Source organism: Dendropsophus ebraccatus, chromosome 12 (genome assembly GCF_027789765.1).
Source record: "Dendropsophus ebraccatus isolate aDenEbr1 chromosome 12, aDenEbr1.pat, whole genome shotgun sequence".
Taxonomy (NCBI): Eukaryota; Metazoa; Chordata; class Amphibia; order Anura; family Hylidae; genus Dendropsophus; species Dendropsophus ebraccatus.
Genome location: NC_091465.1, coordinates 73,170,098 through 73,314,276, shown reverse-complemented (window position 1 = coordinate 73,314,276; position 144,179 = coordinate 73,170,098). Strand labels below are relative to the sequence as shown.

The 144,179-nt window shown below is 44.3% G+C and overlaps 2 protein-coding genes across 3 annotated transcripts; both read right to left on the bottom strand.

Moving 5' to 3' along the window:
• Window positions 1-7,506: 7,506 nt before the first annotated feature.
• On the bottom strand, window positions 7,507-35,435 carry LOC138769710 (galectin-4-like). The gene is made up of 5 exons (XM_069948342.1): window positions 35,391-35,435; window positions 25,248-25,274; window positions 25,073-25,161; window positions 23,223-23,388; window positions 7,507-8,359 (listed from the first exon to the last, which is right to left on the bottom strand). The coding sequence occupies exons 2-5, from the start codon at window positions 25,263-25,265 to the stop codon at window positions 8,216-8,218; spliced, it is 417 nt and encodes a 138-aa protein (XP_069804443.1). The 5' UTR covers window positions 25,266-25,274; window positions 35,391-35,435; the 3' UTR covers window positions 7,507-8,215.
• A 16,654-nt stretch (window positions 35,436-52,089) lies between these two features.
• LOC138769488 (32 kDa beta-galactoside-binding lectin-like) lies at window positions 52,090-112,439 on the bottom strand. Of its 2 annotated transcripts, none has more exons than XM_069948005.1 (6): window positions 112,382-112,439; window positions 85,047-85,106; window positions 75,083-75,109; window positions 74,908-74,996; window positions 64,035-64,200; window positions 52,090-52,295 (listed from the first exon to the last, which is right to left on the bottom strand). In XM_069948005.1, the coding sequence occupies exons 2-6, from the start codon at window positions 85,083-85,085 to the stop codon at window positions 52,152-52,154; spliced, it is 465 nt and encodes a 154-aa protein (XP_069804106.1). In that variant the 5' UTR covers window positions 85,086-85,106; window positions 112,382-112,439; the 3' UTR covers window positions 52,090-52,151. The 2 variants fall into 2 exon arrangements, with proteins under 2 accessions (XP_069804106.1, XP_069804105.1); XM_069948004.1 differs by lacking the exon at window positions 112,382-112,439 and adding an exon at window positions 104,513-104,572 and having other exon boundaries at window positions 85,047-85,103.
• Between the last annotated feature and the right edge of the window lie 31,740 nt (window positions 112,440-144,179).

Genomic DNA, 144,179 nt, shown 5'->3' with positions numbered 1-144,179 from the left:
AGGGAGGCAGAGAAGGGTAGCAGGGTAGCATGGAGGTTCTGTGGAGAGACAGAGAAAAGGAACAGGGTGCCAGGGAGCTTCTGTAGGGGGGCAGAGAGGGGCACAGGTGGCAGAGAGGTTCTGTAGGGAGGTAGAGAGGGATACAGGGTGGCAGGAAGCTTCTGTAGGGGGGCAGAGAGGGGCACAGGGTGGCAGGGAGGTTCTGTAGGGAGGTAGAGAGGGATACAGGGTGGCAGGAAGCTTCTGTAGGGGGGCAGAGAGGTGCACAGGGTGGCAGGGAGGTTCTGTAGGGGGCAGAGAGGGATGTAGGGTGGCAGGGAGGTTCTGAAGGGAGGCAGAGAGGGATACAGGGTAGCAAAAAGCTTCTGTAGGGGGGCAAAGAGGTGCGCAGGGTGGCAGGGAGGTTCGTAGAGAAGAGAAAAGCGGTGCAGGGTGGCAGGGAGGTTCTGTAGGGAGTAAAAAAAGGGACGCAGGGTGGCAGGGAGGTTCTGTAGAGAGGCAGAGAAGAGGCGCAGGGTGGCAATAAGGTTCTCTGGAGAGGCAGAGAAGAGGCGAAGGGTGGCAGGGAGGTTCTGTAGGGGACAGAGAGGGATGTAGGGATGCAGGGTGGAAGGGAGGTAGAGAATGGACAAGGGGTGCAGGGTGGCAGGGAGGTTTTGTAGGGAGACAGAAAAGGGGCGCAGGGTGGCAGGGATGTACAGAAGAGACAAGGGGTGCAGGGTGGCAGGGAGGTTCTGTAGGGAGGCAGAGAAGAGGCGCAGGGTGGTAGGGAGGTTCTGTACAGAGGCAGAGAAGAGAAGCAGGGTGTCAGGGAGGTTCTGTAGGGAGGCAGAGAAGAGGCCCAGGGTGGCAGGGAGGTTCTGTACAGAGGCAGAGAAGAGAAGCAGGGTGTCAGGGAGGTTCTGTACAGAGGCAGAGAAGAGGCCCAGGGTGGCAGGGAGGTTCTGTACAAAGGCAGAGAAGAGAAGCAAGGCGTCAGGGAGGTTCTGTAGAGAGGCAGAGAAGAGGCGCAGGGTGGCAATAAGGTTCTCTGGACAGGCAGGGAAGAGGTGCAGGGTGGCAGGGAGGTTCTGTAGAGAGGCAGAGAAGAGGTGCAGGGTGACAGGGAGCTTCTGAGCAGAGTAGTGTTATGATCCACAAGTAGCTACGATACTACAGCTGCAAGATATCTGTCTGGGTCATTTGGGTTGCAGAGTAACCAAAATTAGCTTATCCTTAACAGAGCCCGATCCCTGCATAGCAATAAAGCGATATTTAGTCATATGTCTCCTATCATAGCTGACATCACTGTGTAGTCCAAGGGGACAGTGTCTTAAGGCCCCATTACACAAAGCAATTATTTGCCTTACTTTGCCTATTACCAACCTTCACCTGTCACTCCTTGTAATAGCAGCGGCAACAGCAGACCGCCGCCAACTCCGAAGGGCAGCCTGGACAATCTGAGGATCGTCCAGGCGGCAACTAGGGATGAGCGAACCGTCGGATCAAAAGTGAGACGGTTTGCTTATCCCTAGTTGCAGCCTGGACGATCCTCAGATTGTCTTCGCATCTTCGCTAAATTGCTATGCCTGCGATCCCGGGTGCATAGTTGCGCTCCCGGGAATCTGCAGGCAGGATCTTCCAGGGAATTCAAGATACATTCCCTGGATTTCCAGGGAATGTATCTTGAATTCCCTGGAAGATCCCGGACGCAGATTCCCGGGAGCGCAACTATGCACCCGGGATCGCAGGCATCGCACTGGAGTGAGCGGCTTTCAGACCTAAAGTCCGAAAGTTCCGCTCATCTCTAGCTGCAACCTCAACCACCTCAAATCTTTAACAGGGTTACCCTATCTACTATGAGCCTTGGGGGGTGATAAAAGACTGAAGACTCTTTGGGGAGAAAAGGGCAGATGGGGAGGATGGACACTTTGGAAGTGTGGGCACTGGTAGAAACAATTGCTGTATGTTTGGGAGGAAGAATAAAGCATGTCTACTGCTCTTAAGCCCTTATTACACAGGATGATGTGGAGAGCAAGTGAGCGCCGTTGCTTGCTTGCTCCTCGTTCCCCCACCCACCGCTGATGCTATTACATGCACCAAGAGGAGCGGGTAAGAGCTGGAGGAGCCACGGGGAGCACAAGGGGGGCTGCCCAGTCAATGTTCAGATCGTCTGGGCAGCCCATAGGAGAAAACAGCAATTTGCTGTCGCTGCTCTTATTACACGGAGCATCGACAGCAGATCATTGCCAGGCTAATTGTTAGCGTTTCAGCCTGTTGAATGACAACGATGAGCCGACATTGTACATGTCGGCTGATCACTGTCCACTATTACACAAAGTGATTATCAGCTGTAACGGCCGATATCGGCTGCATACATCCGATAAACACTTTGTGTAATAGAGCCTTTACAAATACAATGCTTACCACTGTAGTGTATGAACACAGACCAGGCTTTTGGGCTGCTTACTTTATTCCATGCAGGTTAGACTCCGAATGGCCAGCCTCACCCAGCAACCAGACAGGTGTACATAATATTGTAACATTTTGAAGCCAGCATGTTAACACATTACTTTCCAGCATACTACAATCCCTCCTTTCCTTGAAGAACAGCATCTGAACATAAACAAGAAATGAAACGCAATAAACAGCAATAAACAATTAATTGTCAAGGGGAAAACCCCTAACACTTTAAACTGTAAACTCCTGTCCATACACATAGGGGGAGATTTATTAAAGGGTGTAAAATTTAGACTGGTGCAAACTGCCCACAGCAACCAATCACAGCTCAGCTTTAGGCAGTGCTGAAAGGAAAGAGGAGCTGTGATTGGTTGCTGTGCCCAGTTTGCACCAGTCTAAATTTTACACCCTTTGATAAATCTCCCCCATAGTCTTTTAGGTAGGCCAGTGGATTCGTTGCTCGCTTTGCTCTTGGCAAACCTGAAGTTTCTGAAGTAGATGGTTGTGGGTTGTTGTCTGAATTACTGGAGGTACCACTACTGCTTTCTGCTGATTTATGGTCCTCCAGGCCTTGGCTTTCTGGATGAATACATTTATTCACAAAGGATGAATTGCACACTTTTGTGTTTCCATCTAAATCCTCCAGAACCACTTGAGTGCCTCTCTTTTCCTTTAACACATAAAGTTCAGGTTCAAAGGATGGGGACAATTTGTTAAACCACCCATTTTGAAGCAACACCTTATCTCCTTGTTTCAGGCCACTAGTTTGACAATGGCGCTGGTAGTTTGCATATTGTTCGGCTCGGATCTTCCTTTCTTCATCAATTTCCTGGAACATTTCCCGACTTATGGGAAAAGAACCCCCAATATCCGGCAATTTTGTCCTGAATTTGCGACCACAAAGAAGTTCAGCAGGACTCACTCCAGTTTTTGTATGGGGGGGGGGGGGTTGTATGATAAGCCAAAAGAAAACGCCACAGCTCCTTTTAACCAATCTCTTCTCTCTAAATGAGCAATTCGTAAAGCTTTCAATAGGGTTCGGTTCTGGTGTTCCACTTCTCCATTAGCTTGAGGCCAGTATGGAGTTGTACGACGATGTTAAATGGCATTTGTGTTGAGATAATCTTGAAATTACTGAGAAGTGAACTGGGCACCATTATCACTCACAATCAGTTTAGGCAAACCATGAGAAGCAAAAATGCGCTCCAGACCCTCAATTATTGTTGTTGAAGTTGCTTTAGTAAGAACCACCACCTCTTTCCACCTTAAATAATAGTCCACAACAACTAAGATATTCCAGATGGAATGTCACGCAGATCAATAGGCAGCTCTTCCCATGGTCCCGCAGGTAGAACAGTGTGTGTTACTGGTTCTGGCTTAGGTTTGCTGCCCACCAGCTGACAGGCTCGACATGAGGAGACCATATGTTCCACATCATTGTCAATTCCTGGCCACCAAACTTTCTTGAGTAGTCACTGTTTGGTGTGCACAATACCTTGGTGGCCCTTATGGGCTAAGTGCAAGGTTTGTTTCCGTAGTTTTTTAGGCATCAAGATACGATTCTCGCGTAACAGTAGTTGTCCAGCAATACTCACTTCATGTTTGATTCTGCGATATCCTGGGTCACAATCCTCCCAGGTTTCTCGTTTTATGCAATTTCTCAACTGGTACTGAAGTGGTACTGAAGACTGTGGCAATCTAGACAGTGCATCTGCTGCATTAGTAGGTCCAGGTCTGTATAACACTTTAAAACGGTATGGTAGCAGACGAAGAAACCATCTTTCAATTCTGGCTGATGGTTTGGATCGAGGAGAATATATCACCTCTAGGGGCTTGTGATCTGTTACAATTTCAAAATCGAGTCCATAGAGATAGGTGTGAAACCTTTCACATCCCCAAACAACAGCCAAAGCTTCTTTCTCAGTCTGAGAATAAATGTTTCTCCACATCAGTGAGGGATCTGCTTGCATAGTGAATACTGTAGGTCTATAGTCGCCTGTGTGATGCTTCTGGACTAAAATGGCCCCTAACCCCACAGGGCTGGCATCCATAATAATTTGAGTTTGTGCATTAGTATTAAAATAGGCTAAGGTTGTGGCACAGGTAAGCCGCCTTTTAAGCTCATTAAATGCGTCTTGTTCCACACAGCCCCACTCCCAGGGAACTGCTTTGCGAGTTAACTGTCTCAAGGGTTCACTGATAGTTGCTGGCTAAGCGAGCTGAATGTAGAATCCCCCATAAAGTATTAATATGCTCTTCTATGACTCCCCTATATAGTAATAATGTCCCCTGCTGTGCCTCCTATATACTAAAAATATCCCCTCTATGACCGACCTATATAGTAATAATGTCCCCTTCTGCAACCTTATACTGATAATGCTCCCAGGATAAAAATCCTACAGGAGGATAATAAGTATATAATACACTGCTGATCACCTACACCGAATGGAGAGATATATACACACTCATACAGGAGGAGGAGGATAATAAATATTTAATACACTGCTGATCACCTAGGCAGCATGGAGAGATATATACACACTTATACAGGAGGAGGATAATAAGTATATAATACTCTGCTGATGACCTTTTTCACCTCAGGGCACACCTACCAAATAAAATTTGACAAAGAAAAAGAAAAAAAAAAACGTAATTCAGTAACTCACAGGTGACGTCTTCTTTGATCTGAGGCTATCGCTCTGCATTTTCTCTCCATCTTGCCCAGACCACCATGATGATTTCTTCAAACTACAATTCTTCTCTTCAGAACCTGTCAGACAAACATCTTAGGCTCCGCACATTTCCAGCAACTTCCTTCCCTTTTTCCCACCCATAGGCTCTCATACAGTAGTAACTCTGCTGCTTGGTGTAATGTGCAGTGAAGTAAGGAGACATGTGGGTCCCGTATGTAGGATCCCGTGCTTTGCCCCTTATATAGTAATAATGTCCCCATGTTGTGCCCTCCATATAGTAAAAATGCCCTCTGTTCCCATAGTAATGTCCCCTGCTCTGCCCCATAGTAGATGACCCCTGCTCTACCCCCATATTAATGCCCCCTGCTCTGCCCCATTGTAGATACCCACTGCTCTGCCCCCATAGTAATATCCCCTGCCCTGTCCCATAGTAGATGCCTCCTGCTGTGCCTCAACACAAAAAAAGAAATAAATAAGTAAAATCATACTCCTCTTCTCCCTCCTAACTGTTGTCTCCCTTGTGTGCGCCGCATTGATGGATCCTCCAACAGGCGCGATTACGTCATCATTCTGCGCCTGCTGGGGAGATCACATCCATGCAGCGCTGCAGAGGGAGGCCCAGCCCAGGACACCATAGAGGTGGAGAGTGGCGTCCATTTGCACATACACACACACGCCCCTCCCCGGACTCAGGGTCAGCAGCAACTCCCCCCCCCCCCCGTACTCAGGGTCGGCAGAACCCTGTGGTATCCAGTGACTAGTAAGCCACGTGCTGATGCCGTCCCTGCCCCCACCCATAGTAATAATACCCCTGCTGTGGACAGCAACACATCCATAGTAATAATGCCCCCTGCTGTGTACAGCCCCCACCCATAGTAATAATGCCCCTCGTTGTGTACAGCCCCACTCAAAGCAATATAGCCCCCTGCTGAATACAGACCCCCACCCATAGTAATTATGACCCCCCTGTTGTGATCAATCATAAAAAAACAAACACATCTTAGTCACCTATTAAAGGAATGCAGCAAGTCTTCATCTTCTGCCTCCAGTCTGTCAGCCGCAGAGACGGATTCTCCAGGAGGTGTGATGACATCAAATCATTGCGCCTGCTAGAGATACCATGTCCCGGTTTCTCATAGGTTGTGGGCACAAAGTGCCCACAGCCTATGACCTTGAATACAACAGCAGGATGCTCTATTCTGTTCCTTATATTAGGTCTGATCACCCTACACTACAATGAAGCGGGCTAAACATTACAACAGTGAGGCATCCCTAGAAGCTGCACATCCATGACTTCTAGATATCCTGAGAGGGGACACTGGCTGGTCAGAGTTAGGGCCCTATTACACCAACAGATATCTGACAGATTTTTGCAGCCAAAGTCAGGAATGGACTACAAAAGGACAACTGTCAGGAACCGGACAGCAGGACAATATAAGACAGTTAGCCCTGACGCTGAAACCCGCCCACTGTCCCTACCTGCTTGCCGCAATCCGCCCTAAGATGGCGGCGGGCAACTTGGCGGCGGTCCCTGTACTGGCTTGGTAGGACACAAAGACAAGACAGACAGACAAAACACAATAAAGAATAGTCGACAGTCTGGGTCACAACAATCGGGCAGAAAAGTACAAAATCACAATCCAAAAGCAAGGTCAATAAACAGGCAGTATGGTCAGGGGCAGGCAGCAAGCAGGGATAGTCAAATTACAAGGCAAAAATAGTCAGAATAAACACAAAGCTAAACAGAAGCAGGCTGAGACAAGCTCAATATCCGGCAGTGAGAGGCAGGCTGGCAGACACTATATAGGAGACCAGAGGTCCAGTGCAGGAGCTGATTGGACCAGACCCCTAATCTCCTCAGAACACCTGGGGCAAGAGCAACCTGACAGGCAGAGAGAACAGTCTATCAGACTAGCTAACCAGCATCAGAGTTAACTCCAGAGTGGCCAGGAGTATCTCAGGCAAAGCGGGTGTGGCTGAACAAACCCAGAGGAAATAGGCCAGTGTTCAGACAAGGTTCAGGACACGCAAAACATACAAAAACACTGAATATCAGCGCCATCTCAGCTGCGCAGCACAAGCTGAGGGGCGTACGGAGTTCATCCCAGGCACATTCATGACAACAACAGGTCATAAAGGAAAAACTGAGTCTGTTGGTGTAATAGGGTCCCTTAGTTAGCTGGCCAGATGTGGCCTGCAGGCCACACAATGCCCGGGTCTGCACTATACATAACATTCATTTATTGGTATACATTATATGGCAACAGTACCGAGCTCCTAAACTTACTAACTGGGTAAGACTGAGATCACATTACATGTTAGTATTTCTCAGTAGTCAGAAGCACCAGAGACGGTATATGTGATTCAATGCATTTATTGTGTGGTGAAATACAATCCATGTCATAGCTTATAGGAGGAGATTATGCAGTACACAATAGAAATACATAACGGTTTACCACAAGAGTGCCCATTGATTTATAGAGATCATATGTAAGATCAGAAATACTTAAAGTGAATGTATCAGCAGTACATCGATTTAAGTTTTTGACATGGATAGAACGGTCTTCTGTGCCACGGTCCTTTTTTTAAACCGAATACTGCTTCGTTCTATTCTCGGCACCGGCCGGGGCTGAAGCACTGGAGGTGGGACGGCCCACCCCCAGTGGGAGAAAACCCCCTCCCCTCTGTGATGCGGCTCTGTTTTGCTCCCACTGGGGGTGGGCAAATCCGCCATCAGTGCTTTGGTTCAAAAAAAGAACCGCAGGTATGGCTTCCCCGCGCTAGTGCAGTTCTATCCATTTCAAAAACCTGTGTACCATCAGGTTACATTGGAGCCGCATCATAGAGGGGAGGGGGTTTCCTCCCACTGGGGGCGGGCTAACCTACCTCCAGTGCTTCACCCCCAGCTTGGTGCCTGTGAATAGAACGGCGCCGTACATGGGAACCGGGCCGCGGTTCTAAAAAAGGACCGCGGCACAGGCTTCCCCGCACTGACATGTATTCTTTCATTAACTTAAGATATAGAGACGTTGATAGATCTGGTAAAGGCTTTTTATGGCACGATTCTTGTATTTTGCTGGGAATTAGAACTGGATACACTTAAACATGCAGTTTTCATTAAGAGTTATAACATCAATTTCTTTGAAAGGCAGGCGATGTTCATAGCTGAAAACTTTATTTCCATTACAATACACTTCAATAGCTTCTTCTCCATTAGTGATTTCCATCTGGTAGTAAATAACATAGAAAAGACAGAGTTTTACTTACTGTTGCTCACATGTATTATATATTGTCCAGAAAACGAAACAAACAGTATAATGCACCTTAGCTCTGCTAAAGGTGGTGGTGATGGGGGGTGGAAGGGGGGATTGGGGTATGGGCTACATGTTTTTTACATTTACTCGCTACTTAGCTACAGCTGTCATTCAATGGTAATATTGCTCAAAAATATTTCTGCCAGAACCACCAATGGAAAAATACAACAAGAGATTATAGGGAGGCACAGGGAACTGCTGGGAAATGGGAGTCATATTGTGGTGACCCGGTATGGGCCCCCAAAGTCTTTGTTGCACCTGAGTAAGGTAACTCCCTCAGGTTCACACAAGTGAGATGAGGTATCCAATGCAGTTAGTGTTTTTCCCACTGGGTGTCACTAAAGAGCTTGTTGTCTTCTGTGCATAGCTGAAGAAGACTATTATAAGGAGAGGGTTAACTATTGTTTGTCACATGTTATGTCTCAGCCACTCACAGGTGCAGGTGCTTTCCCTCCTTTCTCTAACCTATCTTCTGCTCTCTCTCTACACACACACAGCCCCAACAATCACAGGCAGGGTTAGACGGTCCCCTGTGGGTAGAACTTAGTTCCTGGTGGGAGAAGTTAGGGAGTCGGTGGTCAGTGTGAGAGGGAGCAACACAGACAAGTCTCTGCTGAAACAAAGCCAGGGCCTGGCTTTGGCCAGGTCCTTTGACAGGGACGCAATAAAGCCAACCACAGTTCTTCCGTATGAGCAGCAGAACCACTATGCAGTGCTAGAACTCACCAGGGGGAGAGAAGCTGCACAGGGTACACCTTGTCCACGCCAGGAAGCCCTCTAAATGTGCATGGCAGTTAACTCAGCAGTCATAGGAACTGACCCCAGTGGAACAAAGGTACATATTACACTGCTCAGTGCCAGATGACCAGGAAGTCTTGGGAGTCGGCTTAGCCCAGAAAACAAGGCCTGGGGCTTGTACTACCCATCTAGGACAGATAGCCCCCAACTTGAGGACAGAAGGCGGTCAGAATAAAGTTCTTTCGTGAGTACAAGTAGTTTCTATATCTTTTCTACACACCTCTACTGTTCCAGGCAGAGTACACTTCTACATTGGACAAGGCCCCTCAGGCATCCCCTCTCCTCTACTCTCTCTACTGCAAAGCTCTCTCCTTAAAAGCACCTTGTTTCTACCTCAGTTCCAAGCATCTAAGTAACTTGCAAGATTGTGTTTTTCTTGGTATTGCACTGAACTCTATTCCTGCCAACATTTTTTTTCTTATACTAAGTTCTTCCAAGTAAACTGTTCTATTTATTCTAAACATTGGAATCTGGCCTATCCTTACGCATCTGCACCCACACACACCTGTACACTGTGCCAAACGTCCTACACCACTCTAGGCTACCGTGATAAATGCCCAAGTGACCCACTAAGCTACCACACCACCGGATCAGCAGAGTATTTAAAGGGTACCTATGATTGTATTAAACTTTTCATATATGATAGTAACATATCAGAAGTATTAATGGGGGTCTGGGTACGTAGACCCTCAGTGATTGCTAAGACTGAGGCTGCCTTCACACATTCGTATATTTTGAAAGTTATTCTTTAAAAAGGCACTGTTACTGTTAGGAGCTGGCCGGCACCCCTGGCAACCTATGTAGCTATGGGCGCAGCACTGCTTTAGGCTAATGTAGCCATGGCCGGGGTTTCACCGTCCACGGCCAATCTACATTTGGTGTTAAACATTTTTATCAAGCTGACTGGCAGGTAGCACCACCAGTCAGCTGTCAGAACACTCCTGGTACTGGGACCTGGGGCCTAATAAATATTCTCCACTTGCCTCTATTCCTTGCCTGCAATAGAGCCTCAGACCCTGAGTTCCCTCTTGACCAAGCATTTGTTCCGGCATTTATTCTCTGAAATTTTGGCTTTTGACTATTGACTTTGCTTTTGGATATGTTTTTGTACTGCTTTTGCCTGTTAATGTTTCACCCGGACCTCTGACCCTTTTTATTGTGTTTTTTGTCTGTCTTGTCTTGGTTCAGTGTTAATTTATACAAGTTAGGGACTGTCAACCAGTTGTCCGCTGTCATCAAGGCAGTTAAGGCAAATAGGCAGGGGCAGCGTGGTGGGTGCCAGCGTGCCAGTGTAAGGGCTGCACCTTTCTTTTGTTGTCTAGTTCCCTACTATAACAATTACATTTTTTTGTTAAAGAAATAAACAGGGGTTGTTATCGCAAGCAATTTTGAAATATACTCTTTATTATTTTTTTTTAAGTTTTCTATGCTTAAAGGAGAAGTGCGGGCACAGACTTGGGTGGATTAACAAAACTGTCAGGATATGGGACCAGGACAACAAAGTACAGGTATAGCCCTGAGACTGGCACCCGCCCTGCTGTTCCTGCCAATTTTCCTCAACAGCCCTTACGGCAAGTGGCCGATGTATAAGTGTGAACACGGAACAAAGACAAGACAGGCACAACACAATAAATCAGGGTCAGGGGTCCGAGCCAGTAACAAAAGGACGGCAGAGTGCAAAACAAGATCCAACAGAGGATTTAAAAGTCTAGAAGCCAGAAATTCAAATACCAAGTACACAATGCAGGGAACGCTAGGTCTAGACACACTAGAAAACTAGGCTCTATAGCAGGCAGAGAACACAGGTGTGGGAGGATACTTATGGGGCCTGGAGTCCCAGCCCCAGGCGTGATTGGGGCTGAGAGTCAAGCCCCAGGATATACACTAAAATCTGACTGGCGGTGCCGGCCAAGAACACCACCGCCGCACCCTCAGCAACCAGTCGGGCCAGTTACTAGGGACGTTGTCGGCGTATCCAAGGAGGCAGGCAGGCAGGCAGTAATGGGAGCTGAGTGCGCGACCCAGCTCCTGACAGAACCCCCTTCCTCTGAGAATAGGCCTCCGGACCCTCACAAAGACCTACAGGCTTGTTATGGTATGACAAATAAAATCTTTTTACCAAGTCGAGAGCATAGAGATCCTTGGCAGTGACCCATGTTCGCTTTTCAGGACTGTAACCCTTCCAATGAACTAAATATTGGAAGGATTTATGGCTGGAGGGCTGGGCGTCATGACGTAGGACGCCGCCTTGCTTCCTTTTCCTCCTCCCCTTCCCTGGAGCCTGGATCCTGAAGCTCAACCTGCTTTGCTGCAGGACCCTTGTTTGAGCTGCCCCATGCCTCTGCCTGTCTAGCTGGAAGGATCATCCTGGACACTGGGGCAGATAAGTTTAAAATGCCTGTATATACTGCCCCTGGAGCCGATGCTTGGTTAGATACTCCTGTCGGCTCCTGAGAGGAGCAAGTGGATGTGACTCATGGAGTGTGCCCAGGAAAACTGAGTGCCAGCTGATTCAGCTATCTGTTTTATCTGCCCACCTATGTGACTTTAGCGGTAATGTACAGTCTTCACTGGACTTACGGAGGGGGCTTCTAAGCTTGCTTGGGGGGGCAGTTTGTCTGCCCTCTGGCCTGTTCTCCCCCATGAGTGGCCTTTCCTCTGACTGCTTGCTTTTCTCTTTGTTGATCTGTTTGATAAAGTGATAAGGCTCCTCATATACACTGCTGGCGGCACTTAGTCTGCAAAAGGAGAATTCATACAGGAGAGAAGCCACACTTGTGTTCAGAATGTTGAAAATGTTTCCTCTGAAAACACTGGATAAGTGATAAGATGCCTCATATACTGCTGGCAGATTTCAGTTAAAAGAGAGAAGCCACACCTTTGTTCAGAATGATGAACACATTTCTTATGAAACCCCTAGAAAAGTTTTAGGATGCCTCATATACTGTTGGTGGCACTTAGTCTGCAAAAGGAGAATTCATAAAGGGGAGAAGACACACAGCTGTTCAGAATATTGAAAACATTTCTTATGAAAGTGCTTGACAAGTGATAAGACTCTTCATATACTGCTGTTGGCAGTCAGTCTGCAAAAGGAGAGAAGCCACACCTGTGTTCAGAATGTTGAAAATCTTCCTTAGGAAAGTGTTTGACTTTTCCACTCAAGGAGGCCCATTACTTCTGAGCAGCCCGTCACGAGCAGTACTGATAAAGACCATATGCTTAGGGGACTGAGGTGCCCAGCCCCCTCTTGAGACCTGCTAAACAATGTAAAGATTTATTTGTTCAATGGATCCTGGATTTTTCCATCTCCAGTATTTTTTAGGGAAACAGACGTAGAATGTCTTGTAAGAAAATAAAAAAACTGTTGTTTTTTTTGTTTTGTTTTTTCCTCCTAATCTTTCTAGCCAATCTATGGGTGGTCTATAAAGACTCTCACCTTTTTACTACTCCTAAAAGACATTCTGGATTGACTGGATGGAGAGGGGATCTAACTGTTATTATGTATGCTTGTTCGGACATAGAAGAAGGTTGCTCAAAATTAAAAGGAATTAAAATGGGGCCTCAATGGACTGGGATATGGTTTCCTTTTTCCCTTCGGCCCGGTCCAGGGTAGTCTACTTGAAAATGGTTTTGATGTGTAATTTGTTGCATGACACCTGGTGCTGGCTGGTTGGGAATGGGATAAGAAAAGCATATTTTAAGTGTATCCGGGGAGGGGGGAGGGGGAGTAGGGAAGGATGCTTAGGATAGAGATCCCTGTATTAGATTTAGGGGTAGTTTGGGGGGGTTGGGGGGTTGGGAGAGGGGGGTGGGTCATGTCAGGAGGAAGGTTTCTTTTTTTTTTCTTTTTTTTTTTTCTCTCTCTCTTTCCATTAAATGGTACGGGTGTTTACATGGAATGTAAGAGGCTTGGGTGACCGCCTTAAGAGACTCAGCGTCTTTAATTACATTAATAACCACATGCCTGCCATAGTCTGTCTGGTGGAGACACATCTTACCAATCAAACGGCACAAAGTGTTAGCAGACGCTGGGCCTCACAGGCTTATCATTCTTTTGGTTCTGGTTACTCTGCTGGAGTGTCTGTTTTGGTTCACAATAAGATAGATCTGGTGGTGAAGAAAGTTATAGCTGATCCAAGAGGGCGATATGTGTTTATTTGGGGAGATTTGGAGGGCACTAGCTCAATACTTGCATTTGTGTATATTCCCCCTCCCTTCTCTGCAGAGATACTGATAGAATTACTAAGATTTACCAGAGATAGGGATTATACAAATATCTTTGTGACTGGAGATTTTAATTGTACTGTGGAACCCAGAGATCGGCGATCCTCCGGACCTGGCACACCTGGAAAAAATTTGCCACTTAAAAAGTTCTGTGAGGAAGGAGGATGGGTAGATGCCTGGAGAGTTATGCACCCGTTTACCAACTGTTTTTCATGTTTCAGCACATCTTATAATGCAGCCTCACGAATAGATCTTCTTTTGTGCAACCAGTCGGGATTGAGAGGGTTAGTGAGGATCAGCTACACCCCTAGGGCAATGTCGGATCATACCCCGCTGATCTGGGAGACTAGGAATGCATGAGGAGGCAGTGTTGTTCGATCGTTTAGGCTCAATCCCCACTGGTTGCAATTACTGAGGAACGAGGAAAAAATGGTAGAGGAAATTTCTTTTTTTTTTTCAAAGTAATATTGTTTCAGTGTCAATCCAAACTGTTTGGGACGCCTTTAAAGCCTACATAAGGGGAATATATATTAAAGAGATATCTAATAAAAAGAAAGCTTATAGGGTGAAAGAGGAAAATACATGATATAGAGGTAGCACGGTCAGAGTACTCTGTAAATTCCGATGCGACAATGTTAGAGAAATTGAGAGTAGCGGAGGATGAATATTCCGCCTTCCTGAAAGAAAAAATGTATAATAAGATCTCCTTCTCTGACCAAAGAAGGTTCTGCGAGGGAAATAGGCCAGGGAAGATTTTAGCAGACATTGTTCGCAGTCAGAACGATATTACGGAAATAAAAGTGATCAAGGGTGCGGATGGGAAATTAATAAACTCACAAGATCAGATTCAGAAGGAGTTTGTTAATTTCTATGCCTCATTATACTCATCCTCAGAACCAGATCTGAGTAGACTAAAGGTAGATTTTTTTGACCATATTAAGCTCCCCTCATTGTCCGCAGAACAGAAAGAACAACTTGACGAGCCCATTACGATATCTGAGTTGGAGGAAGCTCTTTCCTCTATTAAAGGTAATACAGCCCCTGGTCCCGACGGATTGCCTTACGAATTCTACCGGAAATACGCTAAGACGCTGCTGCCTTATTTTGCAAAGGTTCTAGATGAATCCTGTAGAGAGGGGAAGTTTCCAATGTCTATGGAAGAAGCGAACATCATTCTTATCCGTAAGAAGGGGAAAGATGGTACTGAGATGGAGGCTTACCGCCCCATGTCTTTACTAAACACTGACTATAAAATATTTGCTAAACTACTAGCTAAGAGGTTAGGGAAAGTTATGGAAACATTGGTTTCAACAGATCAGTGCGGATTCATGCCTGGTAGAACGGTATTTCACAATATTAAACAAGCATATTTGAATATACAGATTGAATGTGAAGAGCCCAGAGCCCTAGTGGCTCTGGACGCGACAAAAGCATTTGACCGTGTTGAATGGCCTTATTTGTGGAAGGCGTTAGAAACCTTCGGTTTTGGGAGTAATTTTTTAAGAATGATCCAACTACTGTATACTAACCCTAGAGCATTAGTCATGGTGAACGGTTCCCCTTCTTCTTCCTTTAGAATCTCGAGAGGAACCAGACAGGGCTGTCCCCTCTCGCCTATGTTATTTTGTTTGTATATAGAGCCTGTTGCTGAATGGGTTAGGCAATGCTGCTCCTTTAAGGGGTTTGGAGTGCGAGGAGACAGAGAAAAAATTTTGCTATATGCCGATGACCTGCTTCTTTTTGTCTCCAGCCCCGAGGATAATCTGTCTGGTGTTATAGATGACTTTCAGAAATTGGGGTCTTTTATGGGGCTGGGGATAAATTGGACCAAGTCCTCGGTAATACCGTTGGACGGGAAACTCTCTGTCCCCTGGAGTAACTTGAGAATCCTATCAAATGATGAAGGACTAGAATATCTGGGGGTGAAGCTGACAGCTTCCCCACGACAATATGTGCAATGTAACTTGAAGCCAGTACTGCGCAAAGTGGAAGGGAAAATTAAAATATGGGAAAAGCTGCTCTTATCTATGGCAGCCAGGTTGGCCCTGATCAAGATGGTGGTCCTCCCTCAGATCAGCTTTTTCCTGTCCGCTGCTCCATTGTGGATTAGTGGGAAATGGTTTAAGGAAATTGAGCGGATTTTGAGCGAGCTGATCTGGGGGAGGAAGAGGGTTCGCCTAAAATATGTACACTTCTGCCCTAAGGTAAAGAGGGGAGGTTTTGGACTACCAGATTTCAGATTGTACTATATTGCAACACAGCCAGCAAGGACGGGGTTAAGTGACCCCCCTTCCTTGCTGGGAAGGGTGCAGTGCAGGGGAGGGGGGGGGGGGGGCTTTCTACTCACCTTCCGATGTCTTCTATCTTCTCTCTTCTTTCTTCTATCTTCTCTCTTCGCAGGTCCCCGGCACACTGAGCTTATTGATTGGTTTTAATTAAGCTATTGTACAACACAAATAGCTTTTTAGAACGAAACTTTGTTTTATTAATTAAATATTAACTATTAAAGGGATCGGCATTATTGCCAGCAATTTCTAATTACCAGTAATACTGTTCCCTGTAATACTGCTTCCTTGCTTTCCCAGGGAGCATACACTTTATTAAAACAGCTAAAAAATTATTTACCTATTTTAGTAAAGTTAAAGAGGACCTGTCACCCCCGGTGCCAGGAGGAAAGGCTCCCGAACCCCCGCTAGAGCCGCGGATACCTTCTTGATCGGTCCCAGGACGTTAATATCCCCGCGGGAAGCCCAGCATGCGCACTGCTGAGATGAGTCCAATGCTCATAGAGAATGAATGGAGCGTCGGACTCACCATTCATTCTCTATGAGTGTCGGACTCACTTCTGCAGTGCGCGTGCCGAGTTGCCCGAGACGGTATCTCAGTCCCAGGACTGGCTGCGATCAGGTAAGTATGAGGGTCTCTAGCGGGGGCCGGGAGGGTGACAGGTTCCCTTTAATTTAGATGTGAATATTCACACATATTTGATCTAACATTAACACATATTTGATCTAACTTGAATCTTTCGAATAGTTAGTAGAGAGCACTTTCCACGTGGGCATAGCGTAATGAACTAAAAAGTCATACTGGCTTGTATCTTGACCACAGCAAAAACTGGAATTTCCACTGCAGCAAACTCCATCCAGAAAAATTATTTTATGACACACAGATGCTCCTTAACCCCCCAGATACATGGTCCCAGATTGTTATAGCCATGAGGAAAGGTAGTCTTTTAAAGTGTCACTGTTATTTCATTTTTTTTGCAGAAATCAATAGTACAGGCAATTTTAAGAAACTTTGTAATTGGGTTTATTAGGCAAATATGCCATTATCTGCATTTAAAAAAGACTTTCCCCAGGTCCCCCCTCCTCTCTCTCATCCACTGCTCATTATCTGGAAATCTCAACTGGTTTACATTAGTCGGGCCCTGTCTGTTCTATGGAGAGGGAAGGGGAAGGAGGGAGATTAGTCTGCAGCAGAGAGCAGAGAACAAAGGATTACACAGCGGGAACTGTGTGAAAGCCTTATTCAGAGGTCAAAGAGCTCAGTGCTGACCTCAGAGGCGATAGCCTGGTGAGGTAGCTGTAAATTAACTCTTAGTTGCCTTTTTTGGTGCCTCATCTCCCTACATCCCTCCCCTCTCTATAGAGAACAATGAAGACAGGGGAAGAGCTTCAAACTGTTTTTTCATGATAAAAAAGCATTTTTGGGCTAATAAACCCAATTACATAGTTTCTTAAAATTGCCTGTACTATTGATTTCTGCAAAAAAATAAAATAACAGTGACACTTTAACCCCTTAAGGACGGGGCCCATTTTCGTTTTTGCGTTTTTGGTTTTAAATAAATTAAACTACAGTGACACTTTAAGTTTATTTCCATCAGCTTCAAAGTGGTTAAAGCCCCTCCAGCAGAGCACAGTACTATTTGGACAGATCCCCCCCCCCCCCATTACGGTAGGCCGCCTAGTCCTCAAGCCTAATACCTAAACAATCACCCTTCACTAGAGACTTTGTGAAACTAAAATTATCCTTATCAAAGCCCAGTATACCTGCTAAAAGCACTATTTCTCACGTATGCTCAGGTATTAAGAGGGATCCTGACAAGCCAATTACTCAAGCTTCTTAACTCAGGACTTTGCTTTTATTGTACTGCACTTTTAGGAGAACTACAAGTAAAACACTACCCTGTTTAAGTACTCTGGACTCTGGATTTCTTATCCTGCACTTTATACTACTCTAAACCAGTGCTTCTCATCAACAGGTCATGTTTTGAGGATTTCCTTAGTATTTGACAGGTGATATAATTCTACTCAGTGCATCAGGTATTCTCACAGGTGTCCTTTGTATGGAATATCCTCGAAACATGATCTGTTGATGAGGCCTGAGGACTGGAATTGAGAAGCATTGCTCTAAAGGCACTACTCATTTAACATGCATGTGTTGGGGCCTAGGAAGGGCTTCTACCACTCTGAGCTCCATGACAAGTCCTACATCGTAACATCAGCCCTTGTACACATAGTACTTTTGGGTCACCATACTGGCCCCAGTGCATCAAAAAGCCTAATAAGCATAGGAATTAAATGCCTAATAGCATGGAAACAGCACCGAAGATGAAGGTAAGATACTTACCTTAATCCTCAGCGCCACCTGTGCAATAGGAACATATCAGCAGGTTAGATTTTTCTAACCTGCTGATAGTTTCCACTTAAAATAGAATCTCTGCAAAGAGATTGAGATTATTAATTTTCTCTCAAATATTGCTTTTACTTCTCTAACTCACCTAAAGGCTTAAAAAGACTTTTGATAGAACAGATTAAGGGATGCAGCTTCAGAAATGGTGTGATTTATGGGGCTCTATAAGATACAGCCACCTCAAATACATTTCAGACCGGGAGGGGGGGGGGGATTTCTTACAGCAGGGGTTTCGGGGCCGCTAAGACTGTGCATCGCGAATAGGGGGAGAGGTAAGCAATGCTCTATTGCTATGTTCTCCCCTGCCTCTGCTGCCTGTCAAATATTAAAAATGCCCACATTTTTCCTTTAAGCTTTCTATTGTCTTAAAAAAAATAAAAGAACAGTATATGTAACAAATAAGGCCAACATAAAGTAAACATATTTCTAATGTTATTTAATATCTAATGTGGCATAACTACAGTATTTGCCTTACAAGCAGAAAATTTGAAAAATGCATTTATTCCCAAGTTTCTTGTAATTTTTTACTTTTTTTCCATCAAGATATACTATAAGGCCATGTTTATACAACTTACTATTTTTAAAAAGAATGGCCGCTGTTTTCAACAGCAGCCATTCTTTTAAGCCCAGGTGCCATTGCAATAAAATCAATGCAATGACACCCATGGCATGCACAAGCCGCACTGATACCGGCTGTTGTTGGGTGCGGCCGTTCAAAAGAATGATCATGTCAATGTAAACAGAGCTTTAGTATGAACTCAAATTTACCAGTAATATAAAGTAGAAAATGTTAGGCGAAAGCAGTGTCAGAAGCACCAGGAGCGGTAAAGCATCCCCAAATTAATAATACATGCAGTCAGGGCAGTGGGGTCGGAACCATAAGTATTGTAGCAACCTCTGTAGTAACTTCTGTCCTCAATATGGTGTTTTCTCTCTGGGAGAAGAATGTGTGATTTTCTCCAGTGTGCTGTGGCTGCAGCAGGCTGTGTGTGTGAGTGTGTATGCTATAGCTGCAGCAGGCGGTGTGATTGTCCTATGGCTGCAGCAGGCTGTGTGTGTGTGTGCTATGACTGCAACAGGGTGTGTGTGTGTGTGTGTGTGTACTATGGTTGCAGCAGGATGTGTTTGCGCACAGGATGTGTTAGCGCACACACAGCCTGCTGCAGCCATAATACACACACATACCCTGCCACAGCCTACGGCTGTGTTTGTGTTTGTGTTTATGGTTGCGGCAGAATGTGTGTGTGCTATGGCTTTCTTTAGGCTGTGAGTGTGTGTGTGCTAAGGCTGTGGCAGGGTATGTGTGTGTGTTATGGCTGCAGCAGGCTGTGTGTGCGCTATGGCTGCAGCAGGCATTGTTATTGTTCTATGGCTGCAGCAGGCTGCGTGTGTGTGCTATGACTGCAACAGAGTGTGTGTGTGTGTGCACTTTGGTTGCAGCAGGGTGTGTGTGCGCGCCAGAAGGGCCGGTGGCCTCCAGGGGACGGTCCCATGCTCCTCCTGACCCGCCGACTCCTTTCCCCAAGCGTAGGGAAAACGAGTCACAGGGCCACAAGGAGCACGGGACCAGCCCCATCTAATGCGCGGCTGCCGGGGGTGTCACGTCCTATCCCCGGCAGTGTGTGGGCGTGTGCCGTGGCCGCGGCCACCGGCACACAGAGAGCTCTATGATACGCGCACTGCCAGGGATAGGACGCGACACCCCCGGCAGCCGCGCATCAGACGGAGGCTGCAGGAGAAAAAAGTCTCAACGGGGAGCGTGTTGTTAGGTGAGTTTTTTTTTTTTTTTTTTAAACCTGCTTTGCACAGGGGGTAGGGGGAGAAGAGGAGAAGGGGGCATCTATGATTGAGGAGGGGGGGGGGGGAGAAGGAGAAGAGGCCAACTATAAGGAAGGGGGGGGGAGAAAAGGCCGACTATAAGGAAGGGGGGAGGGGGGCCATCTATAAGGGGGGGGAGGGGGCATCTATAAGGAAGGAGGGGAGAGGGGGCCATCTATAAGGGGGGGGAGAAGAGGCCATCTATTAGGAAGAGGGGATAGGGGGACATCTATAAAGGGGGGGGGGAGGGGGACATCTATAAGGGAGGGTGGGACAACATAGGGGGAGAATGGGGACATCTGTAAGGGGACAATATAGGGGGAGAGGGGTCCATCTATAAGAGGAAAACATAGGAGAGGCCATCTGTAAGGGGGGGCATCTATGGGGGGGCCTTCTATAAGGGGGCAACATAAGGGGGCTATCTATAAGGAGGGGCTACAGAGAGGAGGGCCATATACTAAAATGGGATCACTTAGAGTCAGCCTACCCACTAAATGAGGGCGTACAGGGGCCAATACAGATGTGCAGTGTGTAGAGAGATGAGGATGGTGTCGGAGTGAGGAGCCTAACATGTTTCTCTGTCAGATTCCGTGGATTCGTGGCTCGGAGAAGTTCTCATGGCCCAGGGCAGATGGAGAAGAAAATGAAAAGGGAAGAATTCCGATCAGAGAAGATGTCCCCTGTGAGTCACCTGATATAACTGCAATGTAATGTATATGGTGTACAGAACCTGTGTACCAATGATTAGTGTAAAAGAATTCTGAAATAAAGTGCAGAAGTGTTAGGGAGAAAAATGAAAAAAGTTTGCAATCAAACTGTATAGAGGTATACAGTATACAGTTACTGCTCTCCTAGAGCGAGTGTGCTATGGAAAAACTCCACGTATCCCGCCCTATTGGACTTCCTCAGGGGTAAATCCAATGGGAAGTCCAATAGGATGGAACTCTAAAATCAAATATGCCTTTTAGGTGTCGTTTTTAATGGGGAGGTATTTTCAGGGACTGGACATCTGCCAAGTTTTCTACTTAGCAACATTGTAAGAATTAAAAACACCAAAATATCGATCTACACTGATACACACCTTTATAATATCAGATATATTTAAGCCTCCCAGACAAAGGAAACCACCAATGCTACAGGTCGGTTAGTAACCAATTATTCCGAAACACTGATCTAGTAGTACCAAAAGCTCCAACAGCTTCCAACAAAGTTCCTTATTCACAACATCTGGCCTGTACTACCGGCTGCCTATAAAATACAGAATAACTTTAAAAAAGCACTTACTGACCGTCAAGGTTGCCCCATGTAACATGAGATCATGAGACAGTGATCAGCTGAGAAGCAAGCTAATACTTGCTCACTGGCTAATCCAAGTCTTTAATAACCCCTTCACGTCAGAAATCCGTATATATACGTCCCTACTGCCCATACCCCGTGCAGTAGGAATTAGGGATGAGCAAACGGGCCAAGGTTCGGGTTCGTATGAACCTGAACTATCGGCTTCTTATTCCCTCCGTCTGCGCGCTCCGTGGAGAGGGTGGATAGAGCCAGAGGACCACCTAGAAAACTTTTATACAGCCTATGGCTATGGCTGTATCCCAATTTTCCAGGCGGTCCTCAAGGTTGTTTCCACCCTCTCCACGGAGCGGGCAGACAGCGGGAATCAGAAGCCGAAAGTTCAGGTTCATACGAACCCGAACCTCGGCCGGTTCGCTCATCCCTAGTAGGAATGTATATATACGTTCCTGACTGAAGTGGCTGTAGATGTGTGCGGGACCGCTGCAGTAAGAGCGGTCCCGCACACATCAGTGTGTCCGTGGCCAAAGGTGATGAGAGGAAGCTGCAATCCCTCAGCTGCTTGTCATTAACTCCTTTACCGTCACGAACTATACAAGCTCCTATCACTAGGTTTTTTTTTAAATACTTCTTTAAAAGTATTACTTTTAACCCCCCCCCCCAATAAAAGTTTTAAATACCCCCTTGCCCATTATAAAAGTAAAAATAAATATATTAAAAAATCATTTTATATATTGTAACGTGCAGAATCGTCCGATCTATAAAAATATAACATTTTTTTTCCCGCACAGTGAACGGCATAAACGAAAAACAAACAAACAAAAAAAAAAAACAGGATTTTTTAAAACTACATATCAGAAAAAAAATAATAATAAAAAGCGATCAAAAATTTTCTGTTACACCAATTTGATCCCCAGCCCTGTAGCTGGAAAAATTAAAGCGATATGGCTCTTAGAAGGCAAAGAGGAACATTACATTAATTTGACCCGAACATCCGGGCATCAATGCGCTCGGTCTTGAAGGGGTTAAACATGTTGAAAAAACAATGTCTGCACTCCATACAATAGGTGATGTGCAGTCGAGGGATGAGTAAAGCAAGGGCTGCATGTACATGACTAACAATGTCTGTGCCGCCATGTAATACGGCTAGACATCCACTGTTGTTCTGTCAGATTAACAACCATGAAGAAACTGTTTATAACCAGGATACATACCCTCGTGAGAAATGTGCATTCAAAATGAAGTGATCAGGACTGAGTTGCAGTACCACACATAGGCCGGGTTCACACTATGTATAACACCGGCCATTCTGTGACCTGACCGGGTCACAGATTGGCCGGTATTACTGAAGATCACCCCTGCCGATACTGCAGTACCGGCTAGATGATCTTCATTTCTGGTGAATTCGAATGCAGGCACATCCGTTTGCACTCGCATCCCAATTCACCGCTGCACACAATGGAGCATGCGGCTGGAGCTGCACACTCCATTGTGTGAACTGACAGGTTCTCTCTGCTGCCACTATTCAATGAAAAGCAGCCGCAAATTTTTTAATTTTTCTCGCCAAAAAAATAAAAGGAAACCTACGCCAGCTCTGAGCTGGCGAAGGTTTCCTAATCGCACACACGGGTACGGACAGGATTTATGTAGAGGCAGTGTGCCTCTTCATAAACCAGCATACTGTGGGCGCTGCAGGGACATTTTCAAGCCCGGCGCAAAAAAGGCCAGACCTAATAAATGTCCCCCTATGTGTATACGTTCCAGCCGGGATTCCTTTTATTCCAATGTATAAATCACGGCCGTTGTTGCAATGATGTGATTTATACAAAACATACGTTGTGTGAACATGTCCCTAACCTGTGCACAGACATGGCACTGTTGTTGGCGGGGGGGGGGAGGCTTTTTTTTTAAAATCTCTCAAGGTTTTAATAACATTTGTTGTTCTTACCATAACGTTGTCCCCAGGTTTGAATGGCAGGATTGGCGTATCTTTTTCCTCTTGACCCCAGGAGCCATTTTTGCAAGTATTTCTTGCCATTATTTTTTCTTTAAAACGGACGGTGATCTGAAGATGAATATTGCCTGTGTTGCCGTTTATAAGATTTACTGCAAACCTTGTAAAGTGACAGTGACACAAATTTTAATGTTGACACAGTCCTATGTTCAAGATGTGTGTTAGGTTAAATCTATATTGATATGTGGCAGCCTCCATTAACTTGTCTAATACTAAAGGGGCTTTCCAGGAATAAAATGTTTTTAATATATGGCTATAAAAAAAGAAGGAATCAATACTCTCCAATCCCAGAACCCCACATGTGCTTCCTTTATCCCCCAGCTTCCTCTCATCCCCACTTCTACACTTTTCCATGACACATTGAGGCAGATTTATCTGCTATATCCCCATAAGTGAGGCAAGCGGGGCACGGTAAGGCAGGGAGGAGGCATGACCTCCTTCTGTGTCTGATTTAACATGATTTACATCAGGGGTGTAGCTAGGATTCATAGTGCGCCCCATACAAGATACTGTATGGGACCCCATGAATTCTGTACAGACCCCCCCTAACCCCGAACACACATTCAGCCTCCCGGTGCACACTCTTACATGACCCAGCAGTTGGCGAGCCCCTTAGCGTTCCATTCTCGGAATGACAAGGGACTCACCAGGTCATTTGAGTATGCACACTGCAGGGCAGGGGTGTTGCCCCTTTTTCATAGTAAACTTATCAGAACATCTGTTTGCAGGTGTAAATCAGTGGTGTAGCATCCTCCACCCACCCACCCACACCCCGATGAAGAAAGGTCTGCTCCCATAGTGGCTACTGCCCACAGCACCCACTGGCATTGCTCCCTGCCTTGCCAGCCTCTCGTGTGGCTAAAGGCAGCATTGCACCTCTAGCCACAAGAGCCCCACCCCCACCCTGCAATGTGCATACTCAAATGACCTGGTGAGTCCCTCGTCATTCCGTTCGGGGGCTATGTTCACACTACGTATATTTCAGTCAGTATTGTGGTCCTTATATTGCAACCAAAACAAGGAGTGGATTAAAAACACAGAAAGGATCTGTTCACACAATGTTGAAATTAAGTGGATGGCAAATGGCAAATATTTGCTGTTATTTTAAAACAACGGCTGTTATATTGAAATAATGGCCGTTATTTACTGTTATATGGCGGCCATCCACTCAATTTCACCAGTGTGTGAACAGATCCTTTCTGTGTTTTAAATCCACTCCTGGTTTTGGTTGTAATATGAGGACCACAATACTGACTGAAATATACGTAGTGTGAACACAGCCTTATAAAGATGTCATTAAAAAAAATATATATAATTTTTTTTTTTTCCCTTAAACTTTTTTAATTCCATTTTTAGTTCTTCTAGGTGACTTGCACAAGCAATTAATGTGGTTAATGTACTGCAACGTACTGTCATTTTTGTGATCTTTTATCTCCTGCCTTTAGAAGGGTGTACCAGACTGACAAATGCCTCCTGACAGTAGTGACAACAGAACGGCAACCCCCACATGTGTCATGGGGAGGGCATGGAGGTATTGGAAACCTCAAAGGACTGACTGCTGACCGTACAAATGCTGCAGTCGCTCCCTGTGGCTGAAAGTGATTGTCCACTGCAGATAGCAGCTTCTTAGCCCACGTCATTTACCCTGACATTTGTTATACATGTAAATCAGTTGTCAGGAAGCAGTTAAAACTCTGGTGAGCCTGTATAACTCTAAACATACTACATTTTATAGTACTTTGTATATTCACTATACAAACTCGATAATCCAGGAAAAAACATACGTCTCTGTCTCCTTAGGAATGTGTCCTATGATGGTGACACTTTTATATTCTCCAAAATTTGCTGTAATAATAGCTTGAGTGGGCTCTTTCTATAAAAAGAAATAATCTTTAGTATGATAATATAGAATGAACCAACTTTGGTTTAGCCCACAAGTAAAATAGGTTAAAATCATACCGGTTTATAGAAAGTCATGGCTGCTTCCTGTGGATGAGAGTATAAAGAATGATATAAAACCCATACAGATTAGAGATGAGAGAATCACTCATCTAAATAAAACAAAGCGCTCATCAAGCCGCCGGCCATCAACCACTCATCAAGCCGCCAACCTTTCAGCGCTGCTCCAGTTCCTGCCACTCCTCCCAGGATGCCGGGAAAAGTTGGATCCAATCCTGGGAAACTTTTCCCAGTCTCCACCTGGGGTGGAGTGGCAGGGAGCAGAGCAACACTGAAAGGCCAGTAGCTGGAGCGGTTGATGGCCGGCGGCTTGACGAGCGCTTTGCTTCATTTAGATGAACGATTCACTCATCTCTAACACAGATTAATTATTATACAGACAGACATAGATACATACAGTATATAATATAACAACGCAACTCATTAGGAGAAAATCTAAATTGCAAGGTGCAGCCATACTGTCAACAGTATGTAAAAAATTGGCAAATTGCCTGTATAAAACACGCGGCTTGTATGGACTCTTTTATATTAATAATTTTTGCCTGCACATATAATTAAATGCAGTGGCGGAACTACCGCCGTAGTGGCTGCTATGGAGCCCGGTGGCCCGATCCTGTAAAAGAACGGACCCAGGCCCCCTCTGATGCACTCAAAGAAGACGCCTGCTGTGGCTGTAACTGTACTGTAATTACTTATGGTGTGCAGAGCCTGTGAAGAGCTGGTATCTACTGCTATATGTATAATTATATATTTAGTTTATGTTGTCAGTCTGTTTGTTTTCATGTATATTATAAATCAAGGATAGTGGAGAGATGAAAACTTTAGCCTTTGCATCAAAGTGAAATTTATTTACAGTGGTCAAAAATGTACACCATCTGCTATATCGTAGTACGCACCCTTTGGTGCAGTGCTGTACCAACAGCAGAAATGATAGTCCAGTCCAAGATAGGGAAATAATCTATTATACAGTACAATCACAAGAGCAGCACGCTCCCCAGAGCCTTTGCTGGTTACCATTCATGTATTTTTCTTACATGTGTACATGCAACGGGGTTACCGTGATTCCGACGCTCTTTGCCGTAATCCTATTACCCTTCATGGACTGTTCACACTTGCTGCGTTTGCTCGACGCGTTTCTTGCACTTTCTTTCTTGCAATCATCAGGAGCGGTGGATCGAGTAGTGTATATTCTGTATTAGCAGGCTACTGATAACGGCCGTTATCAGTTATCAGTAGCCTGCTAATACAGAATATACACTATGTAAGTGCCTTAGAGTACAAAAATGTGTGTGTGTGTCCCTGTATAAGTATATATGAGGCTGGCTGAGTGTGTGTGAGCCTGTCCCTGTATGAGTATATATGAAGCTAACTGTATGTATGTGCCTCTATGTACAGCATGTGTATGTATGTGTGTGTGTCTCTGTCCCTGTATGAGTATATATGAAGCTGACTGTATGTGCCTCTATGTGCAGCATATATGTATGTGTGTGTGTCCCTGTATGGGTATGCCTGACATGTGTGTGTATAAGTATATATGTGTGCATGTGACTGACTGTATGTATGTGCTTGTGTGTACAGCATGTGTGTGTTTCCCTGTATTGGTATATATGCATAGCTCACAACTGTCCTGGATCCCGCGGGACAGTCTCGATTTCGGGGTGCTGTCCTGCCATCCCGGAACAGTACCCAGTGTCCCAGTAAAAGAAAAAACAACAAACCAGTACCTGACCTGTCAGGCGATCCCAGCAGCTCCTCTCCAGGCAGAGCGCACACTCCCATCATCCTCCGGCTCGGGCACCAGGGTATAGAGACACTGACTGTGCTGGGTGTCCCTGCAGCCTCTATAATTCATGCCAGAGGCTGCAGGACACATGGGGCACAGGCAGTGTCTCTATACCCCGCTGCCTGTGCCGGAGTATGACAGGAGTGCTCACTCTGCCGGGAGAGGAGCTGCTGGGATGGGCTGACAGGTGACTTACTGGTTTGTTGTTTTTCTGGTGGGGCACTATATTAGGGGGATTGGAAACTATGTGGGGCACTATATTAGGAGGATTGGATACTATGTGGGGCACTATATTAGGAGGATTGGATACTATGTGGGGCACTATATTAGGAGGATTGGATACTATGTGGGGCACTATATTAGGGGGATTGGATGCTATGTGGGGCACTATATTAGGGGGATTGGATGCTATGTGGGCACTATATTATGATATTTTATGGGGGCTGGAAGGGTGCTTTGTATGCCAGGGCTGCCTTTTAGTGCCAGTCCGGCCACGTCTACCTCCCTGTTCAGTTGTATCTGCAATTGCTAATACAACTGAATAGACTGCTGGCAGGAGCTCACTGCTCCCTCTCCTACCTCCGGGACTCCTGCTCTGTGTTATACAGGCCGAGTGATTAGCTCCGCCATCATACACAGAAGCCAGACCTGACCAGAGGAGGGCAGAACCATTAATTATAGGGGACAGTGGTACAATACATGAGGGGGAGGCAGTGGCGCAGTTCATTAGGAGATGGCATGGGGGGGGGGGGGGGGCTAAAATTTTGCACCAAAGCCCATCAGCCTTTAGCTACGACCCTGTATATGGTCACTGTTACAGGTCTTTGTACAGTGGATCTTATTCAGTAGCAGTAGTGGTATTAGTCAGTATGTGGTGTTAATATTTGTCCCTTGTAAACTGGTACTGTTTCTATTATTCGTCTTAGAAAAAAATAGTACGGTACTGGTACTTTCGATCAAAGTATTTTAGGAGTGACACCTTTATTGGCTAACAATAAAGTTATCACTCCTAAAATACTTTGATGGAAAGTATTGACGGCCACATGTATTATTCATTTTAGTATGCTGGATTTGGTCATTATCAGTATGGTGGTAATAGCAGTGGTCATGGTGTGGCGGTAATAGTTGCCCCTTGTATAGTGGTATTATTGGTAATATTGGTCTCAGTATACAGGATTTGGTCAGTGTGACGGTGATATGTAAAGTAATGATATATGGTAATAATTTTATTAATAATTCTAGCTCCTTATATACTGGTTCTATAATAGTCCCCCTGATATATATATATATATATATATATATATATATTGCAGTGAAAGGATAGAATCAGGGATTTGATCAAATCCCAGGAAATTATGAAATGACCAAGCCGTTCCATCATTTCTCTGAAGAAAGTCAGGAATTTGATCAAATGAATTCTATCATTTCCCCTGCAACACAGAAATTGCTTACTGTATTGCCTCTCTGCTTCCCCAGCCTATTCACTCTGCTCCCCGTCCGCTTCCACCGCCTCTTTGCTTCCCGTTCTGCTTGTTTCCCCTGTAACATACCTCCTGCTCCCCCAGCCTGTCCTCTCTGCTCACCATCCGCCCCACCGCCATATGCCTGCTGGTAGGTGTGCTGCTCTGCTCCCCGTCCACCTCCGGTCCCTTCAGCCCCGCCGCCATATGCCTGCCGGTAGGTGTGCTGCTCTGCTCGCCGTCCACCTCCGGTCCCATCGGCCCACCGTCATATGCCTACCGGGAGATAAGCCGCTCTGCTCCCCCGTCCCCCTCTGGTCCCGTCCACCCCACCACCATATGCCTGCTGGGAGGAGTGCTGCTCTGCCCCCCTTCCACCTCTGGTCCCATACACCCTGCCGCCATATGCCTGCCGGGAGATGTGCCACTCTACTCCCCCGTCCGCCTCTGGTCCTGTCCACCCCGCCACCATATGCTTGCCGGAAGGTGTGCCGCTTTTCTCCCCTGTCCACCTCCACTGCCATGCCTGCCGGGAGGTCCCGTCCTCCCTGCCACCATATGCCTGCACCATTTGCAACAGAAGTTTAGGACAACACTTCAAAACTTAGTCGACTTAGCCCAATCAAAAGCTTGCGATGGGGGTGCAGCCATTTCTAGTAACCAGGACTGTGGAGTCTGAGTCATGAAGTCAAGTCTGAGCTAGTTTTGGCTTGAGCCGGAGTTGGAGTTGAAAAAAATGTACTGACTCCTCCTTTAAAAAAATCTTTAAAAATTTTATGATACATGTTACGTATCAAAATACTTTATTTTCTATCAACCTAAGAACCTTTCCTCCATATATCAGTGATAAAGCACTGGCTCTATTAGATGAGGGTGGTCGGGGAGAGGTTGGTGGTCACTATTTAGCAGTTTGTTTGTGAGCTGGAAGATTCCATTGTGTGGGGGGAGATCTGTGCTGTTCTCTTCCTGGATGCTGGATGATTGTATACGAGCAGCAGTGTAATATCAAGATATCATGTGTAATATAGTGGTCAATGTGTTGTTTTCTCTCTGTGAGAAGCTGCTGTTAGTGTGTGTGTGTGTGTGTGTGTGTGTTTTGGCTGAAGCAGGCTGTGTGTGCTATGGCTGCAGCAGGCTGTGTGTGTGTATGTGTGTATGCTATTGCTGAAGAAGGCTGTGTGTGTGCACGCCCTATGGCTGCAGCAGGCTGTGTGTATGCGTGCTTTGGCTACAGCAGGCTGTGTGTTTGCTATGGCTGCAGAAGACTGTGTGTGTGTATGTGTGTGCTATGGCTGCAGAAGGCTGTGTGCATTATGGTTGCAGCAGGCTGTGTGTGTGTTATGGCTGCAGCAGGCTGTGTGTGTGCTATGGCTGCAGCAGGTTGTGTGTGTGTGTGTGTGCATGCGTGCTATGGCTGCAGCAGGCTGTGTGTGTGTGTGTGTGTGTGTGTGTGAGAGACGTACATTAAAGGAGTATTTTAGGCAACAATGAAAAATCCAGGGGGAACAGGGGGTGGTGGGATCATAATAAAGAGGTCCAATTTACCTGCCCCCATGCCCCGCAGTGCAGCGTTACCACTCATGGTACCACTTACCACTTAGAAATGCCCGCTCAGTTAATCAGTGAGTGAGGCGAACACAGGTATAGTCACTGGCTAAGCAGGTAGTTCCTTTGGGGCCACCATGATTCAGGAGCACAGACACTGACAGAGAGCTGATAAACCTGGGGCCATGTCTGACCTCTCTATCACTATGCCTGACCTCTATATCGCTATGTGTGACCTCTATTACTTTGTCTCACCTCTCTATCACTATGTCTGACCCCACTATATAACTATGCCTGACCCCACTATATCACTATGCCTGACCCCACTATATCACTATGTCTGACCCCTCTATATCACTATGCCTGACCCCACTATATCACTATGGCTGACCTCTATATGGCTATGACTGACCCCTCTATATCACTATGGCTGCCTTCTCTTTATCACTATGGCTGACCTCTCTCTATCACTATGTGTGACCCCTCTATATCACTATGGCTGACCCCTCTATATCACTATGGCTGACCCCTCTATATCACTATGGCTGACCCCTCTCTATCACTATGTGTGACCCCTCTATATCACTATGTATGACCCCTCTATATCACTATGTGTGACCCCTCTATATCACTATGGCTGACCCATCTCTATCACTATGTGTGACCGCTCTCTATATCACTATGTGTGACCCCTCTATATCACTATGGCTGACCCCTCTATATCACTATGGCTGACCCCTCTATATCACTATGTGTGACCCCTCTATATCACTATGGCTGACCCCTCTATATCACTATGGCTGACCCCTCTCTATCACTATGGCTGACCCCTCTATATTACTATGTGTGACCCCTCTATATCTCAGGTATCTAGCATTTTTAGCAGTGTTTCTGTGTGTATGGTAAATATTTAGTAAGAAACATAAAAGATTGTAAGCAGGAAAATACCACCTGCTCCATCTAGTCTAGTTCTGAGTAGTTCAGGACATGGAGGCTGGAGACTGGCTGCATCTACTGCACACACACAGGAGAAGCTGCTTTATATCTTTTCCTTATTCATGCAGAAGTCGCCCCAGGATCATGAAAGACATTACACAGAAGCTGCTGAGCCGGTTCCACTTTACACCAGTGTGATAAATAACTCCCCGGGTATCTGACTGGCCATTTATGAAGGAGCAAGAGTCGGAGTCGGTCCCTGGTATAATCAGGAGTCGGAACTTGGAGCTGCGGCTTACCAACTCCATAGCGCTGCTAGTTAGGCCCCTTATTAAATACTTTATATTTACCAAGGTTGTGTTCAGTTGTCACGCAAACAGATAGATAGGAAGAACACGGGAGAGAAAGTTGTGCAGCATTTTCCATAGAGAACCTCATAAATGCTGCTTGAATTCCGCTTGTATTCCGTGTGAATTCCTCTCGACTTCCGCTCAAATTCTGCAAAAGATGAATAGGCGAGGAATTTTAAGCTGAAAACTTTTCTCTTCAATTCCTTACTGAATACCCGCCTATCCCTTCGGGTGCGTGCACTTTTAGGAATAGGTGAAGTATTGGGGTGGGTTCAGACTACGGAATTTTTGCGGATAAATCCACCGGACTCCTTTGCTTGTACATTCTTGCGGCCGCACGCCTCTCCGCCCGTGCCATAGACACCATTCTATACACGGGCGGATTCCGCATTTCGCCGATAGAATTGACACGGATAGCGGAATCAGTCGGCTCAAAGAATGGTGTCTATGGAGCCGGCGGAAAGGCGTGCGGCCGTGAACACTTACAGGCAATGGAATTTGGCGGAATTTATCCGCGAGAATTCCGTAGTCTGTACCCACCCTTGAAGAGGAAAGTTTTCTGCTTGAAATTCCTTGCCGATTCATCTCTGGCAGAATAGGAGCAGAATTTGAGAGGAATGCAAGCAAAATTCCAAGCAGAATTCAAGCCCCATTGACTTGATAGGATACCTCTAGCGGAATTTGCCCAAAGATCGTGGATCCGTAAACAGAATTTTGCTCACAGAAATTCCGCAGTATGGGTATGTGCACACTGAGGAAAAGGCGAGGAATTCAGCTTGAAATTCCTCCCGTAAAATATGTACAGAGCAAAGTCCCATTGTGTTCAATGGGTTTTCTGCTCTGTTGTTCACACTGCAGAATTTCCGAGCAGAATTTTCTGCTGTAGATCTGCTAGAGGAATCCTATAGTAGTCAATGGGGGGCTTAAATTCTGCTTGAATTCTGCCTGAAAACTTTCAGCTACAGTTCCTCAAGAATTGCTCAGTGTGCACATACCCTATGAATAAATGAGAGGAAAGCCCATTCAACACAATATAAAAATGAAATGTCCATTTTTTAAGGGCAGATTCCGTATGAATTTGGATGCTGAATCTACTTGAAATTAGCAGGTCAACCAAGTTCCTAAATCCTGTTGTGCATTCGAGGGGTGTAGTTTTTTAAGATAGGGTGATTAAAAGGGTACGTCTGCAATTTTTTCTTCTATCAACTGGTGTCAGTTGTAATTGTAACTTATAATTACAACAGTCATTTGTAGTTTACTTGTATTTAAAAATCTCCTGTCTTCCAGTACTTAGCAGCTGCTGTATGTCCTACAGGAAGTGGTGTATTCTTTCCAGTCTGACACAGTGCTCTCTGCTGCCACCTCTGTCCATGACAGAAACTGTTCAGAGCAGCAGCAAATCCCCATAGAAAACCTCTCCTGCTCTGGACACTTCCTGACATGGACAGAGGTGACAGCATAGAGCACTGTGTCAAACTGGAAAGAATACACCACTACCTGCAGGACAGACAGTAGCTGATAAGTACCTTTAGAAATGTACTAGCCCTAAAACCCTTTAAAAATTCTTAAAACTCTTTAAATTTTTTATCCAAATTTACATGAAAATTTTGTTGTTAATATTTGATGTCCTGTTAACATCTGAAAAAGTAAAAGAACAGGTATAAAATGATGCCAACATAAAAATGACACATGTGAACTATTACTTATTTATGGCATGGCTATCTTTCTTGGTCTTTGTTTGCTGCCAATCTAAGTGCTTCTAGTCAAAGTGGAAATGCAGAATTAAAACCATAATAAAAAAAAAGAAAACTGAAAGGAACTTCATTCCACACTTTACATGCTCTCTTTTCTGCTCCCTTACTTAGTCTATATCAGTGCTTCTCAAACTGTGAGGCGGCCTCACCAGTGAGGCCCCCCGTAGTTGTTGGTGAGGCGCAGCTTAGGAGGCAGTTCTAACAAAAGTGACCATAAGCTGCACAATCCTTTCCCTGACTCCAACAATTTCTGCTTTAGGAACATTATTGACTCATTTTGTACTTATTTTATGTTATACAGAGATTAGGAGACAAATAGAGGGTTGACTGAGCTATAGTTTTTATATTTGCATGGACTTCCACCACAGATGGTGAGGCCCCAGCATCCTCTTGGTCAGTCTGGTGAGGCCCAGGCATCATTTTGTCTGTTAGGTGAGGCTCCAGAAGAAACAGTTTGAGAAGCACTGGTCTATATTGATCAATTTCACCCCCCCCCCCAGCTCCTATAACAAGCAGTAATCTTTTTATTTCTCCATCTTTCTACCCACTGATCTGACTCCTCCTGCTACTCCTCCCTCCTGACACTTCTCCCAACCCTGGCCCTCGCCCCCAGATCTTATCTACCCTGCTGTCCTCCTATCATCCTCTACAGGACGCCGCCCCTCTAACTTCATATGTATCCTCACCACTCCCTCTCCCCCATTCAATTTCTTTGGCGTACTCTGGAACTAACTGTCTGTCTGTAATAAACTTTTATTTATCCAACTCTTTCTTGACCACAACTCATTGTTTCGAGGCCTAACTGAAACATGGCTGACACCCACTGGCACAGTTTCCGTTCCTGCACTGTTGTCGGGCTCCAATGCATTCCTCACCCATGCAGAATACTATCAGACAACTGGTTCTTCACCCCAACTCCGCCTTCCCTCACCTCTCTCGAAGTGCACTCCATCCACATCTATATAAAACAAAGAGGTGTCCCCTGTTTCCTTTGCTCTCCAGGATCTAAGAGTGTCTATCGGCTACATCCCCCTTCTTCTTCTCCCACTTTCTAAAACTCAGTATGGACAAAAGAGAAGTAATTATTCCCCCCCCCATCTTAAACCATAGCCCTTTCTAATCTGTCAATCACAGTCAGTGCCTGCACTTTGTCCCTCGTCCCCCAAGTCCGCTGCCTTGTGGTCACCTTTGATTTTGCCCTGTCATTTAAATCTCAGACCCAGACTATGACCACCTCTTGCCACCTCCACTTCTAAATCTGCTCTTTTCTCCATTGTAACTCAATAAAAGTGCAGGTACATGTCCTCATTATGTCCTGCTTGGACTACTTCAACACCCTCCTCTTCGGTCTTTAATTCAACATTAATGACCCATTTCAGTCTATTCTCAACTCTACTGCTCGACTAGTCCATCGCTCTCCTCGCTCTGTCTTTCCCCTCTGCCAATCCTTTCACTGGCTCCCCATTGGTCAACAAATTTATTTTAAATTGTTGACATATAAAGCTGTCCCCTCCATCCTTGATTTGATATCCTGCTACCGTCCCTCACGCTACCTCCGATAATCCAATGACTTGCATTTCTGCTTCCCTCTTCTTCGTACTTCACACAACCGCCTCCAAGATTTTGCCCAAGCATCCACAGTACTCTAGAACTCACCACTCAGACACATCCTACTCTCAACCACCATCAAAAGGAACCTTCAAAAGCAACCTGAATGCCCACCTCTTTAAACAACCTACAATGTAAGCTACAACCTACAATTACTCTGCACCATGCTTTGACTAGCTGCCCCTTAAAGGGGTATTCCCCCCAAAATCTTTTTTACACCATTTTATAGCCCACCCATAGCTTTACATATTGATCAAATCAAGTTATGGTTTTTTGAGCAGGTTTGGTGCTTTTTCTGCAGACTTAACCCCTCTGGAAGCATAAAGGAGTTAAACAGAGTCCACTCTGACACTGCTCCTTTCTCTTGGCCCCCACCCCACACTTTTTTTCAATTTTTCATGAAATGTTTGAGTTTTTTCGCAAACAAATGCTGAAGACATCAAGCAAAATGTACCACTAATATAAAGTAAAATGTGTCATGAAAAAATCCCCAAGCTATTACCACATAAAGTGAGAGACAGGTCAGATTTAAAAAATTGGCCTTGGTCAATAAATTTCAAACTCTTAATATTTTGCTCATCATTAAGGGGTTAAGTATAGTTACTAATAAAACACACACACATACAGAAACAGGCACACACACACACACATACAGACACACACACACACACACACACACACACACTTATTATTATTATTATACTTACAGCTAACACTGTAAACTGAGAAAAGGGAACAAATGGAATCTTCAACCTGTTTCCTTTGAAACTGATGTTAGAAAAGCATACCTATATATAGAAGTCACATCTGATTTGATTGAAATGTTAAGTTTCTCGCGCCAAGGATGATTTTCTTTTGAGTAAACATTTGGGCTTAAATATTTACACCTGGCATGACTAGTACATGTGCTTTACATGACAGGGTAACACAAGTTCTCATGGCACCCAAACCACTAATATGTACACAAATCCTACCCAATATAAAGGTGACCCCTGTGTATGTGCCTAGTGATTTGCACCCCAGATTTCCACATTTGCCTAATTTGCATGTGTATGCAATACTAGAAGTTTGTGAATTCCCCTGAGTTTTTCTTGACACTTCTTTTGATCCCCTTTTGACCTGGATAGAATGGGGCCGGCGCAGGGAAGCCAGTGCTACGGTCCTTTTTAAAAACGCGGCCCAGTTTTCGGGTAAAGCGCTGTTCTATTCCTGGCCACCAATTCTAATGGAGCCGCGTCATAAAGGGGAGTGGGTTTCCCGTGGGCCGGCCACCTACAGTGCCTTAATCCTCAGCTTCCCCTCACCGGCGCCATTCTATACATGTCAAAAGCTTAAAGGGGTACTCTGGCCGCCGGAGGTCACTTACCTCCCTGGTTACAGCGCCGAGTCCCGGATTGTGGCGCCCTGTACCCCCATCCCGCGGCTGCCTCTTAGTCTGAGCTGCCGCACGAGACGTGACGTTTTCAGGCAGTTCAGCAATTCGGCGGCCATAGTGGAGTCCCGCCTCAGCCACTGAATGGCTGAGCTGCCTGGAGACGTCATGTCTCGTGCTGCAGCTCAGACCAGTAAGTGGCGCTGGAACCGGAGAGGTAAGTGACCTCCGGCGTCCATAACCACCCCCTCCCCGGCCATATCTGAAAAATACGGCTGGACCGGAGTACCCCTTTAAAGTGAATGTACTGCTGGTACGTTCGCTTTAAAGCGATTCTGACCAGAGAACCTGCTGATATGCCCTTAGCATCAGATCACCGTTCTGAAACTTGTCCTCCTCCCCCGCATTGCCGAGTAATCCCCTAATTGCCCCTATGCAAATGATGTGCTTTAGAGCATTTGGGGCATCTCCTTCCTGCTCCGAGCACCACTGTGTAACACCCAGCCCGCCCAGGTCACCGCCCCCCGTACTGCCCACTATGCATATTCATATATGCATAGTGGCCTCATCGCCACGCAAGCGGTCAGAGACATGCATCTTCCCGCACATGCGCGAACCGGACGTCTGTCTGGGACCCAGGATGAAGAATCCTTTCCTGCGGCAAAGTTCTTTCCATCCTCGAGGTCACTGACATCAGTAAGTCTACATTTATGTTCGTCTAGTCATGTGTGTGTATTGTTATTTTGTAAATTGTATTTAGTGTGTCCCGATTGAGAGATTGTGCATTGAGTGGATGATGGGAGTGTGGATGCATGGAGTGTGGATGCATGGAGTGGATGATGGGAGTGTGGATGAATGGAGTGTGGATGCATGGAATGTGGATGATAGGAGTTTTCATGCATGGATTGTGGATGATGGGAGTGTGGATGATGGGAGTGAGGATGCATGGAGTGGATGCATGGAGTGTGGATGCATGGAGTGTGGATGCATGGAGTGTGGATGCATGGAGTGTGGATGCATGGAGTGTGGATGCATGGAGTGTGGATGCATGGAGTGTGGATGCATGGAGTGTGGATGATGGGAGTGTGGATGCATGGAATGTGGATGATGGGAGTTTTCATGCATGGATTGTGGATGATGGGAGTTTTCATGCATGGATTGTGGATGATGGGAGTTTTCATGCATGGATTGTGGATGATGGGAGTTTGGATGATGGGAGTGTGGATGCATGGAGTGGATGATGGGAGTGTGGATGATGGGAGTGTGGATGATGGGAGTGTGGATGCATGGCAAACTCCCATCATTCACTCCATGCATCCACACTCCCATTATCCACTCAATGCACAATCTCACACACACTACATGCACACACTAAATTCAATTTACAAAACAACAATACACGCACATTACAAGACGAACATAAATGTATACAGTAGATCTTCCCAGCGCTTGCTTGGTGATGAAGCCGCTATGCAAATATGAATAACAAGTTTCAGAATGGTGAACTCCTGCTAAGGTAATAAGCTTATGGGGCATATCAGCAGGTTCTCTGGATAGCTGATAGTGGCACTTTAACCCCTTAGGGACCAAGCCTTTTTGGGCCTTAATGACCAGGCTCATTTTTCAAAATCTGACCTGTCTCACTTTATGCGCTTATAGCTTAGTGATGCTTTAACGTATGCTAGCGATTCTGAGATTGTTTTTTCGTAACATATGGTACTTTATGTTAGTGGTATAATTTGGTCACTGTCTTGTGTGTTTTTTGTGAAAAACATCAAAATATAATGAAAAATTTGAAAATTTTGCACTTTACGAACTTTGAAATTCTTTGCTTCTAAAAAAAAAGGCACATGACAAAAATGAGTTAGTAGGTCACATTATCAATATGTCGTCTTTATTCTGGCTTTATTTCGTAAACATATTTCACTTTTTTAGGGTGTTATGGGGCTTAGAAATGTATCAGCAAATTATCAAATTTTCATGAAATTTGCAAAACTTTTTTTAAGTTGATTTAGGAGGCTTGTATGCTGGAAACCCCCATAAGTGACCCCATGTTGGAAACTAGACATCTTAAAGAATTAATCTAGGGGTAGAATGAGCATTTTAACCCTACAGGGGCTGGAGGAAAGTATTCACAATTAGGCCGGAAAAAAATGGAAAATTAAAATTTTCCAATAATATATTTGTTAAGATTAAAGTATCTCATTTTCATAATAAACATGAGAGAAAATGCACCCCAAATTTTGTAACGCAGGTTCTCCTGAGTACAATGGTACCCCATATGTGAGTGTAAACCACTGTATGGGCACACAGCGGGGCTCAGAATGGAAGGAGCGCCTATTAGCATTTCCAGTTCAGATTTTGCTGAAGAAGTTTCTGAGCGCCAGGTGCGTTTGCAGAGCCCCTGTAGTGTCATCAGAATAGAACCTCCCCAAAAGTCACCCCATTTTGGAAAGTACACCCCTCAAAGAATACATCTTGGGGTGTGGTGACCATTTTCACCCCACAGGTATGAGAGGAAAGTATTCAAAAGAAGACAGTAAAAATGAAAAAATAGATTTTTTTCAATAATATGTTTGTTTAGTTTGAAATTTCTCAATTTCACGAGGAACAGGGGAGAAAACTCACCCGAATATATGTAACACAGGTTCTCCTGAGTAGAACGGTACCCCATATGTGGGCATAAACAACTGTGTGGGCACACAGCGGGGCTCAGAAGGGGAGGAGCGCCAATTAGCATTTCCAGTTCAGATTTTGCTGAAGAAGTTTCTGAGCGCCAGGTGCGTTTGCAGAGCCCCTGTAGTGTCATCAGAATAGAACCTCCCCAAAAGTCACCCCATTTTGGAAAGTACACCCCTCAAAGAATACATCTTGGGGTGTGGTGACCATTTTCACCCCACAGGTATGAGAGGAAAGTATTCAAAAGAAGACAGTAAAAATGAAAAAATAGATTTTTTTCAATAATATGTTTGTTTAGTTTGAAATTTCTCAATTTCACGAGGAACAGGGGAGAAAACTCACCCGAATATATGTAACACAGGTTCTCCTGAGTAGAACGGTACCCCATATGTGGGCATAAACAACTGTGTAGGCACACAGCGGGGCTCAGAAGGGGAGGAGCGCCAATTAGCATTTCCAGTTCAGATTTTGCTGAAGAAGTTTCTGAGCTCCAGGTGCGTTTGCAGTGCCCCTGTAATGTCTACAGAATAGAAAGTACACCCCTCAAGGAATTCATCTTGGGGTGCAGTGAGCATTTTGACCCCACAGGTATTGGAGGAAAGTATTCAAAACTAGACCGTAAAAATGAAAAAAATAGAATTTTTCCAATAACATGTTTGTTTGGTTTAAAATTTCTCAATTTCACTAGGAACAGGGGAGAAAAAGCACCGCAAAATTTGTAACAGAGGTTCTCCTGAGTACAATGGTACCTCATATGTGGGCATAAACCACTGTATGGGCACACAGCAGGGCTCAGAAGAGAAGGAGTGTCATTTTAGTTACAGGCAATATGTGGGTGTTTACTGGCTATCTGAGGTGGCAACAGGCAATCTGGTGGGGTTATGGGCAATCTGGGGTGGTTACGAGCAGTCTGTGCCAATCTGGGGTGGTTACGATCAATCTGGGGTGGTCATGGGCAATCTAGGGTGGTTACGGGCAATCTGGGGGTGTTTACTGGCTGTATGGGGTGGTTATGGGCAATCTTGGGGTGTTTACTGGCTATCTAGGGGTGGTTACTGGCTATCTGGGGTGGTGATAGGCAATCTGGGGGTGTTCACTCGCTATCTGGGGTGGTGACGGGCAATCTGGGGGTGTTCACTGACTATCTGGGGTTGCAACGGGAAATCTGGGGTGGTGACGGGCAATCTGGGCTGGTTGCGAGCAATCTGGGGTGGTTGCGAGCAATCTGGGGTGGTACAGGCAATTTGGGGTAGTTACAGGCAGTCTGTGGCAATCTGGGGTGGTTACAGGCAATCTGTGGTGGTTACGGGCTGTCTGGAATGGTTATGGGCTGTCTGGAATGGTTATGGGCTATCTGGGGGGGATACGGGCAATCTGGGGAGATTACGGGCAATCTGGGGTAGTGACAGGCAATCTGGGGTAGTGACGGGCAATCTGGGGTGGTGACGGGCAATCTGGGGAGATTACGGACAATCTGGGGAGATTACAGGCAATCTAGGGTGGTTACGGGCAATCTGGGGTGGTTACGGGCAATCTGGGGTGCTTACGGGCAATCTGGGGTGCTTACGGGCAATCTGGGGTGGTTACAGGTAATCTGGGTTGGTTACAAGTAATCCAGGGTGGTTACGGGGTAATCCAGGGCACTTGACTTTGGTGACAGGCGTAAAAAAGTGCCGGCACCATTTGAAACAAGCGATCAGTGGTATATAGTATATACCGCTGATCACTTGTACTGGGACCACACCGGGTGGTCACCGATCATTGCCCCATGCTCTCCGCCACCTCCGGTGGTGGAGAGAATGAAGCTTTGATCATTTTTAGGAATCCATCACTGTGAACAGAGTCTGTTCACAGAGATGGCGGCGTCCATCTTGGATCAGATGGACGCCCTGGGAGGGGAGGGTCAGTGACCAGGTCACTAGGGTTAATTCTGGGGACAGGGGGGAACATGTTCTCATCTCCTCTCACTGTGGATTCACGGTGAGAAGAGATGAAAGCGTTCAGCTGCGCTGGCAATGTCTGTTACCGTTGGCCGCCGTTATACTGGTAATAACGGCAATCGCCGGTGAGGGGACTGGCCGGGACTGACCCCACACTCTGCCCCAACCCCTCAGCTACCTCCGATAGCTGAGAGGAGGGGGCTGCAGGCATTACCAGCGCTGCTGCACTATTCTGCGCCATCGCCATAAAGAGCTGACGGCAGCAGAATAGAGCCCATTAGTGATCGCCGTAAAAATCTGTATCGGTGGTCACTAATAACACAATACATGTATTCTCTGGGTCGCTACGGTTACGGCGATACCACATTTGTGTAGGTTTTTTTAACTATTATCACTTTGGCGCAATAGAAACTATCTTCCTAGCAAAAACCCACAAAAACTGTCGCCGCATTGCAAGATCCATAGCGTTCTCATCTTTTGCGCAACAGAGCTGGTTTTGGGCTTATTTTTTGCGGGAAGATCTGTAGTTTCTATTGTTACCAAGTTTTATATGAATATGACTTTTTGATCTCTTTTGAGACTTATTTTCTAAAGTGGATTGATAAAATACAGCTATTCTGGTACAGTTTTTTTTTTTTTTTTTTACAGCGTGTGTCGTGCGATATAATTATTGACATAGTTTTATAGATTGGGTCGTTACGGACGTGGCGATACCAAATATGTATAGGATTTGTGTTTTTAATCACTTTTATGTGACGTTTTATTGTGTATGGGGAATGTAATGCATCTTTATTATTGGGGGGGCTGTGTTGTGTTTGGTGCACACTTTTTTTTTTTTACTTTTTTTTAACTTTTACACTAGTGTACATTACTGTACACTAGTGTAAAATACTTAGATCACTGATACAATACATTGCAGTACCTGATGTACTGCAATGTATTGTATCATGCCTCATGCTGACAGGCAATAGCCACAGCCACCCCTGTCAGCATCAGGCATCTCCATGGTGACCCCGGGGACCTTCATTAGGACCCCGGGATCACCATGGAGACATTGGGACCCCGGACGGTGCCGCGGGACATCGCAATCACGTAAGTGGACCTGCGGCGCCGTCCGGGATCCACCGGGACCCGTTAGATGCCGCTGTCACGCTTTGACAGCGGCATTTAACGCGTTAAACTGCCCGGAGCGGAGAATCCTCCGCTTCGGGCAGTTACAGGAGGGTGTCAGTGGTCACACTGACCACTGATCACCCGTCCTGCAGCCGCCGCCGGGCGGCAATTTATTCCGATGCGCCCGCCGTTAAAAGGCGTACGCATCGGAATAAAGCCCATTAGTGGCCGCCGTGAATATGCGTGCGGCGATCACTAAGGGGTTAAGTTAAAATGTATTCTGCAGCTTCAAATCTGCGCCATAAAATCTGCTGCAAATCCTGTAAGGGTTAACGTACCTTGTTCTTAAAGGGCTGATTTCAAATTGACTATGACATAGGCCAGTACCGAATTAACTCTTAAAGGGCTGGTACCATATTCACTCTTAGGCTATGTTCACACAACGTACCATTTTCGGCCGTTGTTTTGAGTTCCTAACGGCCGTTGTTTAGTGCATTGTGTGAAAACAATGGCCGCCATTCCGTTGACTTTAATGCATTTCATTGCATTGTGAAAAGAACAGCCCTTGAATTAAAACAGCAGTTTTTTTTCAGATATAGTACATGGTGTTAACCTAACCTTTAAGAGCAGGGTTAAAGTTTCTCTTGAAGTTGCTCTGGAAGTCTGTGTTAAAGGGGCACTCTTTTTGAGTGCTATGTATTTTTCCTGGAAATGCAAAGCTTTGGCTGTCCAGGCATGATGGGAAGTGTAGTTTTGCAACAGCTGAAGGGTGGAACGTTCCCCATTTCCATTAAATTCATAGACATCAGTATTTTATTAGTTTCTAAACTTCTTATTTGGATGGTAATATAGAAGATCACATCAGAGGGGCTACAGTATATACATAATTTGTATATTTATGTTGTTCCCCACTGGTATACAGCGGTCGTGTTCAGGTACTATAGTGCTGAGTATGAACACTTCTCATTGGATAATGCCTGTGAGCTATGAGTCTGATGTTACATTGCTTGTGATGGCTGTTACTAAACCACAAGCTGCTACAAAGCAATCACCTAGTGCCCTGAAGCTATTACAGGATCAGTTGGGCTGGTATAACTATTATGGTGCGTTTACACGTAACGATTATCATGCGAGTTTGCGCGATAACGATCGAATTCGAACGATAATCGTACGTGTAAACGCAGCGAACGATCAAACGACGAACGATACATCTCTCATTTTGATCTTTCAACATGTTATCAAATCGTCGTTCCCAAAAAAATTCGCAAATCGTTCCGTGTGAACAGTCGTTCGCCGATTTAACCAATGTGTGAGATAGGCTTAAGCGTTCGCAAAACTAATTTTCCGTACGATATATCGTACCGTACAAACGCTGATCGTTATGAAAAAACAATCGTTACTCCGACATCGTTAATCGTACGATCGGGCCAATTATCGTTTCGTGTAAATGCACCATTAACATTCTACAATAACAGATGCTATAATGATAAGTGATGTGATAAATAAACAGAAAAGGAATTTTTATTAGTTATACACAAGAGAAACGGAATATTTATCACTGTTGTAAAATTTATTCCATGGGAAAAAAAACTTTTTCTTTATGTAAAAGTAAAGAATCAGATTGGTTAGGGTTGTAGAGTGTTACAAGATGTTTCTGCCTATAGGGGTCCTGTGTTTGTAGTTATTGCATGCATCATAATGACAATGTATATGGGGATTTTTCCTCTCATTGGAGCCCCAGCCCATAGTATGGTGGGATTTTCTACCCAGAACATAAACTAAAGGGCTTATAAGTAGAGCAGAAAGGGTCCTACCTGTTCAATGCAATGCGATGTCCAATTGTTCCTCAATGTTACCAGTGTTGTGGGGACATGGGGCACCTATTGGACATTACATTTCTATTGCACAAAATGCATAGAATAGAATAAAAATTAAATTATATACTATACCTCTTACAAGATGGTCTTCTCTGTGTGGGGTAACGGTTGTGGGAGGTATTCATGTAGAACAGACTAAGTAGTAGAAGGATGGATGTTAAAGGTAGTAGGGGCTCTGTACAGTGACACTTTGGCATGGTTTCTTAAAATGGGGCGGACGAAGCAGGAGAAAAAAGTGCAGGGTGGCATCGTGGCAGAGAGGTTCTGTAGGGAGGAAGAGAGGGATACAGGGCAGCAGGAGGCTTTTGTAGGGGGGGAAGAGAGGTGCACAGGGTGGCAGGGAGGTTCTGTAGGGGGCAGAGAGGGATGTAGGGTGGCAGGGAGGTTCTGTAGAGAGGCAGAGAAGGGAAACACAGGGTGGTAGGGAGGCAGAGAAGGGGCACAGGGTGGCAGGGAGGCAGAGAAGGGGCACAGGGTGGAAGGGAGGCAGACAGGGATGCAGGGTGGAAGGGAGGTTCTGTAGAGAGGCAGAGAAGGGGCGCAGCGTAGCAGGGAGGTTCTGTAGAGAGACAGGGAAGGGGTGCAGGAAGGCCGATGGGTGCAGCGTGGCAGGGAGGTTCTGTAGAGAGACAGGGAAGGGGTGCAGGAAGGCAGACAGGGATGCAGAGTGACAGGGAGGTTCTGAACAGAGTAGTGTTATGACCCACAGGTAGCTGCGATTCCACAGCTACAAGATATCTATCTGGGTTATTGTGGGTTGCAGAGTAACCACAGTTACCATATCCCTAACAGAGCCAAATCCCTGCAGAGCGACAAAGCGATATATAGTTATATGTCTCCTATCATAGCTGACATCACTGTGTAGCCCAAAGGTGAAAAGGCTTATCATTGGCTAGGTGATTATTGGCCTTAATTGGCGTATTACCAACCGTTCAGGTTGATAATAATAATAGAACATGTTGAAAGGTCAAAATTTTTGTAAGGACACCAACTCCAAAGGGCAATGGACAATCTGAGGATCGTCTAGGCCACAACCTTAACCACCTCAAACCTGTAACAGGGTTCCCCTATTTACTATGCACCTTGAGGGGAGAAGAATAAGAGACTGAAGACTCTTTGGGGGAGAGAAGGGCAGATGAGGAAATGTGAGCACAGGTGGAAACAATTGTTTTATGTTTGGGAGGGAAAATAAAGCATGTCTACTGCTCTTACAAATACAATGCTTACCACAGAAGCCACTGACTGTACAGGGAGGCTAAGGCTTTATGAGGGGATCGCTGTACTTTGTGTCACACAGGCCTCCCCTCTACCTCATAATGTTCAGCTCTCAGCAGCCTGATAATACTCACTGTCCCTGTGTCACAGCTGCTGCAGCTCCTCTTCAATCCAGTCCAGGCAGGCCATTAGATGACAGTCTCCTCCAGCTGTTGTGGCCTCCATGTGCTCTACCTCCTCTGCAGATTATCTCACCATCTCAGAGGTGGGGCTGTCAGCAGCAGGATCCCAGACATGTGAGTTGCAGAGGTTGGGGGAACGGTTACATTGATTTTAGTAGGGACGGGTCCCACCATCCTGCAGTGGGCTGCAGATTAGCTGTGAATTACAGAGCTAAGTAGCTCTTTGAGCAGTTCCAGAAACACCTTACAGCAGTACAATGATACTCCAACAAGGAGTAGTCGTGGCACTCACCAATTGTTAGCAAAACAAATACCTTCTTTATTCAATATTCCAACAGGTTACATTTTGCAGACAAGATAAACGGGCATTGCTGTGCACCCTCTGTTTGGCTCCTATCTGCCCATTGTAGGCTTAATGTTAGCCCAGAAGAGGTCATTGCTAGTGTAAAAATACTAGAGTAGGGTCCATGTCTCGAGGACACCTTAACGTGGCGATATGGTACACTCTGTTTGATCAAATAGTTCGCTAAGATCCTAATTTTTTAATATCTATAGAGCAGGTTTTTATTGTGTGTATGCAGGAGTCTGGGGAGTATGTACGGTAAGCACTTGCAACTGTAGGTTGCTATTGCGCCTTCTGGTTTTTTTTTTTGTCTGTACTTAGGGTGCCTTCACACGTACCTGATCCGCAGTGGAAGTTCTATGTGGTCCCATACCCGCAGTGAAATTTTCATTCTGCTGCAGATATGGGACTCAGCCCCTTTAACCCTGGCTGCAGCCCCGGCCCACAGCATACATTACCTGCTCGGCGTCGTGGCTGTGTGAAGCCCCCGACTCCCCTCGCTCCCCATCAGCCAAGCAGTGCACAGCAGCACTGATTGGCTGATGAGGAGCGAGGGGAACTGGGAACTTCACACAGCCGCTGCGCCGAGCAGGTAATGTATGCTTCGGGCCAGGGCTGTGGGCTGCGAGCGGCCAGTAAATATTCCGCTGCGGGTATGGGACCCCATAGAACTTTACTATACCAATCCGCGTGAAATCCGCTGCGGATCCAGTACATGTGAAGCTACCCTTAAAGTGTCACTGTCGTTATAACTTCCAATATCTAAATAAGCAGTAGCAAGTTTGCAGTTTACATTCATTTTTATTTATTTTTTGTTATCATGGAAAACACGGCACTTCCTTTTTTCTGATTTTTTCCCCCTCAAAAAACAGGAAACAGGAAGTCCTGTGTATCCCAGGACATCTGAGCGCTCACAGAGAGAAGGCAGTCATGTGATTGATGGACACATTGAGCCATGACTCTCTGTACTTGCCAAATTCCTGTGTTTAGTCTCTTTTTTTCATGTCAGAAAATCTGCCTTCAGGAGACTGGACCTGGATTTCTGGTAAGTTCAGCTTTGTTTTACTCCTGTCGGTTTGATAGAAATCCCTGTTTCACTTAAAAGGGAATCTGTCAGCTGCAATTCATGTTTCATATATCCATCTGATGCTAGGGGGAAAGAGGAGGCATTCTAGTTTGCAGCTATTCAAGAGCTTGAAAAAGCCTCTTTGACTCATTGTACCAGAGAATAAAAGCATCTCTCTACATTACGGAAACGCAGATGGATATGTGGAAGTTATCCTGTGTCACCTTGACCTAACAAAATCTAACAGTGTCAGTAGTTTAAAACATGAATTACAGCTGACAGATTCCCTTAGGGTGCCTTCACACCTACCGTATCGCAGTAGAAAATCAGCTGCGGATCCGCAGCGGATTTAACTAAATGAATGAACACAGCACTAAATCCGCACTTACAAATCTGCTGCGGATACGCAGCGGATTTGACAGTTCGTATTTAATGCTGTGTTCATTCATTTAGTTAAATCTGCTGCGGATCTGCTGCGGATCCGCAGCAGATTTTCTACTGCGATACGGTAGGTGTGAAGGCACCTTTAACCTCTTAAGGACATAGGACGTACCGGTACGTCCTATGTCCTCATTAGCACTTCAAAGCGGGGCCGCGCGGCGGCCCCGCTTTGAAGTGCCGCGATCCCGGGTGCCGCGAGTAGCCCGGGACCGCTGCTATTAGCGGGCACGGTCCGATCGCCGTGCCCGCTAATTAGCTAATCGGAGGCAGCTGTCAAAGTTGACAGCTGCCTCCGATTACCGGAGGCAACGTTTCCCTGGTGTCTAGTGGGGGAGATCGCTCCTCCGGGACCTTGTCCCGGAGGAGCGATCTCCGTTACTGATGCCGGCCGGGGACGCGTCCAAGATGGCGCCGTCCTCGGCTCGGCACTCGTTTGTTTCCGGCTGCAGCAGCCGAAAGCAAACGAGTGCCGATCTCATGGATCTCTGCAGCATATCTATGCTGCAGAGATCTCAATGAGAGATCAAAGTGTATATACTAGAAGTCCCCCAGGGGGGCTTCTAGTATATGTGTAATAAAAAATAAAAAACGTGTTGTTAATAGTAAAAATCCCCCTCCCCTAATAAAAGTCTGAATCACCCCCCTTTTCCCAGGTTTTAAATAAAAGTAAACAAATAAATAAATAAATAAACATGTTTGGTATCGCCGCGTGCGTAATCGCCCGAACTATTAATTAATCACATTCCTGATCTCGTACGGTAAACGGCGTCAGCGCAAAAAAATCCCAAAGTGCAAAATTGCGCATTTTTGGTCGCATCAAATCCAGAAAAAATGTAATAAAAAGCGATCAAAAAGTCGTATATGCGCAATCAAGGTACCGATAGAAAGATCACATCATGGCGCAAAAAATGACACCTCGCACAGCCCCATAGACCAAAGGATAAAAGCGCTATAAGCCTGGGAATGGAGCGATTTTAAGGAATGTATATTGGTTAACAATGGTTTGAATTTTTTACAGGCCATCAGATACAATATAAGTTATACATGTTACATATCGTTTTAATCGTAACGACTTGAGGAACATGCATAACAAGTCAGTTTTACCCCAGGGCGAATGGCGTAAAAACACATTTCCCCCAAATAAAAGAAATGCGTTTTTTTTTTCAATTTCACCACACTTTGAATTTTTTTCTGGTTTCGCAGTGTACTTTATGCAAAAATTCAGCCTGTAATTGCAAAGTACAATTAGTGACGCAAAAAATAAGGGGTCATGTGGGTTTCTAGGTGGAAAAATGCAAGTGCTATGACCTTTTAAACACAAGGAGGAAAAACCGAAAACGTAAAAACGAAAATGGGCCATGTCCTTAAAGGGTTAAAGAGAACCAATCATCGATGAAAATCAAAAATTTTTTTTTCCCTAATTAGATGTATTTACTTATTTTATTAATATTTGTAAATATAATTGATTACTTTTTTGGCTGTGTTTTTAAAATATTTACTTTTTACTTTCCTATCTCGCGCCGCCTCTTTTCAAAAGAGCCGGCGCGAGACAGGAAGCTCCCGTCATGCAAAGCGGCAAGGCCGGGAGCCGCCATCTTGATGACGTCACTTGCGTTCCACCGCTGGAACGCAAAAGACTAAATCAAGATGGCGGCGCCGGTCTTGCTGTAGCGGATCAGAGGATCAGGTAAAGTATAAGATACAGACTGCAAAGGCAGTCTGTATCTTCATTTTGTCTATTTATTAAGATACAGACTGCCTTTGCAGTCTGTATCTTATACTTTACCTGATCCTCTTGTTCGGTGCAGGAAGGCCGCGCGCCGCCATCTTGAATACGTCACTTGCGTTCCAGCGGTGGAATGCAAGTAGCGTAATCAAGATGGCGGCGCCGGCCTTGCTGTAGCCGACCAGAGGATCAGGTAAAGTATAATATACAGACTGTAAAGGCAGTCTGTATCTTTCTGAAGTCTATTTATGAAGATACAGACTGCATTTGCAGTCTGTATCTTATACTTTACCTGCTCCTTTGTTCCGGTGCAGTAATGCCGGGCGCCGCCATCTTGATGACGTCACGTGCGTTCCAGCGGTGCGTTCCAGCGTGACGTCATCAAGATGGCGGCGCCCAGCATTACTGCACAGAGGAAGAGGAATTAGGTAAAGAATAAGATACAGACTGCAAAGACAGTCTGTATCTTCATAGATAGACTTAGGGAGAGAGAATCTTTGATAATAGGGATAGTAAATTTTAGGTGATTGGTTCTCTTTAAAGAAACTTCAGTGGCATGCTGTGCTGTTTGCATCTAGTGCCTGACAAGTTACCAGCAGTGAGCTAGCATTGCTGGTCACATACACAGCGCTGTGCAAAATTACTATATTAATGTGAAAGGTTTGGTGTTGGTTATATCTGGTGTATGTAACAGGGCTCCAGATGGCGACTAAAATGGTTGCCAATGCGACTGACATTTTGCAAATGGCGCCCAGATTTATTAATCTGGGCGCTATTTGCGACTGGCCCCGGCGGCGGCGCGCTGTCTCTTTAAGTATCCCCGGCTGATGCGCGGCTGCCGGGGGTGTCCCATCCTATCCCCGGCAGCGCGGCGCATCAGTGAGCTGCCTGGGGCCCTGACTTCCGGCACAGGAAGCGCACGTCAGAGACGCTTCCTGTGTCAGAAGTCACAGCCCCGGCGTACAGGGAGATCACTGACGCGCCGCGCTGCCGGGGATAGGATGGGACACCCCCGGCAGCCGCGCATCAGTCGGGGACAGTGCCTGAAGAAGAAGAGGATCGCCGGGGGAGCGGGTTGTCAGGTGAGTTTGTGTGTTTGTTTTTTTTAATTACTGCTTAGCATAGAGGAAAGGGGGGGGGGGGGCATCTATAATGGGGGGAAGAGAAGGGGGGGCATCTATAATGGGGGGGAGAGGGGGCCATCTATAAGGGGAGGGGGTATCTATAAGGGGGGGAGAAGAGGGGGCATCTATAATGGGGGGGAGGGGCATCTATAATGGGGGGGAGGAGGGGGCATCTATAATGGGGGGGAGGAGGGGGCATCTATAATGGGGGGGGAGGAGGGGGCATCTATAATGGGGGGAGGAGGGGGCATCTATAATGGGGGGAGGAGGGGGCATCTATAAAAGGAGGGGGCCATCTATAAGTGTAGGGCAAACTGGCTGCAGACACTGGGAGATACATATATGCACAATTATTATTATCAGGGCCCCTCAGGTGTCTGTATTGTAGGGGGTCACTTGCATTAGTCACTAGGTGAGAGATATATCTATCTATATACACATCTTGTGGGGGGTCACTATGGCTGCAGTCATAAGTCTAGCTCAGTATGTATAGACTGTTGCAAGCTTTTAAAGGGAACCTGTCACCCCCGGTGACGGGGTGACAGGCTCCCAACCCCCCGTTAGAACCCCCTATACTCACCTCATCGCGCCGGGTCCCGCTTCTGAAGATGGTCGGGTCACGGAGATCTCAGCCGCTGCAGCCCGGCGCGCACACTGAGAGATGAGTCCAACGCTCATAGAGAATGACGGAGCACTGGACTCTCCTGTCATTCTCTAGGAGCGTTGGACTCATCTCTCAGCGCACGCCGGGCTGCAGCGGCTGAGATCTCCGTGACCCGGCCATCTTCAGAAGCGGGACCCGGCGCGATGAGGTGAGTATAGGGGGCTCTAACGGGGGGTTGGGAGCCTGTCACCCCGGCACGGGGGTCGACAGGTTCCCTTTAAGTTCAAGTTCAGAAGAGTAAGCCTCATTAAAAGGCTAGCCAAGTGAAGCTGAAGTACTGAGTCAGACTGTATATGGTTGTCAAGTTGCAAGTTTCCATGTTGAACGTTTTCAAACTAAGAAAAGAAAGGATCTAAAGGAGGAGGATGCTGCCGTGGCCTCTGCACACAGTAAGTCCCATTTAACATAACATTAATTTTTCAGGTTAGGAGCCAATGGCTCCCAGGTAAATTTTTTAGTCTGGAGCCCTGTGTAAGGGGGGCCCCTAGAATCTAATTCCCTAACAGAGTCTAACACTGCCTAGGTAACTAAGTATAATAGGATTTTAGCTTGTAGCAGGTTTAAACAGGGAACTGAAAGCGAACTAAGCCAGGATTTTCCAGGACAGGTACTACATGCTGTGGATAGGTAATACATGTTTTTAAAATGCCAACCACTTTAAGGTGGTACTATTATTAGGGAGAGGCTAATAATAAAAAGGAGACAATTTATCTGACAAGGCACTGCCCTAAATATTTTACCATTTAAAGAAGTTGTTCACCAATAAACTGGCACCAGAAAGTGCCAGAGATTTGTAATTTACTTCCAGTACTTATCGGCTGCTGTATGTCCTGCAGGAAGTAGTATATTCTTTCCAGTCTGACACAGTGCTCTCTGCTGACATCTCTGTCCATGTAAGGAACTGCCCAGAACAGCAAAGAATACACCACTTCCTGTAGGACATACAGCACCTGATAAATACTGGAAGTAAAAGACAAATCTCTGGCTTTTTCTGACACCAGTTGATTTAAAAGAAAAATAATGTTGGGGAACTACCCCTTTAAGTAAACCTGTTCCAGTCCAAACACAATGTACAGTAATTTGTTGCTTCTAAACTTACACCATGTTGTTAAGTAATAATGTGATCACATTTACAAAGTACTGTACAGAAGTCTGATAATTATTAGAATAATCTCACTATACACATGGTTTACTTGTGGTTATCTTTATATGGCCCCAGTACTGAGCTCCTAAGCTTACTAACTGGGTAAGACTGAGATCACATTACATGTTAGTATTTCTCAGTAGTCAGAAGCACCAGAGACGGTATATGTGATTCAATGCATTTATTGTGTGGTGAAATACAATCCATGTCATAGCTTATAGCAGGAGATTATGCAGCACAGAATAGAAAGACATAGCGGTTTACCATAAGAGCGCCCTAGAGGAAGCCATTGATAACATATATAAGATCAGAAATACTTAACAGTGAAAATTCCCACTATAAAGATCATGTAATGCTGGAAACGTCTATAACTGATGGGATAAGGAGGGAAAGAGAAGCCGATCCTGTCATCACATTATAGGAGCGTAAACCAAGAAAACGTTAGCAGAAAGACAGATCCTCCATGAATGGCATGTAAGTGTACTGTTACCAACATGTCTCAGTGTATTATTATTATTGTATTAAGATTTGGAGACAATGATAGATCAGGTAAAAGCTCCAATTCTTGTATTTTCCATGGAATTAGAACTTGATCATGGTCAGGGTGACATCTCCCGAAACTTCAATAACATCAATTTGGTTGAAAGGCAGGTGCTGTTTAAAGCTAAAAAGTTTTTCTCCAGAACAATACACCCCGTAGGCATCTCCTTCATTCTTGATTTCCATCTGTAAGTGAATAATATACAGAAAAGACAGATTTTTAATTTATTTGACCCCACAGATTTATTATACATTGTCCAGAAAACAAAACAAAACCAGTGTATTGCAGTTCAGCTCTGGTAAAAGGGTGAGGTGGCGGCGAGCATGGGCCAAGATGGCCGCCACTAGTTTTTACATTTACTTCCTTAGCTCCTTTAGGCAGTCAATGGGTGTGTAATGTGAGCATTTCCGGCGGAAATTTTTAATACAGTATTGTATTGCCCCCCAAAAGTTATACAAATCACCAGTATACACTTATTATGGGAAATGCTCATAAAGTGATTTTTTTCCCTGCACTTACTACTATATCAATGCTTCACTTCCTGGATAAAATGATGTCATTCCCGGCTCCCAGAGCTGTGCGGGCTGTTGCTGCTGGAGAGGATGATGGCACGGGGATGCTCAGTGTCCCTCCAGTGCCCTTTGTCCTTCAGTGTCCCCCTGCCATCATCTGGTCGGTTCGTGACATCACCATGTTATCCAGGAAGTGAAGCCTTGATGCAGTAGTAAGTGCAGGGAAAAAGCACTTTATGTGCATTTCCCGTAATAACAATATTTTGGTGATTTGTATAACTTTTTGGAGGTAATACAATACTGTAATAAAAATTTTCACCAGACTTATCCTTTAAGCACAGGACCACAGGGAGGAGAAGGGAACTGCTGGGAAATGGGAGCTGAATGTAGGGAGCTGAAGACCTGTCCAGTCTGCTCACTGAGAAACAGAACAAAGGAGGAACAAGAAAGAAATAACATAAAGGAAATCACACAGAAAGGTGATATGGGGATGTAGCAGCACTGTGTGTTTGAATAAGTTAGGAATATGCAAAAAAAATTATTCTAATTTAACCCCTTCAACTGTACAGTTAAATTAGCTATCTATTAGCTATTGTTGTGTTTTGGACTTCCATTGAAGTGTGTATTGGTGTGGATATGTCGCAGTGAAATGATCCAGGGATTTGATCAAATCCCAGGAAATGATGGAATGGCCAAGCCCTTCCATCATTTCCCTGAAGAAAGTCAGTGATTTGATCAAATCACTGACCCCTTTCAGGCAAATGATGGAATGACACCAGTCAGGAGTCGCCTCGGCTCTATATATTTATTAAGTAACCCGATAATAGTCATTTGAAATGAAAAATGTATTTATTGGAAACTAATTAACAAAGGAAACAGAAAGCTGACACAGGAAGGTAATCTGATAATTTATAACAAATGCTATTAATATTTCATCCCGTTCATTCATCTTTTAATTCATTTTAATCATTATATTAAAACACATTGTTGATTTGTGGCATCTCGAGTTGCAGAGTACCTTCCTGTTTTTTACAGGCACATTTTTTGTGTGTTTCATTGCACATTGGACTGTTGGCATGAACACTTCTGAAATCCTTGCCCTCCAAATAAGGAAAATTATTCAACAATTTCACGCAGACTTAGGTCGGTCTGGGGAGCTGTTTTGGTCAGGCAGACTTAGGTCGGTCTGGGTAGCTGTTTTGGTTAGGCAGACTTAGGTCGGTCTGGGGAGCTGTTTTGGTCAGGTTGACTTAGGTCAGTCTGGGGAGCTGTTTCGGTCAGGCAGACTTAGGTCGGTCTGGGGAACTGTTTCGGTCAGGCAGACTTAGGTCAGTCTGGGGAGCTATTTCGGTCAGGCAGACTTAGGTCGGTCTGGGGAACTGTTTCGGTCAGGCAGACTTAGGTCAGTCTGGGGAGCTGTTTCGGTCAGGCAGACTTAGGTCGGTCTGGGGAGCTGTTTCGGTCAGGCAGGCTTAAGTCTGTCTGGGGAGCTGTTTCGGTCACGCAGACTTAGGTGGGTCTGGGGAGCTGTTTCGACACTGCATTTTTTACAAATGTGACATGAATGGGCTCTGGTATATTCCATTCCACAAACAACGCAACATGCTTTACTGTCGCCACTTCCCCTTCTGATTTGGTAAAAATTATCAGCTTAGCTACCTGTGTCAGCTACCGGTTTCCTTTGTTAATTAGTTTTGAATAAATAAATTTTTCATTTCAAATGACTATTGTCGTGTTACTTAATAAATATATAGAGCAGGGGCGACTCCTGACTGGTGTCATTCCATCATTTCTGTGAAAGGGGTGAGTGATTTGATCAAATCCCTAGGGAAATGATGGAAGGCTATTCCATCATTTCCCGGGATTTGATCAAATGACTAGTGATTTGATCAAATCCCTGATTCTATCATTTCACTGCAACAGATATATATATATATATATATATATATATATATATATATATATATATATACGAGCATGTGTTAAACGACTCTGTATATCCTTGAGGTTTGAGAAAGGCAGCCCAGTGCTCCTGAAACGCGTTACCTGTGGATAATTATTACTTTTAATAATAAATAGTTGCTACCAGTTCATACGGTCTGTGCGTATGCTTTTTGGTTGGACATCGTAACTGGATATCTGTACCTAGATGGGTTAAGGTAGACGACTTCAAGCAGCGCTGATACCTGTTTTAGTCTAGCATATGCGTCTAGTAGTGGTTGTGACTGTTCACAACCACATCAGGTAAACCGAAACCTGGATGTGTTTTATTGTATCACCCTATGAGGCGCCCTGCCTTGTATTTTTCTCTTTCCCATTTAATAGACAGGCTATTGCACACTGAGGCAGGCGGGATTCTGCGGTGGAGAGTTCCACCTGATTTACTCATCATTGACCTTTACGCATCATTGACCTTTGGAATGAAGATGGTATACTCTGGCCTAGGCCAAACTGTCCCTGGTTACAATCTGGGAGGGGGTTAATTTGGCCTGCTACACTGGGATTGTTGGCAATTACAGTATTCTGTATTCAGGTCTATACACAATAAATAAAGATGGGGTCAAGGTCAGGATAAAGATGTCAATACAGGGGGGAAGGACAGGAGAGAGGAGAGGGAATGTCACTATGACCACTCTTACAGCATTATCACCCAGCTTTCCTAAAGTCCTAAATAATTGACAGGGGAGATGCCTACATGGAGGGCGGTATCTATCAGGGAAGTTGCCTTCATAGGTGGGAGGGGTCTAGGGCATACTGGTATATATTATTGTTTGAAACGTCATACATATGTTTGTGTATTTTTTCACTGATCATTTTATACACACTTGGGGGGAGATTTATCAAACTGGTATAGCCCAGTTGCCCCTAGCAACCAATCAGATTCCACCTTTCAATTTCCAAGGTATCTGTGAGGATTGAAAAGTGGAATCTGATTGGTTGCTAGGGGCAACTGGGCTAATTCTACTTTACACCAGTTTGATAAATCTCCCCCTTGGTATTTACATGTAAATACATTCTATATGGGGGGTGTGGCATCATGAGGTAGGACGCCCTGGTGCTGTGCTCCCGGATGCGAGCTCCCCTCTCCCACCCCCTCCCTACCTCCTCCTTCCCAGCATGTAGACTTGAGGATTTGGCATGGAGCATTTTGGAGTGATGAGCACGGACGTTGTGTGAGGTGACTCGCCCCCCGGAAGGATGATGATTGCATTGGTGCACTGGTCTGTGCGGGCTGCAAGGTGGGGATCAGCTGGAACTGCGGTGGGTCTCTGGATAGAGCGGCGTAGCATGGATTTAGTTCCGGCCACGCTGCCGTATCAATGCACAGCATCCGCAATAAAGAAGAAGCGCCCGGCCTCTGGTGACAGCAGATGGCCGGAGGCGCTTCCAGCTGAACTATCCCTGAGAGGGACCCACAGTATACAAGAGGCACGGAAGAACCAGTAAGTGCATGGAGTCAGGTATTGCCTGGGCCTACAATTTGGACCCTCACAAAATGGATAATACTTGCAGGATTTGGATTGTTTTTTTTTTTTTTTTTTTTGAGGGGGGGCTGCAAGTGCCGCTGCGGCTGGGGGTCAGTAGAACAGTGGTGTAGCTGGCTCCCGCCGCCCTCTATGTCGCTTCGCTGGATGCCGGGCTCTCCTGGGCAGCAACCGTATGGTAGTAAGGGGGGGTGGCCGGGCATGTTGGGACACGTGGATGGCAGAAGGGTGCCCCAGTAATTTTATAAGAGAACTTTGCTGGACTATGTGTGCAACTTGAATGGCTAAGTGACTGCGTATCCTCTATTTTTAGACCCGCAGACTGCTGAGTGAGCAGTATGAACTTATGGAACAAACTGCCCTACATGATCCTTCTCTTTTTTGAAGGTAAAAGGCAGGAGGTCAGGAATTAAATGTTTACCCATGGGGGAGAAACAACCTAATTGTGCTGCATGTTCACCTATCTGTAAGTACTGCAGCTGTCTGTGGAGGGAACTTTAAAGCTGCTGCAGATGAACATTCCTACTTAAATGAGTTATGCCCCTCTCCTGCTTTATTAAGCACTTAGGCCCTTTGTTTGTCTTCTTTCTCTTGACAGTAGAGATGAGCGAACAGGTTCGATCCAAATCCGATCGGATTCGGATTTTTGGAAATCGGCTCCATTTTTTTTTTCTTTCTTTCTAAAATGGCAGCCGCCATTCTAGAAAGCAGGAAGTATTCCGGGCGGGAAAAGCACTTTCCCATGATGCCCGGAACACATCCAATCAGCAGGGATCTTGCACTAGCCCACCCCCTGTGTGATGTCGGTATTGCTTTAAAAGGAGTGGTCACATGACGGCACCACGCAGTGTGTAGAGGGAGAGAGAGAGAGGAAGCAAGCTGCTGTTGTGTACTACAGACTACTGAGAAGATATTGTGGGAAAGGAAAGGAAAGATTAAAAAAGCTGAGAGGAGAAGCATCTAGTGATTCAGAGAGAAATATAGAGAGGGCGAAAGATAGATTAGGCATAGGACAGAAAAGGGTGCACGGAACCAAAACGTGCAGTACAGATATACAAGTCCTATACTTCTGATAGTGTGTATATCACATCTGTCTTATCCTGAGAGACTAAAATACCTTGTTCAGGTGTATAGCATTGTATCTTAAAAAAAGTGCTCTATATATATATATTATATATGAGACAATTACTATAGTTGTCCTATATATTAAAAGTCATATATATATATATATATATATATATATATATATATATCTCATCTACCAAATCATAATTTGAATATAAAGTCATGGCACAACGGCAGCAGGAAACCTCACAAAGTGTTTCAGGCAGAGGGCAGGGCAGAAAGTCTGGCTCAAGGGGCAGAAGAGGATGTAGCACAGGAAGAGGGTCCAGTGGCAGGCCTGAGCTTCCTTTGTCACACCAGGGTCATGTCCACACGTCTAATTTTACAGTCCTGGAGTGGCTGGCTCACACTTCGACGTCCACAAGGATGAGTAGTGAGACAGCCAGTCAGGTATCTGAGGGTACCTTGAACATGACCCTGACTTGGCACGGGCATGCAGCAATTCCCCCACGTCCTCCATCTGACATCCTCAGCAACATCCCGCTAACTTTTGACCCGCCGCCTGCAAGGGAACTGTTGGCGTCTATGAGCAACCAACTGCTCTTTGATGACGATGAGCACAAAGAGGAAGAGACAGGGGACAATCAAGTGCAGGGCATAGCTGTGTCAGAGGCGATATCAGAGCAGGTCCATGTTAGGCCTGGCAGGAGAACAGTAGGCAGTAGATGAGAGAGGGCTGGGCAGGAGCCTGATGAGGATGATAGCATCATTCTGGAACAGGATGATGCTACATCGGATGTTACATGGGATCCACGGCAGGATTTGGATTATTCGACGGATTCATCAACCGGGAATCCGTCCGCCAGCAGGCCCGCCACAACTAAAAAGCAGACAGGCATGCCGCCGGAGTCCCGTTTTCTCAGCCAAGCTGAGAGTGGTATATAAGGAGTCGGTAAATTTTTCCTGAATTCTCAGGAAGCTCTGGAGTGGCTGGAGAGGGAGGGAATATGAGCAACTATATATAAGGAAATGATATATTAAGAATACAGGAATGGTTTTTCATGTTTTATAACGTTCATTATTGGAAATTTGGAAACCATTCTTGTGTATTTTTTTAATTAATGGATGTAGTGAATATTATTTATATATAAAAATATGAATAAAAAAATACATTCTATATACTGTAGACATGTCACTGGAGATGTGTTCGAGGGGGTGTACATCTCACCTAGGCTGATGCATAGTGTGAGATGGTAAGTCCAGGAGGGATCTGTTGCTCAGCAGTGCTATGCTGCTGAGTTATTATTTATTTTTACCGGGCCTGGATTTACTGGAATGGTGGATAGGTTGGTAGTGGGATCTGCCATTCCCTCCCCCTCGATCCAGTATGGGTTTTGGGATCAGGTGAGCTCTGATCCCAATCAGCCTAAGAAGGCAAAAGGTGTGCTCAGTGTGCAGGGGATCTCTCAGCCAGGAGTGAACAGCCTGCATGCTGTTTGGTGAGAGCTGGGAAGACAGCCGCTGCTGGGGCCTGTTCACACTCCGCAATACTGCCGACTGAAGTGCCAGAGAGGTAACCTGCTTTGTTAGTTAGCGCCCAGACGGGCAAGACCTTTTGTTTTGTTCTTAAAGCACAGTGTTGCTATATTTCTGTTATGGACTGTTTATGCTGCAAATAAACGCCAAGCTGTTATTTTACAAGTCCAAGTCTGCTGTGAACTGTGTCCAAACACACCATCCCCCGGGAAGATCCCTACAATACTATATTATACAATTGTTTAATTAAAGCCTAGCATTAATAGCAGCTGCTGCAGAACATCTTTACAAGCAAAACTGACAATGTGAGATAAGGGAACAATGAGTGTGAGATAAAGAGACAATATTTATGTTGCCTTCAGTGTGTGGTGGGACCCTTGTGATTAACAATACTGTTGCAGAACATCTTTGGAAGTGGACTTTATGTGGAATTATACAGCAAAAGGACAACAAGAGGGGACAGGATAGAGGAAAGACATTTTCTAGTACAGAGATCATGTGGTAGATGATCATAGCTGCTACTTTTTGCAAAGTGCAAAATGGGGCAATATATAAGGGAAACACCTTCCGTTTGTAATGGGGTTGGGGGAATTGCAACTATCAGAACCCAGCGTGAATAGCAGCTGCTGCATACACACACTGTTACGTGCCAAGCTGCGCGCCCGGCTTCCAGCTCTGCCGAGGTGTGTGGTTCGGCTGTGAAAGACGCCAACAGCGTCCCTGGATACAGGCGGGGCTGGTTGCTGGGGGCACGCCGACAGCATCCCTAGTAGCCAACCTGCACTTCCGGGTTCACACGGCACCCAACCGCAGGGCTGGTTGCTGGGGGCGCGCCGACAGGGTCCCTAGCAGCCAGCCTGCTGTAGTTCATTTTTGTTGATTGTGGCCTTGGCCGGGGCTTCACCACCCCCAGCTGATCGGCATCAGGTGTTTTGTGTGGGGCTCAGTGACTGACAGCTGACCTGGCCAGTTAGCTGTTAGCACTGGCATTTCCCCCTTGCCTGTGATAGCGCCTTGTGCCTTGACCTAGCAATTCCCTGACTGTGTGTTGTAGTTATTCTGACCTTTGGATTTTGTGACCCCGACCTTGCTTCTTGGATTTCGATTCTGTATCGATTCTGCCCGATTGTTGCCAACCCAGACTTTAGACCATTCTGTTATTGTTTGAGTTTGTCTTGTCTTTGTTTTGTGTTTCACTGACAACAGCATAGGGAACATCGCCCAGTTGTCCGCAGTAACCTTTAGTACTGTTGTGGCAAGTAGGTAGGGCCAGCTGGGGCGGGTACCAGTGTTAGGGCTGCACTCGTCTGTTGTCTTCCCAGACACTCTCCACTGACACTTACATACACAGAGAAACACACATATACTGACCCACACACAGCAGTTATAGCTCTGTCCTCTCCTTAGGTGGTGTAGCTGTAGTTGTGGGAGTGGTTATGGGACTTAGCAATGGTTTTGGGAGAGGCTATATGGGAATAACAATGGGGCAGGACCTCATTATTTCAACTGCCCCTTTTTGGACAAAGTTGGGAGGTATTCCTATAGGAGAGCCGCCCCCCCCCCATGCATTTCTCTATAGCAGTGCTTCTCAAACTGTGAGGTGGGTCTCACCAGTGAGGCGCCTCCTAGTTGTTGGTGAGGCCCAGCTGGGGAGCCAGTTTTCACACAAGTTACTTTGATCTGCACAGTCCTTTTGCTGTTTGCAAAAATCTCCATTTTAACAACATTATTAACTTATTTTGTACTTGCTTTATTAGTATAGAGAGCTTGGGAGATGAGTGAAAGGCAGCCCTAGCATTTTTTCCAGCTTTTAAATGGATTTTCACCACAGATAGTGATGCCCAGGCACCCTCTTGGTCAGTCTGGTGAGGCCCAGGCATTGCCTTGGTCTGTTGGGTAAGGCTCCAGTAGAAAAAGTTTGAGAAGCGCTGCTCTATAGTAATGCCCGGCGTGCAATCCTCTAGAGTAAAGAACCCCCAGTCCCTTACAGTGGATGTCCCCCTCTGTGCAATACCATCAATCAATACCATTTAATATCAGTCTCCCCCTGCAACCTCCTTTGTAAATGATATTGTCAGTAGAGATGAGCAAATAGTATTCGATCGAATACTGCACTATTCAAAAGATTCGAGTTTGATCGAATATGTGATCGAATATTTGAATCTAAATTAAATTTACTAAAACAGCTTAACAATTGTTTAGCTGTTTTAATAAGGTTTATGCTCCCTGTGAAAGCAGGGAAGCAGTATTACAGGGAACGGTATTACCGGCAATTAGCAATTGCCGGCAATAATGCTGATCCCTGTAATAGTTAATATTTTGTTAATAAAGCAAATTTTCGTTCTAATAAAGCTATTTTCGTTGTTCAATAGCTTAATTAAAACAAATCAATACTTTTGCAATTAACTATACTGTTAATAAAATAAATATATAAATATGCAAAATAAATGAATTAAAACAATTATTACATATAAATTAATAGCAATAATGCAGAATAAATGGATTAAAACAATGATTATATATACGTGTGCAAACTGAGCGAGAAACACCCCTTAATGTCACTGGAGTATAATTCCCATCATAGATGGAACTGCCGGCAAATGATGGGGAAGTAGTCCAGCACCCAGTTGGTTTTGGATGGACAACGCTCGGCGTTCAGAGCGCCCGGGATTATGTAAAAACATATCTAAAATAATAAAATTGAATTTGCAAATGGGCCTCTGTTAAAAATGAAACTGTTAATAGAAGTGTTTAACAATAAGTCTGGTCCTCAGGATATGTATATATAATTCATAAAAACACATTTAATAACATGAACTCACAGAGGGGCCCCTCTAAACGTGAAAGAAAAACAGTACCAATGTCTCAAGTATAAAATTAATGTATAAATTCTGTAGAACTACAAGTCCCAGCCCAGACTGGGCTCGATGTCACAATATGTAAAACTCCTAAAATAGAATAGCTCAGTGTCCACAATCTTCTGTATAGGACAATCCAATGTCAACTACCATCCGTTCCGACACTGCAAGTCTCAGCCCGCCGGTACTGTAAACGTCCCCGCACTGCTCGTCAATCTGGGGGAGTCTATACAAGAAATGCAAGAAATACAAGACAATTGGTGCCGGCAGGCACCTCTCACCCGTCCTGGAGGGATGGTCGTTGTTCCTCGGTCAGTCCTTAGGATGTCTTTCTCCTGGGCAGCGCTGTGCAGGTCCCGAAGTTGTTCAGTGGCACGGCGAGGTGTTTTCATCACGATATTATGGCTTGCGTTAATTGAATAATTCATCAAGTGGCAATTCATGCAATTGCTAATGAGTTCATAAATGATAAACAACTTTGTTTAGATAGTTAATTGCATTGGTGCTTTTCTGTATCTATAATTTAGAACAATGACCATCACTCCAGGACGGGTGAGGGGTGCCTGTCGGCACAAATTGTCTTCATTTCTTGTATACACTCCCCCAGATTGACGAGCAGTGCGGGGACGTTTACAGTACCAGCGGGCTGAGACTTGCAGTGTCGCAACGTGAGTTAAACGGATTGTAGTTGACATTGGATTGTCCTATACAGGAGATTGTGGACACTGAGCTATTCTATTTTGGGAGTTTTACATACTGTGACATCGAGCCCAGTCTGGGCTGGGACTTGTAGTTCTACAGAATTTATACATTGATTTTGTACTTGAAACATTGGTACTGTTTTTATTTCACATTTAGAGGGGCCCCTCTGTGAGTTCATGTTATTAAATGTGTTTTTATGAATTATATATACATATCCTGAGGACCAGACTTATTGTTAAACACTTCTATTTACAGTTTCATTTTTAACAGAGGCCCATTTGCAAATTCAATTTTATTATTTTAGATATGTTTTTACATAATTCCGGGCGCTCTGAACGCCGAGCACTGTCCATCCTGAACCAACTGGGTGCTGGACTACTTCCCCATCATTTGCCGGCAGTTCCATCTATGATGGGAATTATACTCCAGTGACATTAAGGGGTGTTTCTTGCTCAGTTTGCACACATATATATAATCATTGTTTTAATCCATTTATTCGGCATTATTGCTATTAATTTATATGTAATCATTGTTTTATTTCATTTATTTAGCATTATCAATATTAGTTCCCTGCTTTTCCAGATGCATTCCAGAGGTGTTTGCATCATTTTCCAAAGATGTCTTGGACCTGGTGACCTCCGATTCGTGAAATCTTGATTTCCAGGTCCCAAGGATTTTTCTCCCATAGACTATAATGGCATTCGATATTCGATCGAATAGTCAAATATCGGGAGCTATTTCATTAGAATCCAATCGAATCAAATATTTCACTATTCGCTCGTCTCTAATTGTTAGCTCCCCCCCTCCAGGCCCCATATAGTATCAGGCTCCCCTGTGCATTTCCCATATGGTATCAGCTCTCACCCCAACCCCAGCTGCAGCCCCCATACAGTATTAGCCATTCCACCCTGTACAAACCCCACATATCATATTAGCCCCTCTGTACAACCCCAGATCCCCAGACAGCCTTCTTCTTCAGTCTTCGTGCAAAATTAGTCCCCGTCCCAATATAGTTACTGAATAAATGAATAAATAAATAAATATAGAAATGAATAAATAAATAAATAATTTCTCTATCTCTCTCTACTCTGCCGTGCAGTGAGATTAGTCAGAGAGCGCTGGAGCATACAGGTACAGAGCGGCCTCTTGTGACCACAGGCATAATGCTGCCTACGCTCACAAGATAAAGTGACAGAGCGGGAAGCCAATGGCTTCTTACACTGTCATTCAGGGTGGTCTGTTTAACTATAAACATGTAATTATGGATTGGCCCAGCACTCGGCTGCAGGCCCGTCACTTGCATGCATTCACAGATTGCTAGTGCCCCCTTTTAATTGGCAGGATGATGTGCCCTGTGAGATCACCCAGGTTGCACACCCCTAAGGCCTTCTCTGACTTTTTAAAGCTCAATTCTGTTTATGTGAACCTTTCAGTGACTGGACATCACCCATTTTAGACGGGTCGGGTAAATTAAAATAGAAAATAATGCCCATAAAATAAAAAATAACTTTTAAAATATACTTATTGACCACCAAGGTCATAAAATTTTGGGTGTACATTACTTGAGAGGACTACACACCCTTTGTTATCCTCCCAGATTAGCAAGCAGGAAGAAACTGTTCATACCCAGGATAGACAGTGAACAGGACTGAGTTGCAGTACCACGCATAACCTGTAGACCGGTGTGTCACTGTTTTTGGAAAAAAGAAGCTTTTTTCTGTATAATAGACAACCCCCTCAGTTTTGATAACATTTGTTGTTCTTACCGTAAAGGCTTTCCCACTTTCAAAGACGAACTTTGGCGTATTGTCATCATGATAAGGAGCCCAGTCTTCAGTTTTATAATTTCTTATTACTTTGCCGATGTGGAAACAAGGTTTTACATGAAGGTGGATATATTTTGTTTTGTTGTTGATACAATTTACTGTGAACCTGGAAAAGTGACAGTGACATCAGTTTTTAATGTTGATACTTGATACAGTCCTATGTTAAAGCGACTCTGTACCCACAATCTGACCCCCCCCAAACCACTTGTTCCTTCGGATAGCTGCTTTTAATTCAAGATCTGCCATGGGGTCCGTTCAGCAGGTGATGCAGTTATTGTCCTTAACAACAACTTTTAAACTGGCAGCCCTGTGCCCAACGGCCGGGGTTTAGACTGTCTATGGATCTGTGCATTGGCACAACCTCTCTGTCCCTCCTCCCCCTCCTCATCATTAGGAATGCTCCAGGCAGATTAAAACAAGGAAAAAAGGTCAGCTCACCATGTGAATGTGTCCCAATGTAAAACGGTAACCCTCTTGTAATGGAGCAGGTGATATAGCGTGGGCCGTTCACCCAGGTCTAGATCCAAAATAAGAAAAGAATCGCCACGCCACGTTTATGGGGCTTGACCCTGAAACGGGCCGGCGTGTTGACTTTAACCTGTGTGTTTTTTAAAATATGCTTCGGAAATAAAGAATTTTTGATATTTTTTTCTACTTTTGCTGGAGCCGTGATTCTTTACTTATTTTGGCTCCAGGCAGATTGTTTCCTATTCCTCAGTTGTGTGAATACTGAACATGGGCTGGATTGTTAAGGTACTTGTGCAATGTTCAGACAGGAGAAAATGTTCCAGTGGCATTCCTAATGATAAAGAGGGTGGGGAGGAGGGACGGAGGGGTTGTGCAAATTTAGGGCACAGATATTCTAAGCCCCGGTCATTGGGTACGGGGCTGCAAGTTTAAAAGTTGTTTTTTTAGGACAATAACTGCATCACCTGCTGAACGGACCCCAGGACAGATCTTGGAGTAAAAGCAGCTATCTGAAGGTACAAGGGGTTTGGGGTGGGGGGTCAAATTGTGGGTACAGAATCGTTTTCAGGAATAAAATGTTTTTGATATATGACTCTAAGAAGTAAAAAAGAAGTGATACTTTCCTTTCCTAATTCTCCACAACTGTTGCCTCAACGCCCCCAGTTTTCCCCCATCCCCAGTTCTATGCTGTTCTGTGACATATTTTCAGAGCTGGCACTACCCACTCCGATCACTGGCAGCGATGTCCCAAAATTTAATTACTTACAGCCCTATTATACCAAGTGATTATAATCGGTAATTGCTTTGTGTAATAGCTCCGGTTAAAAGGGAACGATTATGCATGATGTTGGCTGATTCTCGTGTTTCAACATGTTCAAAGATTTACATAAGTATGGTCTGCTGGCCGTCTCTTCCAGTAATAGGAGCGACAACAGCAGACCGCCGCTATCTCTTATGGGCTCCCCTCCTCTAGAAGCTCCTTCCACTGCTCTGACCTGCTCGATTTCGAGACATGTACTAGCACTGGCAATGGGTGGGGAATGGCGCTTACTTGATCCTCACCATCGGCTTGTGTAATATGAGCTTAAGGCTGTGCCTACATCCAAATATGTACTGAGAAACAAATAGGCAACAATGTCCCAGATTTACTAAAACGTTCTATGTGCACATAGACTAGACCTAGATCTGAATTTGTGCCAGATTTATAAATTCATCAGTATGGCACAGGCTGTTTGTTGCCCTTATGCACTTAAAGTTTAACTGTCATTTGAATGTTACTTATCAGAAATCAATAACTATCAATAGTACAAGTGATTTAAAGAAACTCTGTAGTAGGTTTTATTAAGCAAATAAGTTTCCTTCTGTACTCAAAAAGCATTATGGTCTATGGAGGGGGGAGGGGTCGACAGGAATGAGTAAGCACAGAGAGGAGAAAAAGCAGCCCTGCACAACACATCATCCTACAATCTCATCTCACCAAGTTCCCAGACCAGCACTGAGCAGTCTGACCGGTGAATCCAGCATTTTATGTACCCAGACAGTTTACAAACGGCAGGGCTGGTTCTCTCCTCTTCCTGCTCACTCATCCCCCCCCCCCCCCATAGGTTATAATGCAAATTCAGCAAACCCATATTGACTTTGCTCCTCTGCAAAGTAGACAACTTTTTTTTATAGTGAACAGATTAGAAGGGGGGGGGGGGCTGCATAATAGTTTTTTTTTTAGTACAAAAAAACCTTTTTTTGCCTAATAAAACCAATTACAGACTTTCCTAAAGTCGCTTGTACTATTAATTTCTGCAAAAAATATTTAAAATGACACTTACACTCTAAAGACTGTTGTCTCTTAGTCTACACCAACAACTTTATTTGAAGTGCACCAATTTTTTTTAGGCAGATTCTGCTGCTTTTTTGGCACTTGTTGATTTGAAGGAATTTTTGGGGGGATGAAAAAAAAACATTTAATGCTTTATGTAACAGTTTATTTTGTATAGGGAATACAAAGTACAGTGGTACCTTGGTTTAAAAGTAACTTGGATTAAGAGCGTTTTGCAAGAGGAGCTCACCGTTTTTCAAAAATTTGACTTGGTTTAAGAGCATTGCTTTGGTTTAAGAGCTCCCTGTACTGGGTGGGTGGGGATGGTCTGCATAGCGGGGTCTACAGCAGTGTATTCTAACTCAGGAGATCTCCCTCACCTTCCAAATCCTAGCAGATCCTCTTCAGGCTGGGGCTTGTATCAGGGGACAGGACTGTGGAGGTAATCTCTCCATAGCTGTAACCCCTCTCTGTCCGGGGAGAGAGTGCTACTATATTGTGCTCACCCTGTACCCTGCTCATTCCTTCCAGCTCCCTGCAGTCTCTGCCCCCCTTGTGTTTCCCATCCTCGCCATTCCTATACAGTAAGTTATAATATGACATATTCTACTGTTTCTAAATGTTTGTTTCATTTGTTTTACATGTTATTCAGAATAAAAAAAACACATTATTTTTGGAGTATGAAAAATGTCCAGCATCCATAATTCAGGTAAAATGCAGTTTCTTTATTAGAAAAATCTTCACAAAACAAGAATGCAAAAAACAGTTTACCTGTTTCGGCGCTTTCAACGCCTTGGTCACCTGTTGTGACCAAGGGGTGGAAAGCGCCGAAAGGCGTAAACTGTTTTTTGCATTCTTGTTTTGTGAAGATTTTTCTAATAAAAAACTGCATTTTACCCGAATTATGGGTGCTGGACATTACCTGGAAACTACCTGTTTAATCAATTATTTTTGGAGGGTTGAACCAATTGTCTGTATTTCAATTATTTCTTATGGGAAATATTGCTTTGCTTTAAGAGTGATTCACGGAGTGAGTCCCGGAACGAATTATGCTCTTAACAGTGTAATTTTTTTGTTGTTGTTGTCTTAGCTTTTACACTAGTGTACAGTTCTGATCTAGTGTACATCTTCTGATGACTCAACACACTGCACTACCAAGATGCTGACAGGCAATGTACAAAACCATAAGTCTGAAATGATATTGTAGAGGCATATCCATGGCAGACTTAGGGACCCAGGATTGCCATGAATACCAATCAAAAGCCTGACCTGGTTGTTGAACTTCTGTGTAAAAAAAAAGAAAAAAGTTGTAATATTAATAAATAATCTCTTCCCTAATAAAAGTTTGAATCACCCCCCTTTTCCCATTTTATAAATAAAAATAAATAAATAAACAAACATGTTTGGTATTGCAGCATCCGTAATCGCCCAAACTATAAATTTATTTAATTCCTGATCCCTCATGGAAAACGGCGTAAGCGCAAAATAATTCCAAAGTGCAAAATTGCGCATTTTTGGTCGCATAAAATTCAGAAAAATTGCAAAGCGATCAAAAATCTGCATATGCGCAATCAAGGTACCGATAGAAAGAACACATCATGGCGCAAAAAATGACACCTCACAGCCCCATAGACCAAAGGATAAAAGCGCTATAAGCCTGGGAATAAATCGATTTTAAGGAACATATATTTGTTAACAATGGTTTGAATTTTTTACAGGCCATCAGATACAATAAAAGTTATACATGTTATATATCGTTGTAATCGTAACGACTTGAGGAACATGTCAGTTTTTTTCATAGGACACACAGTGTAAAAAAGAAGCCCCTCCAAAGAAAAAGAATTGCATTTTTTTTTTCAATTTCACCTCGCATATAATTTTTTTTTTCTGGTTTCGCAGCATATTTTATGCAAAAATTAAGTGTGCCATTAAAAAGTACAATTAGTGATGCAAAAAAAATAAGGGCTCATGTGGGTCTGTAGGTGTAAAAATGCAACTGCTATGGCCTTTTCAGCACAAGGAGGAAAAAAACGAAAATTAGCCCGATCCAGAAGGGGTTAAAAGATGTTTTTAGGACAATAACTGCATCACCTGCTGAGAGAGCCCCAGGACAGATCTTGGATTAAAAGCAGCTATCCGAAGGTTTAAGTGGTTTGGGGGGCGGGGGTCACATTGCGGGTACAGAGTCGCTTTAACCCAGGGAAATTGACATTTTATAAATTAAATGATTTTGTCTTCCAAACATGTCTGTTTTCTACTAGAAATGAATGAACTTTCATTACAAACAAAGCAAAATGCTTTGCTTGCTCGTCAGTCAGTTTATATGCTGGCTACCTTTGATCTCTGTGCCGCTCTCTGCCACTCCACCCTGCGTGCTCGGAAAAGCTTGAACCAGTCCTGGCAGACTTCTCCCAGTTGTTTATTTATTTAATTGTATGTGTTTAATATATAAAGCATCGATTCGTTTTAATTATGCTATTGAACAACGAAAATAGCTTTATAAGGGTACAAACACACACAGCATATACGCTGCGTATTTACTGCTGCGATACGCAGCAGATACGCAGCAGATTAGATCTAAATAACTGAACACAGTATCAAATCTGCTGCGTATCTGCTGTGTGTGTTTGTACCCTTAGAAGGAAAATTAGTTTTATTAATTAAGTATTAACTATTACAGGGTGCAGTATTATTGCTGAGGATCGCTAACTCTGGTAATACCGTTCCCTGTAATACTGCTTCCCTGCTTTCCCAAATGCATTCCAGAGGTGTTTGCATCACTTTCTAAAGATGTATTGGACTTGTCTATTCTGTGATTTTATTTGTTATTGTTGTTTTAACCAGATTCGTTACGAACTTTCTCAAAGTTTGTAACGAATCTAGTTTGTTACGGTTCGGTTCGCTCATCCCTAATTAAAACCCATCCTGTGAGAGTGTAAATGTATGTCTTTGGTGTTTAAGGGGTTAAATACAGATAGCATTTACCTACAGAGTAGAACACACCAAGAACAGTAGCTGAAGGATGTTCAGTCATGTCATAACTAGAGATGAGCGAACCGGGTTCGGGTTCGAATCGTTCCGAACCCGAACGTTCGGCATTTGATTAGTGGTGGCTGCTGAACTTGGATAAATCTGGAAAACATGGATACAGCCAATGACTATATCCATGATTTCCACATAGCCTTAGGGCTTTATCCAAGTTCAGCAGACAGCGCTAATCAAATGCCGAAAGTTCGGGTTCGGATCGACTCGAGCATGCGCGAGGTTCGCTCATCTCTAGTCATAACCATGTGATTAGTCAGAGACATCACTGAAGGTCCTTCAGCTCCCATTCAGGGTAAGTTCCCCAGCGCTTTTACATGCAGGAATCACCTCCGGATTCCTCTCCTTCCTGTTACTGATCTCATTGATCTGTGCCTGGCAGGAGAAGGGAGATAACTGTGATTCATCAGTAGCTGCACAGCTCATCCGCAGGCGGACAGTGGGGGGCAGCCCTGTTTTCAAAATATAAAATGCAGGCACTTTTTAGCAAGTTACTTTAGCAAGAATTAATATATATATATTTTTTTTAATAAATGTGCTTCAAGAGGATTTAGCAGCAGGTAAGACAAATCAAACCTGTTGATAGCCAGAACCCTTATTGTGCAGTAGACACCAAAGATGAAGCTCCATGGTCCGGTAAGACTGTTAGGAGCGCTGGGGCACGGTCCCCATAGCGGCAATCTGCTCCCAGTCGGTTGGCCCGCTTCTTTCTAATGATAATCAAAGGTGTGGACCGGCCGGGGCAGGCTTGATCCTCGATATTGGGAGAGGAAAGTGCTCCTGACAGTGCCCCAAACAACTAACTGCAGCGGAACGGAGCAGAGGATGAAGGTAAGAGACATATCTTCATCCTCAGCATCTCCTGCACTATAGGTACATAGCAGGTTAGAGTTGTCTAACCTGCTAATAGTTCACCTTTAAAATTACTCTAGTCTAACATTTACAGTTTAACAGTTTTATTTTTGGGGGGGGGGGGGGGCAGTGGGAGAACTAATTTATTTGTGCTATGATTCGTAGTTTTTATCGTTATCACATTTGTGCACATGCAATTTTTTTTATTACTTTTTATTCTGTTTTTTCTGATATGTGATGTGACCACAAATCATTAATTTTGCATCTTGCTAGATTTTTGTGCTTAAGCCCTTTACTATGCAAAGTCAGGTGTGTGATAATCTAATAGTTCTGAGGGTGATTCCACATGCTGCAATATTAAACGTTTATTTTTTTGGTGCACAATTTATTTATTTTTTTTTAAATAAAAAAGGGTGGTGAGTCAAATTTTTATTATCAGATGTATTTATTTATAATATATATAGACAGTAAAACCTCGGTTTCTGAACAATTCGGTTTTCGAACTAAATTTCCCCCTGAAGTTTTGCTTGGTACTCGAACATTGCTTGGTATCCGAACAAAATCAGGAGGATAACTGTCAGCGGAACTGATGTTCGGCAGGCAGTTAGAGGTGTTCGGGAACAGTGAGAGACAGGAGCGGGCGGCTATTTAAACTTGCTGCCGTGCTCCTGCTCCTCTCAGCTGCAGGGATCACCCTGTAAAGAATTGGGGAATCCCATCATAATGAGGGGAATCCCCACTTCTTTACGGGGTGTCCCCCGCAGCTGAGAGGAGCAAGAGCACAATGTCAAGTTTAAATAGCCGCCCAGTCCTGTCTCTCCCTGTTGCGGGGAACATGGAGCGTTTTTACACTCTGTGGGTCGGGTGCTCTGCACCTGACTCATGGAGTATAAAAACCAAGTAATCAAATTTACATTGTTCCCTATAGGAAATTACAGCTCCGTTCTCGAACTGTTCGGTTCTGGAACAGCCTTCCAGAACTAATTACATTCAAGAACCGAGGTACCACTGTGTATATATGTATAAGTATATATATATATTAAAGTTTTTGTCGTCCCCTGATGGGAATTCTATAAGCAATACATTGATTGCTTATATGGAACAATGCAGTACTCATGTACTGCATTGATCCATCATTTTTACACTCCATTGCTACAGGCTACTGATGGCTACCTGTAGCAATCACCAATCCATGGCAGCATCGGAGGCTAAGCAGAGGGCCTGGGCTCCTCTCCTACGGATCGGCTCCCCATGATAACAGCAGGAGGAGCAGATCTGACAAGAACACCAATGACAGGTATTTCTACTGTTTAAATGTAGCTGTCAGAATTGGCAGAAACATGTAAACAGTAAAAATTAGCAGGATGAGGCACCATGATAAAACTGCACTTCGTGGTGCGGGAAGGGGCAAAAGAGTACATTCTACTAAAAATGTCAAAAGTTATAGATATGGCTGGTCAGAGGACGCAATGGCAGCATGATCCTTTTCCTGGCCACCTGCTCTGACTATCATTGACAGACAAAGCTTTGTATCACCAAATTCTAACTCCCATTTATTTATTTATTTAGTTTGTGTTTTTGTGGGGAGGCTTGTTTTTTGTACAGTGACCTGTAGTTTTTATTTAAACTGGTATTAGTAAATTAGTAATTAGTAAATTAAGTTATCATTAATGTTTTTTAGTGTTTTCTTTTTTTTTTCATGGTGGGGTTGGAGGTAGGAGTAAGTTTTATTCTACTGTAACCAAATTCACCTTTTTTACCTGACATTGGGGACTAATATATATATATATATATATATATATATATATATATATATATATATATATAATGTGTGTGTGTGTACATACAGTGGTGCCTTGGATTGCGAGCATAATTCATTCCAGGGTCATGCTTGTAATCCAAATCCACTCTTAAACCAAAGCAAATTTTCCCATAAGAAATCATAGAAATGCAGACAATTGGTTCCACCCCCCCAAAATAATGATTTTTTATTCTGAATAACATGTAAAAGAGTTAAAACAAACATTCAGAAACAGCAGAATATGTGATATTATAGGTTACTGTACAGTAATGGAGAAGATGGGAAACACCAGGGCGGACAGAGACTGCAGGGAGCATGAAGGAATGAGCAGAGCAGATGTGGGCACATACATGCAGCACTCTCTGCCTGGGGAGAGAGGGGTTACAGCTATGGATAGATTACCTCCACAGTCCTGTCCCCTGATGTAAGCCCCAGCCTGAAGTGGATCTGCTATGATTTGGAAGGTTAGAGAGACTTCCTGGGTAAGAGTACAGTGCTGTAGACCCCGCTTTGCAGACCATGCCCCTCCCCCACTCCTCCTCCCACCCAGTACAGGGAGCTCTTAAACCAAAGCAATGCTCTTAAACCAAGTCAAATTTTTGAAAACTGTGAGCTCTTAAACCAAAACACTCTTAAACCAAGTTACCACTGTATATATATTCCTTTATAAATTACATTTTTACTTCTGCTAGCAATTGCTTGATCATTTGTAGAGTGAACTGTGGAAGTAATTTACTACCATTGCTATGATCCCTATTATCTCCAGCCTATAGCAGGGTGTAATAGATGGACAGAAACAGCAGCTTTGTATACATTTAAAATGTTTAAGCTGTTTAAATACAGTGACAACAGAACAGCACTCCACAATTGTTTCATGGGGGGAGGGGTGGAAAAGGGGCGTTAGGGATGCAAAATTACTTGCAACTAAACCTATTAATGCTGCAGTTGATACAAATACTGCAGTATGCTATTTGAATCACCTTTTAAAGGGGTTATCCAGCAAAAATCTTTTTCTTTCAAATTAACTAGTGTCAGAAAGTTTTATAGATTTGTAATTTACTTCTATTAAAAAATCTCAAGTTTTCCCGGACTTATTAGCTACTGTATATACTGTAGGAAGTGGTGTTTTTTTTTTTTCAGTCTGACACAGTGCTCTCTGCTCACATCTCTGGCTGAGACAGGAACTGTCCAGAGTAGTAGAGAGCTTTTCTATGGGAATCCCTATAAAAAAAAACCTTTCCTGCTCTGGACAGTTCCTGTCTTGGCCAGAGGTGTCAGCAGAGAGCACTGTGTCAGACTGAAAATAAAACAACATTTCCTGCAGGGCATATAATAGCAAATAAGTCCGGGAAGACTTGAGATTGTTTAATAGAAATAAATTACAAATCTATACAACTTTCTGACACCAGTTAATTTGCTGGAGTACCCCTTTAATCTTTGAGCAGGATTAAAGCTCAGCATTATCTTTAATTCCATTTGTTATACATGTAAGTCAATTGCAGGGCTGTGGAGTCGGTAAGCTCTGACTTCGACTCCTGTACTTTATCAGGACCGACTCCCGACTCAGACTCCTGCTCCTTCATAAATGGCCGGTCATATACCAGGGGAGTTATTAATCACACTGGCTCAGCAGCTTCTCTCTAATGTCCTACATGATCCTGGGGCGACTTCTGAGGGAATGAGGGAAGATATAAAGCAGCTTCTCCTGAGTGTGCAGTGGATGCAGCCAGTCTCCAACCTCCAGGTCTCAAACAACTCACAACTAGACTAGAAGGAGCAGGTCTTTTACTTTCTAACTTAATATTCACCATACACACAGAAATACTGCTAACAATCCAGAAACCTGTAATATAGAGGTCAGCCATAGTGATATAGAGGGGGTCACACATAGTGATATTGAGGGGTCACACATAGTGATATAGAGGAGTCACACATAGTGATATAGAGGGGTCACACATAGTGATAAAGAGGGGTCACTGTGGTTGTGGGGGCACGCCATAGAGCACACACACACAGCCTGCTGCAACCATAGCATACACACACAGCCTGCTGCAGCCATAGCATACACACACAGCTTGCTTCAGCCATAGCACACACACACACACACACACACACACACACACACACACACACATAGCCTGCTGCAGCCATAGCACACATACACACAGCCTGCTGCAGCCATAGCACACATACACACAGCCTGCTGCAGCCATAGCACACATACACACAGCCTGCTGCAGCCATAGCACACATACACACAGCCTGCTGCAGCCATAGCACACATACACACAGCCTGCTGCAGCCATAGCACACATACACACAGCCTGCAGCAGCCATAGCATACACACACAGCCTGCTTCAGCCATAGCATACACACACAGCCTGCTGCAGCCATAGCAAACACACAGCCTGCTGCAGCCATAGAACACATACAGTACACAGCCTGCTGCTGCCATAGAACACATACACGCAAAGAGCTGCAGCCATAGAACACTGAAGAAACACCACATTGAGGACAGAGGTTACTGCTACACTACTTATGTCTTCTCCTTCTATATTACACAGAATATCTTCATATTACACTGCTGCTCATATACAGTCATCCAGCATCCAGGAAGAGAACAGCACAATTCTAAATTGTTCTAAGATTTTTTTTAAAGCTGGATTGGAATCGGTACATTTTTTCCGACTCCAACTCCAGCCAAAACTAGCTCAGACACCGACTCCACGACTCCGACTCCACAGCCCTGGTCAATTGTTAAGAAGCCTTAAAGACTTTGGTACATATCCACTGTATAAACTAAAAAAAACTGTAGGTAATTATAGAAGAAACATACTCGCTTGCCCCTGAAGGGACGTTTCCCATGAGAGTGAGAGTTTCATCTTTTCCAAAATTTGCCTTAAAAACAGCTCTATAAGGCATATTCTATGAAAAGAAAAAATCTTTAGTATGACACAATGGAAGAAACCAGCTTTGTTATAATTAACAAGTAAAATATGTTAAAACCCTACCGGTATATAAATAGACTTGGCTTCTTCCTGTGCATGAGAATATAAAGAAAGACATAACACAGATATCATTATTATACAGACAGGCATAGATACATACAGTATACAATATAGCCACGTCACTTATTACAAGTTAGGATCTTACCTACTTGGGATCTGCTTCTCCCTTTAAGGCCGGGTTCACACGCTGTAAGACAGCGGCCGTTCTGTGACCCGGCAGTGTGACAGGACAGCCGCTGTCTGTTAAGTTCATCCTGGCCGGTACTGCAGAACTTTAATTGGAATTCGGCCACATTCGAGTGCTTCCAGAGCCGCACTTTACATTGTCTGCTTTTTTAGTCTTCAATGAATAGTGGCTGCACAAAACTGACATGTTAGTTTTTTGTGCAGCCGCTTGGAATCCCAGCAGAAGTGTATACAGTGTGTATACACTCCGGCCGGCACTCCATAGTCTTCAATATGATTGGCCAAGTCATGAAATAACGGCTGCAGTTGCAAAACTGCAACTACGGCCGTTGACCCCTTAGCGACCCATGACGTATCTAATACGTCATGGCGCCGCGGGGGGTGTTCAGAGCGGGGTCCCGCCGGGACCCCGCTCTGAACGGCGCTGATCCCGGCTGACACGTGCAGCCGGGCAGTGCCTCTGTTAGCCGGCGCGGGTCCCGTTGCCGCGCCGGCTAATTAAGCACTTCAATGCAGCTGTCAAACCTGACAGCTGCATTGAAGGGCTTCAGACATCACATCCCTGGTGTCTAGTGGGACGGATCTCCCCCCCGCGATGCGATCGCGGGGGGGAGATCTATTCTTCTGGCCGTGCCGGGCCTCAGCGTCAGAATGACGCTGATCCCGGCTCGGCAGTAGATTGCTATGGCCTGCAGCAGGCCATAGCAATCTATGACCGATCTCATGGATCTTTGCTGTGTATATACACAGCATTGATCTCTATGAGAGATCATTGCTGTGTATATACAAGCCCCCCAGGGGGGCTTCTAGTCCATGTAAAAAAAAAAGAAAAAAAAGTGTTTTTATTAATAAAAAATCCCCTCCCCTAATAAAAGTCCAAATCACCCCCCTTTTCCCATTTTATAAATATAAATTAATAAATAAATAAATAAACATATTTAGTATCGCCGCGCGCGTAATCGCCCGAACTATTAATTAATCACATTTCTGATCTCGCACGGTAAAAGGCGTAAGCGCAAAAAAATCCCAAAGTGCAAAATTGCGCATTTTTGGTCGCATCAAATCCAGAAAAAATGTAATAAAAAGCGATCAAAAAGTCGTATATGCGCAATCAAGGTATCGGTAGAAAGAACACATCATGGCGCAAAAACTGACACCTCACACAGCCCCATAGACCAAAGGATAAAAGCGCTATAAGCCTGGGAATGGAGCGATTTTAAGTGACATATATTTGTTAACAATGGTTTGAATTTTTTACAGGCCATCCGATACAATATAAGTTATACATGTTATATATCATAGTAATCGTAACGACTTGAGGAACATGCATAACCATAGGGCGAACGGCGTAAATGCAAAACTCCCCGAAATCAAAACAAATTAGTTTTTTTTTCAATTTGACAGCGCAAATGATTTTTTTCCGGTTTCACAACATATTTTATGGAAAAATTATGCCTGTAATTGCAAAGTACAATTGGTTTCGCAAAAAATAAGCACTCATATAAGTCTCTAGGTGAAAAAATGCAAGCGCTATGGACTTTTAAACATAAAATGGAAAAAGCAAAAGCGCAAAAACGAAAATTGGCTTGGACCTTAAGGGGTTAATGGATTTCACATTGTGTGAACTTAGCCTAAAACTTTACATACTGTACTGGACTCTTCTGGACTAAAAACAAGAGTACAGTAGTCTGAGAGAGGGGAGGGGAATGAGTCTTTAAAGGGAATCATCTTTAAATCTCCATAACGCTTTCTAAACATAAGTTATCAGTCGATAGATTTTAAAAAGTTGATTCTGAATCTGTTTTTACATAGTTGCATTTCTTTGCTATAAGCCCCAAAACCAAGGAGTTCTCCATTATATTCTTGAACTAAGTAGTTCTCTCTATGCATCAACATGCCCAGTTTGCAGGCGAACAACAAGCAAAATAGTAGAAAGCTACAAATTACAGATTTGGAATGAGCAATGTTTATCCTATTTACAGATTAATTTAGGGGTTGAGGGAGGTGAGCAGAAGGTGGCAGAGTCTCTTCAAGAGAGGGGCCATGATGAGAAGTATGTTGTGGGGTGCATAGGGAGTAGACTGTGAAGGAGTGGTGCATGAAAAGAAGTCTATATGGGACACGGGCTGTTTAGAGCAATCTGTGAGAGAGAAGACATTGGAAATAGATTAGATAAGAGATGGAGGCTTTAAAGGGTTTTTTCCAAGTTATTTTAACATAACTTGAATAAAATGGTCTTGCTACATACTTTTGTCCTTGGCCTCTTTTGTCAATTCTTTCTCTTATTTTTAGCACTCGAGTGGCCGGTGACGTCACCAACTCGTCCTCCCTCTAGTTTTTGGTCTACATGGTGAGCGCTCAGTGGGTAGGAGGCCCCAACCCCCTACCACAGCCTCCCCCCCCACCCCCACCATGACTTGTAATGACCACCACTGCCTGACACTCCCTTTCACGCCTCTTGTGTAATCGGTAATTAATCCTGTGTAATCGCTAATCCCCCCTCCGGTGTGAGCAATGCTTCACTGATTATACCAGAGGAATGGGGGATGTAGTGATCACACATGAGGATGGTAGGACATCAGTGTGTTTGGGAAGAGACCTCCTCCCCACTGACATGCCCGCCCCAACCAGAGCATCACTCTAACATTATGTGTTCTGGGAGACCCAACCTGAGAGCCGTTTGCAAAGCTCTGAATGCTCACAATGGAGACAACAAGCCAGAGGCAGGCCAGGTCGGTGACGTCACCGCCCACTCGAGTGCTGAAATTGAAAGAAAGAGACAGAATTGACAAACTAGGCCAATGATAAGTATTAAGTCTATAGCAACACCATTTTATTAAAGGTATGTTAAAATAACTTGGAAAATCCCTTTAAGAATTACTGTTGAGAGGGGATACTATTGGGAACAGTCTGAGAGAGAATTGTCATAAGAAACAATGGGTGAAAGAAAGGGGAGATGACGAACAATGGCCAGGCTGCATCGGGGGAGCAGCAACACGTACAGTACTGTGTGCATCACTGCTCGCCTCTGCCAGTTATCTGTTAGTGACTGGCAATCCATATAATACTGTATATTGCTGGTCACCTCTTGCACCTGACAAACTGGTGATAGGGCCGCAACAGACTGACGAGCTGTGCTTACAAGATGTAACACCATCACACTTAAGATGATGGGTGCTACATAGTGATGAGCGAACATGCTCATCCGAGCTTGGTACTCGATCGAGTATTAGGGTACTCAATGGTACTCGTTACTCGGACGAGCATCTCGCGATACTCAAGAAAATCTCATCATCCATTTCCTATAAGTATGGGCGCAATTTCTCAGCCAATCAACATGCAGGAGACTCTTTGGTACATCCTGCGATCACGTGGGACCCATACATGTCGATAGCAGTGATTGGTTGGCCAGATAAGATGACCCTGCCATATAAAAATTGCGTCCGGCAGAGCTCGCTTCAGAAGTGTGCTGGAAGAGAATAGGGACAGAGCTGCTGCTTGTCAGGAAGAGCGGTAGGGAGGGAATAAGCGTTCCAGTAGGCAGGGAATACTAGCGAAAGAACCAAACAGCCCTTGTAAGGGCTTAAAATCGTTTTTTATTTGTATTACTACAGACTGCTGGCTGGCAGTGCAGCTAACACAATTTCAGCAGCACACTGTGGTGATCGGATGTTGGCAGAAAGGGAACATTGGGTGTTGAATTACAGACCCCTAAGAAGTGCTCAGTACTTTAATGATTTTGTGGCTGGTGGCACTGCTGTCGTAGATTGTTTTGCTGTGATTTGTAGTACACCTGAATAGAACTTCACTGCTCATTGTCCTGTGTAACAAGTGCCATAGACCGGAAAATTTGGCCGCACATCTAAGACTCTGTTCACACTGCAGGTTGCACGCTGCTCGTGGCTAAAGTACAGACAAAAAAAAACAGAAAGTGCAGCAGCAACCCACAGGTGCAAGGGCTTACCATATATACTCTTGCCAGCATACACACGGTAAACACCTGCTCTGTAGATATTAAAAAGTGAGGATCTTAGCAAACTATTTGATCAGAGTGTACCATGTCGCCAACATTAAGGCGTCCTCGAGACATGGTCCCTCCTCTAGTATTTTCACACTAGCAATGGCCTCTCCTGGGCTTAATAAGCCTACAACTGGTGATGATCAAATGATCTCTTTTATAGTACCCTTGGGACATTAGATGTGTGGCCAATTTTCCCTTTTTTTCTGTTGAATGTGGGGGGCGTGGCTACCTCCTGTTGGCCTGCACTCCACCCATGTCCCAAGGGTGCTATAAAAGAGATCACTTGGCTCCTATCTGCCCAGTTGTAGGCTTATTTAGCCCAGGAGAGGCCATTGCTAGTGTGAAAATACTAGAGTAGGGACCATGTCTCGAGGACGCCTTAACGTTGATGACATGGTACACTCTGTTTGATCAAATAGTTTGCTAAGATCCTCACTTTTTAATATCTACAGAGCAGGTGTTTATCGTGTTTATGCTGGGAGGAGTATATACGTTACGCCCTTGCACCTGTGGGTTGCTGCTGCACTTTCTGTTTTTTTTATAGACCATAGACCGCCACTTACACACAGACTCTATACGACAGCCTCCAAATACTAGTGTGACACTGGCCCCCAGTATATTTACTTATTTCTGTATTTCTTACTGAAGCCATACCCAAGCTCACTGCAAATTGCCCTGTGTTAGGGGGTGTCATACAGTGTATAGATGCAGTCAGCAACAGATTGTATACCACAGCCTCCAAAAAAATTGTGTGACACTGACCACCAGTATATTTTCTTACTTCTGTATTTCTTACTGAGGGCATATCCAAGCTCACTGCTAATTGCCCGGTGTAAGTGCTGCTATACGCCATATAGCAGCACTTACTCCCAGACTCTAAAAGACTACTTTTAAAAGTAGTCTGAGTAATATATATCCTTGGCTTGCTGTGATCTGTAGTGCAGCTATCTCAGTCTTGACTGTGCATTGTCCATAAAATGGTAAAGCCCAGGGGTAAGGGTCGAGGATGAGGGCATGGGCCTGGGGTTCCAAGTGATGCAGGTGGCAGAGGCCGTGGTTCAGGGCAGGGTGACACAGCAGCACCTGTTGAGGAGGAAGCAGTGGCACACCGCAGATATTAACTCCCTAGCTTCTTCCGGCAACTTACGGTGTCTCAGGGTAGACCACTATTGAAACCGGAGCAGCGTGAACAGGTGCTGGCGTGGATAGTGGATAATGTGTCCAGTAACTTATCCACCACCCAGTCTTCCACGCAGTCCACCCACGCTACCCAAGGGAGTGGAACCCTTGCTCTAGCAGCTCAGGCTCCTTCCCCACAGCCTGTGACCACCAGTATATTTTCTGATTTCTGTATTTCTTACTCAAGGCATCTCCAAGCTCACTACTGATTGCCCTGTGTAAGGGGGTGTCACACAGTGTATAGATGCAGCCATCAACCACTAAGTGTAGCATTCAACTGTCCCTACAACAGACCTTTTAACAGAATCGCAAATAGTATTATAAGTGATAACCAGCATGGTTTTACTAAGGACAGAAGCTGTCAAACCAACCTAATATGTTTCTATGAAGTGGTAAGTAGAAGCCTGGATTGCGGCGCGGCTGTAGATATAGTGTACCTGGATTTTGCAAAAGCGTTTGACACAGTTCCTCATGGACGTCTGATGGGTAAGTTAAAGTCTATTGGTTTGGAAAATTTAATGTGTAACTGGATTGAAAACTGGCTTAATAATCGTACCCAGAGAGTGGTGGTCAATGATTCCTACTCCGAATGGTCCCCGGTAATAAGTGGTGTACCCCAAGGGTCAGTACTGGGCCCTCTTCTGTTTAACTTGTTTATTAATGATATTGAGAATGGAATTAACAGCAATGTTTCTATCTTTGCAGATGACACCAAGCTTTGTAGTACAGTACAGTCTATGGAGGATGTGCAGATGTTACAGGATGACTTAGACACTCTGAGTGTTTGGGCGTCCACTTGGCAAATGAGGTTCAATGTGGATAAATGTAAAGTTATGCACCTGGGTACTAATAACCCACATGCATCATATGTCCTGGGGGGAGTTACTCTGGGAGAGTCGCTGATGGAGAAGGATCTGGGTGTACTTGTAGATAATAGACTACAGAACAGTACACAATGTCAGTCAGCTGCTTCTAAGGCCAGTAGGATATTGTCATGCATTAAAACAGGCATGGACTCTCGGGACAGGGATATAATATTACCGCTTTATAAAGCTTTGGTGCGGCCTCATCTGGAGTATGCCGTCCAGTTTTGGAACCCGATTCATAAAAAGGATGTTCTAGAGCTGGAGAGGGTACAAAGACGGGCAACTAAACTAATAAGGGGAATGGAGCATCTTAGTTATGAGGAGAGATTAAAAGAATTACATTTGTTTAGTCTGGAGAAGAGACGTTTAAGGGGAGATATGATTAACTTATTTAAATATATAAATGGCCCCTACAAGAAATATGGTGAAAAGATGTTCCAGGTAAAACCCCCTCAAAGGACAAGAGGGCACTGCCTCCGCCTGGAGAAAAAAAGGTTCAGTCTCCGGAGGCGACAAGCCTTCTTTACCATGAGAACTGTGAATCTGTGGAACAGTCTACCACAGGATCTGGTCACAGCAAAAACAGTAGAGGGCTTCAAAACCGGGCTAGACAAGTTCTTAGAGCAAAATAATATAAATGCATATGTATAGAACCTATCACCCCTCCCCCTTCCCTGTATCCATCCCCTCCTTGGTTGAACTTGATGGACATGTGTCTTTTTTCAACCGTATTAACTATGTAACTATGTAACACTGCAACTCACCCACATGCACAAGTCCTAAATGTGCACATAGACAAACTGTTGAGCCTGGAGATGAAGCCCTATCGGCTGGTAGAGACAGAGGCTTTTAGTCAGCTTGTCAGGCACTGGCACAGTTCAAAGGAACAGAGAGTGAGTATGGTGGATCCTAATTTAGCTTCCTTGTCTTGTCCAGTTTTTGACAACACCGATTACAGGGTGTTCACCCTCCTTACTTACAATCTGACACCACTAGCACAAGAGGACGTAGTTCTGTGGACCATAAAGCGGGGGAGAGGAGGGGTGGAGCAGGCAGCTTGTCAATGGGCAGGGGAACACTCTCCAAGGCCTTTGACAGTTTCATGACACCCCAGCAAGACTATGTCACCGGTCCCCAGTCTAGACAGAGTAGGGGATAGGCCTTCATAAAGATAGTGAGGGAGTACCTTGCTAACCATATCAACGTATACAATCTGTGGGTAACTGCAGCTATATAGTAAATGCCACCCTCTTACACAGGAAATTTAGCAGTGAGCTTGAATGTGACTGCAGTCATAAATGAAGAAATAAGAAAATATACTGGTCACGCTAGTTTCTGGAGGTTGTCACCATCTTTCACAGGGCAATTAGCAGTGATCTTGGATGTGACTCACCACTTTTCCCCACCGCTGATTCGATTTCGAGTTTGAGTTTGACTTGGAGGTGCTGGGCTGCCCTGCCCCTAGCGTGTTGTCAGAGCAGGTCTTCAGTGCAGCTGGTGGCATCATAAGCGCACCCGCCTATCAACTGATAACGCTGACAGGCTGAGGTTTATTAATTTTCTTTCTTTCTTTATTTATTATTGCAGCCATATCCAAGCTCCCTGCTAATTACCCTGTGTAATTAGCAGTGAGCTTGGTTGTGTGTGACAACTGGTGTAACCTGGTGGCGGCTCTGCAACTTGGCAGCCTCACACATGTACCATGGCTGGCCCACGTCTTCAACCTAGTGTTGCTACGGTTCCTTAAAACTTACCCCAATTTGGCTGACTTGCTCACCAAGGTGCAGAGGATCTGTGCGCATTTCCGCAAGTCCACCAGGGAAAGTTACCCAATTGCTACAGTCAAATTCAAAGTCAAATTCAAACTCAAAACAGCGGTGGGGCGAAGTGGTGAGTCACATGATGCAGGGAATCACGGTATAGAAAGAACAATCAGCACTACTATGTCCAGTAATAGAGTATAAGTATTGTGGGAGTATTGCACTAAATCATACGGTGGTGCTCACTTATTGGATAGGCAAACCAATATCCTCAAAAGTAGAAACATTAGAGAGAGGCAATAAGGGCAATCACCATCAAAATAGTTTTCTTTCTTTATTATAAATTTGTGTTAAAAGTCCATGGTAATTAGAGCAGGTTACAAGGACGCCAGTTACTTCCCGGCAGCGTGACGGCTGTTTCGCGTAACTAATTACGCATCTCCAGACACTAGACACGACCACGGGTCCCAGGTAATATACCTATGGTTTGGATTCGTGTTACGTGTCCATGCTGTCCTATCCTAGTAAAACAAGGTTAAAAACTATTTTAATGGTGAGTGCCCTTATACTCTCTCTAATGTTTCTACTTTTGAGGATATTGGTTGGCCTATCCAATAAGTGAGCACTACCGCATGATTTAGTGCAATACTCCCACAATATTTATACTCTATTACTGGACATAGTAGCGCCGATTGCTTTTTCTATACCATGTTTCTATAAGACTGCTACTGTCATAATCTGAGCACACTATTTCATAGTCCACATTAATTTAACAAAATGGAAAACATGGACATACCTCCAGTACAGGAGGAAACAATGGAGTTTGCACTGAATGCAGGACTAGCAGACGCCAGTACTTTTTTATCCACTGCAACAGGCAAGACACAGTACAAGCCCTGAGCACTAAAAGTCTTGAATGTAAGATTCTGACACTCGCGGATAATGAAGTAAGAATGTTCTGGACAATAAGTTCACTAAAATCCTATGCACAATGTAACCGTATTCCTAGAAGTCTTAGGAGCTTCAGCGAATCAGGATAACAGAACAAAAGTTTCATGACTTTCAAAAAAAAACTGGATAATAAACTAACTAAACTACAAAACAAAATTAAAGATCAAAAGAAAGATAAATTCTTACGAGATAAGGAAGATTATGAGTCAGCAAAGAAAAACACGACAAACATATAAAAATAAAATTAAAAAATTCCCAAACAAGAAACCAAGACCAAAAAACAGGAAAAATAAACCAGAATCAAAAGAAGTCGCAAAAAAGAAATACTCTACAGATTTTTGGACAACAGAATCTGAATCTTCTTCTAACAAGAAAAACCAGAAGGGGCAGAGGGAGGAACAGAAGAAAAAATAGGAAGTGTGAAGAGAAAGACAGTGACCTGGCGACATTAAAAAATAAATGTAGTGATCCGCCGTTAGTGGTAAATCTTACAAACGTAGAACTAAATGAAGATGTGTTGTCATTATTAAATAAAGGCTTAAATTTTACTGTTACTGAAGAGTTTAATGCACTGGATTTTGAGATAGATATGTACAAAGCAATGAGGAAACTACAACAAAAAAATTTTTATGCCACACATCCCCCACAGGGAAAATCCACATCTCCCGAAGGAGAGAAGCCTGCTAAACCCGGACAATTGGGCTTTTTCTTAGCAGGTGCAGAGGATGATACGGACATCGCTTGTCTATCCACACTTATAGAACTGGCAGAAGAGGATGGCAATGAAGTAAGGAGAAGAGAAGTGGTAAAACCTATATATACTGGTGGAACAAAGTCAACATTTTCACCCCCTATACCAGCAGGGAGTAATCTGGATGTATCTGGCAAAAAAATTTATGGAGGATATTAAAGCCTTAATCTACCCTAAAGCCAATGCAAACTTAACTTAACCATATGGCCAATATCTGCGACTATGCCGTATAAACAACATAGACTCTACTTACCTCACATAAGTGGGCAAACTCATGGAACACCTTCCACATCGAGGACACCCTAGAGAACTACTGGAAAAAGAAAAAGCGTATAAAAAACTCAAACAGATTTACTAAAAAGTAAGAAAACTTAATCTAAAGAAAGCCGTTTTACATTTACTTTTAAATACAGCCCTATGGCAGAAGAAATAAAAAAAATCCATCCTCAGACATTGGGACATAATTAAAGATGGTCGCATAATCTCACAACACTACTCTGGTAAACCCATGGTAGCATTTAAGAGATGCAAAAACATTTGTGATAAGTTAGAAGTAAATTCACAAGTGAACACAAAAATCCTACATGGCTGGACAAGCAACGACCTAAAGGTAATTTCAAATGCAATAACAGCTCATGGTGTAATCAGTTTATGGAAAATAAAAAAGTAACACTTGGAGGCGTGACATATACTATCAATGAAACAATATGTTGTCGTTCACACAATGCGGTTTATGCAATCACATGTGACTGCGGAGTCTATTACTTAGGCAAAACTATAAGATCCCTAAACAGACTGTTCTATGAGCATGTTAGATCCATCAAAACAAAAAGAGGATTACCAAGGCTCATTATCCACATTATTGAAAAACATGCAGGAATAGAGCTGCTAAAACCTCTATATGCACAACCTACAAAGAGAATCAATATAAGCTGATGCTCTTCTGGTATCATACACCCGAGTTCCTTCATGCTATAAATCCGACACTATCAAATGTCTGCTGGAGATGCCAGGGGGATGTAGGCTCCCTTCAGCACATTTACTGGTCTTGCCCCCCAATTGCCTCTTACTGGGACATGGTGAAGGATCTGATCAAAGAGGTTGTAGGTATTGAGATCACGCCGGACCAAGTTTTCTATCTCTTTAACGTACCGTCAGTGAAATTGGGGCGCAAGACCATGAAATTGCTTCTCCACATCCTTACAGCCGCACGATGCCTCATAGCCAGGTTTTGGAAGCGGACAGTTCCCCCCACACGAAACGACTTATATGCTCGTATCCTTGATGTGAGGAATATGGAGCAGTTAACAGCTATGCTTAATAATAGACAAGATCATCTTAAGCAGGTCTGGAAACTGTGGGATGTGTTCTGGGCCGAACAGGAGTCCACAAGGACCAGGCCGCACCGTACTACTTGCCCCTCGGGTGACAGGAGTCCCTCTCTGTAACCTTTCCCCTGTGTGTGTTTTTTCTTTTGTCTTGTCTACCCCCTCCCTTTCCCACTGAGTCTATTCAGATTTAAGGTTGCCTTTTTATGTGGCCCTCCCTTGGGCTTGGTATTTCTATTTCTTTTTCTTTTTATTCTATATTTTTTCTTTTTTGAGTTGTGGGCATAGTCCATGCCTACATATGTTCCTGAGTGTGGGCTCTGACTGATTTTTTGTATTGAGCTGTGTAAGCTTTTATATAGCTTATTGGTTGTTACACACGTTGTATGACATGTTAACTGTTGTTTCAAAATGGAAAAAAACAAAAAACCTTTCAATAAATATACAATTAAAAAAAAAAAAAAAAGAAAAACATGCAGGAAATATGAACGTCATGAAATTCATGGGTCTGAAAAGAATACAAGCGAGCCTCGGCACTGAAATCAATAAACGGCTACTACAAGAAGAAGCAAAAATTATTTTAGCCACAAATGCTCAAGGTCCTCTAGGTCTAAATGACCAAATCGAACTGAATATGTTTATCTAAAATTATCCGTCCATTTCAGGTATACCTCGGCAATACCTTTACAGGGCTTCAGAGCTGAAGGTAATCAGAGTCCCGTCCACAAGACTTGCTGCTACAGATGGTGCACTCCCGTACAGAGACAGTATCTACAAAATGATTCAGCTTCGAAGAAGACAGTGGAGGCACTCACCAAGTTGTAGCAAATAGTGAATAAACTTTATTCCTTCATATGGCAACACACGGACACGGATGAGTATCAGGCATATAGCTGTTTCACACGACACAATGTGCTTGTTCACAGCCCTGACGTCATCACGTTTCTCCGTCTTTAAATACACTTAGTAATTAACATATTTAAAAACATATCCACACATTAAAAATAGATACAATGACATCTTACAAAGTGCAATATTCAAGATTAGCTAGTAAGCAAATATAGGGACTACCAGCAGGTACCGTTGACCCTGGATCGATCGTAGAGACCCAAAGGGCCCAACGCATCCATTCTTAAATTCAGTTTCCTTTTGCAACAATTTGGTCTCACGGTTGCCCCCTTCCGATCCTTGCTTTACCTGGAGTAAACCCATAAAGCAAATATCAGATGTATCACTATTGTGGAACATACGCATATGGGCAATAAATTGTGGGCATCCCTTGCCTGAACATATCAAGCGAACATGTTCAGAAAAACGTTATTACTTGGGTAAGACAATACGTCCCATGTATAAATACCAGCAAGTGCAGATCTGTACGAGATGTAATGAAGTCCTTTACAATCCATGTATGGCCACCTAGCATCACTCTCTTTACATTATTTAACCGTTCGCAATGGTGGCAATGGTGGCATTTATAATTACCACTTATCTCATTATGTGACAGGCTACGGGCTTTTGAGCATCCAGTGTTAATAATATCAGGGGGATAACCACGCTCAAGTAAATGTTGTGCTAATTTCTCTGCTTGGGCCTCAAACAATGCATCGGTATTATTAATCCTGCGTAACCGTATGAATCATAATGCCTTCCAGTTCGCTGATCAGTGGTACTGTCAGCGGGCTGGGACGGCGATGGTGACGCCGGTCGCCCCAACTTTCGCCAATCTTTTTTGGCGGAATGGGAGGATGCAATGATTTTTAACATGCAGAATTTTTTTATTTCTAAGATAGCATTATTCCCTAGATATATAGATGACATACTGATAGTCTGGTCTGGGATGGAACAGGAATTCCAACATTTTGTAGATTACGTCAATCAGAATGAATTTAATATGACATTTACCTCGGAATTTGGGGGTAATAAATTACATTTTCTGGATGTTCAACTTGAGATAGTGGAGAATCAGTTACAGGTTAGCGGGAATCGCAAGCCTGCGGCAACAAATATGCTCTTAAACTATCAGAGTTACTACCCTGTTCACATAAAGCATGCAGTACTGTATGGTCAGTTCATACGTTCAACGTTTACTTGAGCGTAATTATCCCCTGATATTATTAACACTGCATGCTCAAAAGCCCGTAGCCTGTCACGTAGATGATTGAGACAACATAGAGAAAAAAGTGGTGCAACTCTCCCTAGGTTCGTGTTCACATTTTGACACTCTCCCACAGATGCATTAATTAGATCAGCAATTTTTAAACATTGGCGGTTGTTAGAGGGTGAAAAAGCATTGTCTAAGGTAACTGCTCAACTTCCTCTGGTAGCATTCCGCAGGTGTAAAAACCTTAGGGATGAATTGGTAAGGGGAAGGTTTAGTAACAGAGAGAACTATAATTAAAATTCGGTTCAGGGAAGAAAAAGAGTGCTGCACCTCACACCTATGGCTGATACTAGTACCTCTCGGTACAACAACGGTACAAACAGCACAAGTCTGGATAAGGTATTGCACTCACCATAGCTATTAAAGATAGAATGGGACAGACAGGAGGGATTAAAACCATGAGCACTCAGGTGTCTCCTGCTAATTGCGGTCATGTGGGTCTCACCAGGAGGAGTGCAAAACACAGAGAAAAGAGAGAAACAAAACACAGTTCAGGGAAGAAAAAGAGTGCTGCACCTCACACCTATGGCTGATCCTAGTACCTCTCGGCTGCATAAAAAACATCAGAATTCTGTATGTGAATTGATCAAGCCAGAATGCCTCATGTACCGCGTGCAGGTATATGATACACATGGGTCTCTACACTAAGTCCACACTGTGCCAAAATGTTAGTGGCAAAATTTGGTCACTACTTTGTGTGTTTTTTGTGAAAAACATCAAAATATCATGAAAAATTAAAAAAATTAGCATTTTATGAACTTTGAAATTCTCTGCTTCTAAAAAAAGAACGTCGTAGCACATAAATTAGTTACTAAGTCACATTAACAATATGTCTTCTTTATTCTGGCATAATTTGGTAAACATATTTTACTTTTTTAGGGTGTTATGGGGCTTAGAAATTTATCAGCAAATTATCACATTTTCGTGAAACTGATTTTTTTAGGGACCAGTTCTTTTTTTAAACGGATTTAGAAGTCTGGTATCCTGAAAACCCCCATAAGTGACCACATTTTGGAAACTACACACCTTAAAGAATTAATCTAGGGGTATAATGAGCATATTAACCCTACAGGGGCTGGAGGAAAGTATTCACAATTAGGCAGTAAAAAAAATGGAAAATTTTAATTTTCCAATAATATATACGTTTAGATTAAAGTTTCTCATTTTCAAAAGGAATATGAGACAAAAAGCACCCCAAAATTTGTAATACAGGTTCTCTTGAGTACAACGGTACCCCATATGTGGGCGTAAACCACTGTATGTGCACACAGCAGGGCTCAGAAGGAAGGGAGCGTCAATTAGCTTTTCCAATGCAAATTTTGCTGAAGAAGTTTTTGAGCGCCAGGTGCGTTTGCAGTGCCCCTGTAGTGTCAGCAGAGAGAAAACCCCCCATAAGTCACCCCATTTTGGAAAGTGCACCCCTCAAAGTATTCATCTTGGTGTGTGGTGACCATTTTGACCCCACAGGTATTAGAGGAAAGTATTCAAAAGTAGACAGAAAAAATGAAAAACTCAAATTTTTCCAATATTATGTTCTTTTAGTTTGAAATTTCTCAATTTTATGAGGAACAAGAGGAAAAAAGTACCCCAAAATTTGTAACGCAGGTTCTCCTAAGTGAAAAGGTACCTCATATGTGAGCATAAACCACTGCATAGGCACACAGGAGGGCTCAGAAGGAAAGGAGCGCCAATTAGCTTTTTCAATGCAGATTTTGCTGAAGAAGTTACCGAGCGCCAGGTGCGTTTGCAGAGCCCCTGTAGTGTCCGCAGAGTAAAATCTCCCAATAAGTCACCCCATTTTGGAAAGTGCACCCCTCAAAGAATTTATTTTGGGGTGTGGTGAGCATTTTGACCCCACAGGTATTTGAGGAAAGTATTCAAAAGTAGACAGTAAAAATGAAAAACTCGAATTTTTCCAATAATATGTTCCTTTAGTTTGAAATTTCTCAAAGAACAGGAGAGAAATGTCACCCCAATATATGTAAAGCAGGTTCTCCTGAGTAGAACGGTACCCCATATGTGGGCATAAACTACTGCATGGGCACACAGCCGGGCTCAGAAGGGAAGGAGCGCCAATTAGCATTTTCAGTGCAGATTTTTCTGAAGAAGTTTCTGAGCGCCAGGTGCGATTGCAGAGCCCCTGTAGTGTCAGCAGAATAGATTCCCCCCAAAAGTCACCCCATTTTGGAAAGTGCACCCCTCAAAGAATTCATCTTGGGGTGTGGTGACCATTTTTACCCCACAGGTATTAGAGGAAAGTATTCAAAATTGGCCAGTAAAAATGAAAAACTCAAATTTTTCCAATAATATGTTCGTTTAGTTTGAAATTTCTCAATTTGACGAGGAACAGGAGAGAAAACGTACCCCAAAATCTGTAACGCAGGTTCTCCTGAGTACAACGGTACCCCATATGTGGGCATAAACCACTGTATGGGCACACAGCAGGGCTCAGAAGGAAAGGAGCGCCAATTTACAGGAGCAAAACCGCAGCTAGTAATGGTTATTAGAATAGCGCAGTTACTAAAATAAAATTAAAAAAATGAGATTACAGGTAATCTGGGGTGGTTACGGACAACCTGCAGTGGTCACGGGCAACCTGCTGTGGTTACGGCAACGTGGGGTGGTTACGGGCAACGTGGGGTGGTTATGGGCAACGTGTGGTGGTCATGGGCAACCTGCTGTGGTTACGGCAACGTGGGGTGGTTACAGGCAACGTGGGCTGGTTACAGGCAACATGGGCTGGTTACGGGCAACCTGCTGTGCTTACAGACAATCTGGGATGATTACGGGAAACGTAGGGTGGTTACGGGCAACCTGCAGTGCTTACAGACAATCTGGGGTCGATACGGGCAACGTGGGGTGGTTACGGGCAACCTGCAGTGCTTACAGACAATCTGGGGTGGTTACGGGCAACGTGGGGTGGTTACGGGCAACCTGCAGTGCTTACAGACAATCTGGGGTGGATACGGGCAACCTGCAGTGCTTACTGACAATCTGGGGTGGTTACGGGCAATGTGGGGTGGTTACGGATAAACTGAAGTTCTTATAGGCAATCTGGGGTGGATACCTGTAATCTGGCATGGGCACCGCAATCTGGAGGGGGTCATTGGCAATTTGGGGTGGTCAGAGGTGCCGTGGCGTGGTCAGAGGCGATGTGTGGGGGTCAGAGGCGACGTGTGGAGGTCAGAGGCGACGTGTGGTGGTCAGCGGGAACGTGCGGTGGTCAGAGGCAACGTGCGGTGGTCAGAGGCAACGTGCGGTGGTCAGAGGCATCGTGGCGTGGTCAGAGGCATTGTGGCGTGGTCAGAGGCAACGCGCGGTGGTTACGTGCAATCTGGGGGGGTTACATGTAATCTGGCATGATTACAGGGAACCTGGGGGGTTATGTGCAACCTGGAAGGGTTACAGACAATCTGGGATTGTTACTGATAAACTGAAGTGCTTATAGGTAATCTGGGGTGGGTACATGTAATTTGGGGTGGTTACGGGCAATCTGGAGGGGGTCACTGGCAACGTGCGGTGGTTACGGGCAACGTGCGGTGGTTACGGGCAACGTGCGGTGGTTACGGATAATCTGGGGAGGGGTTAGGGGTAATTTGGGAGTAAACTGCAATTATTACTATAATAAAAAGTGTGTGTTTTTTATTTTTTTGTATGTTTGTCACTTTTTGTACTTTACATATTAATTTTCACTGTATTTCTATGATTGCTGTGATATTTTCTATCTCAGTAATCATAGTTCAGTGACAGAGACCAAATTGGTTTCTGTCACTTTAAATTTTCAGAGTTGGCTGGTTGTGAAGCGCATGCGCACTTCATAACCAGCCAGAACGTCGAGGAGGACGGAGCTCAAGGATCAGGTGAGTATATGGGGAAGGGCGGGTGACTGGGGAACGGGGGTGACAGGGGGGGTGGGGAGCGACTTGGGGGGTAGGGGGACATCACTTTTTATCCCCTGTCACCAATCATTCATGGTAACGGGATAAAAAGTGCCGGGAGCACATGGTACAAGCGATCAGCTGATCTGAGGTCTGGGGGACACTTATTTCATCTCCCCCCGCCGTAGATTCACGGCGGGGGGAGATGAAAGGCGGCGGCAGCAATCCCCTTTACCGACGGCCGCCGCTATAACGTTAATAGCGGCGATCGTCGGTTGGGGGGGGGCTGGGATGGACCCCACACACTGCCCCAACCCCTCAGCTACCTCCGGTAGCCGGGGGGATGGGGTGGGGGCCGTCCCGGCCCGCAGCCTTATTCTCTGCCATCGCCGTAAAAAGCTGATGGCAGCAGAATAAGGACCCTTAGTGACCGCCGTAAAAAGCCGTATCGGCGGTCACTAAGGGGTTAATAGCTGTGGTGAGTGCAATACCTTATCCAGACTTGTGCTGTTTGGGGGCAGCTTCCTCCGCCGGCGGTGCTGGCTGGGTTTTGGTGTGGCATTTTTGGGTCTGGTCCTGTGGCATGGGGGTTGCAGGGCCGTTCCATGGCCTCCCTTCCCTGACTGTGCACGCCTGCGGGGGTGGTGGTCGCTGACTGGCACAGTGTGGACTTAGTGTAAGGACCCATGTGTATCAGATACCTGCACGCGGTACATGGGGCAGTGTAGCTTAATCAATTCACATACAGAATTCTGATGTTTTTTATGCAGCCGAGAGGTACTAGTATCAGCCATAGGTGTGAGGTGCAGCACTCTTTTTCTTCCCTGAACCGTATTTTGTTTCTCTCTTTTCTCTGTGTTTTGCACTCCTCCTGGTGAGACCCACATGACCGTAATTAGCACTAGACACCTGAGTGCTCATGGTTTTAATTCCTCTTGTCTGTCCCATTCTATCTTTGATAGCTATGGTGAGTGCAATACCATATCCAGACTTGTGCTGTTTGGGGGTAGCTTCCTCCGCGGGCGGTGCTGGCTGGGTTTTGGTGTGGCATTTTTGGGTCTGGTCCTGTGGCATAGGGGTTGCAGGGCCGTTCAATGGCCTCCCTTCCCTGACTGTGCACGCCTGCGGGGGTGGTGGTCGCTGACTGGCATAGTGTGGACTTAGTGTAGGGACCCATGTGTATCAGATACCTGCACGCGGTACATGGGGCAGTGTGGCTTGATCAATTCACATACAGAATTCTGATGTTTTTTATGCAGCCAAGAGGTACTAGTATCAGCCATAGGTGTGAGGTGCAGCACTCTTTTTCTTCCCTGAACCTTATAATTAAAATTCTACAGTATGTGGTTAGGTAGAGGTAATGAAATAAGTGGTAATTATAAATGCCACCATTGCGAACAGTTAAATGATGTAAAGAGTCACGCTAGGTGGCCATACATGGATTGTGAAGGACTTCATTACGTGTCGTACAGCCTTTTTGGTCTATGCAGTGATCTGCACTTGCGGGTATTATTACTTTGGTAAGACAAAAAGTCCCATGTAGAAATGTTTTGCTGACCAAGTTCGTTCGATACGTACAGGCTCTGCTGCTTGCAGTCAACCCCGTCTAGCTGCCCGCAACCAAAAAAGTTTAAAAAAACTTTAAAAAAAAATAAAAAAAGTTTGTTTGTTTGTTTGTGATAAGCTGTTCTAGGGGACACTAAGGGCCCTATTCCACAGTAACGATAATCGGCTGGATCGGCCCCATTTGGCCCGATTCGGCCGATTATCGTTCGGTGAAATAGAGAGAACGATCAGCCGATGATCGTGTCATCGGCTGATTGTTCATTTAGGGCCAGACCTAAAATCATCGTTCCCCCACCGCGCATCGCTACGGTTGAATAGCGGTGCGCGGCGGGCGACCGACAATTTGAGAAGAAACAACAGCAGCAGCATCATACATTACCTGGCTGCAGGGCTTCTTCTCCGCGCTGTCTTCATCCCCGGGTCCCGCGCGCTCTATCTTCTGAATGGCCGGTCAGCTGACAGAGCGCTCAGCCAATCACAGGCCGGGACCGCCGCGCCCTGTGATTGGCTGAGTGTGGCCTGTCAGCTGATCGGCCATTCAGAAGATAGAGCGCGGGGGACCCGGGGAGGAGACGGAGCGGAGGACAAGCCCTGCAGCCAGGTAATGTATGATGCTGCAAGGGCTGCAAGGACATCGATAACGATGTCCTTGCAGCCCTCGCTCAACGATCATCGGGCCGTGAAATAGGCCCAGTAAACAAGCGGCGATCTAGCAGATCGCCGCTCGTTTACATCGTTGATCGGGCCCTCCTCGGCCCGTGGAATAGGACCCTAAGGGTCCATTTACACAGAAAGATTATCTGGCAGATTATCTGCCAAAGATTTGAAGCCAAAGCCAGGAATGGATTTGAAAAAAGGAGAAATCTCAGGCTTTTCTTTATTACTTGATCTCTGTTTATAGTCTATTCCGGGCTTTGGCTTCAAATCTTTGGCAGATAATCTGTCAGATAATCTTTCTGTGTAAATGGACCCTAAGTCAACGCCCCACAAAAGCTGTCCGTTTGTGCTCTGCTGGTTGCCATCACACCCGTTTAGCCACCCGCAACCAAAATAGTTTAAAAAAACTTAAAAAAAAAAAAAAAAAAAGTTTGTTTGTTTGTGATCAGCTGTTCTAGGTGAAGCTAAGTCAGCGCCCCACAAAAGCTGTCCGTTTGTGCTCTGCTGGTTGCCGTCACACCCGTTTAGCCACCCGCAACCAAAAAAGTTTAAAGCAACTTAAAAAAAAAATAAAAAAGTTTGTTTGTTTGTGATCAGCTGTTCTAGGTGAAGCTAAGTCAGCGCCCCACAAAAGCTGTCCGTTTGTGCTCTGCTGGTTGCCGTCAACCCCGTCTAGCTGCCCGCAACCAAAAAAGTTTAAAAAAAACTTCAAAAAAAATAAATAAAAAAAGTTTGTTTGTTTGTTTGTGATAAGCTGTTCTAGGTGACGCTAAGTCAGCGCCCCACAAAAGCTGTCCGTTTGTGCTCTGCTGGTTGCCGTCACACCCGTTTAGCCACCCGCAACCAAAAAAGTTTAAAACAACTTAAAAAAAAAATAAAAAAGTTTGTTTGTTTGTTTGTGATCAGCTGTTCTAGGTGACGCTAAGTCAGCGCCCCACAAAAGCTGTCCGTTTTTACTCTGCTGGTTGCCGTCAAACCCGTTTAGCCACCCGCAACCAAAAAAAGAATAATTGTTTTTTTTTGTGATAACCTGTACATTTCTGCTTTGCTGTGTGCCTCCAACCCACAAAGCAATAGTCACTGAAACTTTGTGCCTTCTGGCCAATAGATTATGTCTTTTTCAAAATTTACACCAACCAAACAACTATGTCCAAGCGTCCTACTTCCAGCACTTCCCAGGCAAGGACTGCAACGGCAGGCGGTGAGGGTAGGAGGAGTGGCAGCACCCGGCTTCAGTGACAGCCGGGGCAACAGGCGTGGCAGCAGGGTGCAGCTACCCCAGACGCCCACGGGTCATGTAAGAACCACACAGCCAGCGGTTCTAGATTGGCTTACCCAATCCTCCAGTTCCACTGCCCAAAGCTCCCAAACGAGGTCGGCTGGATCATCCGACACCGCCCTTACATGGGACGGTGAGCGACAGTCCTCGGCCCCCTCCCCTGTTATTAATATGCCACTCACCTTTGGGGCACCTTCTGCCAGGGAACTCTTGGCAAACCTTGATTTGCCCTTGGAGTCTCTACCACTTTTTAGTGATGATGATGTGGAGGAGGTAGTAGTCCCCCAAAGGCAGCAGGTGGAACGTGCAGAGGCTGCAGAGGAGGTGTCGGCTGTAAGCAGTCAACAGAGTCAGGGAGGGGCATCCAGTGCCACACCTGAGATCCTGTCCCAGCCCTTGGAGGAAAGTAGCAGTGGTGGTGATGATGATGTCGCTGATCGGACGTGGCGCCTTCAAGCAACATTATCTGTGAGGTGCTGTGAGGAAAGTGAGGTGCTACCGAAGCCTGGAATCGATCAACTGCTGCCTCCTCCTCAAGTAGCCTCTCCTCTATAGTACTGGCCTTGAATCAATCAACTGCTGCCTCCTCCTGCTCTTCAAGTAGTCTGTTTTTAAATATACTGGCCTGGAATCGATCAACTGCTGCCTCCCCCTCAAGTAGCCTCTCCTCGATAATACTGGCCTGGAATCAATCAACTGCTGCCTCCTCCTGCTCTTCAAGTAGTCTGTTTTTAAATATACTGGCCTGGAATCGATCAACTGCTGCCTCCTCCTTCTCCTAAAGTAGCCTCTCCTCGATAATACTGGCCTTGAATCAATCAACTGCTGACTCCTCCTGCTCTTCAAGTAGTCTGTTTTTAAATATACTGGCCTGGAATCGATCAACTGCTGCCTCCTCCTTCTCTTCAAGTAGCCTTACTGGCCTGGAATCGATCAACTGATGCCTCCTCCTCAAGTAGCCTCTTCTCGATAATACTGGCCTTGAATCAATCAATTGCTGCCTCATCCTCCTCAATTAGCCTCTCCTCAATAATACTGGCCTGGAATCGATTAACTGCTGCCTCCTCCTCCTCCTCCTCCAGTAGCCTCTCCTCGATAATACTGGCCTGGAATCGATCAACTGCTGCCTCCTCCTCAAGTAGCCTCTCCTGGATAATACTGGCTTTGAATCAATCAACTGCTGCCTCATCCTCCCCAATTAGCCTCTCCTCCATAATACTGGCCTGGAATCGATCAACTGCTGCCTCCTCCTCCTCAAGTAGCCTCTCCTCGATAATACTGGCCTGGAATCGATCAACTGCTGCCTCCTTCTGCTCTTCAAGTAGTCTGTTTTTAATTATACTGGCCTGAAATCGATCAACTGCTGCCTCATCCTCCTCAATTAGCCTCTCCACGATAATACTGGCATGGAGTCAATCAACTGCTGCCCCCTCCTGCTCTTAAAGTAGTCTGTTTTTATTTATACTGGCCTGAAATCGATCAACTGTTGCCTCACTCTCCTCAATTAGGCTCTCCTCCATAATACTGGCCTGGAATCGATCAACTGCTGCCTCCTCCCCCTCAAGTAGCCTCTCCTCGATAATACGGGCCTGGAATCAATAAACTGGTGCCTCCTCTTCCTCAAGCAGCCTCTCCTCGATAATACTGGCCTGGAATCAATCAATTGCTGCCTCCTCCTGCTCTTCAAGTAGTATGTTTTTAATTATACTGGCGTTAAATCGATCAACTGCTGCCTCATCCTCCTTAATTAGCCTCTCCTCGATAATACTGGCCTGGAATCAATCAACTGCTGCCTCCTCCAGCTCTTCAAGTAGTCTGTTTTTAATTATACTGGCCTGGAATCGATTAACTGCTGCCTCCTCCTCCTCAAGTAGCCTCTCCTCGATAATACTGGCCTGGAATTGATCAACTGCTGCCTCCTCCTCAAGTAGCCTCTCCTCGCTAATACTGGCTTTGAATCAATCAACTGCTGCCTCATCCTCCCCAATTAGCCTCTCCTCCATAATACTGGCCTGGAATCGATCAACTGCTGCCCCCTCCTGCTCTTCAAGTAGTCTGTTTTTAATTATACTGGCCTGAAATCGATCAACTGCTGCCTCATCCTCCTCAATTAGCCTCTCCTCGATAATGCTGGCCTGGAATCAATCAACTGCTGCCTCCTCCTGCTCTTCAAGTAGTCTGTTTTTATTTAAACTGGCCTGAAATCGATCAACTGCTGCCTCATCCTCCTCAATTAGGCTCTCCTCCATAATACTGGCCTGGAATCGATCAACTGCTGCCTCCTTCTCCTCAAGTAGCCTCTCCTCGATAATACTGGCCTGGAATCGATAAACTGCTGCCTCCTCTTCCTCAAGCAGCCTCTCCTCGATAATACTGGCCTGGAATCAATCAATTGCTGCCTCCTCCTGCTCTTCAAGTAGTATGTTTTTAATTATAGTGGCCTGAAATCGATCAACTGCTGCCTCATCCTCCTTAATTAGCCTCTCCTCGATAATACTGGCCTGGAATCGATCAACTGCTGCCTCCTCCTCCTCCATAATGCAGACAACAAAAAAGAAAGTCCTGCCTAAACAACATACAGTGCAACAAAACCATATAAAAAAACGAAGAAAATTGCACAATTATTTAGAAGTATAACAAAGTCCTTTATTTACATGTACAAAAAAATTGATAAAAACTAGGGAATTTCATGGGAAAAGACACAGATAACATAAGGCCAGAGGGGGAGAAAGATGTGGTAAACCAATGTAAAATTTGAGATTATCAGTGCTGCAATATTATGTGTACCAATTGCAACACTACCATCTAGTGGTCACTAAAATTATGGCAATGACAAGTGTTTAACCTGCAAAGCAGTGACAACATAGATATAGTATAATAAGATATAGTATAATGGAGGAGAGACTGTTTGTAACCCCTCAGCGGCTGGTCAGGTAATAAATAGAGCACCACAAGTAAGGCCCTACAGATTCCAATTACTAAACGACCACACAAGTCAGACAAACCAACACTGAGATCTTACCCCCGTCCAGCCCACCAGCCCGACGTACGTTTCGCTCACTTCATCAGGAGCTCCGAAAAGTTCGCCGTATCGAACCGAACCAAACTTTTCAAAAGTTTGCTCATCCCTAGTCTTAACGATCGATCCAGAGTCCACGGTACCTGCTGGTAGTCCCTATATTTGCTTACTAGCTAATCTTGAATATTGCACTGTGTAAGATGCAAAAAACAAAGTTTCAGCAGCACGAGAAAAAAAATGAGGGTGCAAGTCTCACCAAACCGGACCCAGGTTCTTATGTAATATCCAAGAAGATGTAGGAGACCGCACTTCCAAAAAGAATATCCACTTTATTCACACCAATGCAACGTTTCGGCTATATGTGTGTAGCCTTTCTCAAGCAGTGATACAAAAGCACTCCAGTGTCGGAGTATATATACATGTGTACATAATTAATCAATCAAGTGAAAAAATATATAAACAATGTGAAAAAAATGTAATCCATAGTAGCAAAATAGTGCATCAACACATGATTTCATAGAGAACAAGTAGGAGACCAAACTCTCATGGTCGTAAGTTGTGATAGATATAAGTACAGTGCAGAAACAAGTATGCAAGCATAATGAGGTGACATTCACAGCTGTGATAACAAACAAAAACAAGAATACATACATACAAAGCGCCAGAGCAGGGAATCCACATGGAGAGGACCGCACCGGGAACGCTAGCGTCGCCCGCGGATGACGTCACACTCGGCTCTGCGCCCGGACCACGATAAGACCACATGACATGGGGATGTCACGTGATCAACGCGATCTCGGGCGCATGCGCCGGGCAGTCACCAAGCCAGCAGCGGCACACGCATGCCCAGTGGGGGCCAGAGGAATCAGCCACCATATTGAAAAAGGGAAAACTGCCCTTATGCAAAGTATGGGTCAAAATATTATACTAATGAAGAATATGGCAAAGGCTTAAACGGACTGTAAGCAATGAAAAACTAATATGGGTGTAATTGTGGGCAAAGGTATGGGGAGAATTCATATTAATATATCTAATAAGGAATAATAAGTGCGGACTGACCGGTACCAAAATGGAACATAGGGTAAAAGTGTCACCCAGACCAGAGGGAGCAGCAGGACTGGAGTGCTTTTGTATCACTGCTTGAGAAAGGCTACACACATATAGCCGAAACGTTGCATTGGTGTGAATAAAGTGGATATTCTTTTTGGAAGTGCGGTCTCCTACATCTTCTTGCACTGTGTAAGATGTCATTGTTTCTATTTTTAATGTGTGTATAAGTGATCAACGAGCATGCTCGTCCGAGCTTTGTACTTGATCGAGCATTAGGGTACTCAATGGTACTCGTTACTCGGGCAAGCATCTCGCAATACTCGAGAAAATCTTATCATCCGTTTGGGCGCAAATAAACATGCAGGAGACTCTTTGGTACATCCTGCGATCACGTGGGACCCATACATGTCGATAGCAGCGATTGGTTGGCCAGATCAGATTACCCTGCCATATAAAAATCTCGTCCGCAGAGGCTTGCTTCAGATGTGTGCTGGAAGAGATTAGGGACATAGCTGCAGCTGCACAGGGAGAGCGTCAGTGTAGGATTTAGCGTTCCAGTAGGCAGGGAATACTAGCAATACAATCAAACAGCCTTTTTAAGGGTTTCAAATCGTTTTTTAATAGTATTGCTACAGACTGCTGGCTGGGACTTGCAGTGCAGCTACCACAATTTCAGCAGCACACTGTGGTGATTGGCTGCTGGCAGAAAGGGGACATTAGGTGTTGCATACAGACCCCTAAGAAGTTCTCAGTACTCTTTTGATTTTGTGGCTGGTGGTGCTGCTGTACTACATTGCATTGCTGGGATTTGTAGTACACCTGCATAGAACTTCACTGTTCATTGTAGGGGGGTATCACAGAGTGTGTATAGGTGCAGCCACTACCTGATTGTATAGCACAGCCCCTGAAAACTAGTTGGTACCAAATTGTATTGCAGGGATTTGCAGTACACCTGCATAGAACTTTACTGCCCATTGTAAGGGGGTATCACAGAGTGTGTATAGGTCCAGCCACTACCAGATTGTATAGCACAGCCCCCCAAAACTAGTGGGTACTACATTGTATTGCTGGGATTTGTAGTACACCTGCATAGCACTTCACTGCTCATTGTAAGGGGGTGTCACAGAGTGTGTATAGGTGCAGCCACTACTGGATTGTATCCCACAGCCCCCCAAAACTAGTGGGACCACAAGTATTTTTCCTGATTTCTGTATTTCATACGCAAGGCCTATCTAAGTTCACAATTGCTTGCACAGAGTAAAGGTGGTGTCACAGAGTGTGTATAGGTGCAGCCACTACTGGATTGTATCCCACAGCCCCCCAAAACCAGTGGATACTACATTGTATTGCTGGGATTTGTAGTACACCTGCATAAAACTTCACTGCTCATTGTAAGGGGGTGTCGCAGAGTGTGTATAGGTGCAGCCACTACTGGATTGTATCCCACAGCCCCCCAAAACTAGTGGGACCACAAGTATTTTTCCTGATTTTTGTATTTCATACGCAAGGCCTATCTAAGTTCACAACTGCTTGCACAGAGTAAAGGGGGTGTCACAGAGTGTGTATAGGTGCAGCCACTACTGGATTGTATCCCATAGTCCCCCAAAACTAGTGGGTACTACAAGTATTTTTCCTGATTTCTGTATATCATATACAAGGCATATCTGAGTTCAATAATGTGCAATGTCCATAAAATGGTTAACTCCAGGGGTAAGGCATGGGGTTCCAGGCGATGCAGTTGGCAGAGGGTGTGGTTCAGGGCAGGGTGACACAGCAGCACCTGTTGAGGAGGGAGCAGTGGCACACCGCATACGTGCACTCCCTAGCTTCTTTGCCCAACTCACGGGGTTTCATGGTAGACCGATTTTGAAACCGGAGCAGTGTGAACAGGTGATCACGTGGATAGCGGATAATGTGTCCAGTAACTTATCCACCACCCAGTCTTCCACACAGTCCACCTACGCTATCCAAGAGAGTGGAACTCTTGCTCCCACAGCTCAGCCTCCTTCCCCACAGTCTGGCCCCTCCAGGGAAAGAAGGGATACAGATCCACCACCACCACGCTCCCAGGAACTCTTTTCTGGACCCTTCCCTGAGTCTGAGAACATTTATTACAAATTTATTACAAAATCGTAACAAAGACTGCACAGTGTTTTGCTCATTCTGGAAAGATGAAGCTCAGTGATACACAAATCTGAAAATTGTCCAAAGCTTGCGGCAATATCTTTCTCCTTAAGAGTGTATTATTGGTTTTGTCTGCCCAATCCCTGCCACAGGGGCCTGCAGATCCTTGCACTGTAAGGAGATACATACTCCTCTGGCTGTGAAGGGGCAGAACATGGCAGAAAATTGCCTTTCAAAAACAGGGAAAATAAAATGAAGGAAGCCGACCTTGCACATCTTTCCAAATGAAATATGTGAAGGATCTTCAAAAATGTGCAAACATGTGTTTCTTTTTTTACCAAATAGTGCTACAATAAACAATGCAAACTTTGCTGTCTAATTCTGTGTTTGTCTCTCTCACTCAAGTGTGTGTCAGTATACAGACCTGTGTCTGTCTGCTGGCAGAAAATGATAACAAAACAATAGAGGAAAAAGGGAAAAAAAATCAGACCCTGCTCAAACTATAGAAACAAATAACAATTCTAGTTGTTGGGCAGCACATAATTTAGTACGGCAGGACTTCAAGTGATGATCTCTTTGCATGAGACAATTGCCAGATCCTCAAGGAATTAAAACCAGGATGCCAGAGCCACATCACTACAGTCAAAGTCAAATTGAAAATCAAAACAGCGGTGGGGGGAGAGGTGCAGGGAATGTTACTCCAACTGCTACAGTAAAAGTCAAATTGAAAATCAAAACAGTGGTGGGGGGTGAGGTGCAGGGAATGTTACTCCAGCTGCTACAGTCAAAGTCAAATTCTGTGGGGTAGTGGGACTGGTTTCCGGGGGCCCGCTGATCGCATCCCCGGCAACCAGGCAGCTGTGTGATCTTTTTTTTTGTGTGTAGCCGCGGCCAGGGCCTCCCCCCCCCCCCCCCCCCCGGTCGATCGGCATCAGGTGTACCCTTGATGGTGGCTGACAGTTGGCCTAGCCAGTTAGCTGTCAGCAGCTAGGTTCGTGTCCACTATAAATCCCAGCCCCTGGCCTCACTCCAATTTTTTGTAAGGCTCACTTGCTTCCTCACTGACTTTTAATGGTTCTCTGTGTGCTCACTGCCATGCTGTGTGTGGTATAATTTTTAGAAGGCTCACTGGCTAAAGCTTCTACGTTGGTCACTCACCGCGATGCTGTTTCAGGCTAAATTTTTGGGTGGTTCATGATATACTACCTCTGTTTTAATGGTTCCCTGTGTTCTCACTGCAATGCTGTGTCAGGCTGAGTCTTTGGGTGGTCCATATGCCTACCTCTGTTTTAACCAGGCTGTTGCCCACAATTTGGCATAAAGGTGCCATTACGCAACCTCAGATGCATGCATACATGCTGCCCCTGCTCTTTCCTGTCCATTTCCGTTGTGTTTCCCTCAATTTTTGAGGTAACCGAACTTGAGTCTCCTGTAAATGTGTTCATTAGTCGAAACGAGCACACGAGTATCGAGAAATACTTGTCTCGAGTAACGAGCACCCGAGCATTTTAGTACTCGTTCATCACTAGTGTGTATATGTTTTTAAATATTGTTAATTACTAAGTGAATTTAAAGGCGGAGAAACGTGATGACGACAGGGCTGTGAATAAGCATGTAGTGACATGTGAAACAGCTGTAAGCCTGATAGTTATCCGCTATCCGAGTGTTGACATATTAAGGAATAAAGTTTCCTTACTATTTGCTACAACTTGGTGAGTGCCTCCATTGCCTTCTTTAAAGCTGAATTATCTAAAATTATGTTTATGTACTGTCATCTATTGCATGGATATTTTCTGGCTTGTTTGTTTTATAACCTTGTTTTACTAGGATGGGAAAGCATGGGCACGTGACACTGATCCAAAACACAGGTATATTACCTGGGACCTGTGGGCGTGTCTAGCGCCGGGAGATGCGTAATTAGTTATGCGAAACAGCTGTCATGCTGCCGGGAAGTAACTGGTGTCCTCGTAACCTGCTCTGTTTACTATGGACTTTTAACTTTTATAATAAAGAAAGAAAACTATTTTATTGGTGAGTGCCCTTATACTCTCTCTATTGTTTCTACTTTTGAGGATGATGCAGGGAATGTTACCCCAACTGCTTCAGTCAAATTCAAACTCAAAACAGCGGAGGGGAGAAGTGGTGAGTCACATGATGCAGGGAATGTAACCACAACTGCTACATTCAAATTCAACGTCAAATTTAATTTAGCATTCTTGTCTTGTCCATTTCGAATCATATAATGTGTGAATATTTATTTATTTATTTATTTATTTATATGAGGTTTTTTTGGTTGTTATTTATTTATTTATTTTTTTTATTTACATGTACCCAATATTGGCCCCTGGTACCTTACAGGCTTGTCACATTCAACTCTTACACTTCATCACATCATTATTACATTACTTTTAGTGCACGTGGCACCCCTTTTTTTGGGGGGGTACAGGTGTACCCAATACACATAGTCTTCATTTCATTTCATTTTTTTTTTTTTTTTTTTTTTTTTTTTTCCCTCACACACTGTATATATCACTGTTTTTGCGTGTTATACACACCTAATTTTCTTCTTTTTGCATGGTTTTCTCTTAGACTCACAGTTCCAGCGGACATACCCTTGTTATCGTATTCACTGTAATATATATATTTCTAAACCATACCTCTAAATCCATGGACTCCAATGCGCATAAAAGAACCACCGCCATCATCCCTGACCCTATGAGTATAGATGCCCATGGCTGGATATCCTCATTACTGGATAAAAAAGGTTACATCAAATGCAAGTTCACCTACTTTACTTCCAATCTAAGTAAAGAAGAATTTATCATGGAACTGCTTGTTTGACATACAGACTTTTTCCTCCGTATCATATGGTGAATGGAGATTTTGGGACCTTGAAATAGGTGTTTTTCTTCGCCCTTCCTCCTTCCTCTACAATAATAACAATAATGTTCTGTAAACTTGTGTAAAAATCTTTTGAGCTGATGACTAATTCTTGACACTTTTAGACCATATGGTTTCACTTTTTTGGCCTCTCTCTTGTTGTCCAGGTATATGTGACCATTTGTAAATAGTTGTACATCTATGTAAATATATACTTACTTTGGGAGCTGCCCCTACTCAATCTGACTCTGGGCAGTAATATGCCATGGTTTTTCTATTGATTTGATGTCGTTCATTTGCACTTCCTAATATCGTATGTATCTATATATTGCATATGTGCGCCGTTGATGTTACTGACACATGCTGTTTACACATTTTTTGAATATACTAACAAGGAATCATGTATTAGCAAACGCCGACGCATGCGCATAAAGTTCCTCTAAATGATATACATATATCTTCCATTTTTTGACATGAATGAATATATGGAGGATTGGGTACTGTCAATATTACGGCACATAGCGTATTGATAATTTTTCGTATTACCTTTAGCCTCCCCTTGTATATTGCTTAATTAAGTACGTATATATGTGATAATCCGGCGAATTTGTTTGGAGTATTTTATAATTTGGGATGGTTATAATTCGTATTAACAGTGTCCTAATGACGTCTTTTCTTGTACATATGCGCTATTTTACCCTGGAAACATTACTATAACATGGGGGTAGTGTTTGCGTAGGATATAAAAAAATGTGCAATTGATAATTCGGCGAATAGTGCTTTGATGATGGTTGTTTTCTTGTACGCATGCGCATTTTTCTCGCAATTACAAATTTGGATTATAATATGGAGATAATACTTGACTATGATATTCAATAATGTGCAACTAGTTATATTGTAAATATTCACAAATGTACTACTTTTTGACATAGTGCATCATAGCACATTGCCGTGATCACGTGATTGGTGTACTACTTTTTTTCACATTATAGCGGCCACGTGACCTACATTTGGTCACAATCACGTGACCGGCTTTCTGGGACATGCGTACTGATGTATTGGACCAGACATGCGCATTTGCGCATTGGTTGCGTCGTCGGCGCCATATTGGCCACAATCACGTGACCGGTGCTCCTGGACATGCGCAGTAATGCACCGGTCCGGACATGCGCGTTGGCATACCAGTCACGCCGCCGGCGCCATCTTTGGAGTCAGTGCGGAGTAGTGGGCAGCTCCTATAACACAGGTACCTTTGATCATGTAATAATAAAAATGTTTTTTGCATTTATTTATTAAGCTTTGGGTATAAATAATGATCCCTAACCTTTGGTTATTACCCCTGAGGAAGTCCGGTTGGGCGGACGGAACGCGTGGGGCTCTTTCTCCTCTGACACCCCATCATCACCCTATTATTTATGTTTTCATAGGAACACTCCTTGACTTGGTTTGACCTCTTATATATATATATATACATTTTTTGTTCCTTGGAGATCTCTTTATCCTTTGCCATCCGGTCACATACATATTTTGGTGGTTTATACTATGTATATTTTTGCTATTACGTGTATAGTTTAGGTATTATTTTCACTCTGAGATTGCACTTGCACTTTACCTATATAGGGTGTTTGTTATATTTGAATTGGGGTGTCATTGAGGGTGGTACCATACCTGGTACCCCCTGGCTTGTGGCTTTTAATTGTTTTTAAGTTTTGGGATTTTTTGACCTTTAATATTGTACCTGTCTAAATAAAGTACTCTTATTACATATATATTGGTGTGCTTTGGCTTCTATTGGCATAGCTTCTGTCTTTTGTTGGTTATGATTGTTTATATGCCTACCATTTAGCACCCATTTGCATTATTTAGCTGTGCATGTCCCACGCCTTTGTTTATCTCATATTATGTGTGGATGTCATCTTATAGGTGTCTTCTGCCGTCCTTTCACCAGTACCTTCTACCTTCTTTGGATGTTGTAGCCATTTTGAAGGCAGGATTGACCAGGTCTTGTTAATAAAATTCCGGGGACTGTATTGTTATTTTTCGTCCTTACCTCCAATGATATGTCTCTCACGCACAACTGCATGAGGATGTGAGGCTAAATCTAGCCATAATCTGGCTTTTTTAATTGGATGATTGTATTGCCCATCTTGGTCTGGGTCATTGGTGTCAGGCAAAATTTTTGGGTGGTCCATATGCTACCTGTGTTTTAATGGTTCTCTGTGTCCTCACTGCCAGGCTGTGTTAGGCTAAATTTTGGGGTGGTTCATATGCTATCTCTGTTTTAATGGTTCTCTGTGTCCTCACCGCCATGCTGTGTCTGGCAAATTGTTTGGGTGGTTCATATGCTACCTGTGTTTGAATGGTTCCCTGTGTCCTAACTGCCATGCTGTGTCAGGCAAAGTGTTTGTTTGGTTATGTTCACACTATGTATGAGACCGGCCGTTCCGTGACCGGTGACTTAAGTACTGGCCGGATGATGCCCCAGCATCAGAAACTCCCACAGCATGCAATGAAGCAAGAGGCTGGAGCCGCTCGCTTCATTGTGTGAACTAACAGGGTTTCCTATGGCAGCAATTCACTGAATTGCGGCCGCAGAAAACTGACATGTCAGTTATTTGCGGGTCCTCATGGGATCCCGGCCGGAGCGTATACGATGTGTGTACGCTCCGGCCGGGATCCCATAGAAAGTAAGGCATTGTTCTACCCCGCACAAAGTATGGCCATTGTTGCCGATGGCAACAACGGCCGTACTTTTACGTAGTGTGAACATATTCTTTGGGTGGTTCATATGCTACCTCTGTTTTAATGGTTCTCTGTGTCCTTACCGCCATGCTTTGTCAGGCAAAGTGTTTGGGTGGTTCATATGCTACCTCTGTTTTAATGGTTCTTTGTGTCCTCACCGCCATGCTGTGTCAGGAAAAGTGTTTGGGTGGTTTATATGCTTCCTGTTTTTGAATGTTTCCCTGTGTCCTCACTGCCATGCTGTGTCTGGCTTAATTTTGGGGTGTTTCATATGCTCCCTCTGTTTTAATGGATCTCTATGTCCACACCGCCATGCTGTGTCAGGCAAAGTGTTTGGGTGGTTCATATGCTACCTGTATTAGAATGGTTCCCTGTGTCCTCACCACCATGCTGTGTCTGGCTAAATTTTGGGGTGGTTCATATGCTCCCTCTGTTTTAATGGTTCTCTGTGTCCTCATCGCCATGCTGGGTCAGGCAAAGTGTTTGGGTGGTTCATATGCTACCTGTATTTGAATTTTTCCCTGTGTCCTCACTGCCATGCTGTGTCAGGCTAAATTTTGGGGTGGTTCATATGCTACCTCTGTTTTAATCCTTCACTGTGTGATCACTGCCATACTGTTGTCCATAATTTGACATAATAGTGTGATTAGGCAGCCTCAGAGGCATCCATGCATGCTGCCCCTGCTGTTTCCTGTCCATTTCCATGATGTTTCCATCATTTTCTGAGGTTGACAGGTTTTCACACGACCTTCCCTCTACCGAACTTGGGTCCTCTGCAAAAATGCTTGAGTTTCCCATTGACTTCAATGGGGTTCGTTAATCAAAACAAGCACACGAGCATTACTACTCGCTTATCACTAGTGCTACATCTTTATTGGTATTTTGTTTTTGTATCTGCAGTTACTGACTTTACATCTGTTGGATTATAAACCACTCTTTCCCACCACCAGTTTTGCCTTTCTGTACCCGCCTCATTTTTTAAATCTGATATGTTTCATGTGTGTGGGAACAGACTTTTAATGCTTTTAATTTTCCCAACATGTTGTAATTTCTATTATTAATTACTAATATTTGATTATTTTTTTTCTGCAAAGATTCTCAGCCAATCAGTCCGGCTGCAGTTAATGATTGGCTGAGCGGGCCACCAGTGAGCAGGAACCCAGAAAATCAATTAGGAGCACGACAAGGGAATGCAGGCAGGTAAGCAGTTGCTGCTTATTATTTTCCGGCGTATAAGGTGACTGGGCGTATAAGATGACCCCTGACTTTCAAGAACATTGTCAGGGGTTCGCCTTATACGCCGGAAAATGTTAACCCCTGCCTGACTGCAGCAGGGTATACTAACTGGAGCCCTGCCGCGGTCAGGCAGGGGTTAACTGCAGCTAAAGAAAGAAAAAAAACCAACAGTTAACTCACCTGTGACCCGTTCCCAGCAGCCGCGCATCTCCTTTCCAGTTTCCGGCGCAAGCAGTGTGACATACACTGTCTGCGCTGGAGGTCCCAGAAGCTCTCCCGGACAGCCGAGCGTCTCATTGGAGAAGCTTGGAGATGGTCGGAGAGCTTTGGGAGAAGGACAGAGGCTTTGGGGACTTCCGGAGCCTCTGTCAATCTCCCGAAGCTCTCTTAGCAGCCGAGCATCTCTGAGCTTCTCTGATGAGACGCCTGGCTGCCTGGGAGAGCTTCGGGATCTCCGGCACAGGCAGTGTAACACTGCCTGCTCCAGAAATGAGACGGGAGACGCGTGGCTGCAAGGAACGTGTCACAGGTGAGTTGGTTTTTTTTTTTTTTTATAGTGGTCCCCCAATACGGTAGGGATGCAGCCTTTTTTTTAGCTCCTCCAATGTATGCATCGACCATAACCATCATATAGGACAACCCTCACAAAATATGGTAATTAGTTAAATGTGGCTACATTTGTCACTACATTTACAGAATGAATGTTGAGAGAATGCAGGGCCACAGACTATGATGATACAAAGTATCTCAGTGGATTCCGCTGCAAACTCATTACATGTAAACGCACCCTTAGTCTATGTTCCCACTATGTAAAAATAATGTCCATTTTTCATAATAACAGCTATTATTGTGTGAACTACGATCGTTGTTCAGGAAGTAATGAATAAAACACAATAATTATGAAAGACGGGTGTAATTTTTACATACTGGGAACATAGTCTTAGGCCATGTTTATACTATGTAAGAGAACGGCCGTTCTGAAAAGATAATCCTGGATGATCTTTAGCCCTGCAGAGTTCTGATGCGAGCGCAACTGTGTGCGTGTGTGCGCCCGCATCAGAACTCTTCACAGCACACTATGGAGCGAGCGGCCGGATCCGCTCACTCCATAGTGTGCACTGACATGGCTTTCTGCGGCCGCTATTCAATGAATATGAATGACTGTGTATACGCTTCTGCCGGGATCCCATAGAAGACTAAGCAATGTATCTTTCCGTAAAAAGTTCGGTAGTTGTTGCTGATTGCAACAACGGCCGTACTTTTACGAAAAGATACGTTGTGTGAACATAGCCCTACTCTGTATTTTGGTGTCATTTCTGAAACATCCTCCTGCTGCTTTATTTTTAGACAGATAAGATTGCTTTTAGGTTTGGCAGCAATTTTGCATATTTCCCCCCAAAATGTTCAAATCATATACTTTAAAAGGTTGATGCAGGATTAGAAAAAAAACACCTTGCCCCCCCCCCAAATAAATAAATATATATATATATGCACCTTGGTTTAAGAGTAACTCGGTTTAAGAGCGTTTTGGTTTAAGAGCTCACATTTTTTCAAAATTGTGACTTGCTTTAAGAGCATTGCTTTGGTTTAAGAGCTCCCTGTACTGGGTGGGAGCGCAAGTGGCGGAGGGGCATGGTCTGTATAGCGGGGTCTACAGCACTGTACTCTGACCCAGGAAGTCTCCCTCACCTTCCAAATCATGGCAGATCCACTTCAGGCTGGGGCTTGCATCAGAGGACAGGACGGTGGAGGTAATCTCTCCATAGCTGTAACCCCTCTCTCCCCGGACAGAGAGTGCTGCATGTATGTGCCCACATATGTCCTGCTCATTCCTTCATGTTTTTTTCTGCAGTCTCTGTCCGCCCTTGTGTTTCCCATCCTTTCCTTTCCTGTACAGTAACTTATAACATCACATATTCTGCTGTATCTGAATGTTTGTTTCATCTGTTTTACATGTTATTCAGAATAAATAATTTTTTGGGGTGTGGAACCAATTTTCTGCATTTCTATGATTTTTTATAGGAAAATTTGCTTTGGTTTAAGATTTGGATTACAAGTGCCGTCCCGGAACAAATTATGCTCGTAATCCAAGGCACCACTGTACATATACACACACACACACACAGTCAAAACTTATTAAACAAATGAAATAAGCTATTCTTAGTGTACATTTCTTTTTACAGTATTAGGCCATGTTCCCACTTTGTAATTCTCCGGCTGTTCTGTGACCCGGCCGGGTCACAGAACGGGCAGTGTCAGATCATTGTCGCATCCGTGCGCATCGCATCCCAATTCACCAGAGCCACACACTCCATTGTGTGAACTGACAGGTTCTCTGCGACCACTATCCAATGAATAGCGTCAGTTTTTTGCTGCGCCGCTAGAGATCCCAGCTGGAGTGTATACAATGTGTATACACTGCGGCCAGGATTCCATAGACTGTAGCACTATGTAAGTTTCATATTAATTGCAGCCGTTGTTGCAAATCTGCAACAATGGCCGTGATTTACTGTATACGAAACGTAAGTAGTTTGAACATAGCCTTAGGCTGGGTTCACACACAGCATTTTTGCTCAGTGTTTTCGTCCTCATATTGCAACCAAAACCAGGAGTGGATAGAAAACACAGAAAGGCTATAATCACACACTGTTGAAATTTAGTGGATGGCCACCACTTAATGGCAAATAATGGCCGTTATTTCATAACAATGGCCGATGCTTTAAAATGACGCCAATTATTTGCCATAAAAGGACGGCCATCCACTAAATTTCAACAGTGTGTGAACAGAGCCTTTCTGTGTTTTCTATCCACTCCTGGTTTTGGTTGCAAAATGAGGACGAAAATACTGAGCAAAAATGCTGTGTGTGAACCCAGCCTTACCCACTATCTCCTGTTTATTAACATTCCAGAGAAAAGACAAAAAATAAAATAAAAGTAAATAGATAATAAATAAATAAAAAATTGTCAATGTTATTCAGAAAGATTTCTCTGGATCAGCTGCATCCAAATGGGCCTGCATTCCAATTAAAATCAAGTGATGTTCATCCGGCCAATACTGCAGTATCAGCCAGGTGAACATCTCTGACATGTTAATACCCTGTGTGAACATGGCCTAAGACTGCATTCACACTTCCCGTGTTCGCTCTGATAAGCACAGATGGCACAGCCGGGGAATCCCTGTACTGGAGTGTTCCCCGCATGGCATGATGTATTAATATCATACCAGAAGTGGGAAACTGAATGATCCCTGTGCGGCTCAGTCATTAGAATGCAGCAGAGGTTCAAACTGTTTCCCAGTGTGATATAAATACATCATGTCGTGTGGGGAAACACTCCAGTTCAATGATTCCCCGTCTGTGCTGTCCGAGCTTCACCACTTTCCCATCCATCCATGTCCCTGCTTGGGCTCAGCTTCCAACTGATGACAAGTAAGCAGGGACAGGGGTTGGGAGTTTCTGCACTTCAGGAGATTATTCTTGGAAAATAAAAGCATTTTTCTATGTTCTGGAAGCAAATACAGATATATGAAAGGGACCATGTGTCTCCTTGAGTGCACAGTTATCTAATAGTGTCAGCAGTTTGGAATGTGAATTACAGATAACAGATTCACTTTAAGTATAGTTAGTAATACAACCTATATATACAAAATAATTATAGTAAATACTTACAGCAAACACTGTAAACTTGATGTGAGAGAAGGGAGCAAATAGAATCTTCACCCTGTTTTCTATGAAGCTGATGTTAGAAGAGCATAACTATATATAGGAGTCCCATGTGATCCCTTCTTTGGGGGTGGAATTCAGGAGAACGTATGACCTTGTCTTAGTCATCTGATACGAAATAAATATTAGTTTCTCATGCCTTTTGATAAAACATGTGGGCTAGATTAATTACAGCTGGCATGACTAGTACATGTGGTTTACCTGCCACCATGACTCCCATGGCACCTAAAACTTCTAATAGATACAATAAATTGTTTCTGGTGCACAAGTCTCTGGTCGCCAGACCCAGGCTTACAAATTCACAGAAAAAGTGTAAAGAGGCGGCACTCCGGTTAAAGTAAAAAAAGCAATGTGTTTTATTAAAGTGCTTGAAAATCCCTATATTGTAAACCGTATTTATAGTGCTTGAAAATCCCTATATTGTAATCCGTATTCTTCTTCTTCTTCCGTTTCTTCTTTTTCTTCCAGCTATTTTTCTGCGCGTAATACAGCCCGAACCGCTTTACACACAGACTCCGTTCAAACTGCGTTTCGCAGCCCTCGGCGGTGTGTGGTGTGCTATCTATTTTTCGTTTCGATCAGATTTGTCGTTTTTTAGAAATTTACGTTTAAAGACCCCAAATTTCCCATAGAAAATAATGGCCCATTGCAAATAATGGCCACACTCTAACCGCTAACAGCCAATCACAGCACATATGCAAATAGCTGAAATATAGCAGCCAATAGGAATTCTAAGGTCTCATCAGGCATGTATCACAACATCCACAGTCACATGTCCACTATTGGCCAATAGAAGATGTAATACATGGAAGGTCCTTAACGATTTTGTCTCAATGACATGAGTAAGATTGTTATGGTAACCGAGCAATGATCTTTACCATTATAAGTACCCAAGTTGCTCTTAAAGGGACCCAGGTCACCCTTAAAGGAACGCAAGTCGCTCTTAAAGGGACCCAAGTCGCTCTTAAAGGGACGGGAGCCATGTTGCTCTTAAAGGGACCCAAGTCGTTTTTAAAAAGGACCCAAGTCGTTCCTAAAGGGACCCAATTCGCTCTTAAAGGGACGGGACCCAAGTCGCTCTTAAAGGGTCCCATGTAGCTCTTAAAGGGATCCAAGTCACTCTTAAAGGGACGGGACCCAAGTTGCTCTTAAACAGACGGGACGCATGTTGCTTTTAAAGGGACCCAAGTCACTCCAAAAGGTATGGGACCCATGTCGCTCTTAAAGAGACCAATGTCGTCCCTTTAAGAGCGACCCGGGTCCTTTTAAGAGCAACCTGGGTCCCTTTATGAGCTACCTAGGTCCCTTTAATAGCGACCTGGGTCAGTTTAAGAGCGAAATATGTCCCTTCAAGAGCGAAATATGTCCCTATAAAAGCGACCTGGGTCCCTTTAAGAGCGAAATGGGTCCCTTTAAGAGCGACCTGGGTCCCTTTAAGAGCGAAATATGTCCGTTTAAGAGCAAAATGGGTCTTTTTAAGAGCGACCTGGGTCCCTTTAAGAGCGATCTGAGTCCCTTTAAGAGGGAAATTGGTCCCTTTAAGAGTGAAATATGTCCCTTTAAGAGCAAAATGGGTCTTTTTAAGAGCGACCTGGGACCCTTTAAGACCGAAATTGGTCCTTTTAAGAGTGAAATTGGTCCCTTTAAGAGCGACCTGGGTCCCTTTAAGAGCGAAATGGGTCCCTTCAAGAGCGAAATGGGTCCCTTTAAGAGCAACCTGGGTCCCATTAAGAGCGAAATATATCCCTTTAAGAGCAAAATGAGTCCCATTAAGAGCGAAATTGGTCCCTTTAAAAGCCACCTGGGTCCCTTTAAGAGCGATCTGGGTCCCTTTAAGAGCGAAATTGGTCCCTTTAAGAGTGAAATTGGTCCCTTTAAGAGCAAAATGTGTCTCTTTAGGAGCAAAATATGTCCCTTTAAGAGCAAAATGGGTCCTTTTAAGAGCGACCAGGGTCCCTTTAAGAGCAAAATGGGTCCCTTTAAGCTGAAATTGGTCCCTTTAAGAAAGAAATTAGTCCCTTTAACCCTTAGGCGACCCTGGACGTACCCTTACGTCCAGGGCCGCCTCCCCGCGTTCAGAGCGGGGCCGCGCGGCGGCCGCGCTCTGAACCGCCGCATTCCCGGATGCCTCATGTAGCCTGGGATCGCGGCTATTAGCGGGCACGGTCCGATCGCCGTGCCCGCTAATCAGGTAATCGGAGGCAGCTGTCAAAGATGACAGCTGCCTCCGATTACCGGCTGCATATGATCGGTGGTGGTATAGTGGGGAGATCGCTCCTCCGGGACGTTGTCCCGGAGGAGCGATCTCCGATACTGAAGCCGGCCGGGGACCGCTCCAAGATGGCGCCATCCCCGGCTCGGCACTCGTTTGTTTCCGGCTGCAGCAGCCGAAAGCAAACGAGTGCCAATCTCATGGATCTCTACAGCATATCTATGCTGCAGAGATCTCAATGAGAGATCACAGTGTATATACTAGAAGTCCCCCAGGGGGGCTTCTAGTATATGTGTAAAAAACAAAAAAAAGTGTTGTTAATAGTAAAAATCCCCTCCCCTAATAAAAGTCAGAATCACCCCCCTTTTCCCAGGTTTTAAATAAAAGTAAGCAAATAAATAAATAAATAAACATGTTTGCTATCGCCGCGTGCGTAATCGCCTGAACTATTAATTAATCACATTCCTGATCTCGCACGGTAAACGCCGTCAGCGCAAAAAAAAAAACAAAGTGCAAAATTGCACATTTTTGGTCGCATCAAATCAAGAAAAATTGTAATAAAAAGCGATCAAAAAGTCGTATATGCGCAATCAAGGTACCGATAGAAAGATCACATCATGGCACAAAAACTGACACCTCACACAGCCCCATAGACCAAAGGATAAAAGCGCTATAAGCCTGGGAATGGAGCGATTTTAAGTGACGTATATTTGTTAACAATGGTTTGAATTTTTTACAGGCCATCCGATACAATATAAGTTATACATGTTACATATCATTGTAATTGTAACGACTTGAGGAACATATATAACAAGTCAGTTTTACCCCAAGGCGAATGGCGTAAAAACACATACCCCCCAAATAAAAGAAATGCGTTTTTTAATTTCAATTTCACCACACCTTGAATTTTTTTCTCGTTTTACAGTGCACTTGACGCAAAAAATAAGGGCTCATGTGGGTTTCTAGGTGGTAAAATGCAAGTGCTATGGCCTTTTAAACACAAGGAGGAAACAACGAAAATGCAAAAATTGAAATTGGCCGGGTCCTCTAAGGGTTAAGAGCGACCTGGGTCCCTTTAAGAGCGACCTGGGTCCCCTTAAGAGTGAAATGGGTCCCTTAAAGAGCAACTTGGGTCCCTTTAAAAGCGACCTGGGTCCCTTTAAGAGCAACCTGGGTCCCTTTAAGAGCGATCTGGGTCCCTTTAAAAGCGACCTGGGTCCCTTTAAGAGCGACCTGGGTCCCTTTAAGAGTGATCTGGGTCCCTTTAAGAGTGATCTGAGTCCCGTTAAGAGCGAAATGGGTCCCTTTAAGCGTGAAATTGGTCCCTTTAAGAGCAAAATATGTCCCTTTAAGAGCGAAATATGTCCCTTTATGAGCAAAATGGGTCCCTTTAAGAGCGACCTGGGTCCCTTTAAGAGCAATCTGGGTCCCTTTAAGAGCGAAATGGGTCCCTTTAAGCGTGAAATTGGTCCTGGGGTAAAATTGACTTGTTATGCATGTTCCTCAAGTCATTACGATTAAAACGATATATAACATGTATAACTTATATTGTATCGGATGGCCTGTAAAAAATTCAAACCATTGTCAACAAATATACGTCACTTAAAATCGCTCCATTCCCAGGCTTATAGCGCTTTTATCCTTTGGTCTATGGGGCTGCGGGAGGTGTAATTTTTTGCGCCATGATGTGTTCTTTCTATCGGTACCTTGATTGCGCTTATACGAATTTTTGATCGCTTTTTATTACAATTTTTCTTGATTTGATGCGACCAAAAATGCGCAATTTTGCACTTTGGGATTTTTTTTGCGCTGACGCCGTTTACCGTGCGAGATCAGGAATGTGATTAATTAATAGTTCGGGCGATTACGCACGCGGCGATACCAAACATGTTTATTTATTTATTTATTTATTTACTTTTATTAATAATCTGGGAAAAGGGGGGTGATTCAGACTTTTATTAGGGGAGGGGGCTTTTTACTATTAACAACACTTTTTTTTTACTTTTACACTTATACTAGAAGCCCCCCTGGGGTTAGGGTTATTCCCCTGGGGTTAGGGTTATCCCCCCCCTGGGGTTAGGGTTATTCCCCCTAGGGGACTTCTAGTATATATACTTTGATCTCTCATATAGATCTCTGCAGCATAGATATACAGCAAAGATCAATGAGATAGGCACTCGTTTACTTCCGGCTGCTGCAGCCGGAAGTAAACAAGTGCCGAGCCGGGGACGGCGCCATCTGAACGCTCCCTAACAGCATCAGGGCGTAAATATACGCCCTATGTCGTTAAGGGGTTAAAAACGAAATGGGTCCCGTTAAGCGTGAAATTGGTCCCTTTAAGAGCGAAATATGTCCCTTTAAGAGCGAAATGGGTCCTTTTAAGAGCGAAATGGGTCCCTTTAAGAGCGAAATCGGTCCTTTAAAGAGTGAAATTGGTCCCTTAAAGAGCGACCTGGGTCCCTTTAAGAGCAAAATGGGTCTCTTTGAGAGCTACCTGGGTCCCTTTAAGAGCGAAATATGTCCCTTTAAGAGCAAAATGGGTCCTATTAAGAGCGAAATTGGTCCCTTTAAAAGCGACCTGGGTCCCTTTAAGAGCTACCTGGGTCCCTTTAAGAGCGATCTGGGTCCTTTTAAGAGCGAAATGGGTCCCTTTAAGCGTGAAATTGGTCCCTTTAAAAAGTAAAATTGGTCCCTTTAATAGTGAAATATGTCCCTTTAAGAGCAAAATAAGTCCCTTTAAGAGCAAAATGGGTCCTCTTAAGAGCGACCTAGGACCCTTTAAGAGCGAAATGGCTCCTCTTAAGCGTGAAATTGGTCCCTTTAAGAGTGAAATTGGTCCCTTTAAGAGCGACCTGGGTCGCTTTAAGAGCGACCTGGGTCCCTTTAAGAGCGAAATGTGTCCCTTTAAGAGCAACCTGGGTCCCTTTAAGAGCGACATATGTCCCTTTAGGAGCAAAATGGGACCCTTTAAGAGCGAAATCGGTCCCTTTTTAGAGCGAAATGGGTCCCTTTAGAAGCGAAATGGGTCCCTTTAAGAGCGAAATGGGTCCCTTTAACAGCGAAATGGGTCCCTTTAAGCGTGAAATTGGTCCCTTTAAAAGCGAAATGTGTCCCTTTAAGAGCGAAATATGTCCCTTTAAGAGCATAATGGGTCCTTTTAAGAGCGACCTGGGTCCCTTTAAGAGCAAAATTGGTCCCTTTGAGCGTGAAATTGGTCCCTTTAAGAGCAAACAGGGTCCCTTTAAGAGCGACCTGGATCCCTTTAAGAGTGATCTGGGTCCCTTTAAGAGCGACCTGGGTCCCTTTAAGCGGCAAATTGGTCCCTTTAAGAGCAAAATTGGTCCCTTTAAGAGCGATCTGGGTCCCTTTAAGAGCGAAATGGGTCCCTTTAAGCGTGAAATTGGTCCCTTTAAGAGTAAAATTGGTCCCTTTTAATAGTGAAATATGTCCCTTTAAGAGCGAAATAAGTCCCTTTAAGAGCAAAATGGGTCCTTTTAAGAGCGACCTAGGACCCTTTAAGAGCGAAATGGCTCCTCTTAAGCGTTAAATTGGTCCCTTTAAGAGTAAAATTGGTCCCTTTAAGAGTGAAATTGGTCCCTTTAAGAGCGACCTGGGTCGCTTTAAGAGCGACCTGGGTCCCTTTAAGAGCGAAATGTGTCCCTTTAAGAGCAACCTGGGACCCTTTAAGAGCGAAATCGGTCCCTTTTTAGAGCGAAATGGGTCCCTTTAGAAGCGAAATGGGTCCCTTTAAGAGCGACCTGGGTCCCTTTAAGAGCGATCTGGGTCCCTTTAAGAGCGAAATGGGTCCCTTTAACAGCGAAATGGGTCCCTTTAAGCGTGAAATTGGTCCCTTTAAGAGCGAAATATGTCCCTTTAAGAGCGAAATATGTCCCTTTAAGAGCAAAATGGGTCCTTTAAGAGCGACCTGGGTCCCTTTAGGCGCGAAATGGGTCCCTTTAAGCGTGAAATTGGTCCCTTTCAGAGTGAAATTGGTCCCTTTAAGAGCGAAATATGTCCCTTTAAGAGCGAAATATGTCCCTTTAAGAGCAAAATGGGTCCTTTAAGAGCGACCTGGGTCCCTTTAAGCGCGAAATGGGTCCCTTTAAGCGTGAAATTGGTCCCTTTAAGAGTGAAATTGGTGCCTTTAAGAGCGACCTGGGTCCCTTTAAGAGCGACCTTGGTCCCTTTAAGAGCGAAATGGGTCCCTTTATGAGCGAAATGGGTCCCTTTAAGAGCAACCGAAATATGTCCCTTTAAAAGCAAAATGGGTCCCTTTAAGAGAGAAATCGGTCCCTTTAAAAGCGACCTGGGTCCCTTTAAGAGCGATCTGGGTCCCTTTAAGATCGACCTGGGTCCCTTTAGGAGTGAAATGGGTCCTTTTAAGAGCGACCTGGGTCCCTTTAAGAGCTACCTGGGTCCCCTTAAGAGCGACCTGGGTCCCTTTAAGAGCGACCTGTGTCCCTTTAAGAGCGACCTGGGTCCCTTTAAGAGCGACCTGGATCCCTTTAAGAGCGAAATATGTCCCTTTAACCCCTAGACGACCCAGGACGTAGAGTTACGTCATGGAAGTCTGTCCCCAGACGACCCTGGACGTAACTCTACGTCCAGGGTGTTTCTCTTGCTATAATGCGCGCTCCGGAGCGGAGCGGGCTTCATAGTAGGTGGGGGCCGGCTGCAGTGAGCAGCCAGGACCTCACCGGTAATGACACGCGACGCGACAGCGGCGTTTAAGTGTAAGTGACAGGGGGAGTCCCCTGTCACTTACCGATCGGGACCCCCGCAGTGTGACTGCGGGGGTCCCGATCGTTGAAACGGACCGCCGAAGGTCTCTCACCTGCCTCCGTGGGGTCCGATCGGTGATCTGCTGCACTAAGCCTGCACAGGCAGGCTCATTGTAACAAATAAGCCATTACATGGCCTTGTAGATAGAAAACTGAAAGTGCTAGAGCTCTTAGAAGGGGAGGAGGGAAAAACGAAAACACTAAGATCACAATTTGCGCGGTCCACTGGGTCATTTTGGGCCTGGTCCTCAAAGGGTTAAGAGCAAAATTTGTCCCTTTAAGAGCGAAATTGGTCCCTTTAAAAGCGACCTGGGTCCCTTTAAGAGCGAAATAGGTCCATTTAAACGGGAAATTGGTCCCTTTAAGAGTGAAATTGGTTCCTTTAAGAGCGAAATATGTCCTTTTAAGAGCGAACTGGGTCCCTTTAAGAGCGAAATGGGTCCCTTTAAGCATGAAATTGGTCCCTTTATGAGTGAAATTGGTCCCTTTAAGAGCGACCTGGGTCCCTTTAAGAGCGACCTTGGTCCCTTTAAGAGCGAAATGGGTCCCTTTAAGAGCAACCTGGGTCCCTTTAAGAGCGAAATATGTCCTTTTAAGAGCAAAATGGGTCCCTTTAAGAGTGAAATCGGTCCCTTTAAAAGCGACCTGGGTCCCTTTAAGAGCGACCTGGGTCCCTTTAAGAGCGATCTAGGTCCCTTCAAGAGCGAACTGGGTCTATTTAAGAGCGAACTGGGTCCCTTTAAGTGCGATCTGGGTCCTTTTAAGATCGACCTGGGTCCCTTTAAGAGTGAAATGGGTCCTTTTAAGAGCGACCTGGGTCCCTTTAAGAGCGACCTGGGTCCCTTTAAGAGTGACCTGGGTCCCTTTAAGAGTGACCTGGGTCCCTTTAAGAGAAAAATATGTCCCTTTAAGAGCTAAATATGTCCCTTTAAGAGCGACCTGGGTCCCTTTAAGAGCGAAATGGGTCCCTTAAAGAGCGAAATTGGTCCCTTAAAGAGCGAAATTGGTCCCTTTAAGCATGAAATTGGTCCCTTTAAGAGCGACCTGGGTCCCTTTTAGTGTGAAATTGGTCCCTTTAAGAGCAAAATGGGTCCTTTTAAGAGCGACCTGGGTCCCTTTAAGAGCAACCTGGGTCCCTTTAGGAGCGAAATAGGTCCCTTTAAGAGTGAAATTGGTCTCTTTAATAGCGACCTGGGTCCCTTTAAGAGCAAAATGGGTCCCTTTAAGAGCGACCTGTGTCCCTTTAAGAGCAATCTGGGTCCCTGTAAGAGTTAAATGGGTCCCATTAAGAGCGAAATGGGTCCCTTTAAAAGCGACCTGGGTCCCTTTAACCCCTTGCCGCAAAATGACGTTTGGGGAACGTCATGTAAAGTAGGTAGTTAATGCAACATGACGTTCCCCAAACGTCATGTTGTTCCTGCCTCCCCCCGCTGTCTGTAAGTGAGATCAGGCAGCGGGAGGAGGCAGTATCACACCACATCCTCCCTCTGCCCGGAGGGGAGCCGCGCTCCCCCCGGGCAGTTAACCCCATAAACGCCACGGTCGATGCGACCGCAGCGTCTATGGGGGAGATGTGATGTTTGCCACCGATCGGGCGGCGGGAGGAGGCTGCAGCACGTTGCCTCCTCCCGCCGCCACTGTCACTGTGTCCCCCGGCCCCCCTTCCCCTGCCGCCGGTACCGGAGATCGCCGCTATCAACGTTATAACGGCAATCTCCGGTACTGGCGCCGCCGACAGCTTTTATCTCCCCCCACTGTGAATCCACGGTGGGGGGAGATGAAAATGTAATAACCAGACCCCAGATCAGCCCCCCTAGTGCCCCGATCACTAACCCGCTCCCTCCCCGGGCGGCCATCAGATCCAAGATGGCCGCCCCCATCCCTGCGAACAAACGATGTTTGTTCGCAGGGATGGAAATGAAAAAATGATCAAAGCCCCATGCTCTCCGCCACCGGAGGTAGCGGAGAGCATGGGGCAGTGATCGGGGACCCCCTGTGGGGTCCCGGAACAGGCGATCGGCGGTATATACTATATACCGCTGATCGCCTGTTCCCAGTGCTGCCAGCACTTTTTATCCCCTGTCACCATAAATCATTGGTGACAGGGGATAAAAAGTGTTACAGTGTTGCCCCCCAAGTCGCCCCCCACCCCCCCAGTCACCCCCGTCCCCCAGTCACCCGCCCTTCCCCATATACTCACCGGATCCATGGAGCTCCTTCCTCTTCGGTGTCCTGGCTGGTTATGAAGTGCGCATGCGTTCCACAACCAGCCAGCTCTGAAAATTTAAAGTGACAGAGACCAATTTGGTCTGAACTATGATTACTGTGATAGAAAATATCACAGTAATCATAGTAATACAGTGAAAATGAATGTGTAAAGTACAAAAAGTGACAAACATACAAAAAATAAAACACACACTTTTTATTATAGTAATAATTGCAGTTTACTCCCAAATTACCCCTACCCCCCCCCCAGATTACTCGTAACCACCGCACGTTGCCCATAACCGCCCCAGGTTGTCCGTAATCACGCCAGATTGCACGTAACCACCGCAGGTTGCCCGCAACAACCGCACATTGCACGTAACCACCGCACGTTGCCCGTAACAACCGAACATTGCCCGTAACCACCGCACGTTGCCCGTAACCACCGCACGTTGCCCGTAACCACCGCACGTTGCCCGTAATCATGCCAGATTGCACGTAACCACCGCACGTTGCCCCTAACCGCCCCAGGTTGCCTGTAATCACACCAGATTACCCGTAACCACCGCACGTTGCCCTTAACCGCCCCAGGTTGCCCGTAATCACACCAGATTACCCTTAACCACCGCACGTTGCCCCTAACCGCCCCAGGTTGCCCGTAATCATGCCAGATTACACGTAACCACCGCACGTTGCCACTGACTGCCGCACGCTGCCACTGACCGCCGCACGTTGCCACTGACCTCCGCACATTGCCACTGACCGCCACACATTGGCACTGACCACCGCACGTTGCCTCTAACTACCGCACACTGCCTCTAACCACCCCAAATTGCCAGATTGCCGTAACCAACCCAAATTACATATAAGCACTTCAGTTTATCCATAACCCACCCAGATTGTCCGTAACCACCCCACGTTGGCCGTAACCACAGCAGGTTACCTGTAACCACCCCAGATTGTCTGTAACCACCGCAGATTACCCGTAACCACCTCCAGATTACCCGTAACCACCTCCAGATTACCCGTAACCACCCCACATTACCTGTAATCTAATTTTTTTATTGTATTTTAGTAACTGCGCTATTCTAATAACTGTTTCTAGCTGCGGTTTTGCTCCAGCAAATTGGCGCTCCCTTCCTTCTGAGCCCCTCTGTGTGCTCATACAGGGGTTTATGCCCACATATGGGGTACCGTTCTACTCAGGAGAACCTGCATTACAGATTTTGGGGTACATTTTCTCTCCTGTTCCTCGTGAAATTTAGAAATTTCCAACTAAAGGAACATATTATTGGAAAAATTCGAGTTTTTCATTTTTACTGTCTACTTTTGAATACTTTCCTCTAATACCTGTGGGGTCAAAATGCTCACCACACCCCAAGATAAATTCTTTGAGGGGTGTACTTTCCAAAATGGGGTGACTTATGGCGGGATTTTACTCCGCTGGCACTACAGGGGCACTGCAAACGCACCTGGCGCTCGGAAACGTCTTCAGCAACATCTGCACTGAAAAAGCTAATTGGCGCTCCCTTCCTTCTGATCCCTGCTGTGTGCCCATAGAGTTGTTTATGCCCACATATGGGGTACCGTTCTACTCACGAGAACCTGCGTTATAAATTTTTGGGTACATTTTTTCTCCTGTTCCTCGTGAAATTTAGAAATTTCAAACTAAACGAACATATTATTGGAAAAATTCGAGTTTTTCTTTTTTACTCTCTACTTTTAAATACTTTCCTCTAATACCTGTTGGGTCAAAATGGTGACCACACCCCAAGATGAATTCTTTGAGGGGTGTACTTTCCTAAATGGGGTGACTTTTTGGGGGGTTCTATTCTGCTGAAACTACAGGGGCACTGCAAACGCACCTGGTGCTCAGAAACTTCTTTAGCAAAATCTGAACTGGAAATGCTAATAGGCGCTTCCGTTCCGTTCCGTTCTGAGGCCTGCTGTGTACCCATACAGTGGTTTACGCCCACATATGGGGTACCATTGTTCTCAGGAGAACCTGCGTTACAAAATTTTGTGTGCATTTTCTCTCATGTTTATTATGAAAATGAGATACTTTAATCTTAACAAATATATTATTGGAAAATTTCTGTTTTCCATTTTTTTACGGCCTAATTATGAATACTTTCCTCAAGCCTGTGTAGGGTTAAAGTGCTCATTATACCCCTAGATTAATTTTTTAAGGTGTCTAGTTTCCAAAATGCAGTCACTTATGGGGTTTCCTGTATACAAGCATCCTAAATCAACTTAAAAATAGAACTGGTCCCTAAAAAAAAAAAAAAATCAGTTTTGGAAATTTCATGAAATTTGATAATTTGCTGATACATTTCTAAACCCCGTAACACCCTAAAAAAGTGAAGTATGTTCACGAAATGAAATCAGAATAAAGGGGACATATTGATAATGTGACTTACTAACTAATTTTTGTCATGTGACTTTCTTTTTTAGAAGCAAAGAATTTCAAAGTTCGTAAAGTGCAAATTTTTCATGATATTTTGATGTTTTTCACAAAAAAAACCACACAAGACAGTGACCAAATTTTGCCACTAACATAAAGTACCATATGTTACAAAAAACAATCTCAGAATCGCTAGCATACGTAAAAGCATCACTGTAAGCGCATACAGTGAGACAGGTCAGATTTTGAAAAATGAGCCTGGTCATTAAAGTCCAAATAGACTTGGTCTCTAAGGGGTTAAAGGGATGTCACCCAGGGTTAAAGTTTCTCTTAAAGGGAAGTCACTGTAAAGGGGTGCTCTTTTCAAGCACTATGTAATTCGCTGGAAATGCAAATCTAGTTCACCAATCAAATAGCGACGTTTCGATCTTCTCAATTAGATCTTTTTCAAGCAGTGATACAATGGTGTAAATGGCGGGTATATAACATGGTAACCACTCCCATCATTCAACCCCCAATTAGTGAAATCATGTTAATTTGCATATGTAAACAATATCTATATGTGTTAAAATGCAATGTGAATCAGTGTTATATTATCATAATACAGGTAAGTATACTCAATTCATGTGATTAAATATGACTGATCAACAGTATCAATAGTGAAAATTCCAAATAACTAAATCATCTAGTTCATCGGCAGTTAATGGAGGCGGGCCGTCACTCACCCAACACTCTAGCAATCAGCTGTTCACTCTCTCGGATCCATGCTGCAATAGTGTTTGTAAACAATGGCACGGAGCGTGCGCGAGGTGAACGCGAATAGAACGGGTCAGGTATGGTGGCGTCATCGGATCCGGACAGCATCAGGGAGCCGCGCATGCGCTCTAGGTCCAATATACTTACTCAATTGCTGACGACCCCGGCCGCCATCTTGGGTCGCCAACGTCATCTTCGGGAGGCCGGTCGGACTGCTCCAGCCGTCCCTCGTGCCGACCCTCCTCTGCCACGCCATGGGCTGCTCAGCCGCGATTGGCACTGCAATACATAAATGACATAGTCCAATTTGCATGTCAAGTGAAATCTCAGTCTATACTGTTTTTGCGTGTTGGGGTGTACAAAAGTATCACCCTTCACCATAAATTCAGTTTTCACATTTCATACACAGGTAACTATCTGGCTTCAAAATAGAGGGCAAATCCAATTTTTTGGGGGGAACAGTCAGCATGAACCAATTTATCACGTAGAGATTGGGCTCTTTTATATGAAAAAAGAGGGAGAGATTTTAATAGTGGTATCTCAGGGTAATAGCATGCAATGATACCCCAATGTTTTCTAATAATAGTGGCAATATTAGGGCTATGCTCATAATAAACAGACACAAATGGTATCCTGTCATCCTTCACTGTTTTCCTTGTCTCATGTCCGGTCACATTCCCTTTTATCTTATCAACACTCCGTTTAACCAGTCGACCAGGGTATATCCTTTTCCTAAATTTGTTACCCATCTTGTCTAGACGTTTCTCATACAGTGTAGGATCATCAACAATACGTTTATCACGTAACAACTGGCTATAGGGGAGTGACTCAACCATCTTTCTAGGGTGTAGACTGTCATACCTTGACCACTGGTCATACCTTGTCATACATGTCCCCCCTCTCTCTCTCCTCTCCTGTAAAGCAGCGGGAGAAGAGAGATAGAGAGAGCGGGGAGACGCTGAATCACAGGAGGATGTGCACCTCCTTGCAGTGGGGACCGGGGGACATCCGGGGGACACCCGGGGGAAGGGGGTGTGCTGGGGTAAGCTATGCGGTCCTTGGGGGGGGCACTAGTCTGGGATCTGCTTTCTCGCGCAGGGGGGTAGCGGGAGCAGCGGCACTACAATTGTCAGCAGCCCCGTCCCATGCACCATGGACGGGCTGCTGGCACTTCTGATGGGGGAATTGTGGGGTTTATAGGGGGGGTGGCTGGTCTGGGGTCTACTGTCGCGGGGGGGGGGGAGAGTTGCGGCAGCCGCACTACAAGTGCCAGCAGACCCATCCCATGCACCTTGGACGGAGCTGCTGGCACTTGTGATGGGGGTAGTTTGGGGGTCTTTAGGGGGTGGGGGTGTTAACTGGGGGGCTGCTGGCACAGGGCAGCTGCACCACAAGTGCCAGCAGCCCCATTCTATGTGCCATGGATGGGGCTACTGCTACTTGTGGTGCAGCTGCCCCCGTGCCAGCAGCCCCATCCTATGTGCCGTGGATGGGGCTGCTGGCACTTGTGATATAGTTATTCTTACTATGTAATTTCTCCATACACTGCGCCCCCTGATGGGCGCTTCATAGGAATTACACCCAGCCCTGCTCTGATTCGTGACGTCACGGTTTTGTAGGAAAATTGAAGCCTGCCTGATCTACTTAATTGAGGGAAATAGCACTTTATGTGCATTTCCCATAATTAGTGTATATTAGAAATTTGTCCAACTTTCTTTATGTAATAACATGTAAAAAAAATACATTTTGCCTGAACTTCTCCTTTAAGGACCGGGACAATTTTCAATTTAGCTTTTTCGTTTTTTCCTCCTCGTTTTCTTAGAGCCAAAATATCATTTATGGGGTGAAATTAGGGGAAAAAATAAAATTTTGCAAATTGTGGGGGATTCCCTGTTTACGTATTGCACATTACAGTAAAACTGACATTTTATCTTTATTCTATATATCAGTCTGAATACAGGGATATGCATTTTACATAGCTTTTCTAATGTTTTACTATTTTTATTAACAGTGTCATCACAATGGCCCTTTTTTGACTCTTATTTCTATTTTTTCACAGACGGGGCTGTATGGGGTGTCATTTTTGCGCCATGGTCTCTAGTTTTTATGAATACCCTATTTCTGTAGATGAGACATAATTGATCAATTTTTATTCATTTTATTTTAAATAAAATGTAATAAAAATAATCAATCCTGTCTTTTTTTAACCGCTTTTTGTTTACGCCATTCACCGTGCCCTATTTCTGTAGATGAGACATAATTGATAAATTTTTATTCATTTTATTTTAAATAAAATGTAATAAAAATAATCAACTGTCTTTTTTTTAGCGCTTTTTGTTTAGGCTGTTCACCGTGCGGGAACAATATTGATTTATTTTATTAGATCGGACGATTACACACGGTATATTATATTTATACTTATTTTTATGTGTTTTATTTATAAAATGGGAAAGGGGGGTGATTTAAACTTTTATTGGGGGAGGGGCTATGTTATGTTTCAACTTTTTAAAAAAAAAATTTACACTTTTTTATGTCCCCTTAGGGGACATTAACATTTTTACATTGTATTTCTTACACTGATCATTGCTATGCCATAGCATTGATCAGTCTTATTTGCGATCATTGCATAGAGTCTGCCTGTGCAGGCTCTACACATGGATATTAACAAAAAATTGTTTAGAGAAAATATATATAATTCTCTATTAAATTAATAATTTAATACATAGTACAAACATGGGATAAAAATGCACAGTGGTATACAACTGGAGAAGGGGTAAGATCTCAGTGAGGTATATATGTATATATGGGAAAGTATAACTGGACAATTAGATCCAAAGTTTTAATACTGTATAAGAGAGTGCTAATTATTCTAGCGCCCCCTAGTGGTCACCCAGTGTATGGCACAAGACTGTAATTTGTCATTAGTAACCTCCTATATATGCTGGACCAGCGGGTAGGGCAACTATAATAGTATATATGGTGGGAAAAAATTAAAGAACTACCACTCTAATGCCCTGCAAAGATGAAACGCAGAGGCAAAAAAGTAAAGAGGAGGAACAAAACAGCCAAACACTAAAGCAGACTCATAGGGTGAACACCAATTACCACTCACTCAATGACATCTCCAGCACAAACAGTGCAACATACGTTTTGCTCACTCATCAGGAGCTAAGATTTTATTGTAAATTGCAAATTCATGATTTTGTGGCAGACTTTTTTCTTTTGGCTTCTATACAGAGATAGCCAATCTGTTTGCCGGCAGTAAGGTAAGAGACCTCCGGCAGTCAGATAGAATGATCGGGACCCCCGCAGCAAAGCTTCTGTCACTGATGTAGGTGCAAGGGTTAATGGCGGGCGGCCGCGCGATCGTGGCGATGCGTCATTAACAGTGAGGACCTGGCTGCATATAGCAGCCAGTGCCCACATGCTTTGAAGTGAGCTCCTGAGCTCACTTCAAAGCACCACCGGTCTTCATGACGTACGGGTACAGCATGGGTCCTTAAGTGACAGGATTCCATGACGTACCCGTATGTCATGGGTTCTTAAGCGGTTAAAGGAGAAGTCCGGCCAGACCCATTTTTTTTTAGCAAATGCTGGAAAGGCAGAGGATAAAAGAAATAACATGCCGTTACCTCCCCTGCTCCAGCGCTGGTGGCCGCATACCACTGCTTTGGTCTCCAGGTTCCCAGCCACTTCCTGGTCTGAACTGGAACCCGGGTTGAGATGTGCGAGGTCCGCTCAGCCACTTGGCGGCTGAGGCGGGACCCCACTACGGCCGTTGACTGGCTGAGTGAGCCTCACATGTCACAACCCGGAGACTGAAACGTCAGTATGTGGCCGCCATGCTGGAGTGGGGTAGGTAGGAGCACTTTATTTCTTATATCCTCTCCAGCACTTGCTAAAAAAAATGGGTCTTTCTGGACTGTAACCATATGTTAATGCAAAATGTTGCAACTTTTTCCATCAGTCTATATTGTTATTTCCCCCCTATAGTATCTTAATGCAATATTGTTTCTAATTTTTTAGATTTAATAATATTAAAGTATTGACATTCCATTACAGAATTTTTTTTTTCCAGAAAGAATATTCTAATCCCCAGTACAGCAGATTTTTTTTTTCCTCTCAGAAAAAGCATAACGTTTTTGATGAATTGATGTTTATAAAAAACATTCGACTGAAATCTAAAGTCATTGTTATTGTGAGAATCGCATCTTTTGTTCACTATTGCATGTTGTGAGGCAGTCAGGGGAAAGGTGGTGGATGGCTCACATATTCTAGGTTCCTCACATAAACATGTTATAGGGCTCCATGTATCACTTGAAATAGGATCTCCTTGTTATTTAAAGGCGGTCACATTACGTCACATAAACTGCCAACTCCTGCTGCTCCAGTCTGTCCCACAGCTGCAGCAATTTATGTGATGTGACCAACATCACCAACTTTACAGAGACCTGAACAGGCCATGCTGTAGTAAGTGCAGAGAAAATGCACTATAGGTGTGTCTCCCATAATAAGTGTCTATTTGTAATTTTCATAACTTTTGTTGGGCAATAACATATCTTAAAATTATTTTGCCCGGACTTCCCCTTTAACGACTGTTCTACTTTCCTACTACAGATGTACATTTTAACAAATATCAGGTCAGAGAATATGGAGCAGACTCAGGAGCTGATCCCACTACATACCCAGCAGGGAGTGGTTAATAACTGCAGCTTACACCTCCTGTCTGCAGAAGGGATTGTTGGTAACCCTGACCCTGGTCGTTTTACCCCTCCCCATCTGCAGTGGTCACTCAACATTATGTTTATAGATGAGCGAATTTACAGTAATAACCAAGCAAAGGGCATCACTAGGCTCAGCCATTGGCTTGCCGGCTGCCTTTGAACTCTGTGCTGCTCTTGTCTGGGTGCCTTGAAAAGCTGGATCCAAACATGGGAAACTGGGAGAAGTGTCCCAGAACTGAATCCACCTTTTCCAGGCATCAGAAGCAGAGCGACACAAAATTCAAAGGCAGCTACCTGACAAGCCAATGGCTGTGCCTAGTGAAGCGTTTGGCTTTGCCAATATTGTAAATCTTCTAATCCTTCACTAGATGAACAGTGATATCAGGGGGTTGGACATAGTAAAAAAGTGCCTCTCAGTTTTATTCCCCAACCAGTGCTTCCTCCACAGTTTAAAAAAAAGACCGTGGCCCCGGCTTCCCCGCGCCGGCGCCATACTATGCATGGCCAATGCTTTAAGCGAATGTACTGTACCTGATATACCAAGCAAAACATGCAGGACATGCACAACCCAAACAATATATTAATTGATTGGGTGCTATAACTGGCATAAAAAAAGTGAAACCCAATTACATGTGAAGTTATCACCAAGATCAGCTAGGAACAGGGACAAGACAGGGTGTTAACTATAGATCCCCACGCGTTCTGTCCACCCAACCCTGAGGAAGTCCGGTTGGGCGGATAACTTCACATTTAATTGGGTTTCACTTTATATGTTTGATCACTGCAACACATTATTCATTGGAGTTTATATTCACAGGGTTTTCATTATTATTGTTTTGTATCAGCTTTGCATTGGAACAGAGTGCCTGATTTTTTTTTACATAGGGGTGTCATTATGGATGACACTAGACCTTGTGTCTCCATGGTTAGTCTTTTTAAGTGGTTTTAATCTTGGGACTGTCTTTTGTATAATTTTTTGGTATCTGTTGGAATAAAGTACTTATATATTTTAATTTATTTATGATATCTGGTGTGCTAATTTACTATATGGCATATCTTTCTCTGTGTCTTTGGTTCTGTACTGTATCTAATGGTACATTTGCTTTAACATTTACCATATGATGTCTCCCACTGGTTGTGTGAAACTGCTACAGTGTTGAGTATGAACACTTCTCATTGGATAATGCCTGTGAGCTATGAGTCATATGTTACATTACTTGTGATGGCTGTTACTAAACCACAAGCTGCTACAAAGCAATCACCTAGTGCCCTGAAGCTATTACAGGATCAGCTGGGCTGTTTTACATTGTACAATAAAAGATACTTTAACTAAAAATGCTTTTATAAACAGAAAAGGAGTTTTTATTAGTTTTACACAGAAAAAAACTGAATATTTGCCACTGTCATTTCAATAATTCCATGGGAAAACTAGTTTTTGATGTAAAATAATTACATCTATATCATAAAAATCAAAGTCTGTCTGTCCGTCTGTCCCGTATAGACTTCTAAATGTCTGAACTGTTTGACCCCAAATTTGGCACACAGATACATTGGGTGCCCGGGCAGGTAAGAGCAAAGGTACCGTCTTCAGCAGATGTACAGGAGGGGAGGGGGAGGGGGAAGAGCGCCCCATAGAGATGAATGGGAAAATCTCCTTACTGCACGCACAGGTGATATAATTAGCTGCAGCAGACACAGCAGTTGTGAACTTTAGTAACCAATAGGATTACTGCTTTTATTTTCATAGGGAGCTGGAATCTGAATGGTTGCTAGGGAAGCTGCATCACAATATATCCACAGAAATAACTGGTAGACCCCCTACTCCATCTATACAGTACATGTATACAGAGCCCCTACTCCATCTATACGGTACATGTGTATAAGGCTCCCTACTCCAACTATACAGTACATGTATACAGGACCCCCTACTCCATCTATACAGTAAATGTATACAGGGCCCCCTACTCCATTTATACAGTACATGTATACAGGACCCCCTACTCCATCTATACAGTACATGTATACAGGACCCCCTACTCCATCTATACAGTACATGTATACAGGAACCCCTACTCCATCTATACAGTACATGTATACAGGACCCCCTACTTCAGCTATACAGTACATGTATACAGGGCCCCCTACTCCAACTATACAGTACATATATACAGGACCCCCTACTCCATCTATACAGTACATGTATACAGGACCCCCTACTCCATCTATACAGTACATGTATACATGACCCCCTACTCCATCTATACAGTACATGTATACAGGGCCCCCTACTCCAACTATACAGTACATGTATACAGGACCCCCTACGCCATCTATACAGTACATGTATACAGGACCCCCTACTCCATCTATACAGTACATTTATACAGGACCCCCTACTCCATCTATACAGTACATGTATACAGGACCCCCTACTCCATCTATATAGTACATGTATACAGGACCCCCTACTCCATCTATACAGTACATGTATACGGAATCCCCTACTCCATCTATACAGTACAGTTATACAGGGCACCCTACTCCATCTATAGGCTAGGTTCAGACGCTGTAACTGTGCGGCTGTATTTGCGGCTGTAATTGTGCGGCGGTATTTTTGGTGGTTCGTGTGTATGCTTGGAAGTATAGGATATGCGGCTGCACAGTGCACACTATGTCTGAATCTACGGCCCTATCGTAAACGGACCCGTAAAAAATGAACAAGACCATTGTTTGCGGCTGGACATGCGGCCGAGGATTGACAGGCAGTCCGTACGGAGTACTTCAAAAATAGTCGGCAATGATGCCGCATGCCGATGCCTCTAATAGTTAATATATTAAATTACTAAAACACATTTTCTTTGTAATAAAGACACTTTCGTTGTTCAATAATTTATTTCTAACGAATCCATCATTTTGCAATTAAATATACTGTTAAAATAAATATATATATATAAATAAATGTATATTTATCTATATATTTATTTTTTGACAGTATATTTAATTGCACAATGATGGATTCGTTAGAATTAAATTATTGAACACCGAAACTGAATTTATTTCCACGAAAATGTGTTTTATTAATTAAATATTAATTAGTACAGGAAGCTCCATAAGCCGTTAATTCATATTCCCGGCAATAGAGCATTCTGTACTAATCATCACTTAACTTTAATTAAAACATCAAATGTTTCTTCTAATTATGTTATCACAATAGCATTATTAGAAGAAACATTTAGAATTATATGTGCGCTCAGCTGATTGGCTGATCGGCTCAGCGCACATATAATGAGCCGGTCCGCAGTACAGTGACTTCATTGTGCTGCGGACCAGCGAAGAGGACACATCGGGGTGAGTATAGAGCTCTCCCAACCCCTCCCCTGCACTGCACCCCTCCCAGCAAGGAAGGGGGGGGTCACTTAACCCCTTCCTTGCTGGGATGGGTGCAGTCTGGCATCAGTCTGGCCCCCAAGGGGTTAAGGGGGATGCAATACATCCTCCCTTAACCCCTTGGGGGCCAGACTGTAAGCAGCGATCTGTAAAGATGCTGCATACTGTAAGGAGCACAACACCGCACACAATGATGGGTGTTGTGCTCCTGTTTGTGTTTTTTTTGTGTGTTTCTCCCTTTTTGTTTTTCAGATATCGGTATCCTGGGGATTACGTCGGATTCCGTGGACTACGTCGATGACCAGCGGTTGTTGTTTTAATTTTTTTAATAAAATGGTCAATGAGGGGTGTGGGGGTGTTTTTATTTGAATAAAAAAAATTTTAAACTTGTGTCTTGTCTTTATTTCTTTACCTTATAGACTTAGTAGTGGAAGCCGTCTAATAGACGGAATCCATTACTAAGTTGGGGCCTAGTGTTAGCCGGTATAAAATGGCTAACACTAACCCCCCATTATTACCCCAGTACCCAATGCCACCAGGGGTACTGGGAAGAGCCGGGTGCCAGTGGTCCCGGAGCGTCAAAATAAAAAAAATAAAAAAAAAAACGCATAGGGTCCCCCCTATTTTTATAACCAGCCGGGTTAAAAACCAAACGACAGCAGCCTGGTAACACCAGGGTGGGAAGAGCCATTGGTTTAGGCCCTCCCCAGCCTAAATCTTACCAGCCTGCTGTTGCCCGGTCCAGGAGCGCCAATTTCGACGCTCCGGGACCACTGGCACCCGGCTCTTCCCAGTACCCCTGGTGGCATTGGGTACTGGGGTAATAATAGGGGGTTAGTGTTAGCCATTTTATACCGGCTAACACTAGGCCCCGACTTAGTAATGGATTCCGTCTATTAGACGGCTTCCACTACTAAGTCTATAAAGTAAAGAAATAAAGACAAGACACAAGTTAAAATTTTTTTTTATTCAAATAAAAACACCCCCACACCCCTCATTGACCATTTTATTAAAAAAAAACATTAAAAAAACACTGGTCATCGACGTAGTCCACGGAATCCGACGTAATCCACAGGATACCGATATCTGAAAAACAAAAAGGGAGAAACACACAAAAAACACACAAACAGGAGCACAACACCCATCATTGTGAGCGGTGTTGTGCTCCTTACAGTATGCAGCATCTTTACAGATCTCTGCTTACAGTCTGGCCCCCAAGGGGTTAAGGGAGGATGTATTGCATCCCCCTTAACCCCTTGGGGGCCAGACTGATGTCAGACTGCACCCATCCCAGCAAGGAAGGGGTTAACTGACCCCCCCTTCCTTGCTGGGAGGGGTGTAGTGCTGGGGAGGGGGTGGAGAGAGCTCTATACTCACCCCGATGTGTCCTCTTCGCTGGTCCGCAGCACAATGAAGTCACTGTACTGCGGACCGGCTCATTATATGTGCGCTGAGCTGATCAGCCAATCAGCTGAGCGCACATATAATTCTAAATGTTTCTTCTAATAATGCTATTGTGATAACATAATTAGAAGAAACATTTGATGTTTTCATTAAAGTAAAGTGATGATTAGTACAGAAAGCTCTATTGCCGGCATATGAATTAACGGCTTATGGAGCTTCCTGTACTAATTCATATTTAATTAATAAAACACATTTTCGTTGAAATAAATTCAGTTTCGTTGGTCAATAATTTAATTCTAACGAATCCATCATTGTGCAATTAAATATATTGTCAAAAAATAAATATATATATAAATATACATTTATTTATATATCTATTTATTTTAACAGTATATTTATGTGCAAAATGATGGATTAGTTTAAATTTAATTATTGAACAACGAAAGGGACTTTATTACAACGAAAATGTGTTTTATTAATTCAATATATTAACCATGAGAGACATCGGCATACTGCAGAGGATCGCAAACCCCGGTAATAGCAATTCATGTAAACTGTTTCCCTGCTTTCCCAGATGCATCCAGAGGTGTTTGCATCACTTTCTTAAGATTTTATTTGTTATTTTTAGTTGAACCAGATTTCCAAGTAAATGACATATGTTTTGAGCCGCATGTCTATTTTTTCCCACGGCCGGAGTTTCATCCGCACATTTACAGCCGCATAAAAAATACAGCCGCACAGTTACATAGTGTGAACCTAGCCTCAAAGCCCATGTGCTGCTAGGACAGTGGAAACCCCCCACAATTGACCCCATTCTGGAAACTACACCCCTCAAGGAATCTAACAAGGGGTGCAGTGAGCATGTGGACCCAACTGGTGATGGCCACATATGTAGAACATGTGCTTTAAAAATAAAAAAATACAATTTTTTTTCATTTTCACGACACAAATGTGCCCTTCACCAGGGGGCCATATCCCCACTTCACCCCTTGTTAGATTCCTTATGAGGTGTAGTTTCCAGAATGGAGTCAGTTTTGGGGGGTTTCTATTGTCCTTGCAGCACAGAGGCTGTGTAAATGCAACATGGAAAGCCTCTAATGGGAATGGGTCAATGTCTATTTAGTTGGGGAAAAGGGACAATTTTTAATTTATTTGGGGGTATTAGGCCAATTATTAGTTTATACGATTGAAAAGGACAGGAGTCCATCAAATTGAACCTGTGTTGATCCAGAGGAAGGCAAAAAACCCTCGTGAGGCAGACGACAGTAGCCTCATCACAGGGAAAAATTCCTTCCCGACTTCAAAATGGCAATCAGAATAATCCCTGGATCAGGGTGACCCCTGAAATAGGAATAAGGGAAAAAATTTAGAACATGTAGAAATCCAATGACGTGTGGTACGCCTTGAAGCGATCCAGTATGCAGAGGTCGGGGTGATCAGGACAGGTGTCACACTGGAAAAAGGTGTCCTTCCTGATCCTCCTATTATGGCACTTCTTCTGGGAACTCCAGTTTTCCAGTGTGTGGGACATCACCTGGAAAATGTTGTCCTGGAGCGATACGGGGTCCTTCATATCCAGACTCGCTGGGTCCGCTCCATTGTCATCTCAGCCAGTCTGCAGGGTTGCTCATTGTCCTGTGTAAGAGGTGGCACACACCATATGGCACCACTCACACACAGACTCTATACGACTACCTCCAAAAGTAGTCTGAGTGATATATTTTCTTGGCTTGCTGTGATCTGTAGTGCAGCTATCTCAGTCTTGACTGTGCAGTGTCCATAAAATGGTAAAGCCCAGGGGTAAGGGTCGAGGATGAGGGAGTGGGGTTCCAAGCGATGCAGTGGGCAGAGGACGGGGTTCTGGGCAGGGTGACACAGCACCTATTGAAGAGGGAGCAGTGGCACACCGCAGACACTCACTCCCTAGCTTATTCTCGCAACTTACTGGGTCTCAGGGTACACCGCTATTGAAACCGCAGCAGTGTGAACAGGTGATGATGTGGATAGCGGATAATGTGTCCAGTAATTTATCCACCACCCAGGGTACCCATGCTCAATCCTTGGCTGTTGAGCGTGTATGGTCTGAAGAGGAGGAATTAGTGGTGGAGGAGGAAATTGAGAGTCATCCTATTGAGGAGAGGGAATTCTTACATGTTGGGACCCTGGTGCACATGGCTGACTTCATGTTAGGCTGTCTTTCCCGTGACCCTCAGGTTAAAAACTTTTTTTGACAACTCCGATTATTGACTGTTCACCCTCCTGGACCCTTGGTTCAAGCAGAACTTTTCCACTCTCATTTCTGCTGAAGAACAAAGTATGAGAGTGAATCAATATCAACAGGCCCTGGTGCAGAAGCTTGAAGGCTGCCTCATCTACCTTGTTCTCACCACCATGCTGTGTCAGGCATAATTTATTATTAGGATCCTTGTGTTGTTCATTTCAAACCATATAATTTATGGATATAAACTTGCTGTGGGTGTCCAATGCCATCCTTTCATTTTGTAGCTGTTTTAAAGGCAGAAGTCAGCAGCTCGGTAAAGGCCACTTTATCGGCTGTTTTTTCAATCTTTGATTTCAAATTTCAAATCAAATCAACTTCAATTCAAGTGCTATTTTGCAGGGCTGTCAGGTCGTCTATTGTATCTCCAAGATACACGTCACAGCTAAAAGGAACAGAGAGTGAAAATGGTGGAAAAAGTCACTGTTTAGCAGGCAGGATCAATCAGGTTAGTAGAGGCGGTAGTAGTGGGTGGTTTTTCCTTCATGGGGGTGTGGGGCTGATTCTAGCTATAATCCGGCTATTTTTATTGGATGATTGTTTTGTTCATTTCATACCCTGTTATTGATGGATACAAACTTGAATAAATAAAAAAAAAAAAAGAAATCAAACTTCAAACTCAAAAGTTAAACTAATTTGAATTCAAACTAAAATTTTAATTAAAACTCAAAAATCAAAATATAGTTCAAATTAAAAAAAAAAAAAAAAATATTCGGTTGCCAGAACAGAAGCAGTGGGGAGAATTGGTGAGTGACATGATACTGGGAAAATTACCCCAACTGCTAAAGTTGTCAGGGGGTGTCATGCCCCAGCCCTGATCAGTCTAGTAACTCAAAAAGACAAGTCAGTTATTAAGGGGGGGAGGTCAGCTTGTCAGGCACTGGCAGTGAACACTCTCCAAGGCCTTTCACGTTCAAAGTGACCTTTGGGCCTTTGACCTTGGTCGCATGTGACTTGTTCATCTTGGTCTGGGTCAGCACTATTGTCTTGAGGTTGGCCACCAGGCGGTTGTCCAGAATTTAGTGTAATTTTGCTGTTTTCTGATAATTTATGTGATGTTTCCATCATTTTCTGAGGTTTCCAGGTTTTTAGGCAACCTTCCCTGGGCCGAGCTTGGGTCCCCTGCAAAAATGCTAGAGTTTTCCATTGACATCAATGGGTTCATTACTCTAAATGAGCACCTGAGCATCGGGAAATATTTGTCTCGAGTCATCTTACTTACTAGTCATCAGAGAAATAGAGTTTGAAAAAGACTATTTCTTTGACACCTGTGGGGTTAGTTTGGATTCCTGCTCGTGCTCCAAAGCCAGCAATCTGGGGTTTATTATTTTGGGGGGCTAGGGTCCAGATGGGGTCCCTTTCCTGGGGGACGGGGGTCGGGATGGGGTCACCTGTCTGCGGGGTGGGGGCGAGATGGGATTGCGTGCCTGGGAGGAAGCCCGAGGCATCCTCCTTGAACGCCTATGTGGAAATTCATCACTGCATGATGATGATGATGTGGCTGTTTCGGTGTCAGAGGCAATAAGCGCGTATGCCTGCTCCGCCGAAAACACCCTGTGGGCAATCTTTATATGGGGATTAGTATATGGGGTATGTAAATGTGTAATGTAGTGTAGTGTAAAACTTTATTTCATGTAGTGTAATGTAGTGTCTTTTACGTTTTTGTTTTTAAAAAAAAAAACCTACGCCAACAAAGCAGTTGCTGGTAAATGCCGCACTTATATGTGGCACTTATCAGCAGACAGTGGCGGTAGAATATAGGGGGGAAGAAAAGCCCCTACGCCAAAAAGGAGGAGTTGCTGATCAGCTGGGCACTTACGTGCAATGCTGATGAGCACTCAGAGGTGGGCGCGTAAAAAAGAAAAGAAAATTGGGAAAAAAACCCACTCTTCTTACCCTTAGGCCACTGAGCAGTGTATAATATAGACTGATCAGCTGCTAGGGAGCAGAAGAGCGAAGCTGCCGAAGATAGACCCCGGGAAGAAGAGGACGACATGGGACCGCCAGATCTTAACTCGGGATGCCTGGATCAGGTGAGTATTGTGCACTACACCACACACACCTGTTCTGCCCCCCTCAGCTCCCTAGCTGAAGGGTTTAAAACCAGGCAAAACTTTATTTTAACACTTTAATCGCCGAGATCGAAAGGCCTATCATGGCAATCGTGGGGGTGGCAGCATCACCATCTTTTTAGGAGACAGCACCAATCGGCATTGCTTTCCGGGTCACTGATGATCCGGAAAGCTGTTTTCAGATGCTATTGACTGCTATCTGTACTGATCAGCCAATAGCAGCGATCGTCTGCACGGGGGGTGTAAATCGCCCCCTGTGCCGACGAGCAGAGATGGCATGCTATACATTATAGCAGCCATCATTACCCGATCCCTGTGTGTGTACACACAGTGATCGGGTAAACTGCGGGCATAAATGTATGCCCGTTTGCACAGGCTGCGGGGGCATACATTTACGCCCGTGTTCGTTAAGGGGTTAAAGAAGCATGAAAGTAAATCTTTATCATTTGCAAGAAGAACCATTAAAGATGTTGAGATATAGTGTGTCAAATAACATTCCACTGTCTTTTGCCATAAGAAGGCCATATAGTACTCAAATAAAACCTGATGAAGTTTTCCTTCTTATGATCCTATGAGCCTTTTGGAGTGAAAAAATGTGGATACACAGCATAGATCAGTATATGCAATCTAATAAGTGCATGTTTTACAGTAAAAAAATAAGTGTTAAAAAAAATAAGTATTTAAAAGGTTTTTTTTTTTTTTTTTTTAAACGCTTATAAAAAAAAAAACAAATAAAAGTTTAAAATACCTCCGTGCCGGTTATAAAAATAAAAATGTGTAAAAACAAAACAAAACTAAACATATTACATATCGTAGCGTGCGGAATTGTCCAAATTTTCTCTTACACCAATATGATATTAATAAAAACACACACATGGCACAAACAATGACACCCTAACCAGCCCTGTAGGTGGAAAAATAAAAGCGCTATGGCTCTTAGAGGGCGAGGAGGAACATTGCATTAATTTGACCCGGACATCCGTGCATCGGTCATAAAGGGGTTAATTAGGTTTTTCAATGGATGTTAATAAATCATTGTATCTTATCTAATATTTATGTGAGTTGTTTAATTTCTTACTACTGTGACATGTTATTGGTGGGGATCTGGGTGCTGAAACCCAGAAACCCCTAAAAATCTTTATACCCCTCTATCAGTGCTGTGTGGAAATAAATGGGCACATGTCACAGCAATCAGTAACCCCCACCGATCAATACTTTTAATTTGTTACAATGATATATGAGATGTTTATTACATTCATAGTTACCCTTTAGTACCATAACAAGAACAAAGAAAAGGAACATCAGACATCAGGTAGCAAGTTGTTCTGCAAAGACACAGATCAAAATGTAACTGTACATCAGAATTGTTTTCCAGAAAACCACTAATGTATTTCTTACACACCCATTGACTGACAGCTCCAGCTATGTAGCGAATACATTTAAAAAGTAATAGCTGCCATATGGGTGTCCATATCACATAACCCCCCCCCCCTTACTGCAATGATGTTTCTCTTTTGTTTAGTTTTGTTTTCTTAACAATGCATAATACCTGTCTTTTCTTTATATCATTTATTATTACCAGGTCGTAGTCTACGGAGATTCAAAAAAGGTTTCAGTATTTGTTAACGGAAAAGGCATTTGCAGCGTTAACCATGACTTAAAAGTCTCTGCTATTGATGTTGTTGAAGTTACTGGAGACGTCAAGTTCAAATGTATGTACGTGTAACTTTCAGCAAAATACAAGAATCGGTCCATAAGGAGCCTTTACCAGATCCATCATTGTCTCCATATCCTAAGTCAATGATAGAATACACTGAGACATGTTGGTAACAGTACAATTACATTTGATTCATGATCTTTCTTTCGGCTAACGTTTTCTTGGTTTACGCTTCCATAATATGATGACAGGATCGGCTTCTCTCGCCCTCCTTATCCCATCAGTTATAGACGTCTCCAGCATTACATGAGCTTTATAGTGGGAATTTTCACTGTTTAGCATTTCTGATCTTATATATGGTTTCCAATGACTTCCTCTGGGGCGCTCTTATGGTAAACCGCTATGTCTTTCTATTCTGTGCTACATAATCTCCTCCTATAAACTATGACATGGATTGTATTTCACCACACAATAAATGCATTGAATCACATACAGTATACCGTCTCTGGTGCTTTTGACTATTGAAAAAGGCTGTTTCTACTACATTTTTTTTTTTTTTTTTTAGAAAAGAACGGACGCTGATTGCAATGAAATCAGTGTCCGTTCTTTTCTGCAGTAGCGGCATTGCTAATTTCCAACTTTGTTATTTATTTTTTTTTTTTTTTTATCAATGATTTATTTTAAAAATTTTAACATAAAAACATAATTTTGGCTATCAATAGCCATAGTCACAGGTCTATCAGGCAGGAAGAATTTATCAAGGTCAGAAAAAGAGACATAAACTCAACAGAAAAGAAAAACAGGTAAATATGACTTCTGTCGGAAACAAAATTAGATTGTCACCAGGGTACAAGACCCAAGAAATTCCTCAGCTATCAGCAATAACCATCAATATGTGTAAACAAACACAAAAAAAAGAAATAACGTCATGAACATAAAAAGGAGGGACAAGACAAACATAGGACAAGAACCCACAAAAACCACAAGAGGGAAGAAACAGGAATAAGTCGGTGAAGGTCAGAGGGATAAAAATTATTTCTATTTAAAAATCTGACTGTTTCTGTACTTATCAGCTGCTGTATGTTTTGCAGAAAGTGGTAAATTTTTTCCAGCCTGACACAGCGTTCTCTGCTGCCAACTGTGACATGAAATGTCCAGAGCAGAATATATATTTTCTATGGCAATTTGCTACTGCTCCGGACAGTTCTTGTCATGGAAAGAGGCGGCAGCAGAGAGTACTATATAAGACTGGAAGGAATACACCACTTTCTGCAGGACATACAGCAGCTGAAAAGTACTAAAAGGCTTAGGCTATGTTCACATGACGTGAACACCCGGCCGTTCCGTGACCCCGGCCCGGTCACGGAACGGCCGGTCTTAGCCCGAATCATCCCGGCCGGTACTTAAGTACCGGCCGGGTGATCTTTCCGGCCGCGGAGCTCTGATGCAGGCGCATCAGCACGCGCCCGCATTAGAGCTTCCTATAGCGCACAGTGAAGCAAGCGGCCGGAGCCACTGACAGGTCTTTCTGGGGCCGGAATTCACTGAATTACGGCCGCAGAAAACTGACATGTCAGTTTTATCCGGCGCTGCATGGGATCCCGGCCGGAGCGCATACGATGTGTGTACGCTCCGGCCGTAGTTTTACGTGGTGTGAACATAAGACAGACAACCTACAAAGTCCTGCCTACATAAGTGTGCTGTGCAACAACAGACCCATAGAAAACCAAAACACTTGCACAACAAATACAAATATACAAAAAGTCTTTATTGAAGCGCAATCAATTCATAAAAACAGATAAAATGACATATGGGATGTTCCATGTTGACAGAGGTCAAAACCAGAGGGGGAGGAAGACAACAGTGTGGTATCATGAGGATAAATAAGAAAATGAGAAAATGGTTGCTACAATATAGTCATGTCAAATCACTGCCATCTAGTGGTCATTGCTGATTATGGCACAGAATACAGGCTTCCAAAATTAGAAAGCCAGATGTAACTAAAAAAATGTTACCAGAAAAAATACAACTGCTGAGGAAAGCTGATATGTAATCCCAAAAGCACTTTTTCAGATTAGGTAGGTAGATATAGTAGTCAGCCCACCATAGTATACTAGGATTATACACTTATGCCATTCATAATGACAATACCACACAACCACCACTGAAGTCTTACCCCCCGTCCAGCATAGCAGCCCGACGTACGTTTCGCTCACTTCATCAGGAGCTAATGGACTCACTTAAAATATTGCAGCTATATATACATACATACATACATACAAAGACACACCTATAATGAATTAGTATCACTTACAAAGACAGCGTGTGGATATCAAGCCCAAGTATAACAAAATGGCGGAGAATACCGGAAGAAGGAAGTAAGAAGGCCAAGGGTCAGTGAATTATAAGAAGAGGACCGAAGGTCACATGACACTAATCAGGGACCCACATGTTCGCCCATTCCGCCTGTGTGTGTCACAGAACTCTTCCCCTGATGTATGGTAACTCACAGCGTACATGGCGTTTGTAGTCTAGCTCCCCTTCCGCCTACGGCATGGCGTACGGGGGCGTGCGTTTCATATGCGTTCCACCAACAAACTGGATGGCACGCACGGCCATGACACCGTGCGTGTCAGCCAGCGCATGCGTGTTACAATCTATGGTACAATGCATTAGAGGCAATACAATACCATTACACATATCGTCAGAGGGGATCTCATTAGATTTACCAGGTAAGTACAAGAACGACTTCTAATACACAATGCCCTATCATCCCATAAACCTGATTACATTCTGATCATATACAGTGCCTTTACATAAATACTTATTTAATCATAAAAATTAAAACATAAAGTGACAAAGTGCTAATATAATAAATAATAATAAATTATAAATTACTATCGTTTATGTTTTTTATTTATATTTATGCCTTCTTTTAATTTTCATTTTTATATAGTATTTTAATTTTTATTTTAAATGTGTAATCATACCCTCTATGTGTATATAAAAATAAAATTTATATTTATTTTAATTTTTAATTTTTATTTATAATAATTTATTTAAAGTGCTAAATATTATATATATAATTAATTATCAAATACCCACATAACCTTATATGCGTGATTGCAATATCATAAATACATAATCATAAATAAGCCAAATCATTTCATCATATATACACTCAAAGTGAAAAAAGTGACAAAGTGCAATGTGCTCAAGTGTATGTGTGAGCATACCCAGCCTGCCTCTGTCCCTGCCCCCCGGCTGTTCCCCTTGCTGCCCAGCTGCTCCCCCTATCCCCTATCTCCCTGCTCCCCCTGCCCTCCGACCGCTCCCTCTTCCCCCCAGCTTCTCCATCTGCCCCCTCCGTCTGATTCGCCTTCCTGTCACCTCAGCTTCCCCCCAATCTTCTCCTCCTGCCACCACAGCTGCCCCCCAATCTTCTTCCCCTGTCCTCCCTGCTGTTCCCCCTGACACCCACAGTTGCTCCCCCTGCCACCTCAGCTTCCCCCCCGGCCCCTGCCACCCATAGCTGCTCCTCTCCTTATTGCCCCAGATGCTCCCCCTGTCTCCCCAGCTGCTCCCCTCCCCCTGTCGCCCCAGCTGCTCCCCTTCCCCTGTCGCCCCAGCTGCTCCCCTGTAGCCCCAGCTGCAACCCTCCCCCTGTCCCACCAGCTGCTTCTCCTGTCGCTCCAGCTCTTCCCCCTGTCCCCAGCTGATCCCTCTGCCCCCGACCACTCCCTCTTCCCCCCTGCTTCTCTATCTGCCCCGGCTGATGTCCCTGCCCCCCATCTGCTCCCCCTACCTGTCACTTCAGCTGCCCCCCATCTTCTCCCCCTGCCACCCCAGCTGCTCCCCCTGACA

Excerpts from the sequence above, each read along its gene's own strand:
- LOC138769710 (XM_069948342.1), bottom strand. Across the intron at positions 23,389-25,072 it reads ATTCCTAAGGAGACAGAGAC|GTTTGCAGTAAATCTTATAA; the intron begins GTATGTTTTTTC and ends TCACTTTACAAG. Across the intron at positions 8,360-23,222 it reads AACCTGGGGACAACGTTATG|ATGGAAATCACTAATGGAGA; the intron begins GTAAGAACAACA and ends ATTTACTACCAG.
- LOC138769488 (XM_069948004.1), bottom strand. The coding sequence starts at position 104,560 with ATGATGGCGGTGGTTCTTTTATGCGCATTGGAGTCCATGGATTTAGAG. Across the intron at positions 85,104-104,512 it reads TGGAGTCCATGGATTTAGAG|TTCTCTAGGGTGTCCTCGAT; the intron begins GTATGGTTTAGA and ends TTTTTCCAGTAG. Across the intron at positions 64,201-74,907 it reads GTCCCTTCAGGGGCAAGCGA|GTTCACAGTAAATTGTATCA; the intron begins GTATGTTTCTTC and ends TCACTTTTCCAG.